We start from the raw sequence: 144,179 nt of genomic DNA on the forward strand, positions 1-144,179 counted from the left end.
TTCGCGCTCAATTGGAAAAAAAAAAAGAAATAAAGTGGATATAAGTTAATAGAAGATATTAACTATACTGTTCAACTTTATACAAATTCAAAGTAAAAAAAAAATGACCCACACAAAATTAAAGGATAAAGATAATTTATAAATGTATACATAGGGAAATTTTTGCAAAACAATATATAGAAATTATATTAAAAAATTCTAAAATTAGCATTTAAAAAACCTTTGAAATTCACTGAAAAAACCATAGGTTTCACACACGTTATAGTTAGGAATTAGCATTTAAAAAACCTTGCAAATTCACTGAAAAAACCATAGGTTTCACACACGTTATAGTTAGCTGGACATTTTACTCGTAAAAAACCAATGAAATTCCCCCGTTATAGTCAGTTCAGCTAACTATAACTCGCGCGCCCACAATCCACTGCTGATGACGTCACATATTACATTACTCATGACATGGTCAGTGACATCACTCATGACATCACTGATGACATCACTGATGACATCATCCATGTAAAAAATTACCACATCTTCTTACACCCTAATATAACCTTTGATACACACCGACAAAAAATTTAAGAGTTCCATTCTCAAAACCATATATACTGCAATACCAATCATTACATACCCACTTATTAACTCTTAGGTCTTCATATACCTCCACTCACTCACCTGCACAGTCACTCATACTTACAGTCACTTTGTACAAAACTATCATATACATTTATACACTTATATAGACACTCACACACTAACAAGTATCCATAGAGCTACTCTTACACCTACTCAGTCATGCAAATAAAAACACACTCCCATTTACTCACCTATGCAGTAAAACACACTCAAGTTCACTTACTCATAAAAATAGTATCACATTCTTACAGTCTTATAGAATCATTGATACAAGCACACACTCATCCATACAGTCACTTTCACAATCACACACTCTCACATCTACTCACTTATATACTCTTACACGCACATATACTGCCTTTCACATATGTAGTTAGTCACAAATGTACCACTGAGATATACATTCAATCCCTAACACACCCATACATACAGTCACTCAACCATACAGTCCATCACAGATGCACTCTTAAAACCATGCACCCATAGAATCACCCACTCACACATCTATGCATAGAGTCACACACACCCTACCCACACAAACACTCAGGAACCCATACAGATACTGAGACAAGCAATCAATAACTTATATAGACACTCATATAGCTATTCACAAAACCATGCAGCCACTTTTACACCAATATACAGACACATACAGACATTTACACAGTTTAGTCACTTGTCTGCAGTAAGATACATTTAATGACTCACTTATAGAATCGTGTTACACACCACAGAAAATCATCCATTTACACACTTGTACACCCAGTCATTCTTCAACAGGCCTTTCCCTATATATATTAAACATATTAAAATTGTTCACAAACACATACTCAATGGATGATGCCACCACTGATGTCATCAGTGATGTCATTTGAGATGTCATCAGTGATGTCATGAGTGATGTCACTGACCATATCATGAGTGATGTAATATGTGACGTCATCAGCAGTGGATTGCGGGCGCACGAGTTATAGTTAGCTGAACTAACTATAACGGGGGAATTTCATTGGTTTTTTACGAGTAAAATGTCCAGCTAACTATAACGTGTGTGAAACCTATGGTTTTTTCAGTGAATATATATATATATATATATATTCATTCACTAAAAAACCACGTTATAGTTAGTTGGACATTTCACTCGAACAAAACCAGACAAATTCGGGCCATTATAATTAGATGAGCTAACTATATCTCGCGCCCCCGCAATGCACTGCTGAAGACGTCACATATTACATCATTCATGACATGGTCAGTAACATCAGTGATGACATCACTGATGACATGATTTACGTGATAATCTGATGCACCTCCTCACACCCTAATATAACATTTGATACACCCACTCTAAAATACAGACTACCATTTTCGAAACCATAGACACACCAATACCAGTTACTACATACCCACTCACTGATTCCTAGGTCCATGCCCCCTTTTTACACCACTCTGCACCACATTGCCGTTTGCTATGGCAGGGCGGGATCCATGCTCCCTCCCTGCTATAGCAAATGGCAATGTCCTGGGGGTGGGTACCCTGGGACATTGCAGGATCTGGCCCAGGTGGGTGGCTGTCCCCAGGGAAATCTAGGGCTCCAGGAGGGGTGCCACGCGCCCCTCTCCTAACTGATTAAAGCCCCGGGAAGGAGGTGGTCGGGGGTCCACAACAGAACCCACATTTTAATCAACAGTGCCCCTAGGAGGTGATGATCACTGGGACAGTGTGGGGGGCTCGAGTCCCCCATCACATTGTTTTGGGGAGTAGCCCCAGGGACGTGGCGGTCCCCAGGGCTGCAGGGGGGACGCGTGGCCCCTTGCAGTTAAATCATGCAGCCCCAGGGAGGTGGTGGTCTCCAGGGCTAGGGGGGGGGGCGCGAGGCCCCCAACCTAAATAAATTATAGCATCAGGGAGGTGGCGGTCCCCGGGGCAGTGTGGAGGGGGGCAGGAGCCTCCCATGCATTTTGAAAAAAAGCAGGGGGCTGCGGGGGGCCACGTGCCTCCATATGATAAACAAAGCCCCGCGGAGGTGACGGTCCCCGGGACTGCAGGGACCTCTGTGGCCCTGCTACATGATTAAGTATTGCCCCCGGGACGTGCCCCACCCAGGCGCTCATAGAAAACGTAGGGCGGGAGTCTGCCCTTTGTTTTCTTTTTCTTTTTTTTCTTTTTTCGGCCGAATTCTCACACCTAGCGCAAATTCGGCTGATTTGTTTTTTAAAAAAATGCTTTTTTGGGTTCTGGTTGTCCTTGTGGGACCCCCGAGCAGGCCTAAGGGGTCAGGGTGTTTCTACTCTGCTCCTTTTCTTGTTTTTTATGCCTTTTTTAACTGATTTCTTGTGACTCGGATCTGCTGAACGGATTTACACCATTAAAAAAATGGTCGTTTCTGAACCAAGAACTACATTTTTGCCAAATCTGATGTAATTCCGTTCAGCAGTTCGGACTGTAGCCGTGTCTAAAGTTGCTATGGAAATTAACATGGAGAAAATGTGTTTTGGAAACCCCCTTTTTTCTCGGACCCCACTTGTAAAATCACCCTGAAGCTTTCAAAACAGGATCTTACCTGAGTGAACAATTAGTTTTGAAAATTTCGCGAAATTTCGCGCAGATTCGTCAAATGTCGCCAAAGATATTGGCAAAAGAAAAAGCGATTTTTGAATAGAAACAAGGTCCTTACTATAACCATATAACCATCCACTGGCAACCGCCAGTAGGTTTTATATATATATATATATCTATATATTGTAATTGACCAGGTGGAAAAAAGCAGAAGGGTTGGGAATCGTGAACGGAGGTTAGGACAACTTTAGTCTCGATACATCTTATTATTTAACACTAAGATCCCTTTTGGGCTTAACTCAGATGAAGATCTTTTTGTGCATTTAAGTATCTAGACCACATTGTGATCAGCTCCCCAGCTTTTAAATGATTTTTTATTTATCCACGGAACTTGAGACTGTGAAATGAGAAAGGCTGATCGACACTGTGAAAACAAATGAAATGTGATGCCAACATTTACTTGATTCAAATGACAAATGTGATAAACTGTTCTTGAAGTTAATCATGTATTTAATTGATGAAAGCGACACTTGCACTGGCATATCGTTTATACATAACCAATTTCCATCAGGCCGGAATCGCTGTGGGCAAGGTTAACAAGAAAAGAACAATAGGGGCATCTGTAAACACAGTGTTTAAAGTTAAAAAGCGCTTAATGCTGAATTTTCGGCATAGTAAGTGTTGGGTAAAGAAACAATGCATTGTGCACTTACACTTTCTTTTGTGAATATACATAGTCTCTATCAGAACAGATAGGAACTGAAGCGGAAGTCTTCGAAGTACAATCATGTGTGTTTAGAAATAATATAAAAAAACAAAAAAGATTTGGAATACATTTTGTGGGATTGATAAAACAAAATATTTATGAAACAGAATTGTACAGAGATATATGATTAAATTTGCGATTATTTGGCAACGTTGTAAAATCATTTTGCGAATGGAATTGAGATAGAAGTCTGTTTTCAGTTGTAATAGAAACTCCACCCATGTGACCGCAGGTCACCGAGGGTTTTTAAACTCACCGAATTGAAAAACGCTTGATGTGTGACCAAGGCAGCAGTGCCGAAGTGCGTTTCAGCAAAATAACATAAAAGTGCGAGAAAAATCACCGGAGTGCTGTTGGACTTGGCCCTTTTTGCAGAGTCATCCCTGAACTTTTTGCCTTCCTCCTATATTTTTTCTGACCTGTTGTTGGCTGTTTTATGAACCCGGGCATTTTACTACTGCTGACCAGTGCTAAAGTGCATATGCTCTCCCTATTGTAAATTGATGTATGATTTGTGATTCCATGATTGGTTGGTTTGGTTTACCCGTCAGACCCTAGTACAGTTCACCAGGAGTGCCCAGGGCTTGTAAACCCAAATACTGCTGGTGGGCTTGCAGCACTGGTTGTGCCACCCACAGAAGCAGCCTGTAAAAGTGTGTCTAATGCCTGCCATTGCAGAGCCTGCGGGCAGTCTGGTACTGTCATGCTGACTGGGCAAGTGCACCCACTTGCCAGTCTCTAAACCTTCCCTTTTCTTCATATCAGACACCCCTATGGTAGGCTCAAGGGCAGGGTGCATTGTAAGTATAAGGTAGGACATGCCCTGGTGTGTGTGGCATGTTCTAATAGTGAATTACAGCCATTTTCGTTTTTCACTATTGCAAGGCTACCTGTTCTCCATAGGCCAGAATGGGCAGTTTGATTATTACATCTTATAATCCTAACTGACTCTGGGAACATGGTAGAAATTCGAATTTAGTATGCCTGAACTCAGAATGACAAAATACATCTTTTAGTGAAGTTGGTTTTAACATTCTGTGTTTGAAAATACCACTTTTAGAAAGTAGGTATTTTCTTATCTAACCATTCAAACCTGCCTCTGCTAGGCTGTGTATTCCTTGTCTGGAGTTTGAGGGACCGGGCTGGGGGATTCCAGGAAACAGGGTGAGTCCGCCCAGTGGTGAATAGAGAGATCTGAATCTAGATGGGAGGGAGCAGTTGCACCTGGTACCTGAATAGGACAGTGCCTGCCCCCCACAGTGCTGGCTCCACCCCCTGTGGTGCGTCTGATGTCTCTGCCCTGTACTGTGAAAGGAGAGAAGGAATCATGTCAAAAAAGTGCTCCAGGGCTGTGCTTTCCCTCCACAATGATGGCTCCACCTCCTGTGGGGCGTCGATGTTTCTGCCCTGCACTGTGAAAGGAAAGAAGGAGTCACGTAAACAGAGTGCTCCATAACTGGTTTGGACTGGGCAAAGGCCCCTCTGCCCTCAGAGGACAAAGGATTTTGGGGTATAAATATTGGGACCCTGATCCCAAGAAATTAGATCTCTTTGGGAAAACAAGAAGAACCTTTGCTGAGGGAGGAACCATAAGAAGCTGAGGAGGAAACTATCTGAGGGATTGTCCTGCAGTGGTTGCCTTACTGCCAAAGAGAGGATAAAGGAATTTTGTGTGTACTTTTGCTCAACTTGTGAAGGATCTCCAAGGGCTTGGAAAAGAGCTTGCCTCCTGCTCAAGTCTCAGGAATAAAGCGGTACAAAAGGGGGTGGTGATGGACGGAGCATCAGAACCAATCAAACACTCTCACCCAGTCAACAGATCTGGGTTTGATCCATCACCGTTCTTTAGCCCACTCTGCCACCCCAGTTCAGACATGGCCATATGCAAATCAGTCTGACCCTGTGCCTCATGGGAACAGCCCAGCCCGAACTGCCAAGCCATGCCTTCCCTGGACCGGAAACAAGCTTCCTAGGACCGGTTTCTGGCATTTCAGCCATCTTCAGCCAGGCTTGCTTGAATCCAGTGGCAAAGTGAGCAAGGGACTCACGTCTGAGCATACCCTGCCAACTTATGGCGAACAAAGCGGTACAAAAGGGGTAGTTGTCGCATTGCACAACATCAAGAAAAGCACCTCGCATCCACGGAGAAGCATGCCGCCGTCAGAGCTGCTGTCGTCGCATCGAGTAAAGGGGTGTCGCCGCTGCAACATCGCATCAAGCGGAAGCTTCTCGCAAACGTCGGAGAAGAGTGTCGCTGCCAAGGCCCCTGTCATCGCATCGCGTAAAATGTGTCGCCGCTGCAGCTGAAGCATCGAGTCGAGACTTCTCGCAACATCGGAGAAATGTACCACATCTGGAAGATCTTCACGTCTTTATTTCTTTGCACCAAAAACTTCATTGCATCAACATCGTTGCAATACTTTCGTTGCCCTGCGTGTCACAGCTAAAAGGTACATTGACTTAAAGTGTCGCATTTAAGAACAAAAGAGAACTAAGCAAAATTCTACCATCTAAGGTAACAGTATTGTGTATTTTTGTCGTTTAATGGTCTTGTGGTAAATCTATATAAAGAATACTTATTTTTTATATAAAACCTATGTGGTGTCCATCTGTAGAGTTGTCAGTTGATTACTGTATGTGTTCACAAATGCTTTACACACTGCCTCTGAGATAAGCCTGTCTGCTCGTGCCAAGCTACCAAGGGGGTGAGCAGGGGTTATTTTAGGAGTGTACCCCCGTACCCTGACTATTGGCGAGGGTCCCTATTTGTCACAAGTGCATACCTGTGCCAATTAGAGACCCCCAAGTCTAACAAGTACCCTACCTTTGTGTTGGTATCTGATTCTTATCTGGAAGTTGGAACTGGAAGAAAAAAAAACTATATATATATATATATATATATATATATATATATATATATATATATATATATATTCCAATCGAAAGATCGAAAGGTGCCTCCCACAAATGAAGACACCACTTGTGATGCCAGGCTTCACCATTTAATGCTGGACATGCTGCAGCACAATCAGGTACGGCTTTCAAGCGCAGATTCTGCCTCTCGCCCTACGCATTTCTGGATTTCCCCTCGTTTACTGGCTAGGCTTTAGGTGAAAAACACAGCTTTGCAAAACTTCTCGCACCTGCGATAGTTCTTATAGTCCCGCCCCCGAGGGCGTGTGCATCAATGCACTCTGGGTCTCGTAGTTTTAATAATTAAAACCTTAGTGGTGTTGCTGCTGATATTCATCCATTCTTTACTTCCCGTTGGGTCGCTGGTTACACCGCGGCTGTGTGCTGCATTACTCGCACCTCGCTCAACTGGTGACATCGTTCCCTGATCGCGCTGTAATCTCGACAGCGCAAGGACCCGCTCTGCAGCAGTGGGGTATCTTCGTGGCCAGAGCAGGCCACTAAATATTCCAACCGAAAAGTGCTCCCACAAATGAAGACACCACACGCGATGCCAGGCTTCACCATTTAATGCTGGACAGGCTGCAGCACAATCAGGTACGGCTTTCCAGTGCAGATTCTTCCTCTCGCCCTACGCGTTTCTGGATCTTCCCTTGTTCACTGGCTAGGCTTTAGGTGAAAAACATAGCTTTGCATAACTTCTCGCCCCTGCGATAGTTCTTATGGTCCCGCCCCGAGGGCGTGTGCATCTATATATTCACTTAAAAAACCATAGGTTTCACACATGTTATAGTTAGCTGGACATTTCACTCGTAAAAAACCATTGAATTCCCCCCGTTATAGTTAGTTCAGCTAACTATAACTCGCGCACCCGCAATCCACTGCTGATGACATCACATATTACATCACTCATGACACGGTCAGTGGCATCACTCATGACATCACTGATGACATCATCCTTGTGATAGAGTGGCGGTCGCGCGAGTTATAGTTATCTGAACTAACTATAACGGGGGAATTACAATGGTTTTTTACGAGTGAAATGTCCAGCTAACTATAACATGTGTGAAACCTATGGTTTTTTAAGTGAATTTGTAAGGTTTTTTAAATGCTAAGTTATGTATGTTTTATTATATTTTTTATATATTTATTTTACAATAAGCTACCTATGTATATAGTTATAGATTGACTGTATCCTGTAATATGGAATGGCTTGTTTAAAATGTTTTTTTTTTTAAGGATTTTCACCATGCGCGCACCCCGCGGTTTTTTGAAAAAAAAATAAAATGTTTTTTTCACCCTTCGGGGTCCTTCAGGGACCCCCTGACAAAGGCTAGGGGGTCAGGAACTCTCTACCCTGCCCCCTTTTCATGTTCTCCACCTTTCTTTTTCACTGTCACACACGAAACACACAAAATGGCGGCCGACACTTTCTGATTTCGACCGATTCGAATGTTGACTAACATGAATCCACCAATCAGAATTACGCTCGCGCACGTTAAGGTGCGTGCACCGTGCGCGCACCGTGCGCGCTTTTAGATATTTATGTGCATTTAAATGCAATTTTCTCAGGAACTACTGAACAGATTGACACCATATATGCAAAAGGCACATGCCTGACCTGAGGACTACCTCTTTGCCAAATTTCAAGTAATTCTGTTCAGCCGTTCGAGCTGTACCTTCGACTAAAGGTCCTATGAGAAAATGCATGGGGAAAACGCGTTTTGGGACCCCCCTTTTTTCTCAGCCCCCGCTTGACGAATCACCTCGAGACTTTCAGGGTAGGAGCTGAGCGGAGCGCACCATTAGTTTTGAAAATTTCGCGAGGATTCGTCAACCGGCGCCAAAGTTATTCAAAATAGAATTTTCAGATTTCCTATGGAAACACGGTCCTAACTATAATTATCTACTGGCGACCACCAGTAGATAATATATATATATATAAGCACCAACCTCCTCGAAGTTTCAAGGAGAGGAACAGAAGTTTCAAGGAGAGGAACACCACGGGACTCCAGAGAAGCTGCTTGAAATCCATTTATTTGGGCATTAATGCATGACGCGTTTCGTTTTGTTAAAAACTTTATCAAATGCTGCCGGGATTCAAACACCCATAGTTCTCCCGCCCTCTTTTTAATATATTCATACAGTGGAACCTTCCCACAAGTTAGTGACTATTACTTTGCCATTGATTTCAACTGAGTGCTGAATATTTGCATTTTCTATCATAAAAAAAATGTAATGGATCAGAGTGGTTTTACACACATTGGGGCAGATTTATGACGTCTGGCGCATCTCTGCTAATCAGCAGAGATGCGCCAGAAGAGTTGCGACGCATCTGTCCACCCGTGCGCCACCACTGATGCGCCGCATTTAGAATGCGGCGCACCGTGGCACTCGGATGGGCAGATGCGTGACGCATCTCCTGTCAGAAAGGCGGCGCATTGCTGGAGGTGCGTCGCAAGCGCGACGCAGCTCCAGCAAGGCTCGGGTGTGCCCTATCATTACAATGCTGCATCAATCCTTACGCCTGCTTCAAGCAGGCGCAGGGTTTTGACGCAGCATGTGCTCAAAAGTGACTGAGTGAAATCTTGTAGATTTCACTCAGCCACTTTTAGGAGGCGTTCTTGCGACGGAACGCCCCCCCTGCACAGGTACGCCTTCTGCTGGCGCAGGGTTTTACAACGTGACGCATCTCCCAGATGCGTAACGTTGTAAATACCCCGCAGCATGGCGCAGGATTTGTGCCGCCGCTGCGTCACAAAAGTGACGCAACGGCGGCTTAAATGAGGCGCAAGGGGCTCATAAATCTGCCCCATGGTCTGATATTGATGCTGAAATAAGAAGACGCCCCCTTAAAATGTAAACTGTCGTCATGTGTAAAAGAACGAGAGCAGGCTGTGACCTAGGAAATCGGGGGGAGTGGCGGAAGTTGACCATTGACTGCATTATGAAAACTATAAGCGTGTCGAATGGAAGAGTGGGCTTCAAGCTTATCAAGGCTGTCAATGAGCTGTTTCAATTTGATGATGTTTTAGTTGATGCATAATTAATGTTTTTTCTGTGGTCTCTGCTTTTTACCTACTTGGTGATTATCAAATATCTTTAGAAACATTTAAAGCAAAGCTCTGCAGCTGGCAGCGGTGTGCAGTGCACTCTTCGATCACACGTGCAGACACTATGCACTCGATATTTTCTTCTATTCCTGTTGTAAGTTGATGAGTAATACCCACTTTATCTTATTACTGTTTACCTGGATTTTTGTCCGCAGCAACAAAGAGGTTTTTTTTCTTATTGCATCTGCTATGTTTTATTGCAGGTGTGTTGCAGTTTGCATGCGGAGCAGCATATTTTGCGAACAGGTTTATGGACATAACGCATTTACCTCTTTCTGGTCTGACTCTAGAAGGGACTTGGCTGCTCCTCGCACACATGCCAGGCTCCCGAGCAGCGGCAGCACCTGAACTGTGAGCCATGCTGCCTTGAACGGGGGATTTGTGTTCTGACAGTATCTTGGCAGTTTTATCTCACGGTGGGGATTATGTGCCTGTTTCCTTACTCAATCTGCCCACTTTATGAGATATTTCAACTAACAGTATCTCAGTCAGATGATAGTGTACCTATTGTTAGTGCTGGCTGGTATTACATAGGTCCGTCAGGTGATGCCAGTACAATGGCTCATTGAGGCAGATGTGGCAGGGCGCGCATTGGACAGATCTTTGAAAGCTTCTTTCATCACAGCTGTGGCTAAGAATGTACTAAGTAATATATGTATAGGGGGAGAGCATCCATCTGTTTTCCGTACCACTGCAAGCGCCTCGCTGGTCCCATCAATGCTGCATTGAGCGCCTGGCTGAGCTCTCTTAAATTTGAGTAAAATGTCTCCTCGGAGCATAATTCTAAAAGCAATAAAACTACAGCTGAAAGGACCACCCTCACACCCTAGCATGCGTGACAGGAGGAACATTTCACTCCGGCAGATGTTAGTGGGGGAGTGACTTTTTTTCTTTTTTGACATGCTTTTTTTAAAATTCAAGGTTGTCATGAAAAATATCTAGCTAATGAGATGAATAAAATAATTATCCTTCCAAAAGTCCATAATCTGTAGGCGCTTGAGGAATTCCATCTTCTTGGAACATGAGCCCTTATGTACGAAGACATTTTTACGGTCGCACGGGTCAAATTGAAGTCTTTGCGACCCCAGAACGTCATTTTTAAATATGTAAAACTCAAATTTTGGATCAGTAACACATTACTGAATAGCAATTCGGATTTGTGAGTAAATACTGAATCAGTATTTGGAAGTGGCATGTAAAGGGCATCCTTTCCGAATACAGATTCCTTAACTTACTTAATCCTGTTTTGCGCCACGGCGGCTCCTCCGTTATGGCGGGGGAGCGTTGCCCCCACTGCTGACAGCCAGCAGAGGAAAACAGGGAAAATAAAAGGATAAGAAAACCATTTTATTATCATTTTATTTTTCTTACGCGCTATAGCCAGCTGAGTCTAGGGTGGGGCGGGGGCCATGATGATAGGAGGAGGAGGAGGAGGAGTACTGCGCACTTTAGGTGCACATGCCAGTTTGGCCGCCTGTCTAAGGATTACCAAACCGACATCCACCCTTAGGTCTCTCCATTAGAGCCGTGCTGCACAGCTGGGTGGAGAACAGGCACAGGCTTCCATGCCCTGAGTGAGCGTTAAACCAGCCCACTTAGGCCAATCATGGCGCTGCTCTCATGCTGGTAAATAGTATTACCAGCATGATTGCAGCACCTTGATTGGCGTCTGTGAGCCTGCGCAGTGTGCACCAGCCCATGGAGAATTGGGAGTCGGGACAGGAGCAGAAGAACACTGAGACGGTCACCAGCAGCGGCAGGTAGGTACTATTTTTTATTTTTTGTGTTATTTAACTCCACCTGCCCACCTCCCTCCACCCTGCCTCACCGCTTGTCATTAATTGCAGCCGCCACTGTTTTGCAACTAGAATATGCTTGCAAAAATTCATGTTTAATGACCAAGTCAAAGGAGGTGGTACCTATTCATAAACAGGAAGGGGTCCCTAAGGAAGGGAATAGTTTTCCCTTTGTGAATATGAACAAAAACATTTTTTAGGAGCAGGAAGTGGTCCTTGGGACTATGTCTACACCTATAAATGATTGTGCAATTTCCCATTTTTAATTCAAATACATCCTGTTTTTTAGGAAAAATGGCCAGCATTTAAAGAAAAACAATTGATTTATTTCAAAGCACTCACAGACATTGTGGCCAATGGTAGCCAATCTTAATTTGGACCTACCTCATGCATTTCAATGTGACCCGGGTCTGTGAGCACAGCCTGTTTACAGCCTAAAATTGTCAGCAAGCTGTATGCCATCTGTTACATGAAATAAAGCAGAAACGAGTAATTGATTCCTGAGTGAGTGTAGGTTTGCTTTCTGGCATTTGGAAGCATTTTTTGAATGGACATATCTAGCTCTCACACCCAACACTGCCAGGCTCTGGTAATTGGCTTTTTTAAGTTCTCATATAGCTATAGCTATCAAGATAGATAGATAGATAGATAGATAGATAGATAGATAGATAGATAGATAGATAGATAGATAGATAGATAGATAGATAGATAGATAGATAGATAGATAGATAGATAGATAGATAGATAGATAGATAGATAGATAGATAGATAGATAGATAGATAGATAAATATATAGATATTACCCACTGGCGGTTGCCCATAGGTAGTTATAGTTAGGTCTGCTTTTCAATAGACAGAGCGTTTTTTGGTTTGCTATTAACCTTGGCTTCGTTTGACCAATCATCACGAAACTTTCCAAAAAGAAGTTCATCCACCTCAGCTCCTTCCTGGGAAGTTTTGGGGTGGTTCACTGGATACATGATTGAAAAATTTGAAGTTTGAAGCGCTTACCTGGTTTTAGAGCACAAACCACCTTTGTAAAGAAGCCTACATGCGAGAGGCTCTGACGCTGCAGGAACGGCACCCGAGCTGCATTAGATCAGAGGCAGAGGCGGGTCTTGGCGCGAAGCGGTGCTCTTGCCCGCCGAAGGAGATCGAGGGGAGAGGAGGTGTTTGGGCAGAAGCAGTACTCAGACAGCAAGTACGCCAGAGAGGGTTAATCAAAACAAGTTTTAGAGGCTCACCGAGCAGCTCTTTTCCTTACAACGTCAGACTGGGAGTTAGCTGTAAAAAAGAAAGCAATGAAAAAGGAAAAGAAAAAGGAAAAGAATGGAGGTACTGTGAATGTATGAATCCGGCAAAGAGGTGGGGAAGGGGCAAAGCAGGGGGATTGACAGCCGTACATTTTACAATTAATCCCCTGCAGGAAGATTTACCTCAATTGACACAAGCTCCAGTTTCGGCACCAGTTTTATCTTTTGACTCTAGAAAAGAACATGCTGTAGATCTGACGGCAAGTAAACAAGCTACTAAAACTCGTATCCAAGGAATAAGTTACGCAGTACGAAATAGACGCTTGGTTACAGACCCCTTAGAAGTGACAGGCCATACTAGGACGGGTGAAGTACAGATAGCCACCCCAAACCAAGATAAAATAAAGTATATTAATAAAAAACAAACGGGTCAAAAAACAAAAAGCGGAGCTGAAGCAGTGGTATCAACTAGAGCTATCAAAACGGCTAAAAGAGAACAATCTAAGAAGGGAGGCAATTTAAAAATAATGCCATCTCTCCGTACCTTCTTTAAGGTGCAGGAAAAACCTTTAATTAAGAACATATCACAAAAGGAAGGGAATTTAAATAGTGGAACCCAAAAAATGCAAAAAACAACATCTCCTAATGGCTGAGTCTCCAAACCGCTTTCAAGTTTTGATGTCAAAGGACAGAATAGAGGAAAGTACTCCAGATGTTGAAGAAGGCCGGCTGTTAGAAAAAAATGCTCAATATGATACTCCTTTCAATTATCATGGACGAGATGTATAGCCACCTCCGCAGGGTGAGATTGGCGGATTGATAGCCTCACTAATGAAGGAACTGAAACTGGGTTTTGCCAAGTTGGAAAAAAACAGGAAAAAATACAAGCATCCTGTGAGGCATTGGAGTCAAAAGTTAATGCCCTAATAGATCGGGTATCAGATGTAGAAAACATAGTAGAGCAAACTAGGGCTGACGTAAAAACCTGTCAGAGCGATATCAGCAAGCTAAGAATTAGTGAGAAAGAGCTTAGGGATAAGATTGAAACCCTGGAAAACAACTCAAGGAGAAATAATATACATATATTAAACATTCCGGAAGGTTTAGAAGGACAGAATTTAAAAGGTTTTGTGGTAACCCTGCTGATGGAATACTTTCCGGAATTAGAATAAAAAACGTTTGACGATGACATTCAAAGAGCGCATAGAGATGCCTTCAGATGGAATGCATTCAGGAAAAATGCTCGGGAAATACTCGCAAACTTCAAAACCTATACCCTGAAAGAAAACATTTTAAGTACGGCTTTAAAAGTAGGTACTTTTTCCAGGGGCGACTATAACTTTAAAATTCGATCAGATGTATCTAAAGCCACTCTAGAAAGACAGTGGGCACTTGGGAACTACATGCAAGAATTGAGATCACTAGGAGCCACAGTCCAGATGAAGTTCCCTGCTCTACTGAGGATTATGTGGGATAACAAAACATACAATATCAGAGAACCAAAAGAAGTTGAGACACTACTTGAACAAATTAAAGCAAAAAATAAGAGCCAGAAACAGCATAACATAATGCCTCATGAAGATGGAGCTCAAATAGGGCAATTAGAATTGTCCAATGATAGAAGGGTGGGTACTCCAGCGGAGGGTGATGGGTGTGAATCTTTTTTATTTTTTGTTGAGCACAAGTTTATGGTTTATTTGGTGGGGAGCATTCGGGGAGAAAATAAAAAAAAATATTAATTGTCCGATATGCAAGATACAGGGAAGCCAAGGTCCCGGAATATGTACCGCACAGTCAATACCATTTAAAATGGGGGGAGGAAGAGATTAGAAAAGAGAATAGAAAATATAGTTAACATCATCAAAGGGTAAAATTAAAATTATAACTAGGAATGTAAACGGGTTGAGAGTAAGGAGAAGACGACAATTTAAAAAAAATATATCTTAAATTAACCAAATGCGACGTTATAATCTTACAAGAAACTCATCTCTCAAAATAGGAGTAGCCCGAAATTATAAAACATGAAAAATGGGTTGAAAAATACGTCTGCACAAACCAGACGTGCTGTATTAAAGTAGTGGCAATAATTGTTAAAAAACCTTCAAAGATAAATATTCTGGAAGAGCATGCTGATTCAAAAGGTAGGTGGGCAGCTGCTAAGATTAAACCAGAGCACATTTTTTTTTATAGTTGGATATTACGGTCCAAATATGGATGACCCAGCTCCCCTACCGTCTTTATACACCCAGTCAGTTAATATATCCATCCCAATTATTCTGGGTGGAGATTTTAAATTATTATTAGATCCAATAAATGACAGATATCAACCCTGGAGAGCGTTGCATCTTCCTAAAATGATGGAATGGATGAATAGATTTGGGTCTAGTAGATATTTGGAAAAGCAAAGGAGATCAAAGCAACAGATTCACCCACAAAAACCAAAAATATGGTCATGCGCCAAGAATTGACTTTTTTTTTATAGATAAATTACTAAGTAAGCATGTAACAAAAGTACAACATGTACCAGCTCATTTATCTGACCACTCCTTAGTTTAAAAAGAATTGAATCAAAGCTATTCACAGGGCGAGGTAAGATGGACGTTAGACCGCACACTCCTATTGGATGAACAAGTTATAGAGAAGTTGAAGGTTATAACAGAGGAATATTTTCAAATTAATGCTAATGGAGAAGTTTCAACGCAAGTAGTGTGGGACACCTATAATGCAGTTGTCAGAGGAACTTTGATCGGCTTAGCAGCAAAAAGAAACAAGGAAACGAGGCATACAATAAACGAATTAGAGTCAGACATACTAGACCCACATAGGATCTATGAAACAGTAACTTCTGAAACATGACGAGAAAGAGCAAAAGAGGAAATATCCAAAAAGAAATATGACTTATCAAACTATTTGGAGAGAAGGGTAAGGAAAAAATGGGAAGCCAGCCGACTGTCAAATTACGAATATGGGGAAAATAGTGGGAAACTCTTAGAATGGAAAATTAAAACGGACACCAAAAGGAATACAATTATGGCAATATACAGTGACCTGGTTGGTGGAAAGGTAGAGAGCAGGAAAGAAATAGAAGAAGCCTGTGAAGATTTTTTGCAATCTTTATATGAGGAAGACCTTGCTCCCTCAGGGTATGTAGTAGATTCCTACTTGAGAGAATCAGTGGTTCCAAATTTAGGGGTTGAGTTTAGTGAATCATTAAATGCAGAAATCACCATCGAAAAAGTACTAAAAGTGTTAAAAAAGTCAAAAAAGGGAAAGCAGCAGGCCCAGATGCCATTCCAAATGAGGTATATGTAGCTTTAAAAGAAACATTAAGTCCTAGATTAGTGGGCCTTTTTAACAACATATACTTGGAAGGTCTTACACTCCCTAAATCTTGGAAGAATGCCACCATTAGCTTAATTTTGAAACCAGGAAAGGATCCCCTTAGATGTGAGTCATATAGACCAATATCCCTCCTAAACAGCGATTATAAACAATTTATGCAAATACTGGCTGCACGGGTAGGAAATATTACAGGAAAACTCATACACATCGATCCAAAAGGTTTTATAAGAGGGAGACAATTACATGACCTTACTCACCAACTTATTGGAACTATTGATATTGCTATTCAAGAAAAGATACCACTAGCAGTTCTCACCTTCGACGCTGCCAAAGCGTTCCATCGTGTGAATTGGTCATTTTTGCAGGAAGCTATAAAACACTATGGTTTAGGAGGAAACTTTTCAAGGGCAATAAAGAATATATACACAGCTCCAGTAGCAAAAATACTTATAAATGGCAGGCTATCAAAATAAATCCAGGTTAAAAGAGGGACGAGACAGGGCTGTCCCCGATCTCCCCATCTTTTTAACTTATACATTGAACCCTTGGCAAATATGATAAGGAGATCTCAGGAAATCGTCCCTTTTCAATTTAAAGGCTGGGTTAATAAAGTGGCTCTATATGCCGATGATTTAATGGTTTTCAGTAGCGGTCTAAGTAAGTCCCTCCCCACTATTACAAAGTTGTTAGCAGATTTTGGAGAAATTTCAGGTTATCAAGTAAATATTCAGAAAACAGAAATAATGTATTGGAACTTAGAAACATCAATAGCGGAAGCAAAAAACAGAATGAAGTACTTGGAAATAGAGGTCCTGCGAAATATCGATGACATTGCTCAGGTAAATCTGAACTTAAAAATTAAGGAAATTAGGAAGTTACTAAAATCATGGAGCTGTTTATCCCTTTCCTTTTTGGGACGATCCAACGTAATTAAAATGTCCATCCTACCAAAGTTTATGTTTCTATTTAATGCTATACCATTAGAATTCAAGACCCCATGGCTAAAAAAGATCCAAAGTGAAATCAATGAGTTTATCTGGGTCTCCAAAGGGGTGAGAATAGCATGGAGAAAACTTTGCCAGAGGAAATATCGAGGGGGCATAGCAAGCCTAGACTTGCTTTCTTATTATAGGGCTTTTCAATTTAAGCACATAAGAATTCTCATGTTGATTACTTTTCTTATTGGAAAGCTGTAACAGAGGAAGACTTCTGTCTATATAAGTTCGGACACCCAAAATACTTAAAAAAGATTAAATTAAAAGTACTTAACTCAGCATATAAGACATGGTATGAAATAAGAAAAATATGGAGGATTCCGTACTATAGCCGGTTAGCACCTATATGGAGGTCTCCACGAACCCCTGAGTGCCTAAAAGACTCTTTAGCAATTTCACTGCTTGAAGGAACACAGGGGAAAATATCCAGGTTTAAATACTATCAGTTGCTGAGCTGGTCAAAGAATCAAGAAAAAATCTTAGAAACCACAGAAAGCTAGAGAATAAAATACAACGTGAGTCATTGAGAAAGGAAATATCGAAGTGTTATTGGCACCTGATACAAACAGGAGATGACAAATTCACAACTCCAGACGAAGTATTGAAGAAGGCGTTTCCAGCACAAGACTTGCAACATCTTTGGCAAGTATACTGCACTTTTTTATGGCAAACTATAGTTTCTGCACCTCTTAGGAGAAATCATCCTTTTACTTTGCATAGGTCATATTGGACACCGAAAAAATCATCCAAAATGAATAACCAATTGGTGGGAAAATGCCCTAAATGTGGGGAACCAAAGGCGAACTACATCCATATGTTTTACCAGTGTCCTCAACTTTGAATTTATTGGGAAGAAGTGGGTAAGATTATCGAAAAAGTTTTTGAAACGGATATTGAGGTAAGTCCACTTATTATTATTTTTGGCATTTTGGATAGTAACAAGTTTACCACTGTATTAAGTAAAAAACAAAAATCTTTATTATTTACTCTAATTTTATTAGCCAGGCACAAGATATGCGTAAACTGGATTCTTACCACTCCCCCAATAGCGTTAGAAGGGATTTGCTCTGTAAGAAAGGTCAGGAAACTGAATAAATTACGAGGAAAGGGAAATAGAACAAGGTACTGGGAACTTTGGGACAAAAATATGAGGCAGGGTAGGGAGGAATGTTCAATGACTACACCCAATGAGATCTATCAAATTTGGAAAATCAGCATGGTGGTTCTATGACTGATTAATCAAAAGAATTTGAGGGTTTTAAGACATGATCCAAACCTCGGTACAAATACAGGGCGGTCTCCATTCCCATTAAAGAGATAAGGGATCTTGTCTACTTTAACCTTTATCATCGCACTGCAATTACTTTGGGCAATTGTAATGCAACCAACAAATCCTTCACATCTCCATTGTTCCTTATCGGTGAACCCGAAGATGCCAAAAACCCACGCTGCATCCACAATTGTCCAAAATCATGCACCACCCCAAAACCATATTGCCAATTATACATGCTCTGGTTAAAGCCACCAGCTCAGAAACTTGTGCTGAATTTATTCCCTTTCAGCATGAAGCTTCAAGAACCATAACCATTGTACAAACTGCATAGGAAGCACAAAGAGTGCCCCTTTCATCTCTCAGGCAAGATCCATCCACAAACATCACACAATCAGATTCTGTCAATGGTGTGTATTTTATATCTGGTCTTGGTTTTGTACACAGTTCAGTCACATCCAGACAATTATGATCTGCTCCGTCCACCACTTCCTCACAATTTGGACTTGGTAACAATGTAGCTGGATGCAGAGTCGTACATCTTGTCACAGTCACATTCTCTGCTCCCAGTATCACTCTTTCATATCTTGTCAATCAACTGCTTGTAAGATGTGTTCTTGTTTGTGTCAAAAATCGATTCACTCTGCTCCAAACTCACATAAGTCACAGCCACCAGTGGCGCTTCGCATAGGGCATGCTGTGGGGCAGTGGGGCGAGGTGGGGGATGGGCAGGGTGGCGGGGTAGAAAACACGGACATACTACAGAATGGAGGAATGTAATAATTACTTTCCTCCGTTTCGTAGTATGTCCGTGTTTGCTACCCCCCACCCTGCCCCTCCCCCGCCCTGCCTCACCGCCCCACAGCACACCGTATGTGAGCCGCCGCTGACAGCCACTGCTTTCAAACAGCCTGGAAATGCGGAGCAACTGAATCCAAGGTAGCAGAAAAATATACTACTGGAGAGCGTGCCATTCCATGTGTTTGCGTTAGGACTGAAAGTGCACAACCATCTTTTCACAACAGAATAGTGCAAAGTCCATACAGTAGTCTGGCATTCCTAAAGTAGGTGCTTGACAAAGGCTGTCTCGCAACTCTACAAATACCTTCATACATTCTTCATCCATTTCAATTGGATCAAACACATCCTTATGTGTAATCTCTGTAATGGCTGGCTGTCAGTGAAAAGCCGCTGATCCACTGTCTGCAGTATCCTACCATACCCTAGAACATCCAAACTTCTTTCTGTGTTCTGGGAGGGCCCATTTGTAAGATTACAGCTATTCAATCATGTGATACTTTCCTGACTCCTTTTTCAATTTTGTATCCCAAATATTGAAATTCTTTTTGACAAAATTGCAATTTAGCTGGTGACACTTTATGCCCTACTGCCAAATGGTTCAGAAGAGCAATTGTATCTGCCACACATGCTTCCCTAGTTTTTGATGCAACAAGTAAATCGTCTATGTATTGCACCAATACAGAGTCTTCTGGCATCACCAGTGACTCCAGACATTTTTTCAAAATCTGATTGAAAATTGAGGAACTCTCTGTATACCCTTGAGGAACTTGGCACCATGCCAAGACACGATCTCTGAATCGGAATGCTAATAGATATTGGCCATCCGGATGCAAGGGTATCGAGTAGAACGCTTGGCATAAATCAATTACAGTAATCTACTCTGCATCACAAGGAATCTGGTAAAGAATCACTGCTGGGCTTGGCACCATTGGACAACAAGGTATCACAATCTTATTAACTTTCCTCAGGTCTTGAACTATCCTATGTTTCCCACGTCTTTTTTTAATCCCCATAATAGGTGAATTACAAGGACTCCCTAGTATCTCACTCAAAATGCCTTGTTCAATCATTTGTTCAATTACAGGTGTCACTCCTGCAATGATCTCAGGGCTCATTTTATACTGTGGTGTTTTGGGAAATTCTGAACCTTGTTTGACTGAAATTTGAATAAGATCAACTCCTTTCATCAATCCAATGCCTTTCCCTGTAAAATCTCACACATCAGTCATTACTGTGTCTCTCAGTTCAACAGGCAAATCCTTCACTGTAAATAAACGATACAAATCATTCACCTCTGTCCCTTGCCTTTCCAACATCACTTTGAACGTAACTTCCTCATCTGGCGTTTGAAATGCAATGCCATCTGGTGTACAATAGATGGTGCAGTTCATTTTACACAACAAATCCCTACCTAACAAGTTTACTGGACTGGGATCACACACCACAAATCGATGTAAATCCCTAAATTCTCCAATGTGTACCTTCATTGGTTTTGTCACTGGAGTTTTAATTAGCTGATTTGAAACTCCTACAAATTAGATACTATCTCCCGAGAGGGGTAGGTTTGGGATTTCCACAGTTCTCACAGTGGAACGGATAGCACCAGTGTCTACAAGGAATGTAACAACATTACCTTCAACTTCTCCATCCACAAAAGGACCACACTGATCTACCTCCAGGGATGCGCCAAGCATGCACTCCTCCCCCCCCCCCACAGGCACCTTCATTGAAATGTATCTGAATTACTTTCTTGGCACTGAAAGCATTATTGTGAAGCCATTTGTACATTTTGATTATTAGCAACTTGTTCTCCCATATGAAACCCAGATTTGCACTGTACTTTTGTACCTGAGCATTCACATGATTTGGCATTGGAGCTTGTGGTATTTGTACCTATGTAACTACCTGTTGTTGCTGCTGTTGGTTCCTTTTCACTTCATTCTGCATTTGCCGATTAAAATTCTGATTCATTCCATTCTTTTCGAGGATACAAATTTGCTGCACGCATGACAAGGATATTTCTTTTTCATTTCATCCTTATTACCTCTACCTCTACCCTTTCCTTCAGTAACAACACCTTCACTTATCATAACATCTCCCATGTCAGAAATCTGATCATTTTGAATATTCTGATTCTGACATTTTCCTTGAAAACCTGTTTGAGAATAATCCACAACATTTCCACCTTTCTGTGCTGTTTTCATTTGTGCCCGCATTAATTTCTTTCAACTTCTTGTGTCTCTATTCAATATCATCACAACAATATTTTGCATAGTATCACATCTACACTTTTATTTTGCCAACAAATCAAATGTTGTTGAATCATATTACTAATCTCCTGTTTCAAACCCAAACTTATATCCAAAATTTCCCATATCTTTGTCAGCTATGCTCTCAAAAACACCTGTAAAAGCCTCCCATAATATGCACATACTGATTCTTTAGTCTCCTGAGTAGCTCTGTAATTTTTTACCCAATCTGTCTTTTTCGGTGAAATCTTACTCTTCAAGAAAGTAATTTCTTGATTATATTTTTTCATCACTTCATCGGACGGGGCTCCAGTCTTTGCATCTCCAGGATATTCTTCTATTAACCAATCTATTGCAATTTTAAACTCAGTCCATAAATCAGCTAGAACCACAATATCAAACAGCCCATCCAAATCTGTCAACAAAACCTTTGAAACCTTTATGAATCTCTCTACTTGTTTATACCATTCAACTGGTTTTTCTCTCAATCTGGGAAACTCATTTGTACAAGACAGTCTGTCTTGTCTTGACCAAGGAACAGGAACATATCCAACTCCTGGTACCTCTCTTATTGGATATATATCATTTAAGTTGTTGCTGTTTCTGTCCCTGTCTCCCTCACAGGATATATAGGTGATGCTCCTTTATTTGCAAGCATTTCTTCTTTCTTTTTAGCCCATCTGCCTTTCCAACGTTCCAATTCACCCCATCGTTTAAAGGTATTAATCAACTCTTTAATCTGTAACCGTTTACCAGAAGCATTCAAACTCTCTAAATCTTTGTCGCTAAAATCCCATCTATATGTTTTTTGCAAAGCCTTTGATTTCTCAATATCAACTCCATACGTTTGTGCAACTTCAGCAAGCTTCTCATGAAGACTCTCTGCTCTCATCATAATATTTTTGCATAAAAACAACAACTCTTCTTCCTGATATTTACTCAATCTCTCTAGACTAATTGTACCTAAAATCATTTCTTCCAAATCTGCTTTTAATCCGCTCACATCCATGTTTGTATTCACTTTATTAGACATCATCCCTCTAATCCATTCATCTAACTCTTCGGGTGATGGTCCTACTCAACCCCCTGAAGTAGGTGTCGATTCTCTCCCATTCTGTACTAATCTTCTACGTTCTATCTGTACATTCCGCTTTGGGGTTTCCACTGGTCTCTCTGTAATATCAATCAATGTTCCAATCTCACTTGTTTCAGCACCAGTATTAACCGTATCATTATTAACTGGTACTGTCAAGGCATACACTTGTGAAATATTTTGACCCTCACTATGCAAAGGAACTATGGGACCAAATGTCACTCGAACTGATAAAGCCTCTGCATTCAAACCTAATTGAGTAATCCTTTGTGTCAAATAATCCTTTGCCGTATTCATTACATTCGTGTTGCTCACTTGTGAAGGCTGAGGAACCTCGACTTGAATCAATGGAGCATTTGGAGTAGTTCTTTCGTGTCTTCCTGATATGGTGGAGGTCTGTTTAATAACATCTCATCTAACAATTCATCATCAATCTCATTTGGACCTGGTTCTGTACATTTTTCTTTTTCTCCTTATATTTAACCCCATTCTGATCCTCTACTACAACAACCGGATATAGACCTTCACCTTCTGCAATCACATCTCTCCTCCATCTTTTCATCTGAGCATCCCATTTGGCCTCTGAATATCTACTCACAGTATTCCTATACCTGTTTGCAGATCTGTCTCTTTCTCTCTTCTATGCCTCATGTTCCCATTCCTCAAGCGCTTCGTACTGCATAGGTCTAGGATTTGGTTTCAATTGATTCATCTGATATGTCAGATTCTCTAAAAGCCTCACATTAAAAGTACCATGGTCAGGAAATGTCATATTCCCATCTCCTTCCGAATACTTCACCCAATTCTCCAACCATGTACACGTATGATATCCTCATTCTGATGACAGAAAAAAAGCAGGCGTGCCATCAGGCGCACAGGAACTCCCTCTCTAATGACTATCGGCTCATCCTTTCTAAATAAAGTCCTCATCATTTTCAATAACTTCATTCTAATTCTTTCGCTACACTAAAACTCAAACTAACTAAGAAAAACTCTTCCATATTTCTTCACTCGCTATTCGTTTATGCTGCCGAATACCAGCGCGACGCACGCCAACCAACTAATAGTAACACATCATTCTTTCGTGACGATTCACACTAGCCGACCAATGCCAGCGCAGCTCTCCGTAACATCAGTATAACTCTTACAACTGACCCTCCCTTTACAAAATTTTCCTGCAATAGATTACAAACCTTTTTCAGAGAACAAATAGGATTAGAAAAAACATAAAACAAACCTGCTTTGTGTGCCCCAATAAAAAAGAGATAGATTCAATCAAACAAAGAAAACTCTCACTACTAGCGGAATATTGACCAGCGTTACTCCACTCTCAATCAAGTGAAAAATTCTCGGGACTTCTTCAGCTGTGCTTTCTAAAGGTACCCAAATAAATCTCCACTAAACTAACTTCAGAATTCCCTATGCAATATTAAACAATCTTGTTTACTTGTTTGATATCACACCAGAAGACAATGCAATCTCAGTGTATACCACACTATTCCTCTGCTCATTAGATTAATACCATTCCGGGATCTTAGGCAACTCCGCACCCGTCTTTTATTAAGGTCAACGATGGACCACTACATATAATAATAGTACGATATGTTAATAACCAAAATTATTAACTCGTACCTATTAATTTGCCAAATTAATTAACTAAACCATCAAGTCTGCTACCAAAAACTGATCAGGAACTTACAAATTTATCATCTGGACCCAAATTCAATACTCTACAGTCCCTTTCACATTGGGTGAGTTTTAACCAAACTTACCAATTGATTCATTTTTGTGTATTCTTCTTTGGCGATGAAATCTTTATAGGATAATCAGGGTTTGGCAAAATAATATTAGCAACTCAAAAATATCACCATAGAATAATCATCTCATATACCTAATAAATGACTCTAATAAAGACAAATTTGTGTGTAAGTTATAATGCTTTATTTAAATAATTTGATTGCCCATCAAGTACAATACAGCTCAAATCATAGATCATCACGTGAGAGAAAACCATTAGCAAATATAATAGCAGTTATACATCTCAAATGTCAGCGCAATGAGTGAGTGGATAGGCGTAGAGACAAAAGGTTAAAGAAGAAATAATTTGCAAATAAGTTATGCAAATTCAGAATATCATACTAACCGATTTACAAGGTTAAAGAAAATCTGAAAAGCTACCCTCTGGCCATGAGAGTAAGCTAGGCCCCCTCAAGAAGAGTTAAGGAGCAAAGTCAAAGAGTCAGGATCAGCAGAACAGCCGCCAGCCCATAGAATATAGATAATGGCATCATAGCTCTCTCCTCTTGCAAAGTAAAAAACACGCCTCCAAAACCCCACCCCTTAGTACAGTTAGTTATACCGCAAATTCACTAAAAGTCCAACCCTCATTGTGTCATCTCACACAATTTCGCACTTTGTGATTGGTCAAAAACATGGGGTGTTCAATCACACCACTCTGTATGTGCCTAACTCCATAATATCCCTATTGTTCTAACTACACACACTGTAATCACTTCCAGCAAAGGAAACTCTAAAATCGAGCTTCCGTGTTTATACATCTCTCCATCTCACTCATGTATCATTGTATTATAACAAATGTCCTCATGCTCCACTCGGCAAGGAAGTTCCATCTCTCTGCTTATCGTTTCCTTCTCAGCGCAACCTTGGCCATTCATTAGGAGCTTGCGTAGTACAGCTCACAGTGTTCTCTCTCGGCTCTCTACATTTCTAGCATTTTCATGTTAACTCTAAAATGTCTCTCAGGCCTTTTCTGCAGGGAAGCAAACTATACTTCTAGGAAAGACAAATACATGCATTAATCATCACTTTATAAAAATGCTATCAGGCGTACTCTGAATGCTTTTCATTTGCTTTCCTTTTCTTTACAACCTACACATTTATTTTCTATTTATTAGGGAACAATAAACTCTCGAATTTTGCCTTATTTTCTACATTAGTCATGTGCATTTGCAGCCAACTCTATCTCTCCGAGCAAGAGCTTGCAGATTTTTCATCTTTCCCCTTTAGCCTTATTTTATTATATGTTTCTTGATTAGTATTTGACATACAGAAGGGTTCAATCTGAGCAGGTTTTATTTCACGAAAACCCTGCTCCATCAATATGCACACTTGTTACTGTAGGAAGGAGTTTTACTGATGATGGTGTTTATCAGAGTCTAGTATTTATGCCCATCGGCTTGGGAAGAGTTGTGAGTATAGTTAAGGCTCTTCCCTTACCCGTCATCTGAGATAGAGGTCTGAAAGGGAGCCCAGTCCCTCCACACACCCTACTACGCCCAACTATCAATACAGAGAGAGGTCTCAGCAGAGAGACCGGTCCCTTCATCTGAGAGGAGGTCTGAAAGGAGAGAGTAGTCCCTCTCCACACCCTCGTATGCACACTGTCATCTGAGACAGAGGACTGAGAGGAGAGGCGAGTCCCTTCCCACACCCTAATAAGCACACCTATCATTACAGAGAGATGTCTCAGCAGAGAGGTCAGTCCCTTCACACACCCGTCATCTGAGAGAGAGGTTTAAAAGGAGAGGACACTCCCCCAGCACACCGTACTATGCGCACCCGCCATCTGAAAGAGAAATCTGCAAGGATAGGGCAGCCCCTCCCTACACCCTACCACACACACCCATCATCTGAGAAAGATAGTTATAGTTAGGATCGTGTTTCCATAGGAAATCTGAAAATTCTATTTTGAATAACTTTTGCGCCGGTTGACGAATCCTCGCGAAATTTTCAAAACTAATGGGGCGCTCCGTTCAGCTCCTACCCTGAAAGTCTCTGGGTGATTCGTCAAGTAGGGGCCGAGAAAAAAGGGGGGTCCCAAAACGCGTTTTCCCCATGCATTTTCCCATAGGACCGTTAGACACAGCTACAGCCCGAACGGCTGAACAGAATTACTTGAAATTTGGCAGAGAGGTAGCCATAAGGTCAAGGAAGTGCCTTTTGCAGGTCTGGTGTAAATCTGTTCAGTATTTCCTGAGAAAATAGCATTTAAAAGCATATCAATATCTATACGCGCGCAGGGTGCGCGCACCGTGCGCGCACCGTGCGAGCACCCTAACGTGCGCAAGCGTAATTCTGATTGGTGGTTACATGTTAGTCAACGTTCGAATCGGTCGAAATCAGGAAGTGTCGCCCGCCATTTTGTTTGTTTTCAGTGCGAGAGTGAAAAAGGAAGGTGGCGAACGTGAAAAGGGGGCAGGGTAGAGAGTTCCTGACCCCCTAGCCTTTGTCAGGGGGTCCCTGAAGGACCCCGAAGGCAGAATTTTTTTTTATTTTTTTTTTTTTAAATCGCGGGGGTGCGCGCACCGTGAAAAACCCAAAAAAAACCAAAATTATTTTTAATACGTAGTTTATTGTAAAATAAATATATAAAAAAAATAATAATACATAAATAAATTAGCATTTAAAAAAACTGACAAATTCACTGAAAAAACCATAGGTTTCACACATGTTATAGTTAGGAATTAGCATTTAAAAAACCTTGCAAATTCAATTAAAAAACCATAGGTTTCACACATGTTATAGTTAGGTGGATATTTCACTCGTAAAAAAACAATGAAATTCCCCCGTTATAGTTAGTTCAGATAACTATAACTCGCGCGACCGCCACTCTATCACAAGGATGATGTCATCAGTGATGTCATGAGTGATGCCACTGACCATGTCATGATTGATGTAATATGTGACGTCATGAGCAGTGGATTGCAGGCGCGCGAGTTATAGTTATCTGAACTAACTATAATGGGGGAATTTCATTGGTTTTTTACGGGTGAAATATCCACCTAACTATAACATGTGTGAAACCTATGGTTTTTTAAGTGAATTTGCAACGTTTTTTAAATGCTAATTCCTAACTATAACGTGTGTGAAACCTATGGTTTTTTCAGTGAATATATATATATATATATATATATATATATATTAAAGAACAAGGGTTACAGGGACAGGTGTAGTTAGGCTCTAATTTCACTGGAACAAAACCACAGAAATACAGCAGTTATAGTTATCTGAACTTACTATAACTTACACCCCCGCAATGCATTTCCTATGACCTCGCATATTTCATCCCTCATGACCCCTCCCTCTTTCAGGAGCCTACCAAAACATATTTTTCACTGACTCTTATTTGTAATCCATGATGTGACTTGCATCAGTGGTTTAGGGTGAGGTTTCTCCAGTGACTCTCTCTTCTGTTTTCCCTACTCCATTTTTTTTCTCTCATCTGTTGAAAGTTCAGTCATTTTAAATCACCACTTTAATTTGTGGTTAGAAGTGCAATATCAGGGCTTCATACATAAATAAATAAAAAGCAAATAGGAGAGCAGTCAGCATTAACTTATTCTTTCTTGTACTTCAATCTCATTAATTAACTTTTTTTTCAGAAAATCTTTACTGTTGCATTTGAAGGATTAGGACTGGTTTATTCCAATCCAGGGAGATCATCAATGTGATGTGATGTGTGATGTGAAATGGAAACTTGTACAGAAAAGCACTGCAAACCAATGCGCCAGTAGGCACTTCCAGGCTGAAAGAAAGGTCCACGTTTTCAGACAGTGCTTAATTCAGGTCTTCAGTTTCATACACAACATTCACTTCTGTGAAGATAAGGACACTGCAACCGGTTGGTTTTCCCCGAGAGCCAGCTGCAACTCATTCCTAACACATTCAAACCCGACTACTGTCAAGAATTATCAGGAAAACTGCACCAATCTGTATTAAAACACTTTACATAAAACATAGTCCTTTCTTAGAGAAAAACATAGAAAACAGTTTCCTAGATTACCAGTAACAAAGGGAGGAGTATCGTTATTGGTAACAGAAAAAAGCACACACATTAACTGCTGTATTTAGGTATTATTAATAGTTAAGGAATAAGTTAAAGGTGAGAATCATTAATCACTTTCTGAAGGTGAGGAGAGTGGGATTCATTCTTACATCAGGTGAGAGAAACAGCCGCACTTGTGAAAGTTTGATCTTGTGCTAAGAAGATCAGAACTTTTATTCTTTTAGGTAAAGTTAATTTTTGCTTCTATGTCATCTTGTCATAGTTGTCTTGGTTTTAAATATGGGCTCTATGAGTAGCCAATATAAGTCTCCTTGTGAAGTTCAGATGTGGTCATACATTTTGGAGATGGTGAAAGCCTAGTCGTGGGGTGGAAACCCTTTTTATCCCAAATACAAATGTAATAGTGTGTAAAACATTTAAAATGCTGTGGCTTGAGCACCTTCTTTTGTTGTCATAGCAGCTGATATCATGCAGGATTGGCATGCTGCTTCCTCTGCTCCAGCATACTGGCCTGTTGGAAATATCTGACTTTTTCTGTTGGGTTGTCTGCTTTGGGTACTGCCAACAACCTCAGCAACATGAATATGATCCTTGCCAATAACCCTCTTGATAATGTACCCTATATGGATTAAGAACGCCTTTTAATCTTCAGATGACTTTTTTAAGGGGTTGGTGGTGGAATTAGATACAGGCTAATTGTGGGTCACATTTGGAGCATCAAAGCAAAGTGGCATCATGAACTACTCAGAGAATGACCTGATGCGATTTTAGCACACATTGCAGGATTAATTGTCTTTTGGTGTTGCAATCATGGATGTGTTTGGTGTTGCCGATTTAGATGTAGAGGACATGCATGCACAAAGGTTGGGGTTCAACTAGTATTTCGAGGTCTAATGTAGAATAGCTGGAAACATTGTGTAAAGAGTTCTATTACTTGAGAAGTTGAAACCTCATCAATATTGCATGTGGATATAGAGTATGTCAAGTCTGCTAGGACCTGTCTCCATATCTAGTACAATTCAAGAGGCTTTCCATATTTACAGCTCTGTGCTTGCTTTTAAACTATCCAGTTCTCATCCTAGGTTAGCTCATATGTCTCATCCCTTGCTCAGTAGCTCTGTGTCATGAAGTCAACACAACTAGATTAGAAAAGAATTTAAAATCTTTCTGCTACACTATTTAGTTTATGTGTGGAGTTACCACTACGACTATTATCCCTGAAGATGTTTGTTAGCTCCTGTACAGTCGGTCCTTCATTCAATATTCATGGTTTACTTGTTTTGGGGGTGTCACTTTTTATATAGTACTTGGTATGTACTCGAGTGCATTAACCCCTGACCAAGGAAGGACTGATTTACCCTGGTTGATCTTGGGTTGGGAATGTCCCCTGAAAGGTAACTGGTGTGTACTCCTGCCCTGAGTGCCCAACTGAATATAAAATGTATTCTAAATTGTATTTTGACCCAGGTTTCACACTAATCTATCACATGTGAAGTGCTTCTGGCCTTTCCATGAGAATGGGAGGTCCAAGACCTGCGCTCTACCTGTAAGAGTGCATTAAGCATGTCCTCGCAGAGAACGTGGACTAATCGCACTATGATGAGTGATTGACGTAAGGTGATGTGGCAGCGTATTGTGTTTTGTGATTCATAGTTTGGCCAGACATTTCTCTCTGTATCTGCAAGTATCTGGCCTACTGACCTCTTGTGTAAGGTTTTGCTGTTATGTGAAGCCTTCCACTTACATCCTGTGTTCATGTTGACTGTGTGTGTTGATACATCAAGCGTGTGTCAATCTTGTATATTAGTACCACTCTATGTCTGTGAGTCTGAGTACTGCATCCAGTGAGATTCATTTTGGTTGTCCCAGGTTTAGCATGACACATGATGGTGGCTGAGGACAGATTCCCCAGACAGTGGAAGCATGTTGCCTGCATTCCTGTGGCTGGAGGGCAGAGATCCAGACACTGAGGTGAGAAGGGTGAAGTCAGAGCTGCTTTTAGAAATTCCATTAAGACTTAGTTACGGAGGGATGCTGATTCATTTGTCCTGGGCACTGCCATGTATTTATGATGGTGCAAAACTTACCTCAGAGTTGACACTAGATCGAATAATAAGCTGCATACTTATGAATACATTGACATTTATTTAAACCAATCATTTCTTCAAACCAAACAGATTTTTTCTGCGGTATACACTGATTGATAACCATATTTTACACATGGAAACACAAAAAGTATACCAACACAAGAAAATTAGTTAGTCATCTTTCCATAATTATGAATTCTCAGGATATGAACAGGTAGCTAATTTGGTGGCGGTTTAGCATGCCGAAGAACTTGTCCTGTTCACCTCGGTTATTTCAGACTTAGTTGCAATTATTTTCAGCCAGGTCTTGCCAGCGATATCATAAATAATCGACTTTGATAAGGGGTCAGTTTATAGTCAACAATGTAAACAGAGCTCACTTAATGTTTAAAAAAAAGCTGCTATCTGTACAAAACGATTTCTCTGGTTCATACCTTAAAGATACCAATACAGATTGTGCTAATGAGTAGAAAATGTTGATGTATGACTATATTGCATTTGCTTTCTTTCGTTCCTGTTGTTTGTTTTGCTTTATTCATATCTTAGAAATTAACCCCTGATGAAGGACTAATCAAGGTCCGAAATGCGTTGGGATTTGTTATTATGCTGCTTATGAAAGAAATATTGCATAAATGCATCACACATGATTTCTTGAGAAAATGAATAATGCTGAAATTACATGAAAGATTAGTGTGCAGAAATTTGTGGAATGTTTTGTATAAAAATGTATTATACTTTTGAGGTGAATCTTAAAACGAAACAGAACAAATGTGAAGAGGAACCCCTTCGGGAACTGTAGAGTGGAGACATTGTCCAAGGAAAGGAACAGTGTGGAGCCATTAAGAAGATTGATGTCAGTCAGGTGCAGAGAGCTTACACTTCATTGTGCCACTGTTGTGGATGCTCCTTGTTAGGTGTCAGACCCGTTGATATCTGCTAAAAGCACCACTTGACACAACAAATTTCTTCAGGGCCATTGAAGGGAGTGTTTTGTAGTGTACTCAAAAGACTGCTCTGTGACCCGGCAGTAAGTTTTCTAGAGGTGAGGAGACATCATCTGAAGACTTCACTTTTGCAGGGAGAGATGAGGGCCTTCCTAGTGCCTAGATGCCTGCCTGTCTCTGCAGGTAGAGAGAGAGTGAGAAGGAGAAAAAGCCCAGTATATGTTCCTTTTGTGAAGAACGCCCTGAGAATGCAGACAGACTACTTGAGAGAATGATGCTAGGAGCATCCTGTGACATGAGTGTGTCTCCACACTCTGTCTTCATGGTACCTGATAAAAAATGCACCAAAATGATTGCAACAATTTAACAACCATCATCTCCACTTTGGGCTGCTGCGTTTTGAGATCTGGTGCTTCTGTTTCCACTGATTGGCCTGGTAGGACTGCAACTGCAAAGGGTTCAATCTTGCTGACCAATAGACTTAGTGGGGGTAACAACTACCTTGTTTTAGGAGTCATCTGCATTTGGCTATTGGAGGGCTGCTACTGCCTAGGGCCTACTTTAGTGCATTTGTGTGACAAATCCTATTCCAAAGGGAGGACGTTAAACATGCTGAAGACAAGGCTGTCCCTGACCTTTCTACTACCAAACCTACAAGACGGCAACCTAGGCTTCTGCCTGCACATTGGAGCACAGAAACTTTAGTGCGTGTCTTGAGACTTTTCTGACTATGTCAATATCAGGAATAAGAACAATTGAACTGAAACAAGTGAACTGATGATGCATGTTAACGTATAACACCATAAAGTAATCTGCACCTGTGCCTTATTCATTCCTCTTTCATAGAATATTGGGGCCTATAATTGATTTGGCCACTTGGGCGGGATAGAGTACTGTAGAGGGCAGTGAAGCTCCCACAGGAGAGCATAACCAGGGCTACCACCCTCTATTCGCTAATCCAATTTTATTGTGTAGGACTTAGTTCTGTTGTGTGATTAAAAGTACTTCCTTTTGCCTAAAGACAAGACCTCGTTTGGACATTAGGTACTGTATTTGTTGGTCGTTAAACTCTAAACACTTGCCGCCCATAGTACCTCCCTGAGAAGCATGTGACTGCTCACCCACGCTACCCTGAGAGTCAAGTGTAGTAAGCGTAGTTCTTGGCTTAGTCTCCAAATCCATATTAGGACAAGACCCAGGCCAGGAGTGGCAAGTAATGTCAACCATCATGTCTGGGACACAGTAGCACCTGTCTTCCCTGTGCCACTCCCCCAAATGCAGACTGACAGTTGACAAGTGAATTTTTACTTCAAGAGATCATTTTTCAGTTGTGTATGAACTATGGTGAAATTTAGACTGATTCTTTTAGGGGAACAAGAGCTCCAACAACAGAGCGGGGCTTTTAACAAAGGCAGAGGTCTGGGAAGTGCCGGTTTCTTTACACACAGTAAAAGAAAGGAGTTTTCATGATTGGTTGAATCCCCTGAAATGTCAGTAGAGTTGGTTAAGAGACATTCGCATGGGTCGGAGGGGTCTCCAGATGTCTTGACAAGCTGGTGCCTTTGAAAGCTGATAGGAGATGGTCTGATTAGACCACGTGATGCAGAAGTGTGGGGATTTTCCAAAATGCCAGAGCTTCTGAAAGGCAAGTAGAGATGGGACTCAAGTGACTTATCAGTCGAATCTACATTACCCGTGTAAGCTTGCATCACTCTTTTCCATTTTAATTGTAACGCCTCAAGTGTTCTTTGTCATCTAGAATCTGTTTTGTGTGCTTCACTGATGATTGAGAAAACATTTTTACTATGCAAATTTCAAGACATTTGACCGTGTCAATTTTTGTTTTAAAGTTCAAAGTAAAGTCCTCAGTTGCCTGGAGTTTCCAAACAGTCAAACATTCAGGCCCAGATTTACTAACATTTTGTGTTGAGGCTGTGGTACAAAAGTTATTCATACCCAGTGCAAAAGTGTGTGCTGCAACATAGTTTTTAATGTAAATTCTGATTTGTCAGTATTGCAAAGTAGTGCGCCAAGGGGGGCGTTCCATGAGTGGTACATGGGCTTTCCCTTGTAACCACTTGTGTTTTGAGGCCAATACCTATCTTCTAGCATTAGTAGATAGGGATTTGTGCCCAAAACTGATGACTCCGCGATGCAGGTGTATGGTGGAGCAAATTTTAAAAAACTACGTTTTTCTTACTTTGCATGTGCGCACAACTATACAGCATAACTACAAATTGAGGAAAGTATTAAAGCTTTATTTTTGGACTGAAAGATATTGTTCCAGTACAAAACCTATGCTTGACAGAAAACACAGACCTTTCACTACAGTGCAATGGTGTGTTCGTTGGTGCAAGGCAGGCAAAAGTGCACAAGCGCAGAAGAGAAGAAGAAAAGCTCCACTTCTTAAGGCGAGAAAAACAGTGCCATAGCTTAGCAGATATGGCTATCTGTTTCTCTCTTCCATTGATGCAACTGTGGTTGCTGTGCTGTGTGACGGCTAATGTTAGTAAATCTGCCCCGCAAGTCATTGTTTTCCCCCATTACAGGGTCTTAGACGCTGTGCAGTTAAACTCATACTTCATTCACTTTTATCCATCTCTCATCTCATAAATATATACTTTAGTTTTTGTTATGTGCCAACTTCTTCCACGAAAATGCTTCTATGTCTTAGCAAATTAAATGGGATTCTTAGAAAGCTAAACAAAACCACCTGTTTATTTGTGTTTTTCTTTTGTTGATGTTTCTCAGTTGCGAAATGTTATCATATACAAAAAAACTCTGGTTTATCCATTAGTAGGGAAGAAATAACCCAGATAATCTCCAGCTGACTTTGGTAATTCAGTCTGTTCCCTCCAGTTTATGAACACATTGAACTAATGGCCTGGTTTAGATTTTGCGGATGGGATGCTCCATCCAAAAGGTGGTGGAGATCCCACCCGCTGTACTTACCACACGCGCCTTATATCCTGTGGTATTTGTGACACAGTATCCCATCTGCCAAACTCTAAATCTGGCCCTCGGTGCGGTTGCTCTCTGCCTGGACAATACACACTCTGCCATTTCAAAAGCAAAATCACCGTGCTGTTTGCAGGGTGACATGGCTCACTTATCCCCCCGACCACACTTTACCACTCAAGTGATGAAAAGCAGTTTCCTTCCTGCGAGTGCCCGTCCTCTCTAAACACAGGCCCGCCGAGATAATGGGCCGAGCGATGCCCCTTTGGTGGGTGAGCCTGCGGCTGATAGCGCAATCTGCGCTCTAAATATAGAGCGGCTTAGCTAGTCACTGCGCGGCTTAGCACCAGAGCAGTTTGTCCAAGCTGATGCTGAGCAGCACCCTCGCGCTGGCAGGGTATACAAAGAGGGGAGCTTGAAGTGCCGAAACTGTGTTTAACGTTTGTGTATTGTCTCTTGTCTGGCCTCCCAATCTGCAATGTCCTGTCGATTGGTTCCTGTCCCATGAATTGGACGGTGCGTGCGTAACCTGAAACAAGGAGGCCGGTCCATTTGTTATCTCTTGGTGAATGGAGACAAAAGGTCAGCCTCCTACAGGGAAAAAATAGACTTGCACTAATATTTTATTTAATCCACCAATTATTTCTTATATTAAATATGAAAAGTCGGCTACAATCAAGAAGCAAAGAATAGCCTGAGAACTTGTCTATTGCAGAGCAGACTCCTTAATCAAAATCGCGCAATGACACATGCAAAGGGTGGTGCAGACGCCATCTCAGTGCCGCATGCTGGCTCACCATTGCTTGGCAGGTGCGTCGTTGTGTAGCGGGAGGTGCTCCTCCTATGTCTGTTCATGCTTGCATTACAAGGACAGCTTTAGGAAAGATGCTAGTAATTTGACCCAGACCAGAATGTAAAGTAAATACATGCGCTGTATCCCTTTTCAGCTGTCCATTCGGCATTTGTCATAGGCCAGTCTCATCCTGCGTCATCAGCTGGTCACCAACCAATCCACTTCACCATTATCCTCGTTTGTTTCATGATTTTAGATTCAAGTGCTATTTTTCTGCTCCCTTTTACAAAACTACAACGCCTATTCTACCTTAAAATATGTCATGCTTGTATTAGCGGTGCAATATATGGAGATGCCTGTAAGGGCATGCAAACAAACTTGGTCACATGTTGATTAGTGGAAGGACACATATGCTCAATGAAATCTTACTAGGAGGGAAATGAAAGTAGGGGACTCTGAAAAGGAAGTATATAATTAAGGGAAACCCTATGGTGAAGAGACTGGTATAAAAGAGTCTTAAGAGAGGAATGTGTATGTACACCAGAAGTAGCTAAAAGGCGACTGAGTGACAGCTCAACGAGGCAGACTGTAGACACAAGCACCGCTCGGCACTTGTACCAGGGCGCTACATCAGTCATTCATCTGTTCAGAAGAAATACTTGAAATGTAATAATGAATTCAAATTAGTTTTTGTTCTATCTTAATAAACAAGGAACTGCGAATTCTTTCCTCTGAGGGCCTTTAACAATTAATCTGAAGACTCCCACAGGCAGTAGGTGGAATGAGGCATGTAAGTAAGGCCAGCGAAAGGTGAAGACCATTCCCTAGGGATAGGCCTGGGAGTTCCCTGATTATAGTTTTAAAAGGCAGAGCACCGACCAGGGTCTTCACAAGATACCCATGAAAGCATTCAAAATGGGGTAAATGTGCTCTTAAGGTATTCCAAAAGTTCCTCTGAGTTTGGAATCATTCTGAGTCTAAGGTAATGCCTGTTATTTGGAAACTCTAACCATCAAATCAGCATAATTAATTCTGTAGTTCACTCTAAGTCCTGTACTCTTTATCTGGAAAAAAGAATGTTCCTTAGAATTTGGACTTTGTCTTAGAGGGAACTAGGTAAATGTAGAAACATATTAACTGTGTACAGGTACAGCTTATTACAAGTCTTCCTTTATCCAGCATTGACATTCTCACATTAGGGTGATAAGGAACCTGAGATTAAGGGCTTTATTAACAGTAACCGCCATACTCGCGGTGGCAGTCCGACCAAAGTATTATGATGGTGGTGGTAGGGCGGCCACAAGACTGCCACCACCACCAGTATACTGCAGCGGTGGGGATAGCAGGGGGGAACTGCAGCGGTGCTGATGCCAGCACCCCGAGCAGATTCCGACTTGCCATCCCACCAAGCATTTAATGGCAGGGAGATGAAATGCTTGGCAGAATGGCATTGAAAGGGCCCCTTGGCAAATTTGCCCATTGGGGTGCGTGTGGGGGGGACATGATGTTCACCCCTGGAAAATTGCCCAGTCGTGTGTACACTGTGTGGTATGCACAACATAGTGCATACCATACCATGCACGGACGTGCTGGAGGCGCTGCCACCACGGCAGTATGCTGCTTAAGCTCTCCTATGAACCAAACATACCTGCCGCCGTGAGACCGGTGCCGCCGCACCATCAGCCCTAGATTCAACTCGTTATCTAGCCGGTGGATTCAATATGGGCTTCGCAGTCTTCCTGAGACCTCCGATGTGGCGGTCCTACAGGAAGTCCACCAAACTCTTAATCAGGGCCTATGTCATCTCTTTAGGATAAAAATATCTTCTTAAATGGTGAAGCTGTGATTAGAACGAAGTGCCCTCACCAATTTTCCAATTATCAACATCAGACACTCAAGGTTAAATTGATGTTATAGATAGGTTAGGTAATAAGGGCCAGATGTATTAAGAACCTGTTTTGGGATTCCCTAATTGCGAATCCTTGTGATTCGCAATTAGGAAATCACAAAAGGGCATGTATGAAGGTGTGCTTAACATGTTCTGCGATTCCCAGTGGGTAGCAAATGACCTACCTCATGAATATTAATAAGGCAGGTCGCAATTTGCAACCCATTAGGAATTGCACAAATCACAGGGATGATGGCCTGCTGAATTCAGCAGACCATCATGTCTGTGATTGCTTTAAAATAAATGTAAAGCAGCCCATTTTCCATAAAGGAAAACAGAATGCTTTACAAAAAGAAAAAGAAAAAGTTTCCTTTCATTTTTTTAGAGCAGGCAGTGGTCCATGAGACCACTGCCTGCTCTAAAAAAATGCTTTTACAAACATTCACAAAGGGGAAGAGGTCCCATGGGGACCTCTTCTCATTTGCAAATGGGTTACTACCTACTTGAAATAAGTGGTAAAATGTGAATGTTTTGCGACCGCATTTTGGTTGCAAAACATTCATACACACTGATGCAATTCGGTATTAGTAAGGGACGCCCTAAACATGCCCCTTCCTAATACCGTATCGCAAACACAAATTACGATTCGGTAATAGGTTACCAAATCGCAATTTGGGTTTGATACATGTGAAAAGCATTTTTTGAGTTGGGAAACAGGTCGATTCTGTGAATTGGTCCGTTTGTGAACTCAAAAAGGCTTCATACATGTGGCCCATAGGCCTTAACAGAAAAAAAAACGGTTAATGTGCCATTTCAATTAAAAAAAATATACATTTTGACATTTGTATCATAAATGTGTACCTTCCTACAAAAAAAAATACATTCATCGTACCCATGTGATACCTATTTGGCTCTGATATTTTACTTATGAATTGTTGTAACCATACACGTTTTTTATTTCATGGTGTCCCTCCATTCACCCACATGGGTATTGCGTATTCAAAATGTGTACATTGAAGAGATTTGCAAATTTTCTTGTAACTTTTTTGATACAGATACTGCCATAATCCAAGTAGGTTTGATGTACATAATGTATTTGGATCAATGTGGTGCTCACATATCGTGATGCTGTGTTTTTTACTAGTCCGTCATCTCTGACGTGTTTTGTAAGAAAAGCACACTGATTTTCAATTCTGTATCCACGCGTGAATAAAGCTGCAGCCAAAAGGCGTTGGGTCTTATGGCGTTTAAACTAACCTCTAAATAAGCTTTGCGGAAGCAGGCCCATGAGTGCGCTTTCACTGGCTTTGGCCAATGTGGACTGGATTTGTTTGGCAGGCTCCTCTCGTTTAGCGCCCAGCACTCCATCGATGGCAGGGTCTGGGGAGACTTTCGTGAGAGGCATTTGTCAAAATATAGCTAGATATGCACAGTTATGTCATGAATGGTGGCCTTTCAGATGTCATCAGTGATGTTATCAATGATATCGCATAACATCATGAGTGATGTAACATGTGAGGTCATGACCAGTGCATGGCGAGGTCGCAAGTTAAAGTTACTACAATGCCACTTTAGCCTCTGTTTATTCAGTGAATTTGGGAGGTATTTATAGGGTAAATTATGATGTTTTTACCATAAATCGTTATGGCTTCACTTTAGCCTTTGGAGAATTTCTAGGACTTTTTTTTTAACATAAGGTAAAATGTTATAATCATTCCCAACCCCTCTGTAGGCGGCCGACACCCTACTGCACATGTCATTCTGCAGGTTAATCGTAAGATACATTTTACTGGAAAATTGCCTGGAGGGTTTGGCAAAGAAGGAAGTGGAGTCTGCCTTGTAGAAACTGGCACTACAAATATGGTTGGCCCTGTAGGAAAGAGAACTATCACTTGTGGGGCACCACAAGCGCTTCTGGGGGAAGGCTAGCAGGAGCAGTATATGAATACTGTAAGACAGAAACATGGTACCTGGCATCATGCCCTGGTATCATTGGTGCTTCAGTGTTTGTTCCAGTTCATACCTGGCTTTTCTTGTTTTTTCACATTTCTCTCTCCTTTTCTCTCTCCAGTTCTTGTTCTTGTATGACTTCATGTTTGGGCACTCTCCACGCTCCGTATTCCTTCTTCAGTTGCTTACTCGTTAATGCTGCTGCTTCTGTGGATACCCTAAAGTCCCCGTGAGTTGCTCCTCATTAGTGTGTATTAATTATATATTGTATTGTAACCAATTCAAGTGAATGGTGGTTCTTGTACTGTGGTTATTGAAAAATATGGTAAGTGCATTGACAAGTAGCAGGATGGGCAGTCTCCGTCCGTCAGCATTTCGATACGACTGCACAAGAACCACCGTTCACATGAATACAGCATCTCAAACCATACTCGCTCTGTGGACTGACCACAGGAAAACTCCTTGAAAAAGCCACATACTTGCAAGCCACTAAGGGGTGAAACACGTGTTAGCTGTGCCTCACAACTGTTTTGTTTATTTTCCTTCAGCAATTCTGTTATACTACGAATCACCTCCGATCCTTGAACTTTGATCTTGTGAAATAAACACGACATGTCTATACTACAAGGATTTCTCCGATTTATTATGAATACACCCACTTGTCCCGGCACATTTTTACAGCTACTTAATTAATGGGGGTTCCCCATTCCCAAGGACAAGTGGCAATATTATTATCCTCATTAGACGCAGGCTGGGCTAATAATCAGGATCCATCACCCCTCCACTTTTTGAAGTGCAATAGGAAATTGTGTTTTCCAAAAATGCATATAAATTACAACTATTGTAAAAAAAATTGTATATAAATAAAAACATTATTTTATTATAAAATATATGAATACATTTATTTTTAAGATTATTTAAACTAATTAACTAATTTAAATTCATTCTATGCATAACCCTTAGTAATTATTAATGCATATTAAATAAACATAAGCTTTTTTCTGTCGGATTTTTAAAAAATAAATCATAAAAACAAGTAATTTTAATTTAATATATTTACATGAATTACATATGGAATTTAAAATTAAGTTAATAGTACTGTAATATTTTTTATATTGTTCTAACTTTAAAAGATATATCTAAATTTTGTTTATATTAAGTTTTATCACATCACTATTTTTACTTTTTTATTTTTGAACTTGAATATATATTTTTTTATTTTTCCCTATACTTTATTGGAGGGAAGTCTTAATTCCAGTGGCAGAGGCCTACATGTGACGAGTTGCTGGTAGTAATTTCACACTGTTAATTTGGTTCCCCCCCTCCTGAGTTAGGAGGGTGGAGACTTATAAGTCTACACTTTGTTGTACCTTTACACTCGGAAACAGTGAATTGAAGTAGGAAAGGATATTATTGGAGCCTTGATAAACAAGTTAGATGAGGCTACAAAATAGATATTTGCAGTTCTTGATGAAGCATGATGGACTGAAAAACTATCTTGGGCAAATAGCAGTGAAACAGCTGGAGATTTAAATAGGAGGCTGTGAACAAGGAGATAAAGAAGAACCTTGTTTTTCTTTACAAATTACTTTATACTTAGTGCTTAATGTGTAAAATAATAAGCGCTGAGACCCAAATCTTTTGCTGAGAAGCTGCCACTGGTGCTGCAGAATGTTGTGGTGCCAAATAGAAAGGCTGAGTAGTCATAAATTTGCCTCATGCATGGTTTAATTCATAACTAGGCACAATCTGCCCCTCCAAACCCATTCCTCCAAGTTCTTTTTTACCCCTTCTTTCTCCCTTCGTCACGGGTTTTCTGGAATGCTCTTCCTCTTTCTGTGTCTCTCTTTCATGTTCTGGGTCAAAGTCTGATGAGGGAAAATAAGTGTTGGTCCCCAAAAATAAGTGCCAGTGAGCACCACTTGCAACCACTGGCTCAAACTAACCACTGATTATGCTGCTCTTTTAACTGTTGCATACAGCAGGTATTATTACTTCCCAACTTGGTAGTGCCCAGTGGCACCCTTGCACGTACCAATGGCTAAAGTGTCCTTGCCAAAGCTGTGACTTACAAACAGCAGATCACAACAGATCTCAGCGAAACATGTTTATCTCAAAGAGTCATCTTGGTATCTTGTAATCTTTAAATCAACAAATTGCTCTAAGTGCCTAAAGCCTAAAAGTGGCGATGGGTACATCTTCTCAGTCACTAAATATAGTCATAGACATAACTCTGTAAAGAATTCTACTACTGTATATTCAAACCACTGTCCTTGTATGCCTGTCCAGCCACTAACAGGCATTTTATTCTGCATATACAGGTGCCCATTTTTGGCACACACCTGTGATTCACAGACTTTTTTGAGCTACTGTAGCTTCTTTAATTTTTTTTAAAAACTGACCTGTATTGAACTGTTTCTAATATCTTTTAGCAACAAATATCTAACAGGTTTTTGATGTGTTTAATTTTGTGTTAGAGGTTCCATTTGTATTCTTCATGTTTGCAAACATTCTCTTTCTTTCATATGTAAGAGCTATGCACCAAGGTTTTAAGTGGTTTGTGGGAAGGACAATGGTGTGACCATATATTATATCTGATAAAGTACCACCTGCTGTACAAGATAAGGATAATGAAGACCTCTCCCCTTACCAACACCCATCCCCAGTAACGGTGACCCTTGCTTGGGACAACTGAGCCTCAAATAAATAAAAGAGCCTTTTAAACAGCTTGTCAAACTTTCTTGAATTAAAGGTTAAAGAGCAGATCAAGTCATGAAAAAAGAGTAAGCAATTACAGTTGAGACATCGATGGACAACAAAAGGAATGGAGAGAGGTGTTCAGTCTACATTAGGGAATGTCTTCCTCCAGCATCATACTACCAGCACAGCCGCATGGGCTAACTATCTCTCAAGGGGCTCAATGTGTGTGCCAAACCTTGGAAATGGTGTATAATAATGCTCCACATTTGGGTCTTTTGGGAAAGTGAAACACAGACAGGTGTTGTCACACACATCTTCTGCCTTCAGGGTGCCCCTGCCCCCTTCTCAACACTGAAAACTGTTGGTCCATCTTGTATTGATTAGCACCTGCACTGGGGACAGCATTTTTTCACAGTCAAGTATACTGGCACAGTCTGTACTAAGTGACTAAAAAGTGCTAAACTCAGCAGCCAATCAGAAAGACCCTATCACAAGTTAGCATTCTGATTGACTGCAGGGCAGCCAGTAAAATAAACTCTGGGCATCAACTGTGTGTCAAGGAGTGGAGGGTCTGGCAATCTCTCAGTGGCCCATGGTTCACTATAGTGCTGGCCATTCCCTCTTCTGATTTATGTCTGCAAAAGGTGATTCCTAAAATTACAGATTTGTATTGGATTTGCTTCCAAAATTCTATAAATCTAGCCTATTTCTGGGTGGAAAATTATGGATTCTGTAATAAAGGGACTGATTACAATCTTGGCGGATGGCATACTCCATCACAAATGTGATTGATATCTCGTCCACCAAATTACAAGTTCCATAGGAAATAATGGAATTGTAATTTGGTGGAAGGACTATCTGTCACATTTGTGACACAGTAACCCTGTCCACCAATATCGTAATCAGGCCCAAAGACTGAACCCAAGTCCCAATTTACCAAAAGGCAAACCCTTCTTGGGACACTGGGGTGCATTCTGAATCCTCAAATTATTACATAAGGATATGCAACAAATAAAACAGGAATCCCTGTGTTTCCTTAAAACAAGACCAATTCGAGTTTTAGCTTTATCTCTATGAAATCAAGGATCGGTTTCACCCTTATTATGGGCTCATCAGCCAGATATAGCTTTAATCCAGTGGCACAGTGAGCACAGACGGGATCCACGTCTGGGCATACCAAGCACACTTAGGGTGGCAATTGCAAAAACAACAAGGTGATGGATGGAATTCTTGAATTAATCTCAGCCAGAGGCAATCACTCGGGCCACATCTCAATTCATCATTTTTTGCCCACTATGCCACCTCAGTTCGGACCCAGCCACATTCAAATCAGCCTTGACCCTGCTCCAATCAGAACAGTCCAGCCCTAACTGCTAGGCAAGGTCCTCCCTGAACCGGAATACGAGCAACCCTGGACCGGTTTCCCCCTCATTTTGGTCTCATCAACCAAGTATTGTTTGATTCCAGTGGCACAGTGAGCACGGGATGCATGCCTGCGCATAACATTTACACTTAGGGCAGCAACAGCAACTAGGCGATCCATTGAATGCTTGAATTAAACTCAGCCACTGGAAATCACTCAAGCTACCTCCCAATCCGTAATTATTTGCCAACAATGCCACCTCAGTTTCAACCCAGCCATATGCAAATCAGCTGTGACCCTGCACCAAGCAAAATAGTCCAGCCTGAACTATCAGGCTGGGTCTTCCCTGAACCAGAAAACAAGTAATCCAGGACCAGTTTCACCCTTATTATGAGCTCATCAGTCAGGTATAGCTTGAATACTGCGGCACCTTGAGCATGGGGCCCACGTCTGGGCATACACATTACACGTAGTACGGCAACTGCAACAACAATAAGGTAATGGATGGAATGCTTGAATTAAACTTAGTGACTAGCAATCGTTTGGGGCCCGCATCCAAATCCATCGTTGTTCGCACCTCACAACACCTCCATTTGACCCAGTCATTTGCAAATCAGCATTGACCCTGCCCCAATCGGAACAGGCTCCCTCTTTGACAGGAAAACTGTGGCAACAAGAGGCATGTCATTGGCTGTTAAGTCACTCCTAGAAAGGACATAGAGTTCCTATATGCCGTCAGAAAAAACGAAAACCCACCAAAGCCAGAGGCAATTTGTCAGACTCACAGAGCAGGAAGACTGCTGTGCTGTTTCCTTATTGACAGTAATCTTGTTGCTAAGAAATCATCAGTTAAGAGCCTACAGTGCCACATCCGTCTTGCATCACATGTGCCAAGGAATCTTTGATTACCACTGTTTTACATAAGGAATATTTCTTGACAATAGGTACTGTTTGAGCAGTGAAACAATCAACGTAGTCATATATATATAGATATATATATATATTCACTGAAAAAACCATAGGTTTCAGGGGCGTTATAGTTAGCTGGACTTTTCACTCGTTCAAAACCATTGAAATTCCCCCGTTATAGTTAGTTCAGCTAACTATAACTCGCGCGCCCGCAATGCACTGCTGATGACGTCACATATTACATCACTCATGACATGGTCAGTGACATCACTCATGACATCACCATCACTGATGACATCTCAAATGACATCACTGATGACATCATCCAGTGAATGTGTGTTTTTCTGAAAATTACATATATTTTATATATGTATATCTCAAGGTCGATGGAAGAATAAATGGGTATATAAGTGTCTAAATGGATGATTTGTTTTTGAAAAATTGATTGTATAACTGACTGATTAAGTGTATCTTAGTGAATACATGGCTTAGTGAGTAATGTTTAAATGTGTAAATATCTGTATCAGTCTCTCACTTTGTGTATAAGTGGCTGCATGGGTTGGTGAGTAGCTACATGAGTGTCTATATAGGTTATTAGTTGGTTTTTTGAGTATCAGTATGAGTGTCTGAGTGCCTGTATGGTTCGGTGGGGGGTATTACGTAGTGGATAGGTGCATGAATGAGTGACTCACTGTTTGTATGTGTTGAAGACAGCATGTGTGCCAGTATGGGTGGATGAGTGTGTGCATGGGTGTGTTAGTGAGTGATAGACTGTCTCAATAGTGTCTTTATGAGTAACTACATATGTTTTAAACTAGTATATGTGACTATTGGTGTATATAAGTGAGTATATGTGAGAGTGAGAGATTGAAAGAGTTCCTGTATGAATAAGTATGTGTTTCTATAAGTGATTGTTTAAAAGACTAAGTATGTGTAAGTTTCTGTAGAAGTAAGTGTGGTGGTGTGTGTATAACTGTATATGCAAGTAAATGGATGTTTGATTCTCTATTAGCATGAGTGACTATGTGTGTGAGTAACTCTATGGATGAGTGGTGTTGTGTAACAGGATGTATAGGTGTGTGAGTACATATGATGAGTGAGTACATGTATGAGTGACTGTATAGGACTGTTGGTGAATGAGTGGAAGTGTATGTGGATCTTAGAATTACTGAATAGGTTGTTGTAACTGGTATTGGTATGTCCATTGTTTTGAACATTGTAGTTTCTATTTTTGAATGTGTGTATCAAAGGTTATATTAGGGCAAGAGGAGGTCTGCCACTCTATCACAAGGATGATGTCATCAGTGATGTCATTAGTGATGTCATTTGAGATGTCATGAGTGATGTCATGAGTGATGTCACTGACCATGTCATGAGTGATGTAATATGTGACGTCATCAGCAGTGCATTGCGGGCGCGCGAGTTATAGTTAGCTGAACTAACTATAACGGGGGAATTTCAATGGTTTTGTACGAGTGAAAAGTCCAGCTAACTATAACGCCCCTGAAACCTATGGTTTTTTCAGTGAATTTCTAAGGTTTTTTAAATGCTAATTCCTAACTATAACGTGCCTGAAACCTATGGTTTTTTCAGTGAATTTCAAAGGTTTTTTAAATGCTAATTTCTAACTATGCTTACAGAGATAGGACATGTGAAGAAAGAAGAAAAATGCACAGAAAGAAAAAAAAGAAATGCAGAAAGAATGAACAGAAGTCCTCAAAGACGAAGAAAAGTGCAGGAAAAAGGATAGCGTGCAGAAAGAACAAACAGAAGAGCAGAAAGAAGCCTTGTTGCAAAATCATCCTGTACCCTCAACTTTTTTAGACGGATACTGGTGGTAACTGAGTCTGACTAACCAGTCCTAGAGCCAGTGCTATGTTAAAAGACACTCCGAATACAGTGAAAACACCTACATACACTAGGGAACACTATGCGCTGGGGTCCCCCTGTGATCAGCATGACCTCCTCTGTAAGCCCCTAGTATATAATAGGGCAGGGGATTAAAACTACCTCTTAAAACGCGCCACAGGGCATGTTTGCACACGTCACCTCAGGCCCCGTCCCCTCACTTCCCCGCTGTGTAAACACGCCCTGTGGCCGTTTTAAGTTGGGTGATTAAGTCCCCTTGAATCCTGACGGTCCCTAGGGTCCAACTAGACCACTAGGTACCTCCAGTAAGCGCACAGAGCTGCGTTGCAGAGAGATGTAAAAAGGGGCACGGCCTAGACCACCTCTCTGCAACGCAGCGGAGTAGTGCTTACTGGAAGCACCTGGTGGGCTAGTTGGCCCTCAGGGTCCCTCAGGATTGAAGGGGAATTATTTCCCCAACTTAAAACGCGCCACAGGGCTTGTTTGCACACGTTAACTCAGGCCCTGTCCCCTCCCTTCACCACTGTGTAAACACGCCCTGTGGCCGTTTTTAGTTTTGAGATTAAGTTCATTTGAATCCTGAGGGTCCCTAGGGTCCAACTAGCCCACTAGGTACCTCCAGTATGCGCCACAGAGCTGCGTTGCAGAGAGGTGTAAAAAGTGGCACGGCCTGGACCACCTCTCTGCAATGCAGCTCAGTGGCGCTTACTGGAAGCACCTGGTGGGCTAGTTAGCCCCCAGGGGCCCTCAGGATTGAAGGGGAATTATTTCCCCAACTTAAAACGCGCCACAGGGCTTGTTTGTACACGTTAACTCAGGCCCCGTCCCCTCCCTTCACCACTGTGTAAACAAGCCCTGTGGCCGTTTTTAGTTGGGAGATTAAGTTAATTTGAATCCTGAGGGTCCCTAGGGTCCGACTAGCCCACTAGGTACCTCCAGTATGCGCCACAGAGCTGCGTTGCAGAGAGGCGTAAAAAGTGGCACGGCCTGGACCACCTCTCTGCAACGCAGCTCAGTGGCGCTTACTGGAAGCACCTGGTGGGCTAGTTAGCCCCCAGGGGCCCTCAGGATTGAAGGGGAATTATTTCCCCAACTTAAAACGCGCCATAGGGCGTGTTTGCACACGTCACCTCAGGCCCGTCCCCTTCCTTCCCCACTGTGTAAACATGCCCTGTGTCCGTTTTTTAAGTTGGGAGATTAAGTCCCCTTGAATCCTGAGGATCCCTAGGGGCAAAATAGCCCACTAGGTACGTCCAGTATGCGCCATTGCAGAGAGGTGTAAAAAGGGGCACGGCCTGCACCACCTCTCTGCAACGCAGAGCAGTGGCACTTACTGGAAGCACCTGGTGGGCTAGTTGGCCCCCAGGGTCCCTCAGGATTGAAAGGGAATTATTTCCCCAACTTGAAACGCGCCACAGGGCGTGTTTGCACACGTCACCTCAGGCCCCATCCCCTCCCTTCACCACTGTTTAAAGGCGACCTGTGGCCGTTCTAAGTTGAGAGATTAAGTCCCCTTGAATCCTAAGGGTCCCTAGGGTCAAACTAGCCCACTAGGTACCTCCAGTAAGCGCCACAGAGCTGCGTTGCATAGAGGTGTACAAAGGGGCGTGGCCTCAGAACACCTGTCTGCAACGCAGCTCCCTGGCGCACACTGGAGATACCTGTTGGGCTAGGTGGCCCTTAGGGACCCTCAGTATTGAAGGGGAATTAATTCCCCAACTTACAACTGGCCAGGGGGTGCGTTTGCAGAGTGCTGCAAGGAGGGGGCATGGCCTCCAGCGCGATGCCGGTCTTTTATTTATTTTATTTTTTAAGAAGAAGGGCTGTGTGGCCTCCCTTCTTTTTCTAATTTACTGGCCTTGGTGACCCCATCCACCAGAGACTGCACCCTAATTTTTTTTGTTGAAAAAAATTAATTTGGGCCTCCCAAGGCCTTAATCGGCCCCGGGGACCCCAACCCCCGGGTCATGGCCTTTTTCTAATTTAAATTCTTTAGGAGGGGGCTGCGTTGCCCCCCCTCCTCAGGCCACTTATGGCTCCGGGGACCCCATCCCCCGGGGCCGGCCTTTTAAAAATATATATATTTATAGAAACACCTAGGACATGCTGGACAAACCGTATGTACCTATCACCATGACGATTTGCGTGATATTCATTAAAAGGCGACTATGCATAGAATGAATCCACATGGAATGTATTTACACCGCTAGTGAAGCTCTGACGTGTCTGACGCCCTACCGTGCCTAATCCCGGCGCCCCCGCCGGTGGGTACTCTCCAAGTAGACACCCTTGTCGTTTATTTATACAAACATGGGTAGCTATTGCCGGGCACATTTAATATACACGCACACCAAGCCATTCAAAGGGGATTCGACAAAAATTCAACCAAACAATGCAAGAAACCCCCCTCACGGTTAATAAAAAACACATCCACCGCCGGATGTGTAATACTTTTTATTTTACTCTCTGGAAAGGAGACAAACCTCACTTGAGAGTCACAGCGTGCTCCTGGCTGAGCCCAATGCTGTGTTACACCCACCAGTGCCCGCCGATTGCCTCACACCTCTGTGTTGTATTCCACCAGCTAGTGCGTATGCTATGACACTCTCTAGCCCATGTGCACTGTAACACCACCCCGTGAATATGTCATGCCACACTTGCCTTCGCACGGGTTATATTGCCCCATCTAACGTGCCTTCCTCGATGTGTATGTTATAACGCACAGCGCTATGCCATACATATTACAATCTGGGATCCATATCTTTGTCACAGTGCATATGCAACGTTACACTCCCCAGCACATATTTTATATTACAACTTTAGAGACTAGTTATGTTACACAACACTGCCCTGTGCATATTACACTCCAAGGCGCATATCGCATAGCACGCGCTAGTGCCTGTGCTATCTCGCGCTCTCCAATGAATCTGTCATTGCGCACAATGTATTGCATATTATATTTCACGCCCGGTTCATCTTATGTAACACTTTTTTGGTGCATAGTTTATACCATATACTACATCTAGTTTTCATTTTCAATCGTGCTCTCAGGACTATGTTCTATATAACACTGCGTCCACCTACCCTTTTCACGGGCATTACATTTTGCGATGGGGGTGGAGGGTCAGGGGGTGTTTCTGCCAAGTGAGCCCGGAGTCACAGTCACAAACGTTCTCTTCTTCCTGAATAAAAGTGAGATTATGCTGCATACTTGTTCATATTTTAAGTAGTTCGCACAGACACACATTTTAAAAACACTAAAGTTCCTAATACCCACCTTCTCTGAACAGTTAGCTTGCTGCCCCATCCGCCTCCTCCATATCCTCTGTTGTCTGAATCCATGGACTAGCCTCCTCCCTCCTGCCATGCATGGTCTGATGTGCTGCCACTGCCCTCCATTTAGCATGATGTACCAGTCCACTCCTCCTGCCCTCCATTGCCCAATTCTATGGCCCATCATTGACCTCCTGCTTAGCCTCTGTGCTTAGCTTGCTGCCCCTATTCTCCTTCCCCCTGCCCTCCGATGTCTTTGTGCATGCCCCTGCTCCATTCTTTTTGCCCACTATGTTCCATGGACCTGCCACTCCTATCTACTCTGAGTGTTCTGTTGAGCTGCCACTCCCCTCCCACCTGCCTAGCATTGTCAGATGACTGTAACCTGTCCCTGCCACCTCCACCCTGCCTGTCCACATGTCATGCCCCTATCCCCTTCCTCCTGTCCTCCATGGTCCATTTTACTGCCACACCCTTCAACCCTCCCTGATCTGTTGTGCTGCAACTGCTCCTCCTGCCTGCCCTGCGCGGTCTGTTGTGAGGCCCCTTCCCCTGAACTCTCTTGTCTGTGCCCAGGTCCTGACCCTCCCTTCTATCTTCCATGGTCCTTTGTGCATGCCCCTGCACCCTCCTTCTTGCCCATCATAGCCATTGTGCTGCCACTAACCCTCCTGCTTGCCATGCATGGTCTTCTGTGCTGCCATGGCGCCTCCCGCCTTCCCTGTGTGGTCCATGGTCTGTGTGTATGCCACCATAGTCTCATTGTTGCTCTCCATGGTGTGTCTTGTTTCTAGTGCCCATCCTGCCTGACCTCCATGGTCATCTTGCTGCTCCTGCCCTGCCACCTTGCCCCCAGCCCTCTGTTTCCATGTGCAGACCCCCTATTCCCTCCCTCCTGGCTTGTCTGTTCCATTGTAATGCCCCTGATCCGTCCCTCCTGCCCTTTATGGTCTGTTATGCTGCAGCTTTCTCTCCTGTCTGTCCATTATGGTCAGCTAGCTACCATTGCCTCTTTCCAATCTGTTCTCTGTTGTCCATGTGCATGGTCCTGTCCCCTCCCTATTGCTTTCTATGGATTGTTGTGCTGCACGCCCGTCCCGCATGCGCTGTGTGGTGTATTGTGCTGGTGCAAACCCTGATGCCTGCCCTGTAGGGTCAGTTTGGTGCACCTGTCCATGTCCCTCCTGTCCTCTGTTATCCGAGTCCATGTCCCTATCCCAATTCCTCCCGCCTACCATGATTCAATGTACCATACTTGCGAACATTTTGAACTTGGTAAGAGGGAGATTTTGAAAAAAAACTGGTGTATTGATTTTCCCCTTTGAGTTACATTGAAAAAGAGGAGATTGTAGACAGGAGACAGATCAAATAAAGCCCATTTGAGCTTAAAAACATTGGACGTTTCCTGGCTGAAATGGGTCTGTTGGCATGTATGGTTGTACTACCACTGCCTCTTCCTTCTGCCCACAATGGTCTATTATATTGCCACAGCCTCTCTTGCCAGTCCTGTATTGTTGGTTTGTTGCCCCTGCCCCCCTTTCCACTGCCCTCCATAGTGTGTTGTGCTGCCACTGCCCTTCCTGCCTGCCCAGTGTGGTCAAATTGTTGCCTCTGCACTCTCCTACCTGCCTTCAATTTTCAGAGTCCGTGCCCCTGGCCTCTGCCTCTCAACAGTATCGCAATGAACAACTAGATTGCTAAAATTCTATATTTATTACAAAAGTGTGGAACGCCTGACGTCATCTTGATGTAATCAAAACTGTTATACCTAGAGTATTTCCTTTAAAATTTACATATATGAGAGGGTTTTATTTGCATCAAAATTATGGTTAGTGCTCTAAAAAACTAAAATGAGGACATATTTTCTGAGTTTTCAAATAGCGACAAAGAACTTTTAAATTATTTGTAATCTTTATGTTTTTTTATCCAGTTGACCACTTGATTAAATGTTGCACCTTGGCGAGAGGATGTGGTGTTACTTCCAGAGCTGCAGACTTTGCAACTGGGGAACCAGGTTGGAGTTTCTGCTTCAGCTCAACATTCTGTGATTGTGGTCAAATCACTTAATCTCCCCATGTCTACAACCAAAATGAATTTAATCTTGTGTGATATAACCAATGCTCATGTAAAGCATTCCAATACCTGACAAGTCTGCACTATATAAAACTGCAAATACACAAAAAATAAGTGTTTTGCACACTTCTGTCATTGGGCTACATGTGGGCTACATCTGGGTGATATTTGTGCTGCATGTAGGCTCTTTTGTGTCTGGTGGCCATCTTGGGAGATTTATTTGTTATGAAGTTTCCTAATTTCCTCATTTACTGCAGTCTCCTCAGAAGGAATACTTTCAGTTTTTTATTTTGGTTCCATCAAGAAGGTATTCAGATGTGTCACACATTTGCCATAAATTCTAAATGTTAACACTCTAGTTGCTCATTAGATCACTGTAGTAAAACTACTGCTCACCAGGGAAGTCTGCTGCTGGTATTCAAAGTGCATGTTTCAGTCTGCATGTCAGAATTTTTTTATGACATAGAAGAGGATTTGAGAAGTCAAAATGTGCCCTAATTTTTTTTTCTGCAGCACTAATCATACTTTCTATGGCAAAATGAACCCCCTCATTTTGTTCCTTTTTAAATTAAATGTTTTAAGAATTACCAGTTTATTCCAACCAAGATGCCTTCAGGTGTGCCATACGTTTGTCATAAGTAGGACTGTTAGCGCTCTAGTTGTTCTTTAGAACACTCTGGGAAGCTGCAGTATAACACAAAGGAATCAACTGACAGTCTCTGCCCTTGTTGGATGTACATGTTTTACTGAGAATGTCAGACTTCGTTCTCACATGACTGAGAAAGATAATGTGAATTTACAGAAAATATGCTCTCAGTTAGCTGATAGATCACCTTCTAAACCTCTGTGGGAAAAGCATGAGAAAATAGTTTTCTCTCAAACATGATTCATGATATCACAGCAGAAGGCTTTTTCACATGGTAAAATCACCTTAGAACACACCACAATTCCTAAAATGAGTATGGTACCATCAACAAATGATTTATAATGTAACTAAAGTCTTAAAACCTTCTATTAATTGCAATGCTGTTTAATGAGGTGCTATCATGTATATTGGTCCCAAGATGGCTGCCAACACTTCTTGGATGAAGTGCTGACAGCCAATCAGATCTCACGATGAGATGTGTGGTTAGGCTCCGCCCAGATATATATGTGATTTTACTTTTGATTTTCTCAGGAACTACTTAACGGATTTACACCATTTAAGCAAAAGGCACATGCCTGACCTGAGGACTACCTCTTTGCCAAATTTCAAGTAATTCTGTTCAGCCGTTCGGGCTGTACCTTCGACTAAAGGTCCTATGGGAAAATGCATGGGGAAAACGCGTTTTGGGACCCCCCTTTTTTCTCAGCCCCCGCTTGACGAATCACCCCGAGACTGTCAGGGTAGGAGCTGAGCGGAGCGCCCCATTAGCTTTGAAAATTTCACCGAGATAAGTCAACTGGCGCCAAAGTTATTCAAAATAGAATTTTCAGATTTCCTATGGGAAATTGGTCCTAACTATAACTATCTACTGGCGAGCGCCAGTAAGTAAAAATATATATATATATATATATTTTTATATATATATATATATATATTCACTTAAAAAACCATAGGTTTCACACATGTTATAGTTAGCTGGACATTTCACACGTAAAAAACCAATGAAATTCCCCCGTTATAGTTAGTTCAGATAACTAAAACTCGCGCGCCCGCAATCCACTGCTCATGACGTCACATATTACATCACTCATGACATGGTCAGTGGCATCACTCATGACATCACTGATGACATCATCCTTGTGATAGAGTCGCGGTCGCGCGAGTTATAGTTATCTGAACTAACTATAACGGGGGAATTTCATTGGTTTTTTACGAGTGAAATATCCACCTAACTATAACATGTGTGAAACCTATGGTTTTTTAAGTGAATTTGCAAGGTTTTTTAAATGCTAATTCCTAACTATAACGTGTGTGAAACCTATGGTTTTTTCAGTGAATGTGTACGTTTTTTTAAATGCTAATTTATTTATGTATTATTATTTTTTTTATATATTTTATATACATTTTTTTTTTTTTTCGAAAAAGCGCGGGGTGCGCGCACTGTGAAGAACCTGAAAAAAAAATATTAATAAATACATAACTTAGCATTTAAAAAACCGTACAAATTCACTTAAAAAACCATAGGTTTCACACACGTTATAGTTAGGAATTAGCATTTAAAAAACCTTGCAAATTCACTTAAAAAACCATAGGTTTCACACATGTTATAGTTAGCTGGACATTTCCCTCGTAAAAAAACAATGAAATTCCCCCGTTATAGTTAGTGCAGGCAACTGTAACTCACGCGACCGCAATCCTCTGCTGATGACGTCAGATATTACATCACTGTATTTAGACACTTATTTACCCATGTCTTCTTCCATTAATCTTTAGCTATACATATATTACAAATATTTATTTTTCATAAAGACACATATGTCATCAGTGATGTAATATCTGACGTCATCAGCAGAGGACTGCGGTCGCGTGAGTTATAGTTGCCTGCACTAACTATAGCGGGGAAATTTCATTGGTTTTTTACGAGTGAAATGTCCAGCTAGCTATAACATGTGTGAAACCTATGGTTTTTTAAGTGAATTTGCAAGGTTTTTTAAATGCTAATTCGTAACTATAACGTGTGTGAAACCTATGGTTTTTTCAGTGAATTTGTACGGTTTTTGAAATGCTAAGTTATGTATTTATGATTTTTTTTTTCAGGTTTTTTACCGTGCGTGCACCGTGCGCTCACTGTGGGCGCTAGCGCACCGAGCGCCCATGGTTCGCAGTGCGTGCCGTGCGCGCGCGGTGCACGCACCACGCGATTTAAAAAAAAATAATAATAATTTTTCTCCCTTGGGGATCCTTCTGTGACCCCCTGACCAAGGCTAGGGGGTCAGGAACTGTCCACTCTGCCCCCTTTTCACGTTCTCCACCTTTTTTTTTCACCCCCTCAGACTGCGAGAGACAAAATGGCGGCCGACACTTCCTGGTTTCGACCGATTCGAATGTTTACCGACATCTAACAACCAATCAGAATTGCGCTCGCGCACGGCAGGGTGCGCGCACAGTGCGCGCATGGTGCGCGCGTATAGATATTGATATGCTTTTAAATGCTATTTTCTCAGGAAATACTGAACAGATTAACACCAGACCTGCAAAAGGCACTTCCTTGACCTTATGGCTACCTCTCTGCCAAATTACACGTAATTCTGTTCAGCCGTTCGAGCTGTAGCTGCGACTAAAAGTCCTATGGAAAAATGCATGGGGAAACACGTTTTGGGATCCCCTCTTTTTCTCAGCCCCCGCTTGACAAATCACCCCGAGACTTTCAGGGTAGGAGCTGAACGGAGCGCCCCATTTGTTTTGAAAATTTCGCGAGGATTCGTCAACCGGCGCCAAAGTTATTAAAAATAGAATTTTGAGATTTCCTATGGAAACTAGGTTGGAACTATAACTATCTACTGGCGACCGCCAGTAGATAATATATATATATATATAAATATATATATATATATATATATATATATATATATATATATATTACCTACTGGCGGTCGCCAGTAGGTAGTTATAGTTAGGACCACGTTTCCATAGGAAATCCGCAACATTCTATTTTGAATAACTTTGGCGCCGGTCGACGAATCCTCGCAAATTTTTCAAAATAGGTGGGGCGCTATGCTCCGCTCCTACCCTGAAAGTCTCGGGGGGATTCATCAAGCGGGGGCTGAGATAAAAGGGGGGTCCCAAAACGCGTTTTTCCCATGCATTTTTCCGTAGGACCTTTAGACAGGGCTACAGCCCGAACGGCTGAACAGAATTTAATGAAATTTGGCAGAGAGGTAGTCCCCAGGTCAAGGAAGTGCCTTTTGTAGGTTTGGTGTAAATCTGTTCAGTAGATTCTGAGAAAATAGCCTTTAAATCAATATATATATCTGAGCCAGCTTACGGTGCGCTTACGGTACGCTTACCGTACGCGTACGGTGGCGTGCGCGAGCGCGATTCTGATTGGCTCTTAGATCTTAGTAAACATTCGAATCGGCCGAAACCAGGAAGCGGCGGCCGCCATTTTCTCTCTCGCACTGAGAGTGTGGATTAAAATACAAAGCACAAAAACATGTAAAGGGGCTGTTTGGACAGCTTCAAAACACCTAGCCATGTTGAGGGAGTCCCCAAAGATTCCCCAAGGCCAAAAACGGAATTTTTATTTATTCGCTAATTTCGCCGATTACGCTTACCGTACGCGTACGGTAAAAAAATTTAAAAAAAAAAAAATTATCCACACCCACCCCACCCCGTGTGCAAATGGTGCCCGTAGGGCAACATTTGTGAATGGCTTATAACACATATGTGAAAATGTAAAATATTACCTTTCAAAAGGAAGTGCATCATATGTCCTCCATGTGCGCACGGTGCGCGAAGCGCATCGTGCGTACATGGCCCATCTAGCGTAACGTGGGCACGCGGTGCGCGTAGCGCACCACGTGCCCACCGTGCGTGCACGGCACTAACTGCGTAAAGTGGGCGCGCGGTGCGCGAAGCGCACCGCGTACTCACTGTGCGCGCACGGTGCGCGAAGCGCACCGTGCGCGCACGGAACGAACTGCGTTAAGTGGGCGCGCGCGCCACGAATGGCGTAAAGTAACTTAGCATTTAAAAAACCGTACAAATTCACTGAAAAAACCATAGGTTTCACACACGTTATAGTTAGGAATTAGCATTTAAAAAACCTTGCAAATTCACTGAAAAAACCATAGGTTTCACACATGTTATAGTTAGCGGAAATTTTACTGATAAAAAACCAATGAAATTCCCCCGTTATAGTTAGTGCAGGCAACTATAACTCACGCGACCGCAATCTTCTGCTGATGACATATGTGTCTTTATGAAAAAAAAATATTTGTAATATATGTATAGCTAAAAATTTATGGAAGAAGACATGGGCAAATAAGTGTCTAAATACAGTATTAGCATCAGCAGAGGATTGTGGTCGCGTGAGTTATAGTTGCCTGCACTAACTATAACGGGGGAATTTCATTGGTTTTTTATCAGTAAAATTTCCGCTAACTATAACATGTGTGAAACCTATGGTTTTTTCAGTGATATATATATATATATATATATATATATATATATATATATATTCACTGAAAAAACCAAAGGTTTCAGGGGCGTTATAGTTAGGAATTGGCATTTAAAAAACCTTAGAAATTCACCGAAAAAACCATAGGTGTCAGGGGCGTTATAGTTAGCTGGACATTTCCCTCATACAAAACCTTAGAAGTTCCCCCATTATAGTTAGTTCAGCTAACTATAACTCGCGCCCCCGCAATGCACTGCTGATGACGTCACATATTACATCACTCATGACATGGTCAATGACATAACTGATGACATCACTGATGACATCTGAAATGACATCACTGATGACATCACTGATGACGTCATCCATGTGATAAATTAGTGCATCTTCTCACACCCTTTGATATACTCAATCAAAATTTCAGACGTCCATTGTCAAAACCATAGATACTCCAATACCAATAACTACATACCCACTCATTGACTCTTAGATCTAAACACACATCCACTCACTCACCTGTACAGTCACTCATACTTACAGTCACTCAGTACAGGACTATCATATGCATTTATACACCTACATAGACACTCACAAACCACCAATCATCCATAGAGGTACTCTCACACCTAGTCAGTCATGCAAATAATTAATCACACTCCCATTTACTCACCTATGCAGTTATACACACACATGTTCACTTACTCATAAAAATAGTACCACATTCTTATGCTCTTATACAATCACTGATACAAGCACACACTCATCCATACAGCCACTCTCACAATCACACACTCTCACATATACCCACTTATATACTCTTACACACATATAAACTGCCTTTCACATATGTAGTTACTTACACATATACCACTGAGATATACATTCAATCACTAACACACCCATACATACACTCACCCAACCATACAGTCCATCACAGATGCACTCTTAAAACCATGCACCCATAGAATCACCCACTCACACATGTATGCACAGAGTCACACACACCCCACCCACACAAACACTCAGACACCCATACAGATACTCAGACAACCAATCAATAACCCATAGAGACACTCATATAGATATTCACAAAACCATGCAGCCGCTTAAACACCAACAGACAGACAGACAGATCAGACATTCACACAATTTAGTCACTAGTCTGCAGTAAGATACATTTAATGACTCACTTATAGAGTCAGTCACGCACCTACTAAATCATCCATTCACACACTTATACACCCACTCATTCTTCCATAGGTTTTTCCCTATACATATATTAAACATATTTAAATTTTACAAAAACACACACTCACTGGATGACGTCATCAGTGATGTCATCAGTGATGTCATGAGTGATGTCATCAGTGATGTCATGAGTGATGTCACTGACCATGTCATGAGTGATGTAATATGTGATGTCATCAGCAGTGCATTGCGGGGGCGCGAGTTATAATTAGCTGAACTAACTATAACGGGGGAATTTCTAAGGTTTTGTACGAGGGAAATGTCCAGCTAACTATAACGCCCCTGAAACCTATGGTTTTTTCAGTGAATATATATATATATATATATATATATATATATATATATATATATTTTTATATTTATATATATATATATATATATATATATATATATATATATATATATTCGAAAGAACTCTCCAAATGTGCAGTGGCGCACAACAACAGGAACGGACAACTTCAATCGCCAAATGCTGAAATAACCTTCTTTATTTAATCAACGATATGTGCACAGTTCATGACGCGTTTCGAGCCTCTCGGCCCTTGCTCACATATATATATATATATATATATATTATCTACTGGCGGTCGCCAGTAGATAGTTATAGTTAGGACCTTGTTTCCAGAGGAAATCCGCAACATTCTATTTGGAATAACTTTGACGCCGATTGATGAATCTTCGCGAAATTTTCAAAATAGGTGGGGCGCTCCGCTTCGCTCCTACCCGGAAAGTCTTGGGGGGATTCGTCAAGCGGGGGCTGAGAAAAAAAGGGGGTCCCAAAACGCGTTTTTCCCATGCATTTTTCGATAGGGACCTTTAGTCCAAGGTACAGCCTAAATGGCTAAACAGAATTACTTTAAATTTGGCAAAGATGTAGTCCTCATGTCAGGGATGTGCATTTTGCATATCTGGAGTCAATCTGTTCAGTAGTTCCTGAGAAAATTGCAGTTAAAAGTACATACATATCTATAGGCGCGCACTGTGCACGCACGGTGACGTGCGCAAGCGCAATTCTGATTGGTTGTTAGATGTCAGTAAACATTCGAATTGGTCGAAATCAGGAAGAGTTGGCCGCCATTTTGTCTCTCGCAGTCTGAGGCAGTGAAAAACAAAGGTGGAGAATGTGAAAAGGGGGCAGGGTGGACAGTTCCTGACCCTCTAGCCTTTGTCAGGGGGTCACTGAAGGACCCCCAAGGATGAAATTTTTTTTTTTTTTTTCGAAAAAGCGCGGGGTGCGCGCACTGTGAAGAACCTGAAAAAAAATATTAATAAATACATAACTTAGCATTTAAAAAACCGTACAAATTCACTTAAAAAACCATAGGTTTCACACACGTTATAGTTAGGAATTAGCATTTAAAAAACCTTGCAAATTCACTTAAAAAACCATAGGTTTCACACATGTTACAGTTAGCTGGACATTTCCCTCGTAAAAAACCAATGAAATTCCCCCGTTATAGTTAGTGCAGGCAACTATAACTCACGCGACCGCAATCCTCTGCTGATGACGGCAGATATTACATCACTGATTACATATGTGTCTTTCTGAAAAATAAATATTTGTAATATATGTATAGCTAAAGATTAATGGAAGAAGACATGGGTAAATAGGTGTCTAAATACAGTGATGTAATATCTGACGTCCTCAGCAGAGGATTGCGGTCGCATGAGTTATAGTTGCCTGCACTAACTATAACGGGGGAATTTCATTGTTTTTTTACGAGGGAAATGTCCAGCTAACTATAACATGGGTGAATCCTATGGTTTTTTAAGTGAATTTGCAAGGTTTTTTAAATGCTAATTCCTAACTATAACGTGTGTGAAACCTATGGTTTTTTAAGTGAATATATATATATATATATATATATATATATATATATATATATATATATATATATATATATATATATATATATATTACCTACTGGCGGTCGCCAGTAGGTAGTTATAGTTAGGACCCTGTTTCCATAGGAAAACCGCAACATTCTATTTTGAATAACTTTGGCGCCGGTCGACAAATCCTCGCGAAAGTTTCAAAACTAATGGGGCGCTACGCTCCGCTCCTACCCTGAAAGTCTCGGGGGGATTCGTCAAGCGGGGGCTGAGATAAAAGGGGGGTCCCAAAACGCGTTTTTCCCATGCATTTTTCCATAGGACCTTTAGACACAGCTACAGCCCGAACGTCTGAACAGAGTTCCTTGAAATTTGGCAGAGAGGTAGTCTACAGGTCAAGGAAGTGCCTTTTGTAGGTTTGGTGTAAATCTGTTCAGTAGATTCTGAGAAAATAGCCTTTAAATCAATATATATATCTGAGCCAGCTTACGGTGCGCTTACGGTGCGCTTACCGTACGCGTACGGTGACGTGCGCGAGCGCCATTCTGATTGGCTGTTAGATCTTAGTAAACATTCGAATCGGTCGAAACCAGGAAGTGGCGGCCGCCATTTAATCTCTCGCACTCTGAGAGGGGGTTACAAAACAAAGGCCAAAAACATGTAAAGGGGCTGTTTAGACAGCTCCTAAGCACCTAGCCATGTTGAGGGAGTCCTCAAAGATCCCCCAAGGTAAAAAACGGAATTTTAAATTTTTCGATAATTTCGCCGATTATGCTTACCGTACGCGTACGGTAAAAATTAATAAAAAAAAAAAGTATCCATACTCTCCCCACCCCATGTGCAAATGGTGCCCGAAGGCCACCATTTGTGCATGGCATATTACATTTGTGAAAAATTAAAATATTACCTTTCACAACGAAGCGCATCATATGTCCTCCATGTGCGCACGGTGCGCGAAGCGCATCGTGCGTACATGGCCCATCTAGCGTAACGTGGGCACGCGGTGCGTGTAGCGCACCGCGTGCCCACCGTGCATGCACGGCACTAACTGCGTAAAGTCGGCGCGCGGTGCGCGAAGCGCACCGCGTGCTCACTGTGCGCGCACGGTGCGCGAAGCGCACTGTGCGCGCACAGAACGAACTGCGTTAAGTGGGCGCGCACGCCACGAATGGCGTAAAGTAACTTGGCATTTAAACCGTACAAATTCACTGAAAAAACTATAGGTTTCACACACGTTATAGTTAGGAATTAGCATTTAAAAAACCTTGCAAATTCAGTGAAAAAACCATAGGTTTCACACATGTTATAGTTAGCTGGAAATTTTACTGATAAAAAACCAATGAAATTCCCCCGTTATAGTTAGTGCAGGCAACTATAACTCACGCGACCGCAATCTTCTGCTGATGCTAATACTGTATTTAGACACTTATTTGCCCATGTCTTCTTCCATTAAATTTTAGCTATACATATATTACAAATATTTTTTTTTCATAAAGACACATATGTCATCAGCAGAGGATTGCGGTTGCGTGAGTTATAGTTGCCTGCACTAACTATAACGGGGGAATTTCATTGGTTTTTTATCAGTAAAATTTCCAGCTAACTATAACATGTGTGAAACATATGTTTTTTTCACTGAATATATATATATATATATATATATATATATATACTCACTGAAAAAACCATGGGTTTCACACACGTTATAGTTAGGAATTAGCATTTAAAAAACCTTAGAAATTCAATGAAAAAACCAAAGGTTTCACACATGTTGTAGTTAGCTGGACATTTCACTCGTAAAAAACCAATGAAATTCCCCCGTTATAGTTAGTTCAGCTAACTATAACTCGCGCGCCCGCAATGCACTACTGATGACGTCACATATTACATCACTCATGACATGGTCAGTGACATCACTCATGACATCACTGATGACATCTCAAATGACATCACTGATGACATCATCCAGTGAATGTGTGTTTTTCTGAAAATTAAATATGTTTTATATATGGATATCTCAAGGTCGATGGAAGAATAAATGAGTATATAAGTGTCTAAATTGATGATTTGTTTCTGAAAAATTGATTGTATAACTGACTGATTAAGTGTATCTTTTTGAATACATGGCTTAGTGAGTAATGTTTAAATGTGTAAATACCTGTATCAGTCTCTCACTTTGTATATAAGTGGCTGCATGGGTTGGTGAGTAGCTACATGAGTGTCTATATAGGTTAATAGTTGGTTTTTTGAGTATCAGTATGAGTGTCTGAGTGTCTTCATGGTGCGGTGGGGGTATTACGTAGTGCATAGATGCATGAATGAGTGACTCACTGTTTGTATGTGTTGAAGACAGCATGTGTGCAGGACTGTATGGGTGGATGAATGTGTGCATGGGTGTGTTAGTGAGTGAATGACTGTCTGAATAGTGTCTTCATAAGTAACTACATATGTTTTAATCTAGTATATGTGACTATTGGTGTTTATAAGTGAGTATATGTGAGAGTGAGAGATTGGAAGAGTTCCTGTATGAATAAGTATGTGTTTCTATAAGTGATTGTTAAAAAGACTAAGTATGTGTAAGTTTCTGTAAAAGTAAGTGTGCTGGTGTGTGTATAACTGTATATGCAAGTAAATGGATGTTTGATTCTTTATTAGCATGAGTGACTATGTGTGTGAGTAACTCTATGGATGAGTGAGATTGTGTTACAGGATGTTTAGGTGTATGAGTACATATGATGTGTGAGTACATGTATGAGTGACTGTATAGGATTGTTGGTGGATGAGTGGATGTGTATGTGAATCTTAGAATTACTGAATAGGTTGTTGTAACTGTTATTGGTATGTCCATTGTTTTGAAAATTTTAGTCTCTATTTTTGAATGTTTGTATCAAAGGTTATATTAGGGTGAGAGGAGGTCTACCACTCTGTCACAAGGATAATGTCATCAGTGATGTCATTTGAGATGTCATCAGTGATGTCATGAGTGATGTCACTGACCATGTCATGAGTGATGTAATATGTGACGTCATCAGTAGTGCATTGCGGGCGCGCGAGTTATAGTTAGCTGAACTAACTATAACGGGGGAATTTCATTGGTTTTTTACGAGTGAAATGTCCAGCTAACTATAACATGTGTGAAACCTTTGGTTTTTTCATTGAATTTCTAAGGTTTTTTAAATGCTAATTCCTAACTATAACGTGTGTGAAACCCATGGTTTTTTCAGTGAATTTCAAAGGTTTTTTAAATGCTAATTCCTAACTATAACGTGTGTGAAACCCATGGTTTTTTCAGTGAATTTGCAAGGTTTTTTAAATGCTATTTTTTTTTTTCTTCTTTTTTTTTTTACATATTTTTATTTTAATTTTCTATCCTTTTTTAAAGACTATGGTTAAATTTTTAAAATTCTACAATATGTTTTTTTTAACATATTTTATAAAATAAACAGGTACAATTTATTAGCAATACATTTTTTCCTTTTTTTAAATTTTTTTTTAGTACGCGTACCGTAAGCTTACGGTAAGCGTACGGTTTACGCAATGTCCGTAATTTATCTACGCTGTTTGCGTATAGTTACGCAATTTGCGTAGCCGCGCGTACTCCGCGTGGGGCGTGTACGCGTGTACGCTACACGCGCACGTTACGCGGAAGTGTCGGGGAGTGACTGTTATGCGCATGCGCGCGAGCGCGTGTCTTTTTTACGCGCATGCGTACTTTTTCCGTAAGCGTACCGTAAGCGTACGGTAGGTCATGTGATCATGAAACACAACTTTTGATTGGTTGAAACTACTTTCAGTTCTAGAACTCTCCTACACCACACCCATTCCCCTCACTTCTGCTTGTGATCCCTTAGGAGAAGGAGCTGGGTTGTCTTTGTGATACGATGGCAGAACAGCAGAGCTCTTCTGAGAGTGAGGCTAGCAGCACTACCTTGAGGCAGAGAGCGAGGAAACAAAAGACCTCTTACGTATGGGAGTATTTTACTTTTCCAGAAGGCCAGCAAAAGGTAAATGCACCCTTAGTGACTTGCAAGCTGTGTAAGCGTGTACTTTCAAGAGGTAATCCTGACAGGAAGTATTCCTTTGGGAATCACACCATGATGAGACACCTTAAGGATGTACACAGAAGGACACATGCTCGACTTACTGAAGGTAACCCTTCAGTAAATCAACCAAGCACATCCACAGCAGCTCAGCCTGGACCATCATCTGCAGAGCCGAGTCCTTCTTCTGCAGGTCAGGTGAGCCCTTCATCTGTGGGGGGGAGCATCTCCTTTTTCTGGTCCTCTGGAAATTAACCCTCGGTTTGCGAGGGTTGAAGTACGGTGCGCCAATTGTCACGATCTAATTACTTATAGGGAGACCAGTATTTCCCTAGTGAACATTAAAATAGATCAGCACACTTGTCGTACCGTCTAATATTCCCAATCTTTCTTTCCTCTGTCCCTGCATGAACACAACGGCTCTTTTAAGAGCCAACCTTACCTTTCATCTATTTTTTATATATTTTTTTAAAAACTTGTTTTTTTTTTTTTTACCGTACGCGTACGGTACGCGTAATTTTTTTTTTTTTTTTAAAAACACTAAAAATCAATTATCACATTACAAGGTCCTTGAGAGACTACAATTAAAAACTGCAAATGTGATTGTAGAGAAGTGGAAAAAAGGGACCATGACATTATTGACTTACCATACCCAATCAAAAAAAGATTTATTCATTTAATTTTTTTTTAATTGCTTTTAAAATGGTTCTAGTTTTCGAAAATGTTCTATCTCAATCTGAAAAAAAAGAAAAAAGTATTGATATTTAATAAAACATTTAATAATACAGTACACATATTTACATATTTTTCAAAAAATATTTTTGCCTTTTTTTTGCTGTTTTCAGAAAATATTGCATTTCACTATAAATTGTGAAAGCAATTGCATTCATTATTTAACAGCAGGCAAAAAAAAATTAACAATCTCAAAGATTGTTTTTAAAAAAGCCCACAATCTCTTTTTGCATAAACATAACTTTATAGAAATGCATAATATTCTTAAAAAATATCATCTAATATCAATGCTTATTTCTTTAAAATACCGTCTGATATTTTTGTTTCAGAAGTATAATCACAATAATATGTCAAATAACTCCACAATACATCTGGTTCCATTTCCTTTAGGCCAAATAGTAATTTTAAAATTCTTTTTTAGTTGAATTTCCAATGGTAATCCAATAAAAAACAAAAGTTTAAATTGTACAGATGTCACCGATTCTCTGTAACATTTTGGTTTCCGAAAGATTAATTAATAATTAAATAAGTCCACAATAGAATTGTTTACTTTTCCGCATGGCCAAATAGTAATTTTAAAAATCTTTTTTGAAAAAATTTCCAATGGCAATCCAATAACATTCCAAAATTTAAATTGTGCAGATGTTACCGATTTTTTCAAAATTTTTGGTTTTCCAAAGTTTCCTTAAAAAATGGAAAAATTCCACATTACAATTGGTTACCTTTCCATTAGGCCAAATGATAATTTGTTAAATCTTTTTATTTGTAAATTCCAAATGGTAATCCAATAAAATGGTAAAATTGTTTTGTCCAGATGTTGTCAAATCTCTCTAAAATTTAGGTTTCAGGAAGATTAGATAGGAATTTGCTAAATCAAAAGGCAAACGTTGCTTAAAAATCAATTGGGAATCATTACACAGTGTCCAGCCTTTTTCACATTTAAGATAAACTGTGTAATGACCAGAAGTTACAGTAGGTCCATCATGGAAAATTATTGCAACTGTTACAAAAGTTTTTCCTGAAATTGATAATTGCTGTCCTGTAAACTTCTTTATTAAAGTATCCAATTTTGAACCATCAGCTCTACATCGTTGCATCATTAAAATTACATACTGTCTGTATTCCTTTAAAATTAATGTTGAAAACATGTCAGATTTACACTCACCGCATTGCATGCTATGATTAGCATCTTTAACTAATTTAGCAAAAGTGACTGTTTTACTCTCTGGCAATGTTAAATAAATAAACCTTTCAGAATCAACATTAGAGCCACATATATTATAACAGTTTTCACAACTATGTTCCCATTTATAAGAGAGACCAAATACATTTTCAATGTTAACCCCTTCTTCTTCCAGTACCTGAAGAAAATAAATCAAGAATTCCTGTGCGTCTTGCTGTACATTTTGAGAAAACTGTGTTCGTCCTGAACATACATCTAAAGCTTTTCTAATTTCAGTAGCACTTTCTATTTGAGTTTTATCATTACTCAGCTTTTCAAAAAGGAGACTCAGCACTGTACAGAATCTTTTTCCCTGATTTACTATTATCTGCTCTTGCAAACTTTCCAGATAAAATGCAACATTCAGCACTACATTAGCGTAGCAGTTGACACCAGAGCTATTTTCAAAATAACATCCTCCAACCTGTTCTTCATTTTCCTTATTCTTTTTGCTTGCAATTACATCACTCCTCTTTTTTTTCCTCCTCTCTACATCTTCATTACAGATATTCTCATTTCTCCTTTTACGAGAAACTACACGTTTCTCCAACACAGGATACTGACCTAAATGAGGAGCATAGCTTCTTCTTAATCTATTATACTCCTTTACACAGTTTGTATCAGCACTAACTTTTGAATCAATAAAAAGTCTATCATGAATAAACCTGATAATGTTTTCACTCGTGACAAAGCAACATATGCCATACCTTCTTTGAACACAGTTGAACCAATGTTCACAAATGCACAATCTACAGTCAATCCTTGAGACTTGTGAATAGTTACAGCATATGCTAGCGAAAACGGAAACTGCTTCCTACGTACATATAAGTCTTTCACAAGCATGAAACGAACTGTACAACGACAAATGTCTTTAACTTCTTCTATCTGATCAAATTTTATTTTTAAACATTCAATTCCATCTTTTTTCTGATAATTAATAAAACCCACAACTCTTCCCATAGCTCCATTAACTAAACCTTTTTCAACATCCAAATTTCTCCTTAAAAATACTCTACAGTTCATGCAAACATATAGATTTTTTTCTAATCCAGCTGTTTTGGAAATCTTCTTCTCTAGTGAATCCAATTTATTTTTCAGTGTGCCTGTTAATGTGACAGTAATTCTTCGATCCTCAATTTTGTCCACTGCTTCCAATTTCCTGATATCTTCCTTTTCCAATTTCAAAAGCTCCTCATTGAATATTGAGCATTCACGTAGAGTTGGCATTAAGCAGATGACACTTTTGTTTTCTGCAATGTTCTTGTATATCTTCTCTGCAACTATTTATTCCTTTGGAAATAAATTATGTAGCAGCCGAGTCTGTAATGCTTTTTTGCCAGCTTCTGTGAGTAGTCCAATCCTGATATCTTTCAGAATACTTCCATATTCTTCATCGTTTGCTTGCCTCATATTAGTTGTAAGTTCCTTGTACTCAAAGAAGGACCAAATATTTGTATTACCGATGCTTCCCAATGACTTCTTCGTGTCTTCATCTGTCACAGTATTAAACACTGGTTGTCCTTTAACTGGAGTAAGTTGCAAAAGATCTCCAAAAACTATGACGTGTTTTCCTCCAAATAACACGTCATAGTCTGACTTCAGAATTTGCTGCATTCTTAAATGCACAAAGGCAAGCATTAAGTTCGATACCATGCTCACCTCATCAATAATGATTACTTGCATCTTCTTCAATACTCTTGAAACTTCCAAGCATGCTTCTCCAGTTAGCTTGTTGTATTGTATTTTGTTCTCATGCTCCACTGGTAACATTAGCAAACGATGTAAAGTGATTCCTTTTATGTTATATGCTGCTAACCCAGTTGGAGCAGTAACCACACAAGACAAAGTAGAATCCGTTTTTTGCTGTAGGTAGCTTCTGATGACTTTTATTAGGAAACTTTTTCCAGTTCCAGCTTGTCCGCTTACATACATCCTGATTGGATGAAATGATGTGCATGAGCACTCTTTTTTTTCATGTAGAAATCCGTGATCAATTTTGTTTCTGATCTCTTCATAAATTTGTTGCTGCTCTTCGTTCAGTTGTCTTTCCCAATTTTGTAAGTCTATAAATTCTCCTTGAGCTTGATTCATAGCCGTTTCCACTTCATTCATGGCTATTGATGCTTCATTTTCAACGATTGGTTGTCCTAGGGGATCTTGACTGAGTGTTCCTGAACTTTGGCTGTCCTGAGAACTGTCTCTAGCTATTTCTGCTGCAATTGTAGTTTCCTGTTCAATTTCTTCATTTAACATTTGCAGATAAGTTGTGAATGTATTGCATTGTATGCTGTCTTTGCAAGCATTAAAAGAATCTTCATAGCTTTGAAATTCTCCCAGTAGTTCATCCTCTGTACGCCATGGTTTAAACAGCTGTAAAAGAGCCAAGTAGTAAAATTCCTTTTTGTCAGTAGTGTCGCAACTCAGCTTCCGGTGATTTATCAAACTTCCTTTTGTTTGCTTCACCAAACATCCTTCCTCACCAATGACTTTATATTTTCCATTGTTGATGTCTTCTGCGGCTTTCCGTGAATAAATGTAGTTCTGCAGCACTTCATAGAGACACATGTTCTCCAGATGATGACTTCTCTTGGGATAATATGTGTCCAACATGTTTGATTTCAAAATATCTGTACTTTCTGGGTCATTCTCGGCCAAATATTCAATTTCTCCAACAGATTTCAGTACCCGATTTCTCATTGCTGCAAGGCCTAAACTTGCCCAAATTATTCTTCTTGATTTCGAGTAGAGACTTGCAGAAGATAACCTATCTGAACATTCGTAGGATCCAATTTCTCGATGCGATAACATCTTCAAACTGAAACTGTACAGCTTCTTACTGACAGTTTTCTCATGAGAAATCTCTTCCCACATTTCCTTCAATTCTGTTTTTTCTGATTTCGTAATGTAAGACGTTACATATCGAGCAACAGCAATGGAATTGTCAGCTACATACTGTATATCCATGTTAGCGTTCCACATGGATAAAATCACTGGGTTGTAGTCATTTATATTTTTTGATTCTTCTTTTCTTTTAAGGTTGTAGGTATTCTTAGGTGATTTTCTTGTGATAGTATGTCTCACAGATGACATAAAACTGTTAACTCTTCCATTTGAAAGAACAGGTCTAGGAAATCCAAATCGACATTTAGTGTAGTATTTATCTTTGCTCTTGTATTTTCGTCGACAGTATTTTCCACACCGATGACTTTGGAAACGTAAAACTTGCTCCTTTAACTTTTTCTCTTCTGTGCTTTTTGGTATAGCACATGTTGCATATTCTTCAATGTAAGATAACACTGCTTCATCAGCATCTGTTCCAAACTTTGGGGCATCCTTAATCCACAACAGCATATGAATATGAGGAGCACCTCTTGCCTGGTACTCTTTTCTCCAAAAGAAATCCACTACTTCTCCTAGAGGTGGATTTTTTTTTATTGCAGATGAAGGACATCATAGCCTCAAATCTATGATTGAAATATCTGCAAACATTAACCGGATCCAATGAGCACAGTTCACCTGCTGTCTTGTATTCGATGTTTTTAATGTTTGAATTTGCCTCTCGTAGAAAATCCAGTAAATCATCCCAAGCGTACTCGGCACAGCTTAGGGTAAGGAACCATGTTGGAGTTCCTAAATTCCGTAACATGCATTTTAATTCACCATGGCGTCGGTACCAATATTCATTTGTCCCACGCTGACAAGCCATCAGATTGATCAGTTGTGTTGCCAAATGATCATCTCGGTGCTGCACTTTCTCCATAAAATCCTTAGCAGACACATTTTGTAAATGTACTCCACTTTTTAAAATGTGATTTACTGCATAAGACAGTGCAGACAAGTCGCTTTCAAATAAAAGATGGAACAAATAAGGAATACTTTGTCGAAATCTGGGATCTTCAGCATATAGTCTTGTAGTCCGATACTCAGAAGCTGGAATCTGTTCCGGACGTTCATCGTATCGTCCTCCTTTTCCTTTAGGAAACAGCTGGGGAAAACATCGAGCTTCCAAGCTCTCCTCCCATACACTCACGGGAGTTCCTTTTGCTTTCTTCATCTGAAATAGATCAATATTGTCTCCCATAACTTCTTTTGAATGAAGAGGATGTATGCTAAAATGTTCATAAATTTCTTCTTCCTTTGACTTGTCCACTTTTTCAATTTGTCCAGTTGGTGTTTCTGTGTCTTCTTGTAAATCTTCTTCTTCTTCTTCTTCTATATAAATTGATTCATACCATTTGTTATTCCTTTTCAAATACAAATTTGCTCTTTGTACTTTCCGTACATCTACCAGCTCCTGCCAAATCTTCTTATTCTTTGTAGGTACACCATTAACCAGAATAATTAATGGTTCAGTTTCCAAAGTATCCGCATCAATAGTTTCCATATTTTTTTTCAAATCCAAGGGCAAATACACCACTCTACCTTTTAAACCTCTCAGTAAATCTGAAGGAGGTAATTTACCAGTTTTGGGCTCCATACGTACTATGGTCTGGAACGGATGAACACATTGAATGAGTATAGACTCATATGTATTTAATTCAGAAAGTTCAGCAGGAATAGCATCCAATTCTAAATTATTATGTACAGCTCTGGTCGGCATTCTATTTTCCTCTAACTTGTTGTAACAGTATTTACAAATACGCTGAACTTCACCCAATTCAAAACAATTTTCAAGAAATATATAGGTGGCAAAATCCTTCCACTTATAATTATCTTCATTTTCACTCTTTCTGTAGAGATCAACATACCTGGTTTGTTTTCTATAATGAGTTCTGCGGCAACAAATACAAGTAATATTTGGTCTTTCATTAGAGATTATTGCAAATTTTGTTATGTGATCATTAAATGTCTTACTTACAGAGGGTTCTACATTTTCTTCCACTTCTTCCTCATTTACTGTGCCCTTCTCTGCACTGTTTTGTTCAGGACCAAAGTAACAAAACTGAATTTCATCAACAACCTTCTCTACATCTGATACCGTTCCACGGAACAGAGCCCTATTCAATTCATCTAACTTTATTGCTGGACTTTTAGCAAAATACAACCGTCTCACAAACTTTCTCATTTCAGTATGATGAACAGCCAGCATCCTAAAATGATGGAAAACACTATTACACACTTTTCTAGATAGACAAGCCAGAGAATGACCCTGCAAACCAGTATTCTCTCTCACTCTGCATGGATCTAGACTTTGAAGCACCTTAATCTTCTGTTTCACACTTTTTTTGCTATATTCTCTTAGAAACTCACGAAATTTATCAATAGATTCCTGACGCACAGTGCAAATACTACTACAATTCCAAGTGTACACTGGGGCTTTAGGACGTCTCCCCATAGCCTCATCCGCCATCACTTGTACCTCATCTCTTGGAACCATTATCTCCTTCTCCATTATGCAACCATTTTTCACTTCATAAGCACGACCTCTGGTGTCAACTGCATGCAGCAAACTATTACTTTGAAAATAACTCTCTTCATTAAAAAAAGGTTCACTACTTGAACTATGCATCCATTTTCCTAAAAACACTTTACAAAAGTTTGTTCTGTTCACTACTCTTTTCCTTTTGCTATGTGATTTCAGTACATTAACCATTTTGTCTAATGTACGCATCCTATTCAAAATTAAAATGAATAGTTTCCTTTTTAATTCTAATGCCTTTGCTGCAATGGCTTCAATTTCTTTTTTTCTCTTATAAAACTTTGCCTTTTGCTTATATTTCTTCACATCCTTTATCAAATTGGACATAACTCTCCTCTGAAACATTTTTCTACGTATCTCTTTAAACGCTGTTTTTCTGTTTAAGTTTATCTTTTTAGTTGCAGAAGGTATATTTGCATTAACTAAATTCTCAATTTTTTCCTGTCCTTTTCGATTGAAATCATTCTTTCCAGTACAGACATTTTGTACATTTTTCCTTTTTTTGAATATGTTCCTTAGAAAATCTTTTGTTTGCTTACCAGAAGATTTTTTCTTCTTCCCAACATGAGCATCTTCAACTAACTTAGGTCCTCCAGTTGTCTTCAAATATAGGTTTTTTTTGTGCTCTTTTTTTACTCTGGATTTTGTAGGCATCTTAAATTTTGTTCACTGCTCTTCAGCAATACCTGAAAAAAACTAAAAAAAAATTCCTTTATTTTATTTAAATATATTACTACATTTGTTTTCACATTAGTCACAAAACGAAATTTCTTTGCCAATTTGAAAGCACACTTACTGCTCTTTTTTTTGGCAAGTGATAAACACTTTTACAGACTGACACATTATGAATCCACTTTTCAGATTTTTTAAAAAGCACATGTCCAAACTGCTTTTTCAGACCATCACCATTTGTAACCTGGGTGACTGCCTACACTCCAGCAAGGGCAACCAGCCTTAGTGATGCTGAATGTATTTGCATTACTGACTGAAACCTCAAACCCCACTCGCTTGTGAATACTGTGCATGATTCCACATGGTAAGTAGCTGGCTGTGTGCTAAGAGTCTGCTTCTGCACCAAAAAAAGGCTCCCCCTTTCCTTCTAATCCAACTGTGAAATCACCAGAGCAATACGCAATAAATCTATGCCTGTAATTCCTATTTACACACAGAGTCATGTTTTCACATTAGTCACAAAACGAAATTTCTTTGCCAATTTGAAAGCACACTTACTACTCTTTTTTTTGGCAAGTGATAAATACTTTTACAGACTGACACATTATGAATCCACTTTTCAGATTCTGAAAACAGCACATGTCCAAACAGCTTTTTGAGACCAGCAACATGTGTAACCTGGGTGACTGACTACACTCCAGCAAGGGCAACCAGCCTTAGTGATGCTGAATGTATTTGCATTACTGACTGAAACCTCAAACCCCACTCGCTTGTGAATACTGTGCATGATTCCACATGGTAAGTAGCTGGCTGTGTGCTAAGAGTCTGCTTCTGCACCAAAAAAAGGCTCCCCCTTTCCTTCTAATGCAACTGTGAAATCACCAGAGCAATACGCAATAAATCTCTGCCTGTAATTCCTATTTGCACACATAGTCATGTTTTCACATTAGTCACAAAACGAAATTTCTTTGCCAATTTGAAAGCACACTTACTGCTCTTTTTTTTGGCAAGTGATAAACACTTTTACAGACTGACACATTATGAATCCACTTTTCAAATTTTTTAAAAAGCACATGTCCAAACTGCTTTTTCAGACCAGCACCATTTGTAACCTGGGTGTCTGCCTACACTCCAGCAAGGGCAACCAGCCTTAGTGATGCTGAATGTGTTTGCATTACTGACTGAAACCTCAAACCCCACTCGCTTGTGAATACTGTGCATGATTCCACATGGTAAGTAGCTGGCTGTGTGCTAAGAGTCTGCTTCTGCACCAAAAAATGGCTCCCCCTTTCCATCTAATACAACTGTGAAATCACCAGAGCAATACGCAATAAATCTCTGCCTGTAATTCCTATTTGCACACAGAGTCATGTTTTCACATTAGTCACAAAACGAAATTTCTTTGCCAATTTGAAAGCACACTTACTGCTCTTTTTTTTGGCAAGTGATAAACACTTTTACAGACTGACACATTATGAATCCACTTTTCAGATTTTTTAAAAAGCACATGTCCAAACTGCTTTTACAGACCAGCACCATTTGTAACCTGGGTGTCTGCCTACACTCCAGCAAGGGCAACCAGCCTTAGTGATGCTGAATGTATTTGCATTACTGACTGAAACCTCAAACCCCACTCGCTTGTGAATACTGTGCATGATTCCACATGGTAAGTAGCTGGCTGTGTGCTAAGAGTCAGCTTCTGCACCAAAAAAAGGCTCCCCCTTTCCTTCTAATGCAACTGTGAAATTACCAGAGCAATACGCAATAAATCTCTGCCTGTAATTCCTATTTGCACACAGAGTCATGTTTTCACATTAGTCACAAAACGAAATTTCTTTGCCAATTTGAAAGCACACTTACTGCTCTTTTTTTTGGCAAGTAATAAACACTTTTACAGACTGACACATTATGAATCCACTTTTCAGATTTTTTAAAAAGCACATGTCCAAACTGCTTTTTCAGACCATCACCATTTGTAACCTGGGTGACTGCCTACACTCCAGCAAGGGCAACCAGCCTTAGTGATGCTGAATGTATTTGCATTACTGACTGAAACCTCAAACCCCACTCGCTTGTGAATACTGTGCATGATTCCACATGGTAAGTAGCTGGCTGTGTGCTAAGAGTCTGCTTCTGCACCAAAAAAAGGCTCCCCCTTTCCTTCTAATCCAACTGTGAAATCACCAGAGCAATACGCAATAAATCTATGCCTGTAATTCCTATTTACACACAGAGTCATGTTTTCATATTAGACACAAAACGAAATTTCTTTGCCAATTTGAAAGCACACTTACTGCTCTTTTTTTTGGCAAGTGATAAACACTTTTACAGACTGACACATTATGAATCCACTTTTCAGATTTTTTAAAAAGCACATGTCCAAACTGCTTTTTCAGACCAGCATCATTTGTAACCTGGGTGTCTGCCTACACTCCAGCAAGGGCAACCAGCCTTAGTGATGCTGAATGTATTTGCATTACTGACTGAAACTTCAAACCCCACTCGCTTGTGAATACTGTGCATGATTCCACATGGTAAGCAGCTACCTGTGTGCTAAGAGTCTGCTTCTGCACCAAAAAATGGCTCCCCCTTTCCATCTAATGCAACTGTGAAATCACCAGAGCAATACGCAATAAATCTCTGCCTGTAATTCCTATTTGCACACAGAGTCATGTTTTCACATTAGTCACAAAACGAAATTTCTTTGCCAATTTGAAAGCACACTTACTGCTCTTTTTTTTGGCAAGTAATAAACACTTTTACAGACTGACACATTATGAATCCACTTTTCAGATTTTTTAAAAAGCACATGTCCAAACTGCTTTTTCAGACCAGCATCATTTGTAACCTGGGTGTCTGCCTACACTCCAGCAAGGGCAACCAGCCTTAGTGATGCTGAATGTATTTGCATTACTGAGTCCAACCTCAAACCCTTAAACTATTCTTTTATTATACCAGTACACCTTAATTTATTGTGAAAACATAGTCCATATTATTTTACTTGATCCTCACATTTAAATTTCTCCCAAAACAGAAAATAATAAACACAACTTCAACAAAAAGAATTGCATTTCTATTATTCATTTCTTAATTTACCATATACATCCCCTCTCAAACTCTAAACTCACCTTTAAAATTAGTTAGTTGTGAAAGAAATGTGGCACTCAAACAGCAGATTATCAGAGCCAGGATCTCTGTTCTTTACACCTCTCTCCTCTCAGCAGAACCAGATAATGGCAAACTTTCCCTCTCTTTTTCCACACATATACATGTTAGTTTCAAATCTCAGTGCTTGCCCCTTTTTTTCAAATGTAATCACACATTTCTATTGGTTGAAAACCAACCCTTTTCCAAAAGTACCCTTCCCCCAACTTGACTTCTGCCTAGTACCCTTCCCCCAACTTGACTTCTGCCTGCTACCATAGCAACAGCTCATGGAACACTGCTGTGTGGAGTCAGGTCAGAAGTTCGCCAAACAATGTTTCAATTCCACAGAGCAAGAGTGCTTGACTTTTCAAACCTAACAGCAAATCCATAGTACTGTTCTTTGGTAACACATTTTTCTGTACCAATACAAAACATGCTTCTATTAATTTACACATACAGCCTAGTTTTTATTCTAGAATGGTATGAAACAGCCAATCAGTTCTTTTTTTTATGAAAAAAATATGTATGCCTCCATTTCCAAACTGTCTTTCTTTTCATATTGCCATTCTACTGAATTACACCTCCTGAGTGCATCCAGTTCTCCTTTGAAGATGTTCACAGTGTGGATTGTAGGGCACAGCTATGTCTTCTGGAGTGAAAAGTTTGCAGAGAAAACAGGTATGGTGAGAGACCTTGCTTTGCCAAATGTAGACATTAAATGGATTGGTCAGAGAGGGTTAAAGTGGCACTAATTGATGCCATTGGTGAAATCCTTCATGCACATCCAACACCCTGACCTCATAATAGTGCACTGTGGTGGCAATGGCCTAGGCACTTTGACTGGGGTAGGTCTGTTTTCACTTTTCCCTAAAACTGCCTTTGTGTTTTCTAACATATGCCAAAGGCAAAAATGGAACTGGTCCAATCATTTCTGTCCGCAGATTGACAAAGCAAGAAAGCACGTCAACAAATCTGTTTCTGCTTTCCTCCGTGACTATGGTATGGGTTCCATTTACCACAACAACTTGCGTTATGACATGCAAGACATTTATAGAGGAGATGGTGTACACTTCAATGATGAAGGGAACAGAGTCTTCCTCTTGAACCTTAGACTCTGCATCGGTACTTACTTGTAGGTACCACTAAAAAATCACTTCATAAACACAACGGCTCTTTTTAGAGCCCCCTAATATCTAAACACTTAAATCTGATTTTCATTTCTTTTTTTATTTTATTTTTTACCGTACGCTTACCGTGATTTTTTTTAAAATCAATAAATGTTTTCTTTGTACTTTTCTGTCCTTCTTTGACCCCCTTACAAATGTTAGAGGGTCTGTAACTCTCCTCCTTGCCCCCTTTTTTTGTTATCACTCTTTTTTTTCTGAGTGAAACACACGAAATGGCGGCCGCCGCTTCCTGGTTTCGACCGATTCGAATGTTTACTAAGATCTAAGAGCCAATCAGAATCGCGCTCGCGCACGCCACCGTACGCGTACGGTAAGCGTACCGTAAGCGCACCGTAAGCTGGCTCAGATATATCTACTGAACAGATTTACACCAAACCTACAAAAGGCACTTCCTTGACCTGAGGACTACCTCTCTGCCAAATTTCTAGTAATTCTGTTCAGCCGTTCGGGCTGTAGCCCTGTCTAAAGGTCCTATGGAAAAATGCATGGGAAAAACGCGTTTTGGGACCCCCCTTTTATCTCAGCCCCCGCTTGACGAATCCCCCCGAGACTTTCAGGGAAGGAGCGGAGCGTAGCGCCCCACCTATTTTGAAAAATTCGCGAGGATTCGTCGACCGGCGCCAAAGTTATTCAAAATAGAATGTTGAGGATTTCCTATGGAAACGTGGTCCTAACTATAACTACCTACTGGCGACCGCCAGTAGGTAATATGCAATATAAAAGCAATATTAGATCACGGAAACCCAAATCCTTCAAGTATGATCATGCTGAGCCACAGTCTTAATTGTTCTCTTCCTCATTTCTGATTTTTCTTTTATATCTGGTGCCTTTAATAATGTAGAACTGAATGTATTGGTTGAAACCACTATTAGGAGAGGCAACCGTGGCTAAAACTGCTCCTAAAAGACTGAAGGAACAGAAAAATCATGCAATGTTCTGACTGTTTATGTTAGAATTAAACAAAAATATATAACTTCTTTTTTTTTTAGCGATTGTACATCCTAAACCGTTATTTCCATTTTGCTGCATTATCATTATGCAAAACACACTACACTATTTAAGGACCGGTGGTTTCACAATACTCATAGAAATTTCTTTTAAAATTTGTTTTAATAAAGTCCCTTTGATGATATGCAAAAAATGCTGTACCTTTTGATACTAGAAATAGATGGTGACATTTTCAGACTCTGAGGTTATTGGAAAGTTTCAAGAAAAGTGACTGTTTGCTGTGAAGACTAACTTTTAGAAACCCTTATTCATAGAAGTGAACCACGCCCTGGACACCTCTCAATTGGGCTTCAGAAGCAAACACAGCACTGAGACTGCACTCCTTGCCTCCACCAACGGCATCCACTCCCGCCTTGACCGAGGCGAGACCACTGCCCTCATCCTACAGTACCTCTCGGCTGCCTTCGACACCGTCTCCCACAGCACCCTAATAAGGAGACTCCACGACGCTGGCATCCATGACAAGGCACTGGATGGGATCCCCTCCTTACTCACCGGCTGGACTCAGCGAGTTAGACTACCCCCATTCCTCTCAGAACCTAGAGAGATCATCTGCAGAGTGTCCCACCCTCTTCGACATCTACATTGCCCCCCTCGCAGCCATCATCAGAAGCCATGGACTCAACATTGTCTCCTACGCCGATGGCACCCAGCTGATCCTCTCCCTCACCAATGAAGCCACAACCACCAGAACCAACTTCCACAGCGGAATGAAGGCCGTTGCTACCTGGATGAAAGACAGCTGCCTCAAGCTCAACTCGGACAAGACCAAAGTACTCATCCCGGCACCGACCCCTTCAGCCTGGGACGGCTCTTGTTGGCCTGCCACTCTGGGACCCCCTCCCACCCTGACGGACAATGCGCACAATCTCAGCATCATACTGGAATCATCACTCACAATAAACCGCCAAATCAATGTAGTTTCCTCAGCCTGCTTCCACACGATCCACCTGCTTCAAAAAACATTCAAATGGATCCCCACAGAATCCAGAAAGACGGTCACATACGCACTCATCGCCAGCAGACTTGACTACGGCAATGCACTCTACGCCCGTGTCACCCGAAACAGCTCAAGAAACTACAGAACTTTCAAAACGCTGCAGCCAGACTGGTCATCGACAACCCCCACTACAGCCACATCAAGCAACACCTCCGACAACACCACTGGCTCCCAGTCAACAAGATAATCATCCTCAAGCTCCTCACACATGCCTACAAGGCTCACCAAGATGAAGAACCAGCATACCTGAACCAACACCTCACATTTCACGTACCCGCCCGACTACTCCATTCCCTCCAACTCCCCCTAGCCTCCGTCCCCAGGATCTACAAGACCAGAACCTGGGGAAGTTAATTCTCCTACCGCACTGCAAAGACCTGGTAGACCCTGCATCTCCACCTCATACAATCCGTGGCGCTGGTCCAATTCAAGAAAAATCTTGAACCCGACGACCGTTCTCTGGACCATATGTCATTGGAATATAGACCCGCCCGACCGAAAGAGAGCAACGAAAGCCTCGCAGTGCGCGGAACCCTACATTAACTTCCGAGAAACGAAATATAAGAAGGAAGGAAAAATAATGATTTAGATGAAATTAAAGACATACGAGAGAAGGAGGATTTTATAAGTAACCAAAGATAGGATATCGGACCAACAATCGTCAAAGATCGAACAGTCGTTAAACGAAAGATTGTAAATAAGCTCTGATTTTTTAAAAAACTGAGGATTCATCATAAGAGATAGACAAATTTGTGTCTTGATAAAGATGGTACGATTAATTTGAGGCCATCGAAACGCATCGACGCCGTTGAAGGCACAATCCAAGGACCAACATAGAGGAATTAAATACTGATTATATCAATGTATTAAGAAGCTATGTTTTGAAGTCCAATGGGATGTGCATCTGTAAAGAACAGTAACTTTGGTCTTACATATGTGTCTCTCTATTATGCTGGTCATAATTGTGATTTGTTGTACATTTATCCTGTTGTCTAATATGAAATGTCGATTGCTTTAGTGAAAAAATTTTGTTTTTATATACTGTAACAATTTTTGTGAGATCAAACTTATTTGTATGTGTTTGGAATCAAATCAAACACAACACATATTTTTAATAAAATACTGTGACAATATAGAATTTTTGATCAAGTACTTAATTTCTCTATTGAATTAACAGTATCCATTGATATTGAAATTGTTAAATCAAGGGAATCTCTCTCTTTTTCTCCAATTCAAGAAGGACCTCAAGACCTGGCTCTTCAAAGGATCCTCCATCCAGAGGGACCAGCAGCCCCCCCCCCCCCAGTGCCTTGAGACCTCACTTTATAAGCCCATGATTGATTGATCTATGGTTTTTTTCCTTGGAAAAACAAACACATTTCCTAAAATAATGCTTAGCAATAACCTATAATACTTAACATATTTTCTGGGTAAACGTGTCTTTGAGAGACCATATTGAGACTGCAATATGTTTATGTTTTGTCTAGGCCCAAAGAAATTGATGAGATTTACATGTCTGACAATCCATGAACTTTACCCCTTTGCCTATTGATTTATCACCATTTCTCTATCACACGGGTACATTTCCTTTCACTGTTTATTAGATATATGTTTTCAGTCACCAGGTATAAGGCTGTCAACATTTTAAGGTGTAGTCATCTGATGTGTTCCAGTAGTCTCATCATCATTCCATTCATTACTAGCTTAGGTCAAGATTTTCTCTTCTGAGGGTGTCTCATTTGTTTCTCTTGGAGGGCCATAATATTACCTACCTCTTTGAGATTCAAAATGCTCTTACTATACTTGGTTATGCAGGATTGGCTTACTTAATGTGCCTCCCCTATCTCTGCTGGAATCGCCGAACAGTGACATGTATCTGGATGTAGCATCTGTTATCCAATTTACTCAGCTACCACTTCTTTAATTATTTCCATCCACATATTGTTTACTGCAACATTTAGATGATACCAGCTGAGAAATCCAGCCTGAAATCCAGCCTTCCTGAACATTGATTTAAAAAATGAGAGGATTAGATAGACTGGCGGTATCTCATACTCTATGTTACTCCTTTCATTATTTAATGAGCCACTACCTTCTTTGCCCACTGTACTCAATGCTGTATGTTGTGGCTTCCTTATTGAGGTAACTCAATCAGCAGCACTACTGCCTGCACTTCTGTTTTTCATCAGGAGTCCCCTCTTCAAACATCACCTCTATCTTTCCCATTGTTTTGGTGGTGATTTGGGTCGTCAAACTAGTTCCTCTCATATCGATCCTTAGGTGGTTTTGCTAGAGATCTTTGTAGGGATTCAATTGAGCTTTTGGTTATACCATTTCTATGTCTATGTCTATTCTGGTTATCTAGAGTAATGTAATTGAACTTGTAACTAGGCTTTTTCTTGGACTATATAGGTTCTTCTTACAGGAGCCACCTACATTGACCTCACACTACTGGAAATCTATGTGCAACTCCTTATGCCGCTGTGTACCTTTAGGACTTGACCACGTTCTAGTTTATAATTGAGAAAGAGCTAGCCATCGGTTACGGCACTCAAAGGCAGCCTTTAATTAAATTCAAAGCATCCCGGGGCAAGGGAATCAGCCACATAAACCAAGTTGGATACCAAGTGCAATTCGATTCTGCTTTGCTTATTGCTTATGACTTGTAGATAGCACAAGAAGTTACTTAATCTAAGGCAGCCTAGGGCAAGAGGTATCAGTCAAATCAACCAAGTGTGATACCAAGAACAAATTACTTCTGTTCTGCTTATTGCTTATGTCTAGTAGCTAGCACAAGAAGCACTACAAGTCAGAGTGAAGGGTGGAACTGATTTTTTCCAACAACCACAGCTTCAGAAGTGCACCACGCTGTTCAGTAGGAGCATTCCCAAAATAGGTTTCGTCACTCCTAAAGCATGCCTTTTTTCTTTCCAGTTTGCTTAAAATCCTACAAGCGTCAAACAGAGCAGTATGCTCACAACTACTAGCATGTCTTTAACTTCAGGTGTGCCTCAAGCCACACGAGCAACTGCCACTCAGCTAGAGTGACCTGAGTCCTTCAAGCAAGAATTCTCACCCATAGCCACACTGTTCCACAATTCTCCCATACCCGCCCTCCCACTCAATACATATTCAAACCACTGACCTTACTTATCTCTTCCATTGGCTCCCTAGTGATTGAGGAAAGTGCATCTGAGCACAATACCAGACAGATTGGAGCAAGGCAACGAGCAGTAGGGTGGCAGTGTGAAGAGCTACGGAGCATAGAACATAAACACAAGCCAGTGCCAGGTATTGAGGACAAAGTACTCTAAGCCAAGTGAATGTATGCTACTTGCTGCACAAGTACTGATGTGGAGGGCAGGGCACTGATAGCTGCTTAGCTCTAGCCACTTCCGTGGACAAGATTCAAGATAGGTACACTGATCCTAGTCTAGCCTTCACCCAGCTGCTAGACATCCTGCCTTCATCCAGTACCTCCCATTGATAGTTTACGTTTCCAATGTATCTCTCTTTCAGCACATTTAATTCTTATCTCCAGTCTTTCACTACTCAAATTCTCTACAAGATTGTCCTCCACACCTGCACTTTAACAAGTTACCGTTGTGTGATCATAGGACTGATTCACAGGTGACTCTTTACTTCACTGCGTCTTTATTTCTTACACTTCTCCCAGTTGTGCATTTCAGAATTCATTCCCCAAAAATCTAAACCCCTCCATTCATTGCCCCTTCCATCCACTCAACTTGCCCACAAATCCTATTCGAACATTCACATTTACAATTCTAAAAGATCGTCATGAGAACCTTGTAGCTTCTTAATGAAGCTTTCCTCGAATTGGCGGTCTCTAAACCTATCTGAGCAAGAAAAACAAAAGGACCAGGGAACATGTGTTTTATCCCTGTGATACGCAGGAATGGGTCAATTAAGGAAATATGTTCAGAATAAATAGTCACACATAAGAGATCAGTTTTTCCCAATGGAATGAGAGACAGACAAAGAAACAACACACAAAATAAACAAATATATTATCAATCTTTGTTACTAAAAGTAAAAGACATTTTGCAGGTGTTACATGGGCATAGTAAACTGGTGCTAAACTGTGAGAAAAGTCACACTATGTTTAAGTCTGGTTGTTGGAAAGCATTTACTTTTGTAATATTGTGTTTAGTGAAAGTGAAAGAAAGGATGCTGAGTTGGAAAAACCATAAAATCAAGTAATGATATAGGGATAATTCCTCTAGATATGCATTCCTACTGTTAAAGGTTGTAAAAAAGATGTGAGTTTTCTGCCATCATAGATAATGTAAGAAATGTTGACAGGCACATTAGTGGAGTTTGGGGCCATCGAATTGTTGATGTGTATGTGAAAGGCAGGTATTTTAAGGTAATTTAAGAGTGAGGGTGGAAGGATAGTATGAATTTGTTCTGTCATGAATAGTTCTGGAACAGACAAGGGGCCAATGATCCAACTGGTTGTGTCTAGAGGGAGTGAATTGTGAGTGAAAGTCATTGGAAAAAAGGCTAGTGAATGGGGTACAACAGTACCAGCCATAACAAAGATGTATGTCCGCTATCAGGGGGGCTTCGATTTTAGTTGTGATGTAGCACAAATTGCATTTTGTTGTAGCGGCACATTATAATCACACCTGTAGAGCACACCTGCATATAACCCTTTATTGTAATAACATGAAATGTGATGAGTTTAGGCCATTGAAACTAACATGGAGAATTACCGTAGAAAGTGAATATAACTAGCAGAAAACATTAACGTGAAGAAATCTTGTTATGATATTGACATTTATTCATGCATTAAAATCGTTATTAATAATGTCATTTTACATGTAGGTAAATGTATTAATTAAATGTGCCTTATTTTCCTTTGAAAATTCGTAACGTTCATATGCTGGTTTCTTATGTTAGCAGAATCTTGTAGGCCTGAAATTTCGTGTGTACTGTGGAATTTGTTCTTCTTAACGTTTTGTATTGCAGGTGAAAGAAAGCTATAATAATGCCTTTGTTTTACTAAGTCAGGCAAGGAGAGAAGGAGTTACATCATTAACTTGAGTTGATAAGGGAAAGCTGTTGTGTTTCACACAGGAGAAGGCCTGGGAATCAAGGTCAACTTGTTACAACCTGAGAACACCATTACCCTATGGAAAATTACCTTTGAGATGGTACTCAGAGCAGATGGCGTGAACCGCAAAGACTCTTCGGAAAGATATCTGTAATAAGGGGATGTTGAAAGTAGGGAAAGCGCACACTTCTCATCTTAGAGTAAGCTCTGTCTCAGTAGCTTTATGCGACATGACCCATTAACTGTGGAGAGACTTCTTAGAAAGACTCCACATGCTGACACCTTTTATTTTCCCTTTCTGAGGATGCCTAAGTAGGGATGTCACTTAGCGTTAGAGTAAGGACAAATTAATTATTTTTATTCACCAACCCTCAATGCAGGGAAATTTGGACTCAAGCTTTCTGACCCTTTGCATTTCGTTTCTTGAGCTAATAGTCTTGTTCATGTTACATCGCCTCAACTGGATACGCAGATTTGGTTTTATGCTGATTCCGATGTATTTTTATGCTCACCTTGAGATGTCTTAATGTTCAGCTGTTTTTGCCATTGTAATACTTACGGAGTTGTGTGTGGGTATTTGGTGTCCAAAGGATTTCTGGATGATTTGAATGACAATAAACATAATTTTTCTCCCCTCGACGCTTTTATGCTGCTAAAAAGAGCCATCGGATTGTGACTCTAGAATAGGTCCAGCACCCTATGGGCCCGGCCCTTTCAGTTGCAAGTCCAGGAATGGGTAGCAAAATCGTCTAGGAAGAAGAATGATTGTCGATGTAACAAGAAGATACATGAGTGATCAATGGGTAGTGATTATATTTGGAATGTCACAATTTGGGTGGTAGATCAGATTTTGCATTATCACAATTAGGATTATTGTATGGTGACTGAAGCACAAGGAGTCATACCTTAAATATTGTGAATCAAACTTCGTGGTTGCCCCAGGAGGTGATTCTATGCAAAAGGAGAAGGAAGTTTATATTAGGTGCATGAGCTCCTCAGGGCCTTAGGTAGTCTGGCAGGGAGTGGAGGAGAAAATACCTGTGAAGTTCTGGGCCTGCATTGTTCTTGGGACGAGGCAAAGGGTGCCTCAATGCTACTCTGTCAATTTACGTGTTTTAGGACACAATTCATTTTAAAGAAAGAAAGGAACATAATAAAGGGGAGTGCTCCTATTGAGTGTGTGACGTGCTAACTGATTGTTGGCTCATACCATCGGTACGGAAACGTTTTTGCCTATGAAAGAATAATAATAGCATATTAGCGGGGTCTCAGGAGGAGCAGTTAAGTTGTAATCGGCACATAGTCAAGGTTTGGTAATGTGCTTATAGTGTGGGGCAAAGAAATATTTGTCATGAATTCTGTCACTATGCTCGAGGTTGGTCATTGAAGTCACTGTTGTCAGGGTACAGATATGTATGTGGTTTTCAAGGGACCAGAAAAGGTATAGTGATGAGGGGGGAGTGAAAAAGTCAAAGAGAAGTTCCTGTCTATCATTAAAGTGGGATGGCCATCTTGTAATGTGAGAAAGACACTAGCCTGATTGCTGTAGCAAAGGACATTATGTCGAGAGAATCATTAGATCATGAGTTGCAGGATCGCAGCATTTTTTGCCTTTGTTTTCCTTTTTTGGTCCCGGGGGGGTCCTTTTGTGTCCCCCTCCATGGGGACTTGAAGGTCAGGGTATACCTACCCTTCCCCCATACAGCTTTTTAACAAATCCAGGACAGGGGACTAAGTCTCTAAGTACTGTAATGGCTGCCAACCACATTTTTATCCTGTTGCTGGCAGTTAATCAGAGCGCTCACTCTCGCGGAAGTCTGAATCCTGTGGGAGTGAGAAGGCCCAAGGGAAATAAAGCTCCCAGAGCCAATTAGAACACTCTGGGCCTGATTACGATGCAGTTCGGACCGCAAGTGTTAGCTTGTCGGTTGCAGTCGGAACCGCATCTACTGCTGCGGTCCAACCGATGCATTAGGATGCATGCTGTTGGAAGCAGCAGTTGGAGGGTCTGACCAACACAATCTGACAGGCTCATGGAACCCTTTGGTCGGACGGAAAGGTCCCATAATCCGTTAAGGATGGCGTTTACACCATCGGGATTATGATGTTAGTTTCCGACAGCCTTTCCATGTCGGATAGGACGACATGGAAAAGCTGTTGGAAAGCGACATTAGGGGCCCGTAGCAGGGCCCCCTTCCTCCTGGCCCTCCGCATGTGGCCCTAGGAGGGGCAGCTTTGGTGCCTCTACGAACATCCCTGGACTGTGTGGCAGGCATCATAAGGTGCAAATTGCAGGGATGTTGGAAAACTTTCTTTTTTCAATGGAGCTTGTGCTGCAGGGTGTTTCTCCCCGCCGCAAAAGCTGCAGCAGAGGAAGTTATGTCGAGAGAATCAACAGTTCATGAGTTGGGATTAAGCAGAGAATGCAAGGGGAGAATAATTGGGTATAAAGAAATTAGATTATTTGATTTTTTTAAATAAATGAGATGCCAGCAAAGGGAGACTGCTATGTTTGTATGAGCTGTGGCCATCTTGGACTGTTAATTTTTAAGCATATGGAAATTTGATCATTGGTGGTTGACGATGGCTACAAGGACATTGTAAATTAGGAGGTCGTCCTATAAAGTCAACACATTACTCAATATTTCAATGTAATAAGAATGGAGGCATCATTCAGTTTTCATCATTCTGCATCATACAAAGAGTATTTTCTCATAATTTGCTCTTCAGTTGCGATGTCATTGACATGCTTTGTGAAAGCAATGAAGATGAAACATCAATAATTGTTTTGTCTAGATATCATAAATCAGCCTTGCACATTCCAAAATAAAGTTTGCACATTTGGAGCGTGGGATTAAATTCAATCAATATGGAATACATATAGAGAAGTCTTGATAGTTGGTTGTGCTTCTTCTGGTATTATGCATACAATGTTTTCACAAGAAGCATAAACACAGTTAGTGGTGCATCCTCAGACACACACTGCTGTCATGGAAAGCATAAGGGCAGTCAGTATTGTGAATATATTTATATATTCACTGAAAAATCCAAAGGTAAAAGTAACGTTATAGTTAGGTGAATTTGTCAGTGACAACATTAACTTTCGGAACTTAATAAAACAGAGAAATTCACCAGTTACAGTTAGCAGCACTATAACTTGCGCCCCCACACGGCACTGCTTATGATCTTACATTTTACATCACTCATGAGATGTTCTCTGACATCATCTATGACATCAATAAAGACATCTCAAGTGACATCATTGATGACACCACAAATTATGTTTCTGCTCTCTCAGCCCTGGGGGTGGGCAGAAGCTCAGAGGTGCAAGTCGCGTGGCCCCCTCCTCATAAAAATTAATGTCGGCTCCGGGGTAAGGCTTCCTGTGGCCTCTTGAGGCACAGGGAGGGGTCCGCCTGGGCCCACTCCCAATAAATAAGAAGATCATCCCTGGTTGTGGCTCCCTGGGTCCCTCTAAAGGCTTGTACAATGGGACTGCATGTCCCCCTCCCAATAAAAATAGTTTTTGCCACCATGGTAGGCTCCCTAGGGCTTATCATAAGTAACTTTGTCTGGCTGCCATTTTTTTCGACCTCATGAGAGTCTTTCAGGAGCGCAGCATTTTTTGCCATTTGTTTTTCTTTTTTGGTCCCAGGGGGGGTCCCTTGGTGTCCCCCTCCATGGGGACTTGGGGGTCAGGGTATACCTACCCTTCCCCCATACAGCTTTTTTACAAATCCAGGACAGGGGACTAAGTCCCAGAGTTCTGTAATGGCTGCCAACAACATTTTTCTCCTGTTGCTGGCAGTCAATCAGAGCGCTTACTCTCGCGGAAGGCCCAAGGGAAATAAAGCTCCCAGAGCCAACTAGAACACTCTGGGCCTGATTACTATGTGGTTCGGACCGCAAGTGTCAGCTTGCCGGTTGCGGTCGGGAACTGCATCTACTGCTGTGGTCCAACCAATGCATTATGATGCATGATGTTGGAAAAACCAGTTGAAGGGTCTGACTAACACAATCTGATGAACTCATGGAACCCTTTGGTCGGTCGGAAAAGTCACATAATCCGTTAAGGATGGCGTTTACATCATCGGGATTATGATGTTAGTTTCCGACAGCCTTTCCATGTTGGATAGGCCGACATGGAAAAGCTGTTGGAAAGCGACATTAGGGGCCCATAGCAGGGCCCCCTTCTTCCTGGCCCTCCGCATGTGGCCCTAGGGGGGCAGCTAGGGTGCCCCCACAAATATCCCTGGACCGTGTGGCAGGCACCATAAGGTGCAAATTGCAGGATGTTGGACAACTTCCTTTTTTCAATGGAGCTTGTGTTGCAGGGTGTTTCTGTCCGCCGCACAAGCTCCCATTGAAAAATGGAAGTTTGCGAAAACACCATGTGCCATTGCATCCAAATAATGCAGTCATGGCGCCGACCTGATGTCGGTCGGTTCCCAATCCGCAGCGATGTTGGTCGTAGGCAACTCCAACGGACATCGTAATCAGGGTCTCTATTTTTAAATTGCCGGTCCCGTGAGAGTCTCAGAGACTCTTGTGAGCCGGACTGCCAAAATATACAATTATTTTTTACCTTTAATATCTTGAAATCTATTGAACAGATTTACACCAAATCATGAAAAACACAATCTGAGGACCAAGATCTAGCTTCCTGACAAATTTGGTGTAATTCTGTTCAGAAGTTTTTGATGTATCCTTGTCTAAAGAATTCTAAAGAAAATGCATGAGGTTTTTGTGTTTTGGGAGCTCCCTTTTTTCTCGGCCCCCCACCTGATGGATCACCCCGAAACTTTCCAATGAGGAGCTGAGGTGGATGATTTTTTTCTTTTGGAAAGTTTCGTGAAGATTCATCAAATGGGGCCAAAGTTATCAGCAAACCAAAAAACGCTCCTCCTATGGAAAAGCTAACCTGAACATGACAATATATATATATTGGTTGTCCAGTAGAAGGTGTAAGCCGAAATGGGTAGGCATCCTGTTCCTGATATGGTGCATTTCATGAAATAATAAAGAAGAGTTGTCTACTCTGCTCTGTCTGGCGTCTCAAAGTGGCAAAATCCAGAGTGTGGTATGGCTGTTCTGGTGAAACAAGATCACAGAGAATGTTGACATATAAAAGAATATATTATGAGTCTGAATAATACCACTCTGAAACTCAAATTTACAAGTAACATCAGTCATACTAGTGTCCCATTCCTAGATGTAACAGTGATTGTGGAGGGAAACTCACCACAGGAAATTCCCCACTCCACTCAATCAGTCTCCATCCACGCAGCCTAATTCAAAGTATTCCTTATGGAAAATTGCTCTGTATAAAACAAAACTTTTCTACTCCCTATGAGTACCTAAAGGCAGAAGAGGAAACTATCAATAGATTTAGGAGGCGAGATTACTCACCAAGTGTCCTAAGAGAAGCAAGGGAGAAAGTACATTTGTTACAAGAAAAAGAAAGAAACTAGCGAATGCGAGAGAGAATGCACTCAAGAATATATGAGACTAGTTACAAACTACTCTACCAGTGCATCAAAATTGTTCTGGATAATGAAACATAATTGGAATATTTTATGATCAGATCAAGAAATAGGGGGATCCTTAAGAACATCTCCACAGATTTCATACAGACGAAGTACTGCATTGAAGGACTTACTGGTCCACAGTCTATACCCTGGTATGGAGCAAAAAAAGAAACCAGTGACAGGAGTTTTGCCTTGCTTGAGATGTAAAGCTTGCAAGTTTAGTGAGTAAACCCAGACATATCGGATAACACAATGGAAAAAACAAGGGGAGCTCACAAAACTGCTTAATTGCAATTCTGATCATGTGGTATATTGCCTTATTTGTCCATGTGAATAGAAATACATAGGAAGTCGTGATGCCAACATTACAAGCGAGTAGGCAAGATGGCGCCTGAGCAGTGGTAACCCGATACAGCTCCCCGGCCGGCCCTTACGTTTTATAATGATTATGGCATCCCCGTAATTGCTATCAAATACTTGCATGAGATTTCTTCCCCTTACCGCATGAATATTACTCCGAGCTCAAGGCAGCACCGGGATCGGTTTGGACGACGAGCGGCATCGCGTCTGACCCCTGGAGCTGGAAATCCGGTAGCTCCTGGATCCTTGCTTCACGCAGCCCTGCGGCTGCTCTCCACGGCGCGTTACACCACGCTATCGGCGATCTCGAAATTCCTGCCGACAGCCTTGGGAGAAGCGCAACGAGGAAGTCATCGCTCTAAGCAACAGTGGATACTTTGTTTCCAGTTTACTAGCAGCCCCAGAGGAAACCAAGTAAGGATGTCGGGGCGAGGAGGGAAGGCGGTGAAAGTTAAAAATACTCAAAATTTGGTCACTAAATCCACACAGCCTCGTAAATTTGAAGGGTCATTGAGACGCCCAGAAACACGGGGGCTAAAAAGTAGAGAGCAAAGTGAACAAAGTGAACAAATCTATCGAAATGAGCATTTATTAGTTGATGACAATGCTAAACAGAGCAAGAAACCGCAAACCAACCCAACAAAGCAAATGGGAACTACACATATTTCACAACCATTGATTTCCAATATGTTTAGCCCATTAGAGGTGGGGAGACAGGTAAACAGAGATGAGGATGGGATTGCAACTGGAGATCCGGTGGAGAAAACTGTGTCAGGACCAGATGAAGCGGTAAATCAAAGCTATATTTGTTCCTCTTTAGTAAATTTTAACAGAGAGGGTGTATCATCTCCTACTAATATGGAAACGGCCAGAGAACCAGTAGATAATACTGGGAAAGTTCAACAGTCCGGTGATTGCTTGGTGGATGTGTCGCCCGTGGCTACAGGTATTTTAGGGCTGGAGCTACATGCAAAGAATAACATGCAAGGAAATACCGAACGCCCTGAATCCCCTGACATTCAAGAAAAACTTTGTTTAATGACAGACGACTCAGAAATGTATGAAACCGGGATTTCAACATCTAGTGAAGAGGGAAACGAAGAAGGAAAACATGAATGGGGCGCAAGCCCAGATTCAGATTCCGAGATTCTTTGGCAAAAGGCTTCTTCTTCAAAAAAGAAAAAACAAGAAAAGAAAAAGGGGAAAAAAACACGCAAAAAATGGTAAAACTGGCAACTCCACGGACCAGGGTAGCAACTCCGAACTTAGATGGGATTACTCTTCCTCCCAATTCGCGACACCATCAGATTGCACTGTACGGACAGGCCAGATTAATTCTGCATCTACAAATCCGAGCGGGAGTTCCAGAAATATGGAAGAACCTACCCTTACGGAAGTGCTACAGTCGATTAAGGGCTTTCAAGAAGAAGTCAAACAAGATAATCGCAAAAACCGGCAAGCCACGCAAAAACTCCAAGGCGCCATCAGAAAAGTTGGGCGAACTTGCACCGAAATTGCAGAAAGGATGACATCAATTGAAATTCGAGCTGAGAATCTAGAAAAGGACGTTTCTGTATTGAAAGAACAAGGGGATGCACATGATGCTATAGTGAAAGACCTTATGGGGAAGATCGAGGAACAGGAAAATAGAATGCGACGCAACAACTTACGCATTCTTGGGATACCGGAGGGGGTCGAAGGAAACGATCCCAGGGCGTATATAGTATCACTCTTCAAAGGCGCTTTTCCTGAAATGCAATCTTGGGATTGGGAAAAGGAAATACAACGAGCACATCGATTTCCCTTGACACCCTCGAAACGACCCCCGTCACAAGAGCAATATCCCCGTGCCATATTAGTCTATTTTGGCAATTTTCTCTTGCGTCAGGCTCTTTTTGACAGTGCTAGACCTACAAATAAAAAGGAACATAACGGTGTCACCTTCTTCACTCGGCCAGATTTCGCCCATGCCACTGTTGAGCGCCGATGGAGATTGAGGCAGTTATTCACACCATTTCAACAAATTGGAGCGACTGTATACCTACAGAATCCAGCACGATTAAAAATAATCTTTAACGGGGTCACTCGTAGTTTTACGTCAGAAATCCAAGCTCAAGATTATTTGCAAGAAATTACAAGCACAAATAGAGACAGACTTAAAGTTTGACCTCTTAGAGGCTTAACTTTAATAATTATTGTGTATCCTCGAAGTTTTGATTGAGTGATGTTACTATAAGAGTGGACTTAGGCAAAAGGGGCAGTACAGGGTACGGGCCGGACCATGGGGAGACTCGGGACTCCACCTTCTCAGATGACCACACCCTGGCTCAGATTGAACCAGGTAGGCCTCAGTGGGTGGTGGTGGGGAGGGGGATGTGGGAGGGTTTTTTGGGGTGAGGGAGGGGTTGACCTCAAGAACATTTGTTTTTTTATTCTAGTTATGAGTTCTACTTATGGTTTATCTATAACCTTTTACTGTTTTTTCAAAAATTCTTTGGTCTTTTTGCTGGGGGTGGTCAGGAGAGATAATCATGACTCGCCCAGGGCTTTAATGAAAGGATTAAATCTCAGTTTTAGAAATGAGTAAGCTGCGTGTAGTCACATTAAATATATGCGGCTTGAATGACCCAAAGAAACGTCGAAATGCTGCTATTGCTCTTAGACTGCTTAAAGCAGATATCGTATGTCTTCAGGAGACACATATTGACAGGACACAGATTCACCTTTTAGGTACATTAGGATTTACAATAATAGGAGCTACATCGCAGAGTACAAGGACTCGGGGGGTCGCAATATTATCTGCCAAAAGTACACTTCAGTTCCCACGCATAACAGCGGATCAGAATGGGAGGTGGGTTATAACTGAATGCCGTAGAGAAAATGGGGATGCAATTACGATATGTACAGTCTATGGTAGTATTTTAGATGATCCTGCAATCTTCGAATATTTAAATAATGAATTGGCTGGGTGGTCCCTTCCCATTATTATCTGTGGCGATTTTAATATAAATATACCATCTCAACAAAGGACTGTATCCGACACAAATTGGAAGTACACTGGCAGGAAACCTAGAGTCTTTCAAGCTCTGAAAATCTTAAGTCAGGAACAAGCATTAATAGATGTCTGGCAATCATATTATCCCACAGACCCGGGCTATACTTGTTATTCTTTTCCGCATAAAAAACCTGTCAGACTAGACTACATTTTTACATCTCATTCTATTCTACACAAGTGCTCAATAGAAAAGCATACACGAATCATATCGGATCATAATCCCTTGGTGCTAGAAATAAAAGGGGAAATAAGGGTTAGTCAAGACAGGATAAGTTGGTCGTTTGATCATTCCCTACTTTCTAATGAGGAATACTGTAGATACATGAAACACTGGATACCCCAATTTATTAAGGAGAACCTGGACAGTGCTAGGATTGAAGTGGTTTGGGATGCACTTAAATCAGCTATAAGAGGAGAAACAATGAGCTTTTCATTAGCCCTTAATAAGAGGAATCGTCAATTATTGGAGTCTTTACAATTACAACTGGCAGCTGCAGAAGGAAATTTGATTAATGCATACAGAGACAGTGAAGATCCCACAGACGCATTAGCGAAAATACTCTCAGCTAAATCATTAGTTATGTCAGTTATTGCTAAAAGAGCAGCTGACAGATTAGATGCTTGGAGAAAAGAAGCGTATGAGTGCAGTGAGCAAGTAGGACACCACCTTGCGATTAGGGCCAGACAAAAAGCCACAAAAAATTCTATTACAGCAATTAAAGATATTTCTCAGATAATAATCACAGATTCAGAAGGTATACGTAATGAGTTTTTTAAATACTATCAAAACTTAGATCAAGAGACTACTAATTCTAATTTAGAGAGTATTATGATTTACCTTAACCAATCACTAATAGAACAGTTACCCACTCTAGATCAGACACGACTTGAAGAACCTCCAGTATGGGTAGATGCTCTGCTATGTATCAATAGCCTTTCTAGTGGTAAAGCAACAGGCCTAGACTGCATACCGGCAGAATTTTACAAAGAATTCGCTATAGAAATCAGAGAACTTATTTTTCCCCTGTTTCTACATGTTTTTAAGGGGGGAAGACCACCAGAATCTTGGTCTGAAGCAAAAATCATTGTATTCTTAAAAAAAAACAAATCCTCACTAGATCCCGCATCTTACCGGCCAATTACATTAATAAATGCCGATAGTAAAATTTACTCTAAAATATTAGCGACCAGATTGGCTGGGGTAATTCATAAGGTAGTATCCCCAAGACAACATGGGTTTATTCCTGGACGTGGGACCACGGATCATATAAGAAGAACTATTTCACTTTTTGATAATGCACAAATATCTGGAAATCCTATTGCACTCATCTTACTTGATGCAGAGAAAGCCTTCGACAGAGTTTCCTGGCCCTTTCTTTGGGAGGCTCTGTCGAGGGCAGGGCTGGGACGTCATTTCATACAGGCATTTAAGATGTTGTATTTTCAGCCAAGTGCAAAACTATTTATAAATGGTACACTCACTAATTCCTTCAAGGTAAATCGAGGTACACGTCAGGGATGCCCTAGCTCACCTCTTCTATTCGCCATATACGTTGATCCCTTTTTACGTATGTTGGAGTATAATCAGAGGATTAAACCGATAATCAGTCTGGGCGGTGAAACAAAGGTGTTGGCCTATGCTGATGATATTGCGCTTGTAACATCGAACCCGATTGAAGCTATGGCAGAGGTAGAGCAGGAGGCGATGAGATTCGGTCTATTATCTGGATATTCTTTAAATCGCACCAAAACTCAGATTATTTGTAAACATGTCAATATGGGTGATGATGTGAGACAGGTAGGAAATGCCACTTACTTGGGGGTAGACATAACCGCTAATATCGAAAAGCTAGTTGAGGCAAATATCGACCCAATGATTGATAAAATAAATTCAGAATTGAGGCGATTACACAGTTTACATCTCTCAATAATTGGAAGATGTAACATAATCAAAATGCTTTTTTTCCCGAAAATTTTATATCTTATAAGAGCAATTCCATTAGAATTTAATTCTAAATGTATCAAAAAGATTGAAGATATGTTTTCCCGGTTTATTTGGTCTTATGGGAAACCCAGAAGAGCATACAAGTTTCTTTCTCTCCCCAGGGAAAGGGGGGGCTTGGCACTTCCAAACATCAAACTCTATTATTGGGCAACTACTCTTTTATGTAATTATACCCTTTTTTCAGATAAACCACTAGACGATTTACCAAGCCATATCCCCACACCTATAGAATTAATAATGGGTAATCAGGCATGGGGCTGGGCCTGGAGATTCCTGAATGATTCTTACTACAAAAAAATACGGTTCAAGACGTTAGCTGCTGGATATAAAACCTTAAAGGTAATCCGGAAGATGTTGGGGTTGGGCCGGTTGAACTACTATACGCCGATCAGCAATAATGCTAACCTGCCCGGAATCTTTAAAGATCTCATAACTAGGAGATGGATCGACAAAGGTCTATCCAAGCTTGAAGATTTTTATTATCTCACTGATATAATTACCTTCGAAAACCTCAAATCGCAATATGGACTAGACTGGAAAGAATTTTTTAAGTACCTGCAAATACGGGATTTTTTAAAGAAGAAGGGCGGTGGCCCAATAGGATTCTTAAACAACCCCATTATTGATAAATTGAGACAGAATAATCAGTCAATTGGAATAGTATATAACTCACTCAACTCCTTGATGACAGATGATATGGGATATCGGGCTAGTAAATGGAAAGCAGAAATTGAAGTTTCAGAAGAGCTATTTTATTATTCCATCAAACTAGCATACAAGATTTTAATACCAGCACGACTCCAGGCCCAGTATTATAAAACCTGTTTTTCACTTTATTACACGCCAAAAAGGATTGCCAAATGGGGAGCTGGAAAGGGGACTTTATGTCCTCGATGTGCACTGCCCCAGGCGGATTTAGAACATATGCTGGCATCCTGCCCCACTTTAAATATCCTAAAATCTGATATCAGGAAATTTTTTAAAGAGGCTATAAAGAGAGATATAAACCTCTCATCAGCCTTGATTTGTCTTGGGGTTGATCAAGAGACTCAAGGGAAATATGGAGAGCAATTAATTTTTATAAGTATGGCAATATATCGCCTTACCCTAACATCTGCCTGGTTAGACTCAACCCCACCAGTCTATTGTCAATGGCTGACACGCTTAGTTGCTAACTACAACTTTGAAAAAGCAGTATATGGGAACAGGGGGATTCGATCTTGTTCCAAAGGGCTAAAAATCTGGGAACCTCTGACCAAATGGCTTCTGAGATAGAAACCGGGGAACATGATATTCTCCTGTTTTATACAGATACACTTTAGAACATATAAGATTTTGAATCAATATTATCTTTAGATGGAAGGTCAACCTCGGGGTGCCAAGTAAAAAATAAAATTTGGGGAGGGGGGAAGGGGGGGGTTAAAAGGGGAAAAAAAAAAAGAAAAAAAAAAAAAAAAAAGTGCATGAGATTATATTAGTGAATTGATACTGATTTTTTTTCTTCTCTATAAAGCTTATTGGGTTTTTATTTATTTATTTATTTTTTTTTTTTTTTTTAGACATGTAATGTCTTTGAATAGGGAATTTGTGATTATAATATATTCATGTTCTTGTGAAACCTGTAAACTTTAAGATTATCATTTTGTTATATTGGAAACATGCACCAATAAAAAAAAAAAAAAAAAAAAAAGAAATACATAGGAAGTACAACAAACATGGCAAAGAAGAGGGTATTAGAACATACGAGGGCAATCAACAATCACGATGCATTTATCCAGTTGCAAGACATTTTCAGACAACATTATAGTAACTGGGATCTTTTAAGATTTTTCTGTTTAGATCAAATTGTGAAAGAAGAGAGAGGATGAGACCGGGTCAGAAACTGAGGCAGATGGAATCAAAATACATTATTACTTTACAGACCAAACACCCGACAGGCCTTAACTCAGAAGAAGAACTATGGATACATATAGGATGAAAGATTGATTTATATATTTTTTCGTTTTCACCTGTAACTGCTATAGAAATAATAGGATTGTAATCAAATGAGGGGCAACAGAATATCAATAGAATGGGATTGGATTCAATTATTATAAAAGGGAGAAGATTCAATTATTGGAAAGGGATAACTAACAAAAAGATATATAGACAGAACAGCGGAATTAATTTTCTGTAGGCATGTAGGCACATTCAGGGCACTATTGTGAACAATCTGAGGATATATCATGCCTTTCCTTTATTTATGATAATATATAGATGATATTAAGAATAATAATTTATTTGTTGAAATTATATCGTAATATCTTATTGTGAGTTAGAGAACCCTTGAGAACAATCACCAAATGAAATGTAATATATATATATGATTATTTCGAGATTATTATTTCTTTGTTATTATGAATAACAAGCTGACAGTACACACTGCTGCCAAGCATCACCATGTGTCAATATGTACTTGAGATGTTACAAAGAAAAAAGCCAATGAAAAGCCTCTATCTGATCATGTAACAGAGAGAATACGATGGCCGCTATGTTTGTGGTAGAATTTTCTACGGTCATAATACGGTCCGTCTTCTATGTCAAGTACTAAACTGAAAAAACAAGGGGGGGAGTGAAGAGGTAGTGCTCCGAATGAGCATAAGAGGTGGACACGTCCTCCTCTAATCAGTATACATAAACAAAAGGATCCACCCTTAAGAGTAAAACATGTATTGTTCCTCCAGAAATGTATGTCTCCTACGTTGGTGGAAAGCACACAGCTTTGTTAAAATACCCCTCACCCACCAAAAGGGCCCTTGGCGGCATGCTTCATCATTGGGGACTTCCTGTCCCGCTGCGGGGCGGGGCGTGCTACGACCTACGTCTACTTGGGAGCACTGGTTTTATTAACAAAACTATGTGTGGTGTAGGGGTGTGAGTAGAGGGGTCAGATGTATGTGAAAGTGGTGTCTAATTAAAAAATATCTGGCTCTGTGGAAAAACAAAAAAAATGTAATGTTCCTATGAGCTGATATTGTTAAAAGTGGGGAATATGATGGAAGGACTCAGCTCTAATGGGCAGTGCTTCCTGTGTCGACATGTTTCAAAGCCCACCCCTGGCTTCTCATCAGGACCAAAGAAGATCCCTTCTACATTTAATTCAAAGTAAGAATCATGAAAAATGATAGTACCATATAAATGGTGAAAATAGTATTCATGCACTGTATACTAACCCCATAGGTATTTTAACTGGTATGGCTCTGGAAGAACAAAAGCATGGTTAGATAGTTAAAAATACATAAGATAGTGATATGTTATCTGAGAGGTCGGCCCTCTTCCATTTTGATACCCGTGTTGGGAAATCGAACTAGTGTGTCATTAAAAGTGTCAGTTTCCGGAGTGCCCAATTACCATTGAAGAAGGCGACTACCGAAACGCGTCTGGTGTAACTGAGTCCGTAAATAAATGTTGCTGTTACTCACCCCCGTGAGTGCTCTGTTTTGTACTTCAACTGGTGCAATGCTAGAAGTTGATATATATATATATATATGTATATATATGGGTCAAAGAAACTGTTTTTCCAATGTTAATTTCGATAGGGATTTTGAACACGACCACAGACGAAATCGCTGGACGGAATTAGACTAAACTTGGCAGAAAGCTAGCTCTTGGTCCAAAAAGAGTGCTTTTGGTTATTTGGTGTAAATGTGTTCAATATTTTTGGATAAATAAATAAAAAAAATCCTGTATATCTAGGGATGCGGATCTTCCAAGGATCCAACAGTGTCCGTGCTCAATTGTGATGAGCTGCCAACACTTCAATTAGAAAGTGTTGGCAGCCATCTTGGGAATCGCTTCAGACAAGCCCCCCAAAAAATGTTTTAAACAATGGAAGGACTACTCTGACCCCCTAGGCCTCTTGGGGTGTTACTGCAGGGACCCCGCAGGGCAAAAAAAGCATTTTTTTTTTTTTTAAAAATGTCTGCAGGAGACGTAAAGGATTTGCGGCTCCTGCCAAAAAGTTTAAAAAACAGAAGCACAGGCTTCCAGTGCTTCTTTAATGTTTAACCCCCAGGTGAGCCAGGTCCCGGGGGTATGAGCAAATATATAAAAGAGTGGGGACCTCTCCTAGTGCTACTGAAGGCCTTGGGATTGCCAACTCCCCAAGGAGCTTTAAAATATGTATGCTGGCGAGCTCACTGGGCCATTACCACAGGGTCAGTAGTATCATTATTAGTGTTATAGGCAGAGTGCAGCTTTCCACTTCTTCTGCCATCCACCGTGGAATCAGGGCAGCAATTACTAGATTTGATTTTAGCAAAATTTGGGTGTCTGGTGGCTTATAGAAGAGCCCAAGAAGTTTCATGCCTTAGAACTACCTAAACAATTGAGGCAAATGGCGGCGGGCGATGATTCTGATGAAAAATAATACCTAGTGTGGATTTTGTAGAGTTAAATTTAAGGTGTATTTTTCCTCGGAGGAAACTAAACCTTTTACGATAAAAATGCACGTGACAGTAGTCTCTTCAAACATGTCGGCACCTATGATAGGTTCCTTTGGAAAAACCTTTAGTGTGAAGCAAGTGTCAATATTAAAGGTTGTTTAAAATCTGAGATAGCGCACCCATGGAAATTGCCACTGACATTTAAGCTAATCGTTTCGAGCCTCAAAGGTAAGAGTGCGCTTTTCATTCAAAACATAGATTAATCCTGGAGTCAAGCAAACAAACTGCTGAATGGCAGGAGCATTTCAGTTCTGACATTTTACTTCACCCACTGGAATCACTTAGCTTTTCCTGAAAAGCTTTTCAATCACCGAGGATCTTTAACACGAGATGTGTGGAAACCTGCAGTGGTGAAGGCTAAATTAAGTAAGTTAACAGCTATAGGTAACAAGCATTGGCATAGCCAATAGGTCTCGCCTTTGGGACCTTATAAGTGTTTAGCCATGCAACAGTTGCATAACTAAATACTTATAAGGTCCCAAAAGCGAGACCTATTGGCTATGCAAAGCGGGCGTGCGGCCGCGAATGTGAAAGTGATCGCGATCACGATCAAACATCAGAGCGGCCGTGCGGCCGCGAAAGTGAAAGTAATGGCGGTAAAGCGCGGCGCGCGCGCCCGCGCACATGCACTGTAGCTCTAGGCTGGCCTGGTAGCACTTTTTGGAGCCCTCTCAATAAGTCTCGCCAGACCAGTGCATGCGCTGGGTCAGGCGAGACCTAAAAACAGTGCTGACTGTCATAAATCCAGTAGGCAGCGGAAAAATTCATTGTTGTTTCAACAGCACGCAGGCAAAATGTGAGACGAGGCATAGATGCGAAGTGCTCACAGCAGCTGTGTAGCTTCAAAATAAAGCACGGCAACACCGCGTTGAGAAGGAAAAGCAATTTAAACCAAATACAAGCCCAGGATCGGGTGATCAAATGATACAAAAGTCGGGAAAGTGAAAGCGTGCATGGCGCGACTGAATGCAAGGAAAGCACGTCCTGCCTGCAGTAGGGCAAACCCCATTAAAGTAAATAGTGCATTTAAATGCAAAATGACAACGTACTGTGTAACATCCGAAGTAAAAGGGCCAGTCACCATGGGAGGTTTCAAATGAAGACAAGGCGGTAGGAAGGAGGGTCTAACAAGGCGATGAAGGAATCAGAAGCCAGCATTTAAGAAGTACAACCACACATACTAATTAAAAATATGGACGGAGAGTGAGCGGAGCTTCGCATCCCTAACTCAATACTACATGCCTCGCAGAGCATCGCATGCACGCTACCCAGGCTCGACCTAAAAAGGAATGTTTGGACCTGGCAAATAGGTTAAGTTGCTAGGTCGAAATGGCAGTTTAAAAGTGCACACACAGGCTCTGAAATGGCAGGCCTGAGCCAGGTTTAAAGGGCCACTGAGTGGGTGGCACAATCAGTGCTGCAGGCCCACTAGTCCATCATTTGTTTGCGTAGCACTTTTCACCCTAAGCGGGGATGGGTATGCCCAGATGTGGGTCCCTTGCTCACTGTGCCACTGGATTCAAGCTAGCCTGGCTGATGAAAGGTAATACCCAGAAGCCGGTCCCAGGACGCTTGTTTCCAGTCCAGGGAGGACCTGGCTTGGCAGTTTGGTCTGGACTGTTCCCATGAGGCACAGGGTCAAGACTGATTTCCATATGGCTGGGGTGGCATGGTGAGCAAAAGAACGATGGATTTAACCCAGATCCCTTGACTGGGGGTGAATGTATGATTTATTCAGCATTCCGTCCATCATTTGTTTGTGTAGCAAGCCCACTAATTGCATTTAATTTACTGGGCCTGGGCACATTTACCCGCCATCTAGCTTAGAGACCAGTCCAGACATTTTTGTTTAAGAAGTGCTTACAGGAGAAAAAAAGAAATATGTAAGTAAAGCATTCAATTAGTCTTTTATAGCACGCTTATCACCACAGGGGGTCTCCAGACACTGAGGTTCTGTGAGCCTTGGTCAAAAAGCCATTTCTTCCTGAATTCTTCGAGTAAAGGAGTAGTTTGCAGGTGGAAGGGTAGGTTGCTCCTGGTCTTGACGGCCAGATAGGAGAAGGAACAGCCTCCACAGTGGCTCACATGGATGTGGGGAATGTGTGCCATGGCACGGGAAGTGGAGAGGAGCACCCTGGTGGGTCGATGGAATGTCAGTGGGTGGTTTATGTACGTGGGTCCAGAGTTGTGGAGGGCCTTGTAGGTGCAAATGAGGAGGTTAAAGAGGCATCTTTTCGGGACGGGGAGCCAGGAGAGGGCTTTGAGGTGAGAGGCGGTGCTGGCTATTCTGGGGAGGTTGAGTATGAGTCTTGCTGTGGTGTTCTGGATGGCTTGGAGGCTGTTGAGATGATGTTTGGAGGTTCCGGCATACAGTGGATTGCCGTAGTCAAGGCGGCGGGAGACGAAGGCTTGGGTGACCGTTTTCATGGATGACATTGAGATTCTGCGGAGCATTCAGAGGGTGTTGAAGCAGGATGAGGAGATGGCGTTGCCTTGTTGCTTCATAGTCAGTTGGCTGTTCAGTATGATTCCAAGATTGCGTGTGTGGTTGGCCACCAGCAGTCATCCTAAGGAGAGAGTTTGTTCTCAAAGATGAGTACCTCCATTTTGTCTGAGTTGAGATTGAGGCAGTTGGCTTTCATCCAGGTGACGACCTCAGACATGGTGTGTGTTTTGGAAGTTAATTATTGTGGTGTTGGTATCCTCTGTAAGGGAAAGAGGGAGCTGCATGTCGTCGGCATATGAGAGGATGTTGAGTCCGTGGGTGCGGGCGAGGTCTGGTAGTGGTGTCATGTAGGTGTTGAAGAGGGTGGGGCTGAGAGAGGAGCACTGGGGGCTGCCGCAGATTATGCTTTTGGGTTCGGAGGAGAAGGCAGGTAGATGGATCCGCTGTGTTCGACCTGAGAGTAGGGAGGAGAGCCAGTTGAGAGCATTGCCTTGGATGCAATGTGATGGAGTCTGGTGATGAGGGTGTGGTGGAAACGGTTTTGAAAGCCGCCGAGGGGTCGAGGAGAATAAGGGCTGCTGTTTCCCCTTGGTCAAGGAGGTGTCTAATGTCAACCGTTGCTGCAATAAGGGCGGTCTTGGTGCTGTGGTTGGACCGAAAGCCCGATTGGGAGGCATCTAGACTCTGTGAGCTGGCAGTTGCTGGCTTTTTCCAGGACCTTGGTGTGAAAAGGGAGTAGCGAGATAGGACAGTAATTCTTGAGTTTGCTGAGATCGGTGGAGGGTTTTTTCAGGAGAGGCTTGACCTCTGCGTTTTTCCATGCATCGGCAATGGCAACTGTAAGGATGGAGGTGTTGAGGATTGCTGTGAGGTTGCTGCTGATTTCTTTCCTTCCTAGGTTGTAGATCTGGTGCAGGCAGGGGTCCATGGGCGCACCAGATTGGATTGAGGTTATGATGGTGGCAGTGTCTAAGATCAAGTGATGATTTCAGTTGGTGAGCTAGTGGGTGTGGGTATCGTCAGTTTATTCATGGAGGTGGTTCAGGTCAATGGGTTGGGGGTCAAAGTTACTGTAGATGTCTGTGATTTTGTGGTGGAAGTAGTCCACTAGGGTGCCGCAGAGGACCTGGGAAGGGTCCATCATGTTTTTGGTGGCGGCTTGGCAGGGGAACTCTCTTACGATGTTGAAGAGTTCCTTAGCGTGGTTGGCTCTTGCCTTGTGCAGTTGGTGAGGGCATCCTTCTTGGCCTCCCTGAGGTGATGATGGTAGTTGTTGAGTGTGAATCTGAAGGTGCTGAGGTACAAGGGGTTCTTGCTGGAGCACCAACGTCTCTCTAGTTTCTTGCAGTCGTGTTTGAGGGTTAGTAGTTCCGGAGCAAACTAGCTGGCGTGGTTGGCTTGTCTCTTGCTGGTCGTGTACTCCACGGGGGCGATGGTGTCAGCGGCGGTGGATATCCAATTAGAGAAGTTCTGGACATGGAGTTTGAGGGTGTCAGAGTGGACAAGCCTGTTTTGTTCGAGGGCAGAGATCTAGAGGGGTTCCGTGACTACTCCAGTTCTGGCCTGGTTGGGTGGGTGGCCTAGTCGGGTTTGTGTTGAGCCGGTGAGGGTGAAGAGGAAGATGCAGTGGTCTGTCCCGGTCAGCTCTGTCACGTGGGAGAACTTGATTTTGTCACAGGAGGAGAAGATGGGGTCCAGTGTGTGGCCTGTGATGTGCATTAGGGTAGTTACCAGCGGAGTGAGGCCGATGTTGTTCATGTTCTTGAGGAGGGTGGCGGAGTTGTCGGCGTTAAGGGTCCTCAAGGTGGAAGTTAAAGTCTCCCAGGAAGATGTAGTGATTGGAGTCAATTGTCAGGGGGCTGATGAGGTCTGGGATGGGGTTGGAGAAGCTTGGATGGGGTCCTGGGGTCTGTAGGTGAGGGTTCCTCTGATGGTAGTTTTGGCATTTAATCTGATCTGAAAGTTGAGGTGTTCCATAATCGGTGTACTGTCGTCTGAGGGAGTGCATTGGAGGGCGTCCTTGTAAATGATGGTGATACCTCCGAGTCTGCCGGGGCAGTCATGGTGCAGCATCTTGTAGCTGGGGGAGTGTTGCAGTGGTGATGTCGGACGTCGATGAGAGGTTAGCCATCTTTCTGTGATGAACATCACGTTGGATGAGTGGGGTTATGATGTCCCAGATTTCCACGGTGTGCTTGCTGAGGGATCAGACATTGAGCATGGTATAGTGGAGTGTTGGCCTCTACTCGGGTATCGGCTGGGTTGGTGTCGTGGGGATCTTGACGTCGCAGGTCAAGTGACAGTACTTGCAGGCGAAGCGTCTTTCAGTTGTTCTTGGCGATGTGACGCAGCATTTGGTGTCCCTCTTAGGGTTGAGGGACTGTAGCTTGACCGAGGTGTATCAGTGGGAGGAGGGGGGCCAGGGGTCCTGGTGCTGGGCACAATCCCGACCAGACGGGCACAGATCGGCTTGCATTTAGCGTGCCTTTGCTGTGCCAGCAGTGCAGCTGCAGCATGGCCATGCTACGGCCTCCATTAAGTAGGTCCTAGGGGTGTGAGGGGCACTGGGAGGCGTGTAGAGCCTGAGGCAGGAAGAGTGGGAAAAAACAGCAAGAACGGCAGGAAGAAATGCGGTGCAAATGGGGAACAGAACTAACTAATACAAAAAAGAAAGGTTCCCTAGAGGGGCAGAACACAAGGCAATGGTCTATATCCTTATGTCACTAACCCTTGGCAGGGAAGCAGCAAGAGGCACACAGGTGACAGAGGGAAGCTGGTGCAGGACCTTCTCAATGGGGTCATGCTGCGGCCTCCATTAGGTAGGTCCTGGCAGTGGGAGGGGTGCTGGGATATGGTAAGAGTGGGAGACGGGAAGAGCAGGAAAAAACGGCAGGAACGGTGGGGAGAAATGTGGGGCGAGGGGAGAGGCACAACTAAATAATACAAAAAAGTTAAGTTCGCTAGATGGAGAGAACACAAGGCCAGGATCTATATCCCTATGTCACTTACCCTTGGCAGGTAAGGAGCACGATACACATAGGCGACAGAGGAGAGGTGTTACAGGACCTGGAAAAAGCAGTGGTGGCCCCTCCATTAGGGCGGAGGAGTGCCGCCTCCTCTGCCACCAACCACAAATAAATCGATAATATACGGGTTTCTAACCCATTTTATTATTGTTTTATTTTAATCCACCTGGCCTCGCCCCCAGGACTCTGATGAGTCTTGGGGGTGGGTCCAGGGGGATGACTCTGTGGTGGGGGAGTGCTAGTACACTCCCTTGTCCCTTCACTGCACGAGGTGTTTGGCTGGCGTGAAACGGCCGGCCAAACACCTCATGCCCAGTGAAGCTTTCTCCAGCCCCAGCTGCGTTGCTAGGCCTGGAGAAAGCAGGCACAGGGTCCCAGTCTGCCTGGGAGCACAATGTTGTAGCGCTTAGGCAAATCCTGACGCTGCGTTCCTGTAGCGTCATGATTGGCCGCAGTGTAGTGTGGAAGCCTGTCCCAGAAGAAGGAAGAGTGGGATGGAGCGGACGGCGGAGGCGGGGGCGATCAGGTACATTTATTTATTTTTTATTCATCTTATTTTGTCCCCCTGGTGTAAAGAAAGTGACAACGTGATAAACAAGCAATTCAGGTTATGTGGCCTTGATTCAGAAACATTTGAATGCATGATTTGCCTTTGCATTTTTTCCAATTAACTCGTGGAGTCAGATATTTACAGAACAGATTTAATTACTGTACAATGTATAAGGTAAGGGAGATGAACCAATTATGTCTGGAAAGTCCAACACACGAAATCAGGACATCTGTGGGGAAATTTTTGGACAATGGAATTATGCTTCGTCAAAGTTTAAAGAAACAAGGGTAGATAAACCGTAGTAATGTTTTTTATTGTCACTAAATTGACACCGTTTTAAAAGTAATTTGACATTTTAATCGTATTTGTGAAGCAAATTATTATTGTTTATGTTTTTCTTAAAAATTAAGATTGCTGGTAAATGACCTGCTTTTTTCCGATTCTGCATGTTTTTTAATAAATTGCATTAAAGACTCAGGGTCTGATTTAGAGCTTGGTGGATGGTTTACTCCTTCACGAACCTTCATCTGCAAAACAGGACGAACAATGTTTGCTTCTAGGCTCCTCTTGTGTTATACAGTGGTCTTTTCTGGCATCTTGTGTGGTTGGTGTTTAAGATTTCAGTATCTAGAATCTTGGGTAAAGTCCAGTTATACTTACAGTAGCTCAACCAGGAAATTGTTTTGTTGTTGTATTAGTTCAACACTACCAATGGTTATTGATGTAATCACACTCATCCAACATGTGAAAATGGTTAATAAAGAAGAAGGGCAATGCTGTTTCCATCATCAATAAAAATCTTTTTCCGATGGAGTTACAAAACTCTACTGTAACCTCTGATATTGCTCTAATTAGTATTCTACTTCTGTATTTCTCTTTTCTACCTTTTTTCTTTCTTTTCGTTACATGAACATTGAAGAAACCTCGAAACATTATTTTACATATAGTGTGTGTATTCCCAACACACTGTAAAATCGAATAACACATATCCTTTTTACTAAAAACGTCTTTAAAAAACGGTTTGTGTCCACCACAAGCACTCTCCCAACCATCTGTCAAATGTCTGAACTGGATTTCTGTATTTTGTGGGATCCCCCCATTCGTCTCTTTATCTTAGCATATATTGCTGAGGTTTGGTTTCAAGCGCCACACACTCCATACCATCTGCACCTGAGACAACTCAAACCAATACAGTACTTACAGATTGTATAATGATCTCTGTTTATTCTCATTTTGCCCCTTCTCTTATAACGCTCTGACTCAGTATATGATGCTCAAGACCCCTCCCCCAATAAATAATATAAATGACCCTATGTATGTCGGTATATATGGACTGATGCCCAATATCATTGATACAGACAGGTAACAGTAGCTCAAGAATACTCTTTTACTTACTCTGTCAGCAACGCCCATCTCACTATTAATCAAGTTGCATATAGGGCACAGTCCTTGTCTGTTTGTACCAACATCATATGCATATTTCCATTTAATTTCAATTTTATAAGTTTTGGGACCAATTAACCAATCCATGTAAGAATATTTAAAAAGTTCTGCATGACTCCCACTTCACGTGCTCCAAAATGGCACTATTAATGAGCCCCATAAGGACCAATTCACAAAGGTTGATGCCAAACAATGTCCCCGATGCAGAGCAGTTGAATAATTCTACCACTTCCACACAATTTCTCACACACGACATGGATACTGGTCTAACTTGTGTGTTTCACTCCTTTTTCCACACCAATCACACCTGTTCCATTCAGTAAAAGTTAATTTGCCTGAATGAGTTCAGCCAGGGCGGGCTTTAGAGCTGGTGGCGTCCAGTGCGACAATGCATATTGGCACCCCCCCCTCCCCTCCAGTGATCACCTCTGCCTCGGATTCCCTCGCTACCATCCTTTAACAGTGCCCCTCAAGTCTCCATAACCACTGTCTCTCGGATGCATTTAATTAGATTTATAGCACCACCACCTCTCATACCAGTGTAGGGTGTCAGAGCACTTTATATCACACACACTTCACAGAGACAATCAATCATAGGAGTGTAAATCAGTGTATAGGAAATGTTACATAAAACAGACGACTGCAAGGTGTGGCATTACATGTCATCCATACTGGTAGACAAGATAGTTTAACTAAGAATTTAAAATGCAACACCGTGGTTGTGGGTTCTCTTTAATAATCAGCATTGATTTCTATCCAAATTAACCCTTTTTCCAACATTAGGATAACGAAAGACTGAGTAAACAAATCATAACACTCTAATCTATACCTTGCAGTTTGCATGCAGCTCTTTGATGTCAGTTAATATCTCACTGTTCTATGTTAGGATTATAACTTATAAACTGCAAGTAACAAAGGACATCGCAGACAAAAGCAGCAACCCACAGACCTATTTACATTATATGCATTTTGTGATCTGAATGGTACATGTTGTTTGCATGAGGCATATTAACCCTCTGCACTACCTTACCATGAGTCAAAACTTCCACTAGACAAAGCTCTGATCTCACCAATTGGAAGAACATTATTCCCCCGGTGTTAACTTGACATTTTTATTGATGCCTGAAAATAGCTGGGGGCCAGGAACACAGCAGCAGCTGCTTGTAAAACCATAATATTCTTCAAACACAATGCCCCCACCTAAAATCAGCACCCGGTGCAGTCACACCATTCGCACCTCCCTAGAGATCAGTAGTGACTTCCTAAATGTGAATCTTCAAGAATGTACTGGTTGTGGGTATGGAACTAATTTGCTTTGGATGTGTTTAACCACAATACATGTGCTTGACGACATTCACAATCATGTAAGGATAATATCCCAAAACTTTGAGTACATTTCACACTCATATTTGCACTGTATCTCACACCTAAGCATCAAGGCTTGATTCATGTATTGAGCTTCTGTACACATAATGTTTAATATGTTATGACCCGCCAAGTCCAGTTATTGGCAGTCACACCATAGTCTTTCCCAGAGGCCTGGTACAGACACCTTCTGTAGCATTTTGCCATCTCCCCTCTATTTGTTAATCCCCTGTAGTCTCTGTCTCTAAGGTTTGAGTGGTTGGCCGCATGGAGTTGTGCTTTTGCGCGTGCACATAAAAAATGGGACTGGAAACTAAAGCGGCCTTATAAAATATTTTAATACCAATCCCTCGTTAAACCCAGTGATTAAATGCATCCGTGTGATTCATGTCACAGGACAACTTTTCCATAAGATTAACTAAGCACTGTGGGAACTGCAGGTGGCTCTGAAGGGAAACCCATGATTTTTCCAAGACTGTATGCGTTGACTCAGTAGGAGGAACATACTAGTCCCACTCATGCAAGTATGTATGAGTACAGGAAGCAGTTCTATTTTATATAATCTTACCTGCCTTTGAAATCAGCCCTGAAATGTCCAACATCCCATTAATGAAAGTACAAAGTCTTTCTAGTTGTACTAACAGTATATGAATATTTCCATTTTATTCCCATTTCAGTTGTTTTGGGGCCAATTAACAAAGCCATCTAAGAGTGCATAAAAAACGATTTCAAAAGTACTATTTTTTGTTGTCCCAAAATGCCTCTGTGAATAGGCCCCTAAGTGTTTTTGAAACAGCTGATGATGTATATGGTTGAAATAAAACTGCCTGACATTTTCTCCAGGATGCTTTTTTGGCTGGACCCTGCCCCATGCAGCCATGAAGGCAGCCCACTGAACAAGAGTCTGCCACGAGTTTTCCCTGTGTCACATATGGGGAGAAAGCCATCAACACGTCTCCCCATCTCTCTCTATTGATTCATGAGCTCTCAGTACTAGACTGTAGTCTGGTCTTACCCTGGTGTTTTTATCCAGGCCGCCTCTGCACAATACCCATGAATGGTGCAGATGTTTTCCGTGCTCCAGGCAAAGTAATATTTTGCTGCTGTAGGCCTGTACTCTTATAAAAAGACATTTTTGGACTTATTTCTGTAACTCGGCATCCTTTAGTGATGGCGACCTAAGCTGCTGCTGTCACCTGTCCTCATGAAAGCTTCGGCCCCGACTAGAACGGCCTCGGCCCTGTCCACTGATGCTTAGCATTTTTATGTAGCCCATTTAGATTGCCCAACATCAAACAATTGAGTGTTTTTTCTAGTTTAAGCCTGTTAGCCTTTACCACAAATAAGAATGCTGCCTTGCTCACTTTGCCACTGGATTCAAGCTAGCCTGGCTGATGAGGGGTGTTAACCTGAAACCGGTCCCAGGATGCCTGTTTCCGGTCTAGGAAGGACCTGGCGTGGTGGTTCGGGCTGGACTGTTCCCATGAGGCACAGGGTCAAGACTGATTTACATATGGCTGGGTCCAAACTGGGGTGAAGAATGATGATGGATTCCACCCAGATCTGTGACTGGGGGTGAGTGTCTGAAAAGTTTCAGCACTCCGCCCATCATCTCCTTGTGTTTGCTTTGCTCTCCTTAGTACATAAAGCTCCTTGTATTTGCTTTGCTCGCCTTTGTAAATAAAGCAAGTGTATTACAGTTTTGCAACACATTTTTTTTTTTTAATTATCAGTTTCCCCCTCTTTTTCAATGCAATTCTACTAAGATACCAGACTTTTTCAGAAAGCTTGTTTTCTGGACCTACAGGGGCGTCCCTTCAGAGAGAGGTCTGATTTCTGCCCGTCTACCCCTATTTTCGTCTAATGGTGCACGCCGATGTTTAGTCCTTACAAATTGTATGAAAGGCCTCTGCTTGTCATCTGCTTAAATGATTCCTAAGATTGAATGAGGTGCGATGTTGGGATACACTAAAGTGCAAATAGGTTCCATTGATTCTCTGTTTTGTTAATCCATTCAACAGATTGTGGAGTTTTTACACGAACGCTTTTCTCTTTCCACCAGTTTCTCCACTAGGAAACCAAACACGTTCATTTTGCTATTTAAAACATTTTCACATTGTTTAAAAATACATTTGAGAACGCATTAGAGGCCATGTGTAGGCAGATCGGTAACACAATATTCCCATAAGGAAATTCCCTAAAGGAATCAAATAAATAATTAAATTCTCTGGGGCGTAATGGGCAGAGGAGATCGCTTTGCTGGTTATTGCTCACTACACATGATAGGTTTTAGAGAGAAAAAAATAAGAGAATTAATCAATTAGAACATTTAAGTTTGTGTTGGGCAGGATCGTTATACAAATATGTCCTGTGTCGAGAAAGATCTTATTAATAATAGCGCTACTGCTCTTTAATAGAACATTGCTTGTAGAGAAATGAAAGTGCCATGTTTATTTATTTGTGTTTTGCAGTGCTTTCCATGAGTGCCAGTTACATTAGACATTATGGGGCAGATTTAAAAGCTTTCAAAAGGACTAACAATCTGAAAGACACTTTGATACACACGAGACCAAAGAAACAAATAACTTCAGCACAAAACACCCTCTGGAATCTTCCCCCTGTACAGGGTCGCTATACCTGCGGAGGGTGCTCTTGCTGTGGACAAACTATTGTGGCAAAATCTATTCGCCTCACTGCCACTTTCGAATGGGTCCTAAAAAGACATACAAATTGTAATTCCACTAACTGTATTTATCTACTAATTTGCCCATGCGATCTCTATTATATAGGGATGACGACACGAGCACTGAAAACACGTATCACTGAACATAAAAGCAACATTAGATGCGGCAAATCAAACACGAAACTTTACAGTCATTACCTTGCATGTAAACATAGCCCTACAGATCTACATTGGATTGTCCTTGAAAGCCAGCCTGGAATGTCTCAACATTCCTTGTTTAGGCTAGAACAACGCTGGGTACATCGCCTTTCATTGGATAGACTTGGCCTCAACGATGACATACCTTGGTCAACAATATCTAATCGATAGGACTCCGTACCAGCAATAGTGTTGAGGTGGCAGGACAGTACTAGTACCACCTTATGGTCTCACTGATACTTGGTCCTTTTTGTTGACCAACATTTGCACCACTACACCATGAGCCTGTGTTTCAGCCACCATAGCATAGACGGATGTGTGCATCACTGACTTTGCATTGCTCCTTACAATAATAGAGCCAAATTCCCGTCTATCAGCCTACCTTGCCTCTTTGACCCACACCACTCCATCATGGCTCCAGGTTTGGGTTACCTAACTAACCAGATCGGTTAAGAACCACCGACAATAGATATTACATATGGGGTGTATATCTGGGTGAACCTAAATGCTATAGAATACTTGCGTGGCTAGCCTCTCTCGATACTATTTCGCTCCATGGGGCACTAACTTATGCCCCCCTGCGAAGTATTTAATACACATTTTGACGACTACAACATGGCGCCCATAATAAACGCCCTTTCACATCCGGAATGACATACACTCTGCTAGTGATTGTTGCTATAGACGTGACATCGTCACACATGACCAACCCCTAGCCAATCATTGATTGAAGAAAATACACCTAGCTAGTGATTGGTGCGATGGACATTACATCATCACACGTGACCTGCTCCTGACCAATCATTGATTGATTATAATACAGCGTCACCGACCCATCTCCCAGCTTCCGGGATCGGCGACGCGGGCAGGTTTACTCACCTCCAGGGGAATCTTGCCAAGTAAGTACACCCTGGGTTTTCTCGAGGATTGATTCGGACGTGTGGTTCCGAACATTAGATACTCGTTGGGGCACTCTAGACACCTTAAGGAAAACCGCACTTTTTATCAGGTCTCTGTCTAGCCCCGGGACACACTTGGATTGCTGCAATGCAATGCCATTGAGATGCTTTATCTCATAGGACTCTGTACTGGTCAGTATCACGATCATTACGGGTCCATGAGTTGGACCTTTCCACATCTTGGGCGCAATTCCTTTAATACGCACATTTGCACTGTGAAATCACGCTAAGGATTGCAAGGACTAATTCGGGCACACACTGAGTTAGACACTGCTGCTTGTACTCACATTCATTTTTGTGTTCTAATATTTATCAAAGGCTTTTTTATGATCCAATCGGGACATGTACACCTTTGTCTCGCCTTCGGTTAGCTGCACCTGGTTGACCACGTTAAAGACCATAGTATTATAGCACACGAGAGGTGTCACACGCTTGAGCAATATGTTTATGAGACACCAGAGATGGAGATCTCTCCCTTGTGACCTTGCTAACTTCATATTTGCCTGTGCCTCTACTTCTTCTCTCTATAATATCATTATACCATAGGGAACCAATGTGTTTCTCCCCCTGTTGACGCGCCATGCACCTGATGATGAGCTTTTTATAAAAAGAAATGGTGAGTCTACACTTAACCATGATTTGTTCTCTACAACTGAAATAATGGTTGTGTTTTTAACCAGAGCCTCGCTATGCTTCCTGTTTTAACCGTTTTTCCTTGTCTTGATAAATCATATCTTGGTTGATTGGTCAATATCCAGTTAGTAGTCCAGTATAATTACAGTCTGGATTATATCAAATGGATCACTGCTTTACTGAACTGGTGGTGATTAACTAATTCTTTTATATGTTTTACAGATGCCAAGGGTGGCTCTTGATATATATTTTTTTCCATTTTTTTCCTTTTCCTCAGGTGACCCCTTTTATAAACAATACATAAGGTAGGGGCACCCATTAAGGGTTGACTAACAAACTATTTTTCACCCTTGTTTTCACACCACACTGTAGATAGTTTTTGAGCACACTTCACTTTAGTATTATAGGTCCTGACGAAGCGCCATGAGATCCTTCTGACTGACTGGGCGCGAAACATGTTGACCAGAAGAGTAGAGCGTAGCTAGCCACTCCTCCTTTGTGAGCAAATATAGCTTTGACGCCACTCACCCCCTTTTAACTAGGTGGTTGACTGAGCCAATAAAGTTACATTTCAGATTAACCAACCTTTTTAATTCACTTACATCTACACTCCCGGGCCCTCACACGCATGCACCATACGGCAGGGAACAAAAGATCTCCGACAAAGAGCCCCTGTATGGGTGCCCGTCGGGTATTGCACCGCCGACCCGACGAGGAGCAAAACCCAGATGATGAAGCATGACACCTAGCTTGCTGGGTGTGTGAGGGTTTCAGTTCCACCCTTAAGGGATTCCCTTCCCTTGTGCACTTACATTCACTAGGTGAAAGTCTGGGTTTGGATAACTTTATTCCCCTTCGACTTTTCACCCTGTAGGAACTACACATCTCTCGTTGATATCGCTACTTAGGGCTTATGTGTAGGACCTCTATAAAAATAGCCCACTTTTTACTCTCCTTCTCTTTGTTGAGCAGATTTAAAAGCCCCTTGCACCACTTTTGCGTCACATTTAACATGGGAAAAGTGACGCAAAAATGGCGCAAGGGGCTTGTAAATCTGCCCCTATGTTTTTAGTAATACATTAGTGAAAAAAGAAAGGAGAGAAAGAAAAGAAATATAATAGGAATACCCATATGCAAAAAAGCAATATAAATTTATTACAAAATCGAAAGAGCAAACAATTAAGACAATAACGCTCAAAACAATGTGCTGGTATACAAACAATATAAATCACAAACCAGACAGGTGGCAAATGAAAAAATACACGTTACAGTGAGGGTACAACATATACATAAATAAATGTGTCCTTCATAAGTATTGGCCACAAAAGCGTCAACGGCGTTTCGACCACTGTAAAATTAAACGGTCATCCTCAGGACTAGGAGTTCCATTGGGCGTCACACATAATTCAGTATCTGAAAAATACATATGGGTCAAAATTATAAGAGTAAACTCCTTCCAAAGAAAAGGCCCGCTAGGACAAAAGGGAGAAGGAGAAAAAAGAGAAGAAAAAACAGAACCGTGCATAGAACGGAACGGAAATGCAAAGCTTGCCTCCAAAATGGACACCCAGTGAACCAACGAGGAAACAACAGGAAAATATAGAAAAAGTCACCTATTAAAAGGAGGGATAAGGACTTCAACCTTGGTTACTTCGATTGGTCCAAAGACAATTTCACAACATCACTAAAAGAAAAAAACTTTAATGAAAAACAGGTTCCCTATATACTTAGGAGCTAAGGAATAGATCCTACATCACTGGCCACTTACATAAAATAGGTGGATATTGCTTCAACCAGCCACACAAGATCCAAAGTTCGAAAATACAACCCGTCTCAAAGAATCTGGATTTATTTATTTAGGGTTTAATGGCAACAATCCTTGTAGTTAAAGGAGTGGTATCAGGAATTGGTGAGCAAAACACCAATGTGCTTCCGCACATGAATCAACTAGAAAACAAAAGAAAACAAGACATAAAGACCTATAAATGTATTAGTTTAAAAACAATGTGGCCACAGTTACAGTTATCTTCCGGCCGATAAAGGCAGGAGCAATAGTCAGAATGAGTGACATACATGTGTTATGCCCAAAAGTACACAAGAATACTCCTTCTTAGACGGCATCACTCAATACTAAACCACCATGGAGTTGAAAACGTAATGGACTCGCGTGTCAACCACTCATATATATATGTGTGTACAAATATACATACATCCAACGCATTCAGGACAAAGAACAGCTTGAATGCTTACTGGGCCCTCAAGAATCATTATATATACACAGGATTACTCCTTCTTAGACGGCATCACACAATACTGGACCGCCATGGAGTTAGAAACGTGTCAGCCTCTCATATATATATATGTGTGCGAGTATGCATACAGCCAAAGCATTCAGAGCGTTATAGTAAAGGGCCAAAAAACAGCGTGAATGCTTACCGGGCCAAACCAAAGAGCGGCAATAAATTCCGAAGCTTCTAGTGCATTAACTCGGTGTTTGCCCTCACGATATAGTTTTGGGAAAGACGCGCGTCGAGAGTGCATAGACAAAGAAAAAGGACTTCAATACACCGTCGGAATCTGACGACAAGCGCCATCTTAGAGCGGTGAAAAGCTTACTTGGATATAATACAAAAGGGGATTTTGTGCCCTCTTATAGTGATCCGAAAGTAACAGAGCATTATATGAAAAATTATTTAAAAAGGGAGAGAAAAGATAAGGAGAACATATATTCTAAATCAAGAATAAAAAATGTAGATAAAAGAATCCACCACCATAGAAAAAGAAAAGGTGAAGCATTTTCATATCGAAGATAACTTGACAGTGGTGAGATTTATATGCACCTCCTGCAATTGAGGAACCTAAATAAAGCCTCATACACATTGGATGACAGCAAGCTGTTTGTCATCAATTTAGCAAGAAAGAAGGGACAAATATATACAATATTCCAGGTTTGCGAAAAATAATTACAAAATACAATGCGAAAAAAAAGAAACTGTACAGAGATGCATTTCCAGAATTACATTTTCGGTTTACCAACCATTGGGTGCAATTCCAATTAGTCGGCAGGAGGCTATTCTCAAAACAGAATCTACATATGGTTTAACAAAAAAGAAAGGACAAATATATACACTATTATAGGTTTGAGAGAAATACTTACAATATGAAAAAGGACTATACAGAGATATATTTCAAAAATTACATTTTCAGTTTACCCACCATTGGGGGCAATTCCAAAATAGTCGACAGGGGGCTATTCTCAAAGCAAAATCTACATATGATCGCGCTAGGTACATGCCAAACGGAGTGTGATTGTGATCACAAGCATCAGTGACAATGACATTCGAACAAGATATTAGTTACATGTATATCAGTCTTTTAATTATATATTACAGAATGACATTCCTCCATAGAGTTAAGCCCCCGATTGATGCTATCACAGCGATGTATCCAACGACATTCGATCTTGTTCAAGATATTGGCAATACTTCCTCCTCTGGCAGAAGCACGAACCACTTCAATTACCTGCCAACGCATGTCGGATGAAGTGTGGTTATACTCTAGATAATGTGCTACCAGTGGGGCATTTTCAGTTCGACAGCGAATACAGCTTTTATGTTGTCCCAGACGTACTTTTATCTTTTGGGTCATCTGGCCAACATAAATAAGGTCACATGGACACCAACCTGCATGTACTACATTCTGTGTGTTGCAATTTGAGTAGTCCCGTAAGCCGTGGCAGATATTTCCGTGAATGAATTGTTTGGTGTTTAGACTTGAACTACACATGAGGCAGCCGCCACATTTGTAGTGTCCATTAAGTTTATTCAAACCCCAAAGAGTAGTTAAATTTGGGGTCTCAACCAGGGGCAACGCAGCTCGGACTAAATGATCTTTGAGATTTTTACCTCTTTTGTAGGAAAATAATGGCAATTCTTGTGTGATTTCGATCGAAATAACAAGAGGCCAATGTTTTTTAATGATGCCAGAAATGTTATTGCTTTTTGTGCCAAAAGTGGTCACACACGGAATTCGGTTGATCTGTTTTTTGATCTTGGGGGTGAGTAAAAATTCTCGATGGTTATACCATGCTCTCTTCATGGATCTTTTAATGAGCTTTCTAGGATAACCACGTTGTTTCAATTTATAAGCCAGGATTTGTGCCTCATGGAAATAATCTTCCTTGAAAAAACAATTTCTGCGTATACTCAGAAACTGCCCAAAGGGCAACCCATCCCTTAGACCTCTTGGGTGATTACTAGAATATTCCAGCAGTGTGTTCTGGGCTATAGATTTTGTGAATAGTTTGGTAGACAGCCCGCCGTTGTTGGAAAAGATAGTTAAATCCAAAAAGTCTACCTGAGTGTTACTGGAACTAGACGTGAACTTCAAATCAGGAGAACATGAGTTAAGCCAATTTAAAAACAAAGACAATTCTTCCACCGTGCCAGTCCAAATGAAAAAAATTTCGTCAATATAACGACGCCAATGGCGTACGTTATCGAAATATGGATTTTTTGGGGAATCATAGATAAAAAGCTGTTCAAAATTATCAACAAACATTATGGCAAAGTTGGGGGCATAATAAGCCCCCATAGAAGTACCTTTAACCTGTAAATAATATTGTCCATCAAACTCAAAATAGTTGCCGGTCAATGAAATCGTCAAAAGCTCCACAATGAAGTCAGTAGGGACTGGCACGGGAGCAGAACGCATGTTCAAAACTTTTCGTATCGCCTCAATGCCTTCCAGTTGAGGAATGTTGGTGTATAAGGACTGAAGGTCCAAACACACCAACAATTCAGAACTGGGACAAAACTGCATAGCTTCAATTTGGAAAATAATGTCTCCACTGTCACGTACATAACTACGAGTACACAAGGCAAAATCTTTGATGAAAATATCGACATATTTGCAAAGAGGCTCCAGCACTGATCCACAGCCAGAGACTATGGGCCGGACTTGCGGGTTTTCAGAATTTTTATGAACCTTCGGGAGAGTATAGAGAACCGGAGTCCTTGGAGATTTTGAATTCAAAAAAGCAAACTCTTTATCGCTAAGATAGCCCTCAGATTTAGCGATGGAGGTCACCGTTGCAATCACTTTTTGAATTTCAGATAAAGGATTCATTCTCAAAATTTGATAATGATTAACATTATCTAATTGTCGCTTGATTTCAATTTTATATTCTTCAATAGATTGTACAACGATACCGCCACCTTTATCTGCGGGTTTTATAATAACTTCCTGATTTTGTTTGAGCTTTCTGAGAGCCTGTCGTTCAATCAGGGAAATATTATAAGGAATAATTTCAAAATCTTTATTCAAAGCTGAGACCTCTTTAAGGACCAATGATTCAAATGCCAACAGTTCAACAGGCATTTTATTTGTTGGGGGATTGAAAACGGAAGGAGGCCTTAATCCAGAAATATTAGAGGAATGGTTCATGGTGTTATTAAAAAAAAATGCTTCAAGACGCAATTTCCGAAAGAATTGTAATAATTCCAATTGTGTCTCAAACAAACACATTTTCTCAGTGGGCACAAAACATAATCCTTTTGTCAAAAGAGAAATCTCTGCAGAAGACAACAAATGATTGAATAAGTTAAAAATAGGAATGATCTCAGATGGAGTAGCATCAGGAACTACTATTGTGGGGGACCCCACTGATAGAACTTCCTGTATGTCTGTTTCTCCCCTGCTTGGAAATTCCAGTGTTGTGGCTGAGGAGGGGTATGTGCCTGTCGAGTTTTCATTCTCCCTCTCCCCCGTCCACGTTGTTCTAAAAAAGGTGTATAACCAGTATTGCAAGGTCCCGGTCGAGCATTAATGCTTGTATCGGATTCTTCGCCAGAACTGGCTGAGGAATCGGAAAATGTAATTGCGGTGTTTCTTTTAAAACGGCCCCAAGTGGGGTAATTCTCAGAATATTGCTGTCTTGGCTGTGAAAAAAATTCATCTAGCAGATACGGATGAGACCTGGTTTGATCAAAGCTAGCTATATCTTTTTGTATTTTGTTTTTTTTCTTGCTGCGTTCGATTCTTTCGAATTCGGCAATGGTTTTGGTCACCTTCTCAAGTGCTGATTTAGCATCAGCGACCACATTACCCTCAAATAGCCGTTTCTCCAAATCAGCAATGATTTCCAATTCTTTTTTACTATGTTCGAGAGCCGTGTCAATATAATGGACAAGCCAATGGCGAGAACACGTAACTCCTATGTGACTAAACCCTTTTCGAACATTAGGGTCATTAGTAAAAATTACCGGACATTACGTACTTGTAAGCCCAAAGGTATCACATCTTTTTTAAGGTATTGCGTCATCCGTCGACGCTTTTGTGGCCTATACTTGTTGTAACGCTATACTTATGAAGGACACATTTATTTATGTATATGTTGTACCCTCACTGTAACGTGTATTTTTTCGTTTGCCACCTGTCTGGTTTGTGATTTATATTGTTTGTATACCAGCACATTGTTTTGAGCGTTATTGTCTTAATTGTTTTTGCTTTCGATTTTGTAATACATTTATATTGCTTTTTTGCATATGGGTATTCCTATTATATTTCTTTTCTTTCTCTCCTTTCTTTTTTCACTAATGTATTATTGATTTGTATATTTATGTTTTGTACTTTTAAACAAATTGTGTCTTGAACCTTTGTTAGGAATAGATATTATTGCCCCTGGTTCAGGTGTGTTGGGCTGCCCCGGTTGTTGGTAATGATCCTATGTTTTTAGTGGCACAGGGCGCGTAAGTGATTTGGCCAGAATCATAGGATGTTGAGCCGACGAATAGACTGGTACCTAGTTTCCTAGTTCCAACGGCGGCAGCTCTGGCCCTTATCCAACATCCTCTCTTCAGAGCTGGTTATCTTCCTTTTGACATAAAGTGGCATTGCTAACCTTTTAAAAAATATAAGAACAATTAAAAATCACAAACGGATGGATACATTCTAAAATGCATCAAATGGAACTTAGTAAAATCTGCTACAGGGACATGGGAGATGGGTTCCTATTTCATTATCCCAGTGCAGGTTATGCCACAATTAATGGTGGAATCAGATCGACGGCCATGAATTATAACGGGGGTATTCTATATGAGGTTGCTGGTTACTGGCCTACCATAGTTAGTCTTTACAGTCTGTCGTGAAAGGGACCTCTCACTTCCCCCAGAATGTGAAATATATGTATAGCAATGTTGTGGTGTAATACAGGGCTTGGGGGTAACCCAGGCTGGTGATCGCCATGTATTTATGTGTCCTCAAGATTGTGACTTAGTGCTAAAACAGCGCTAGGCCTTGTTATGTTATCTTAAGTTATGTTACAAGTATTTGGATAGTGCACTACTCCCCCAGAGGGTAGCCTTTAGCAACAGTCCCATCTGCACCGCTCATTACTGTACCCCACACATTCCCTTAGAGCAATGATGCCTTGTGTCTGATTAAAAAAAAAAACCTTCTGTGTAAGAAGGATGTAATCATTTTATGGATCTCACAAGGTCATGCCAATTTGGGTATGTCATCTGCTGGTCGGAAAGAGGCAAAGCATGGCTATTGATCTCACCTGAACAATATTGCGTGCTGCAGGCTTTTCTCCACAATTTGTTTTATAGCGGGCCCCTGGGGCATTGCAGCGCCGGCCCACTAGGAGCTAAGCCCTATGATGAAGCATGATACCCATCAGAGTGTGTGAGGGCTCTACTCTTCCATTTAGGAAGATCCTTGCTCTAATTGAAGATTTCCATCTACACTTCACATTCAACTTTTTTTCTATAGAAACAGAGACCCCCTTCTTTGTATTAATACATGAGCTGAAGTCAACCACATGAGAGAGGTGGGAAGAGTGTGTGAGAGAGCAGGTGATAGAGAGTATGAGAGAGAGAAGGACTGGTTGCTCTTCCCAAAGAAACCGCATTAACCTTAAAGTAAGGCAAGTGTTCAGAGAGGCAATGGCCATTCTCCAGCTGATAGCGGGGCAGTGAGGATGGGCACTGTACCGAGAGGCTTGTGAGCCGACAGAGAAAGCAAGGAAAGAGACAGGCAGTGCCCAGATTTCTTTTTTCAAGTATAAGTGAGAGCAGCACCAACATGAGTGGAAGGGTGAGAGGTTGATGAGTGCACAGCGTGAGGAGGTACAGGAAGGGAGCATGTGTGAGCAGGCAGTACAGAGAGGAGACATGGAGTGTGAGGGAAGGATGAGAGGGGCAGTGGGGGCTTAAGATGAGAGGGGCTAGTGGGAGCGTGAGGGAGAGATGAGATGGGCAGTAGGGGTGTGGAGTAGAGCTGACAGGGTTAGTGGAAGTATAAGGGAGAAATGAGATTTGGCAGTGGGATTGCAAGTGAGATGACAGGGTTGGTGGAGTTTGAGGGAGAGATGAGCAGAGCAAAAAAGAGACATAACACCACCTAGATTAAACACAGATATTGATTTTTTGGTGAAAGATTAAAAAATCTTTATTGAAAAGATAAAACAACATGATATAGCTATCTTCTCTTTGAGATTGGTATTCTAACAACTTGTCCCTCTTGAAAGGCACTCAATAATTCTAAAACTGGACGGGAGCAGCCTGTAACATAGAGCGATGTGCCTCAGGACTACAGCAGCCTGATCCAGTGACCTGGCAACCTGAGGCTTCTTCCTGAAGGACTATTGGGGCCTTAAGTCTCTCGCTCCACCTACTGTTTTGAAAACACACTCATCGATCTCCCCAAGACTTGACTCGCTGCGCCAGGACAGGTTTTCAGACGTGTGCCTTTCTGTTGCAAATCGTTATCAAGACCAGACTACAGCACCCACAATGCACTAGAGTGGAAAAGGATAGCGTATGTATTGAAACATGCATCTATTACATGGATCGAGACAACCCTTATTGAGATTACAGTTGTTTTGGCTGCGAAATCTCACCAGTCCCCGGAAGGCTCACAGAACAGGTTTCACGCCAGAGTAAGACCAACAGTGTGATCAAACAGGAAAATCGACCAACCAAGACTGTCAAAGTTTAACAGCCTGCAATTCCTTTTAGCTACTAAAATATACAAGTAAACGCCATATTAACCCCCCAAAAGTGCGATAGCGAGAGGTTGCAGCCTGGGAGCACAGGGGACAGTTCTACACATAGCTGTTGAGAGTGCGCTCCACAGAGGCAGCCTGGGAAGAGGATGTGTAGAGAAGGGGTGGGACAGAAGGGGCAATCGAAAAAAAGCATCGAAAAAGCCAAATGGCTGGCAGCACATATGAGACCTATTGACTGTGCCAAAGCTTGTTTGAAATGCACCTAAGGCTCCATTCGGTTGCTCCTGCCTTCTTAAGCAAGTTGCAAGAGTAGAATTCTGGGTTTTCAATTAGACATTTAACTAAGGTTCCACTTTGGGGTAGGGTAGAATGGGGTAGATTGGAGTGGGGTAGAGTGGAGTATATTGGAGTGGGATATTGCAGGGTGCTTGCAATCACAGTTGTAATGTGTTATAGTGCTGTAAATAATGTGTTTCTATTACCCAGTCTAAAGGTACGCAATGTATTACAAAGGGATGGGTGAGGGTCTGATTCTATTATGATGGTATTGGAACTTATGAGCTACAAGATGCCAAGTGGCAACTTTGGCTGAGGAAGTGAAGAAGGAAAAAGACTTACAGTAAGAATCAGAGGGGAAGGGAACACTGAATTGATATGAAGGAGATAGCAGTACAGAGGGAAACAGAGAAAAGGAAGAGGAATTACTAACTTGAGAGTGAGGAAGCAAAGAAGGTCTGAGTAGTTGAGGATAAGGGGAGAGAAAAAACTAAAGAAAAGTCAAGGAGAAACAGGACCAAAAATGAGGGGATCAATGAAGCAAAATGAGGGGAAAAGGAGCATGTATGTAAATGGCTAACAGAACAAAGATAACAGGGAGAGGAAAGTGAAGGGTGGAGAAAGGTTGAGGGATGAAGTATAGGATGATTGGAAACACTCAGCATTGGGGGCAGGGATAGAGGTAAATAGGAAAATGACATAGGAAGAAAAAGGGCAGGGAGATGGTTAACGTGTATAGTTAAAGGGCCAATTGGAGTGTACACTGACTCTATGGAGAATGGAATCTCTCAAAGGAGGTGGAGAAAGACGATGAAAGGGAGACCTGATGGGAGGAGTATTAAATAAATGTCTCAGTCAAAAAGTTGAGTAACTTAAGAAAGAAGGTTCAGAAAAGAAGATGAGGGGAGAAAAAGGGCCAAGAGCAGAGAGGTAGGGATACTTGAAAATAAATTATTAAAGGAGAAAGAGGAGCTGCAAGAAGAGTTGACTGTGAAAGAGGAGGACAGCAGTGGTGAATACATGTCAGCCGCAGCAGTATCCCTAGGTGAGATACTCCCTTTGTGAGATACCTCTACAGCCTATCACACCTGTAGTGGTATAGACAAAAAGTACCAAAGCACACAATTAGTAGTCCGTATTGTATTGCTAAATCAAGGCAAGTAGAAGATTTGACGTAAAAAGGAAGAGCAAAAATCCATAATGTTCTCTTCTTCTTTTATACATAGTTTTTATTCTTTGTATCTATCACGCATCTTGATATAGAAATAACACAACTACAGGCAGCCGACACGTGTTTCGTCCTTTGGACTTTTCAAAGGCTATAGGGAATTTTCCTAACAAAGTATAAGAATGGAAGTCGAGCTGAGTTTATTTCGTAGCAAATTATGTTCAATTGCGTCAATGCTTGCGCAGATCATCTGGTTAGACAAGTCTGTTCTGCATGTACGTGGTTCATAAACTGAGATTGACCATACCAATAGGTAGGAACATCATGTATATAGCAGCTTGTATAGGTTGCTAACGAGTTGCCCAAGGAATGAGGCTGATACCGAGTCAAACAATCCAACAGTGGGTCTGGGAGGCTGTGATAAGCCTGCCCCGAAAACCGCACTGAACATAGCTGACCCACTGTTGGATCGTTCGACTCGGTTTCTGCCTCGTTCCTTGGGGCAACTCGTTAGAAACCTGTACAAGTTGCTATATACATGATGTTCCTACTTATTGGTATACTTGATTGAGCAATACAATATGGAGTACTAATTGTGTGCTTTGGTACTTTTTGTCTATATAAGTTTTCCCAAGAGCGTCCTCTGGGGAGTGTACCCTCTGGGTGGCTGGGGTGCATAGTGCTAGGACAGCACCACAAAAACTACTCGCTATTAATGTACACATCCTGTAATTCTGTCGTAGATGTGCATTCACGTTTGGCAGTAGTCACCTCTGCAAGTCTTTTTTCACACCTGTAGTGTTGTTCCCAGATTACTGAATGTAGGAACAGCAGGCCTCATATTACTAGCAGGAAAAGCCATGCAGGGAAATTGTGTTCGGGTCCAGACAGAGACTGCAGGTATAAGCACAGCATTCCCTGCCTGCCTGACCCTTCCTACACAATAGGGTGACTAAACAGCCCAATTCCCGACCTTCCCCATCCACTGCCCCTTCCCTTGCTTCCATTTATTACCTGTTCAGAGCAGGTGGGTAGTAAATGGAGGCGCATGTGTGCCCAGAATCGGAGACAGCCATACGGATTTGGACTCGGTAATACCAGGGACGCATGGTTATTACATAGTATGTGGACAATGGCTTGTAATTGCAAGGGTGTACTTACCAGCTGGTATTTGTAATTCTACGTCCACCAATTGTGGTATCTTCGTACTGTGCAATGTGTAATGAACACCAGTGTGTTGTAAGGGTGTTGAAGAAGAGAAAAGACAGTAAATGATAGAAATTGACTAGGTAGCCAACTCAATCCTCATCCTTAGAGACTCAGCATTCAGACATGCACTGTCTTCCTACAACTCAATGCATTCTGGGTACTGTTGTCCACTCTAAGAATGACTATTAAAGGAATTGCTGAAAGTTGGGTGAGAGAAGATCGACAGGCTTTGGGAAGCATAATGAGAGGGAGAAAAGAGGCTGAGAGGATGCTGAGGGAAACCGTATTCTAGCAACTAGTCTGATAAAAAAAGGAGGGGCCGATTCACAGAAGTAATATGAGACAAAATCCTAAACTTACTAATTTTGGTATTCACAGAAGGCATTTAGTAGTAGTGAAGTTAGGATTTTGTCTTAGGTTTGACTTACGTTTGACTTAAGACAGACTTAGGACAGACTTAAGATAGACTTAAGACAAAATTCTAACTTTAGTACTACTAAATGCCTTCTGTGAATACCAAAAGTAGTAAGCTTAGGATTTTGTCTCAGATTACTTCTGTGAATCAGGCCCGGAAAGTCCAGCAGAAGATGTGCAGCTGAAACCAGCTTTTACGGCATATCTTCAAGAGCCTAAATATCAGGTAGAGAGTGGATCACTGGTCCTGAAAGAACCAAGGTTAGCATCAACAGTACCGGGCACTGTTAAGAAACCCTCAATCACGTTTATCGCAGATGGAATTACAGCGGTATGTTCGATTATCCGCTTGTGCTTTAACAACGTGACAGCATCATCATCGGGTTAATGTGTGCTTCCTCCACCCGGAGGTTTTTGCCTCTGGTTTTTTCAGTAGTGATCGTAGTAGTGAAATGTGGAACCGTGGGTAGTGAAGTGGTTCAAGTGAGTGAAAGTTAAAAAACTCGTAAAACCAGTAAATAATTTTAATAAAACTGGGTTCGAGTTTGTTAAAAACGCTTTTCGTGCATGAGGCAGACACTTCCGTCTGTTACCTCACTACGGCAACCAAAACCTTACAACTATTGCCAGATCTAAAATGGACAATTAGAACCCATACTAAATGTAACACTACCCATGTGATCTACATGATCACATGCCCTTGTGAACTACGCTATATTGGGATGACATGCCGCAGAGTCAAGCAACGACTTTGCGAACACAGGAGCAATGTCAAATGTAAAAGAAGTACTACCAAAATGAGTAGCCATTATCTTGAGAAAGGGCATACAATCAATCACCTTCAATGGGTAATTTTGGAGACACTAACCACCAAAAACCACAACGCAGAAGACATTCTGTTCGAAAAAGAACAAAGGTGGGTCTACCGTTTACGTACTCATGTACATGGATTAAATGATAACATCCCGTGGTTAAGCATTAAGAAGTAACAACTTTAGTGTAAAAGATGAATCATGAACCACACCATGGATAAAGGATTCACCTTATTACCATGATGAGTCCCACGATAACACCAGAATTAACTTCTTACCACCATTCATAATCTGGTTACATGAACATTGTCACACGTGGTAGTATTCGACTACCAAAGATCTTGGCCATATCCAGGGTTCAGCAACCCACTACTTTACACTGACAGGAGCCCCTGACGATCTAGAGCAACACTCTCCTTTTTAAAGTTTTCTTTTTCCAAAAGCCTGGAACTTTATTGTATAGCTCCGTGAGATGTTTTGAAAAGATATACTCTAAAGGATGAAATGGAACTTCTGCAGCAAATAAAACTTTATTGAGAAGGTTGCGGTGTGATGTGAACATTCCGTTTTGAGCACTGACAGAACAGAGTTCATGTTACTTGAGTGCAATTACGTTACAGCCCATACGCTGCTACAACCTTTATTATTGTTAGCGAAGCCCGTTGATGTTTAACACAAGCTAGTAATAATTTTGTCCATTCTTTTTGTTCATTCATGTGATGGCCCTGCCTCTTTAAAATCTGACCTGGTTATACTGGTTTCTATACCGGGTAATGAGAGGCGGCGGCAGAACAAGTCACTCACTCCCCTGCGAAAGGTACCGGCTCGAACACACGAGGACGCCGATGAAGGAACGTAATGTATAATATCTCCTAATACTTTTTCTGTTTTTCTTCTGTTTTTTAAGAGCGGGGATTAGCCTTCTTTACCCGATGGTATCCTCCACTTGAGTATACAAGGTATTCTCTTCTTCCTTACTTTGACTGTATGAAAAACGCCTAAACTTTTTCTTGTCAAGCGTATATATACAGGGTTAACGTTCCAATTTATAGCGCCACTGTTTGTTCCTTCAACATTATTCAAACGTTTAGAATACATTTGTAATCTTGTGTATAATGTCTGACAATGCACGTAATACTAATAACGGGGAATATAACGAGAGTCAATACGCCAGCTACCAGAAACCCTTTGTGTGTTACTCAGCCTTCCAATATATTGTGAGAGACTTAATAGCTATTGTTAAGTTTTACTGCTGTGCACATATTGATCTAAGACTCTCTTGCGGCAACACTCTCATTCCCCCTTGATGTCCGCAGTGTAACATCTGAATACCTACACGGGTATTAACAACGGAAGTTCTCTCCCTTAATTAAGCGATTTCCGCACCGCAGAGCATTATATTTTATAAAGATGCATTACACCAGTTCTTCCCCCAATGAGTATAACACCATTTAATCTGAAATGATAGCATTATGCCAGGACGTCACGCCGCGTTTTTCATAAACCTAACGTGAACGGTCCCTGTGTTTCCCCTTTCATGACAAAATGGATGTTGTTTTGTGTTTCTGTGTTCTCGTTTTCTTGCAAATGAAGTTCAACATAAAAAAGAGGGCTGATTTTGCTGTTACTAAATGTCAATATGAGTCTGTGTGTCGATTGGCATAATTACATTTAAAGTATTGTTATTTTTTAGTTGCTACAACAGTTGATGCTCTTAATTTTGAACACAGCTACAGCATACATCTTGACTGAATACAGTCTTTATTATTTTCATTCTTTCTCCCTCTTTTTTTCTGCTAATTTTAAACAGGTTCAAATTGAACATACATGTGCTGGTGGAACAACTCACTCCATCTTCTTCGCAAGGAGTCCCATGAATATTAGGGTCCTCCACACATACACTAGGTCCTGATGAAAGCCCACCTGACCCTTAGGGGCACGAGATAGGGCTGAAACATGTCGACCTCTCCTTTGGACATCTTCTCATAGTGCACCAGACCCTAAAGTGTCTGCCTCATGCACGAAAAGCGTTTTTAACAAACTCGAACCCAGTTTTATTAAAATTATTTACTGGTTTTACGAGTTTTTTAACTTTCACTCACTTGAACCACTTCACTACACACGGTTCCACATTTCACTACTACGATCACTACTGAAAAAACCAGAGGCAAAGACCTCCGGGTGGAGGAAGCACACATTAACCCGATGATGATGCTGTCACGTTGTTAAAGCACAAGCGGATAATCGAACATACCGCTGTAATTCCATCTGCGATAAACGTGATTGGGGGTTTCTTAACAGTGCCCGGTACTGTTGATGCTAACCTTCGTTCTTTCAGGACCAGTGATCCACTCTCTACCTGATATTTAGACATTTGTAAAAGAAGCTGAGTGGGTCACAACCCCTTTTTTCTCCCTCCTTTTGATTTATATATATCTTCAAGAGCTGCACAACTCATGCAAATATTGCCATGGAAATCATAACTCAAATTTTGCAGAGGTGCATAAATAAAGTTAGAAGATTACTCTCAGAGTTTCCTCATACCCAAGAGAGTGAATGTTTTTAAAAGCACTATTACATGGTTTATATGTCCATGTGTGACTATTTTTATAGTTTGATTCATCCTAAGAAAAAACTGTACAAGTAGAGTTGAGGATTTATATTTCACAGCACATCATTGAGAGCTTAATGCAATGATGAGGTAATGATTTGTTCCATGGCAAACCTAAAAGTAAGTTGTCGAATTTGCTGATACCATGATGGAATTTTAATGTTTACATTTTACAATGGGTATTTTAATTGATTTCACTTATTTTGTCCAGTCTGTTCATTCCTGCAATGTGATTTGTTCGTAACTATCTGTAATGTTGTTGGGGTCATATAAACATCATCTGATTTGCTGTGATGTCACCAATAACATTACCCACTTTTACAGCCAAGTTTAGGGACTTTGCTTTATCTATCCCTAGCTTTTTAGCAAACAGAACTTTGCATTCTGGAACAAGTAGGTTTGCCTTTAGCATTCCCACATAAGCTCCAAAATCCCAGCATGCAAAACGCTGTTTGGTAAAATGCCTGGGCTGGCTGAAATTGCAACTCATAATACGGGTCAGCAATGTAGTGTGGATAGTGCTTGTGCCCAAAAAAATGTTACTTGGGCAGCCTTATAACTGGAATCGAGTTTTTTCTATGCTTTCTACAACCTATTCACTCATGAAAGTCTTCACTGCCCATCCTCTCACCTTCTAAAATGTTACTCTATTGGTGGAAGGCATAGCATGGTTCAGTCTTATACAGCGGCATGTTTTTCATCTTAGGCCCAAGGTGATGATGGGGGTCGTGCCAGCTCTTGTCCCATAACATGGGCTTGGACTTTGACCAGTCCAGGCACAAAGTGCATCCTGTCAGTGTAGGTGAGTGGTTTCAGGCCTGGGATGCCATATTCCTTTTTTCCCGGGGGATGAGGGTTTCTCTGCTGGGAAGGACTGGCTCCACTACTTTCTTAAATGTCACCCACCAGTTGATGTGCAACTTCGCGAATGTGCCTTCCATCTTTATGATACTTTCAATTACCGCATGGGCGCTGACATGTTTTGTGTCGAATGCGGGGCAAAAGAGACCAAACTGTCAGCAAGAGCAAAATATAGGGCATTCTTACTGTGTCTTTTTAGGGGCCATCTTAGAGTGGTGTAAATTGTCCTGTTAGTCCAAGAGGTTTCTGCTAATGTACCAAGAATATTAAGTAATTGTTTGCACTAGTTTTTTGAAACTGTGTACACAATGCATTTATGCAAAATAACAAGTAGGCTTCTTAAATAATTTCAAGTATTATTTTGAAACCCAATAGTAAGTTTGGATTTGCTTCTGCAGATGAACATTTCCCTGTTCATATATTTTAAACCTCCCACTACATTGAGTATGAAGCTGCCGCCTTTTATGATGGCACTACAATCACAGAATTCAGTCTTAAATTTAAATTTCTCTATAACGCTATTAAAACCAACCTTGCGATTTTTTTTCATTACTAAGCCAATCAAATTGTCCTGCAAATATTTATATGCACTATTATTATTAAACTTCCTTTACCATGTTCAAAATCAGCACATGATGTGTTAATGTGGCGATACAAGTCAGCTATCTTAAGAATGGCTGCAAATTTCGATAGGGTCAATGGCTTTCGTTTCTGCCCATGCCTCTTTCTACTTCCATTTCACCTTATCTTGTACTGCTGTATCTTTTCTCACTTCGATGGAGGAACAGTTGCTGCTGTGGTGTGGTGTGTGCTTGATGTAGTGTACCTACATGATGTAGTCAGCATTGTTAGGGATCTTTACTCTGATGAAAATTAGAGACTTTACAACTAAAGGCAACAGTTCAGTGTTTTCAGAGGCCATCTGTGTGCCATTTCAATGGCTTAACACCTTGGGTCACACACTATGGCAAGTAGAAAGGGGCGCTCCGAAGACACGAGCAGGAAACAAATAATAACAACCAGCGACGGGTGAGTTGTGGTGGGGGGAAGGCACGGCACGGGGAGCAGGGAGACTAAGTGAACTTCTATCAGCAATGGGAAATGACACTGAAGACATGAGCAGGAAAGAAATAATAAAAAAAGAGTTCCCCAAAACGAATCCACAAACTCAAAAGCATAAAGAGATCAGTAATTGGGTGGTGCTCACTGGAAGGATACAAAAGAGAAAAAGGAGGGACACAGAGGAAGGATTAACCACTAGCAAGCAAGCCTTTTTGAAGGACAATTGAAGTGACCAATAAAAAGGCAATGGGTGGGCTGTAAGCTGGCAGAGTAAATACAGCATGTCTCGAAAAGAAAGTGCATGCGATGCATATGCTCAACCTAAAAAAGAGAATGCTATTCTGGAGGGATTGCTCATCAACAGATAACATGGTTATTACATCTTTGAACTGTAAGATTTCCCCAAACATAGCCAAGTGTCCAAATAATGGACAAAGCATTGGCTGCAGAACAGATGATTTGAAAGGTAGAACTGTATTGGAGTCTCAATTAGGCCTGGGCGGAGCATGCAGAGTTTCGCGACATGGGGTTCAGCTATGTGCCCCAAAAACTCTGAGGAGTTCCACAAGAGGGTGGAGCTGCTCGAAGCACCTGTACGTGCAATGTGTTTACATTCTGGACTGCGTGAAGCGTGTCCTTGTGCTGGAAACTGTGTACGAACTGCACCATGCGGTTTGCATGGGCGTGGTCATTTTATTTTGGTTGTTAAGAATCTTATGTGATCCAGTTTGAGCTAGCCAGGTGCTGCGCTCGCTTTGGCTGATTATTCAAGAAGCCAGTGCAGACTCCTCTTTCCTCCTGCCACCAAAATAGTGATATTATCAAGTCAGCATTCTCTGTGACTTTCCTTATGTAGCTCATACAGTCCCAAGCAATCTGGCAGTGATGTGTAGTATGCATCTATGCACGGCAAAAAAGGGAGATTGAGTTGGTCCATCAAGGGGGTTGAGAAATGAGAATAGAATCAAAGATCATTCATTGGAATGTATTAGTTCCAAATGTAGTTTTTGTTTAGAAATTTGGAATAGGGATTTTAGGATTAGTATGGCCAACTCGATAGTCAATATTAGTTCTATAGGGGATCTGATTTAGAAAAAGTACAATGTTACTGCATTTACCTGCCAAAATATTTTTAGGGAGATTAACTGTACCACTAATCTAATTTTTGTATCTTCTTTATTTCTTCCATCAACACCCAAGAGTAAGAAAAAGGGGGTAGTTCAGTGGCAAGTTCAGGAGTAGGGGTGGGCGGAATTTGCGTAATCGCGTTACGCAAATCTCCGCGAAACGGTAAAAAATCACCGCGAACACGCAGAAATTCCGCGAACACACGGAATTGCTTGTTCACGATGCTTTTTTTCTGTTCACAGTTGCTGTTTGCGTGCTCGGGGAGAAATATCTCGCGAACAAGCATTTTGTGAACGCGAACAAGAAAAAATTTCGCGAAGTCGCGGAAAGCAGAATTTTGGGCAATTTCGCGTTGTCCGCGGAACGCGAAATTATCGAAATTCCGCAAATTCCGCGAGCGGAACGGAATTTACCGCCCAGGCCTATTCAGGAGCCAGCAAGGAGGACTCCACAAGCGCTGCTGCTGAAGGTTCTGCTCATCCCAGTAAGTCCTATTATTATTATTATCTCCATAACTTTTACCTCTGCCCACTATTAGACTAATTTTAATTTTGCCTTTTATACTGTCTTCTTTTGTATTCAACTTTCTTATTGAATTTCTGTTTAATTGTTATGCCTGCATTATTCTTTTTTTCATATTTCATGTTTTTGTAACTGACTTTCTCCTGTCTGTACACGTCTGTAGTCTTCTTCTGCTTTGTTAGTAAGCTTTCCCTCTCCCCAATATATGTTTTGGTACTGTAAGACTAGGAACAGATATTCGGTACTCTACTGTCTATTGTGAAGATTGTAGGCCCAAGTAAGCTCGTATTATTCTGCACGCATGTTTGTTGACAAGGCTTTCTTTTTCTTGCCCCTGCTCTAACATTTAACGAGAGAGTGGTCATGGTCATGGTGGACCCTCCACTATACCAGCAGGCTCCATTGTATTTGTCCGCCATCACCATATGTCCTTATTTGCCAATTATTCCACCCCTTCATTGCGCTTCAGTGACTCAGAGTCATCCTCGTAGGCTATAGCTCTGCCCCTCCATTACAAAACGTTTTTGGTTCCCTTGACTACCCAGTTTTTTTAACATTGTCAACCAACAAAATGCCCAAAGTAATATTTTTGATAGAAGATACTGCTAACCAAACTGTAGTGATGTATTGCGGTGGTATTTTTTTTATACAAAAAAAATAAGGGGCAGCGTATCTGGCATCTAAAAATGTGTAATGTTTTTTCTAGCCGCACAGACCACCAGTGCCAGTTTTGCTGCAGACGTGGAGGCGGTTGGAGTGGGAGACACAGCAGCGGCAGGGACAGGCGGTGGTAAGTCACATTGCTTGCTTATTGACAATTACCATTATACTTAATAAAGGTAGTCATGAGACTCTTTAACCCCCTGCTTTAGCAGCTACTTGGTTGAGTTCTGAAGGTCTTTTATATTTGCAACTCAGCAGACAAAAGCTCACATAATCGAAGCTAAAAAGGATTGGTTGGTGGAAACGGGAAAGAACAGAAGGTTAAAAGACAGGGTAGATGAAATGGTATATGAGTGAAATAATGCGTGGGTGGGTGGGTGAAAGGATGCATGGCTGGGTAAATAGATGGATGGGTGAATGGGTGGATACTGAATGGATGGATATATGGATGATATATAGATTGGACATTTTGGTGAAAGACTGGATGAGAGAACGTAAAGCTCAAATGATGGCTATCAATGGGTGAATAGAACAATAATGGATGAATGAATAATTGCTTGGATGAAGTAACAAGGGAGCTCTCCTGGAGAGGAGCATGCTCAACTACTTTGCTTACTTGATTTTATTTAAGCTATAGTTTAAACGTGGGAGTAATTTTTTTTTTTGGTCCACTCCTTTGACTCACTGTATTTGTTAAGATAGGCAGATATGCATCCTACTCATTATCATCCATTTCCTCCCTCCCTGCCCATGGCATTTCACCACCCATGACTTAAGTGCAGCATGTTTCAATTTGTTACTGCAGTATGGCTGTGCAACTTGCATCTGCTTCAGTTAATGCGGCATTACAAAGTTTTCAATGTATTGCAATCCATACACAGGGTGTGTTTCCATTCACTCACTCAGTCACCTTTTAGTGCTTCACTCCTTTACTCTTTCCTAAGTTCTGTCCCAGCCTCCCAAAAAATAAAAAAAATCCATTCTTGGCATGCGGCTCATTTTTATGGCCATGTGAAGTCATTCAGAATATATTTCATGGTTTCCATAACAGATTTGCACCTGTGAAAATGTTTCCCTTTCGACTTCCGTCACTTACGGTGACTGAATAAACCAAAGCTTAGGCATGTGATGATGATCAGTGACACCCCACTACTCTATAGCAAAAGCTCCACCTACCCGGCCTAATCCCTCTAACTTACCCTGCAGTAGAGTAAGTTCAGTTAAGTTTCCTTTCCGTACTGCCAAGACAATGAATTTGTTGGGAATAATTTGTGGTGAAGGGCAAGGCCAGAGAGTAAAGAGGGTCTAAGAGCCTGATTTCAAGTTTGGCAGATGGGATACTCTGTGGCAAATGTCCCAAATTCAATCTATATATCCCATTCCTTTCCCTGTAGTGCAGTGCATCGTTTTTCCTACCGTCTACTTACAACAGACAGTATATCTGCATTTTATACGTGACATGTGTGACATAATATGTCATTTATTATTCATCTACCTTTGTATAATTTGAAAGGCATTTGGAGAAGAGCAGGGCCATTGGAATTAATGTAAGGTAATTTTCCATTACAGCTGCTTCAGCTGCAGAGAGTACCACATTTCCAGATGCATTGGATAGCATGCCTCCATTTAGCACATCAACTTGTGCTCAATAGTGCATAATGCTTACTCATTATTGTCAGGTAATTTACTTTTACTTTTCCACACAAAGTGTTTGTTTAGTTTTTTCTTCCTAGGAAAGGCTTTAGAAGAAAAAAAATAAAGTTACTCTGTTTTTTAATCAGATATATTTCTTCCTTAATTCATTTATAGCCAGCCACTGCTTTTTATGTGAGGCATGTGTGGGTAAAAATGGACCTGTGACTCTCCTAATCACATCAAATTCCAATAGCCTGAGGGGACCAGTAATGTGCAGCTACTCTGCCACTGTTTAATTTTAAACAAGTGTTTGCACGGAGCATTGCTTGCAATTTGTCTTTTTTCTTCTTCTTTTTTTTTCTGATTTAGCTACTCCTGCTGGTCCACCACCAACATAGCAGGAGATATCAGCCTGGCTGTGGGGGCAGAGGCTGGAGATGATCTAGTAAGAATATCACCAGCTGGTGGCCCTGGAAGAAGAGGAAGCATCTGCCCTGGCCCGAGCTCTATAATATATAAACAAATGGTATAGAGGGATCAATCTCTCATTTATTTTTGCACAAGAGACTAAAAATTATCTTGGCAATATACTATTTCTTTTAACAAATTCAACAATTATTCATCAGGTGCAAATATCCATCGGCGAGAAACAAAATTATCAATACATTCACATTTACTTAAATACAAAACTAACAGACCAATCACAAATAGTCACAATTAAATTACAAAACAACACATATATACATAAACATATATACAACATATACATTCCCCTAACTACTTATTCAATATGTACACTTCTACTTCTCAGTGATACATTCAGAGGTAGTCCTCTTGGCGCCAGAGGTATCAATCCTCTATCACAATCTATTATGTGTGCCAAATTACTAGTGCCTAATCAAAGCAATGGGTGGACTCCTCCTTAATCTGTATGTCGACGCGGTCGCGTTTCAACCTTCAATTTCTTATTGGCTTCCTCAGGACAGGGGTTCACTCTATCCCTTATTTGCCCATGCAGTGCTTGGAAGGACAGGAACATTTATAAAATCAGTGACTATGACTACAACAAAATATTAAAAATATCTAAAGAAATCAATATAAAAAGAATATAAAGAACGCTCCCGAGTCGGGCGGCGAAAGGAGTACAATTCCTCAAGTATAGATGTAAAGGGCTTTTACTCGCTACCACCACATGCACCAATGCAAAAATAATGTGACTGTGTGCCACACTGACCCAGTGTAATCAAGCAGTATCTCAATCTAATGCCAGAAATATACCTGTTTGGTGGTCCAAACTAATCGACCATCAACACACTCTTTATTTGTATAATGGAATCAGCTGTGGCCCCATTCATCTGTATCGGTGTCCTACGGTAATGAATAGTTACTTGAAACAGACTGCTACCAATATCCTTTAAAGCATTTTGTCCCTAGTCACATGACAATGCTTCAATACCTCTATACGTTTGATTCATCTATCGGGCCCCTGATCTTCTTCTCGTAACTCGCCGTACCAGCAAATCACTACAGAAAAAGAAAAAATCTATCTGTAGGACAGGAGTCTATATATATATATATATATAGATATATACACACAGCATACACTTTACGGACTATTCCCCAACACAGGAATATCAGCAGATCCAACAATCCTAACTTACATTGTCTATCTTTCGGGTTTTGCCATGCAATCCTCCAGCGCTTCCTACTTTCGCGCCCTTCTACGAGTGCTGCTTAAGCTTCCGGGACGTGTATAAAAGCGTATGCGTGTAATTGCGTCATGCGCTCCTGGCATATAGATATAGAAAGCAGACTAATCTCTGTGCTGCGCTCGGGGTTAAGACCTTCTCAGTGATGGAGTCAAACTTACAAGCAATACTTAAAGGCCCGAACTTGGTACATCTCCATGGGGTACTAAAAAATAATTATTTAACTAACTGAAACTCAAAAAGAAACGAAAATAAAACGTCTAACACATATAGTAATGATTTAAGAAAAGAAGTTATAAAAAATCCAATTCCTTCTCCTATTTCCTAGGTGTCACCTGAACTATAGACACCTCACCCGAGCTCTAGTTCAGCCCAGCCAGCCGCAGCCTCTTGGCATCATAACCATCAGCACTGCCGCCAGGGGCCCTCCTAACCACCACTGCTGCCCCCGCTCAATCCACCAGTTGCTGCGCTGCCTCCTGAAGCGTATGGGGCAGAGGATGGCCCGGATGAAGCTGAATCTTGTAAGCCTCCAGACTCATGAAGAGGATGCCCTCTTCTGAGCCCTTTTTTAATTTTTTGTATTGGTGGAGGGACTTTGTTTTGGGTGGAGAGGGTGGGAAAGGCTGTTGGGACCACTGTTTGGTCATTTAATTTTTATTTTGACATTGGTTGGGACGGCGTGATTTGTTTGGGGAAAGGGGTGGTCCTGTTCTGGGTAGAAAGGATGGGTTTTATTGTTCAAAATAATTTAAGGGTAATTATTATTTCTAATTTTTAATTATTTTACTTTATTTATGCCTCAAATGTTTTTGGGGTGTTCTGCTTTGCACTGCTGCCTTTTAGCGCAGCCTGTTTTAAAAAAAAATCAGCTTGAAAAAGCGTATTCTAGTTAGTTTTACCCTTGTCCTGCTACCATCTGTAACTACCACTAGGGGGGACTGCCATTGCCTACATTGCGTACAGCCACGCTCCATAGTCCTTTTACCTGACCAGATGAAGAGAAAGCTGCTACATCTCTCAGCCTTCTTACGGCAGGATTTCCCTAAGTGCATCTTATAGTGGTGGTAGTAGTAGCAGCCTAGCACGCTAATAGGGAAGGAACCATGAGTGAGGTCCCACTCCCACCTAGGTGAACTTCATCTGTAGGATGAATCTAAGTATTATCCCTCACAGGTAACTAATTGAAAGAAAACAGAGAGTAAGTGGGTTATATTATTTATATCATAACTTTAGAAAGACTGAGACCAGACTATCACCATGACACAATAAAGGAGACCTGATATGATAACAAAAACTAGCAATAACAACTTGGGGAGATAGTAAATAATGAACACTAAACTTATGAAATCCTCGAGTCAGGAGGACTGGAGTCAGAGTCAGGAGTAGACAAGGTTAAGTGTTTACGCAAGACAACACAAGGTCTGAATGATGATGTTGACAAATGATGTTCTTCTATATCTAAAATATGGATCACTTTTATGTGTGGGTGGGTAAATGGGGCCAGTGTGGGCTATTTCTCAGGTAATAGAAGATGCCACAGTGAGTTGAAGTTGCTTTCACCTCATCCACTCCACGAGGTGTGATCCATTTATGGTATAAAGTAAGTCACACCTTAATAAGTCACTCACACAGCCCGGGGGAAGATGGTTAGGGGTTTGATGGCAATATTATTCTGAATGATGAGCAGGCCATCATCATTGATCTGTTGTAGAAGGAAATGAAGCAATGAGTATGACACAGTTCATGTAAATGTATTGCAAATAGTCCTCCAGCCCCAAAGACCCACATTATTATTATATATATCAACGTTCTGTCATCTAGGTTTGAAAAATACAAGTTATGGAGAAGTGAAGTGAACCCACACAGTTCCACAAAATGATTCCTAAATGAAAAATGATACTGTATTGCCAAATTGGGCAGTGCATCGGCATTCTTCTCGAATTGTCCATCAAACTTGGGTGCCTGACTCAAGTGGTCCTGTAATTTAAGCAGGAGTGTAATGGAGCTTTGCTTTTTGTGCAGGAGAAGAGAAGGCATGCAGATTGTAAAACAGATTGTAGAGTTAAGGAGAAGGGCAGAAGGGAAGGGAAGCTTCACAAGGAGTGTACTAAGAAGACTAAGAGGCAGAGCAAGAGTATAGTCTCCTGCAATCATTCATTTTATCACTCCTGTGTGATCGATTGACATGTGCTATCGGGCTGATCAATCTTAAGACTATCATCATAACATTTAGAGAAGTATGTGCATAATGTGATAATGTGACATCACATGCCTGTCTCCAATTAAATACAACCACAGGCCCCCCACACTACCACGTAATGGAGGAGATTCAAATTTGAGCCAACACACACACTAAGCAGCATTTCATTTCCCAAACTACCACTCACCAGTCCACAGACCTGAGTATGCGTGTTGGTTTCCCTGAAGTTGTTTCTTTCTTCTGGCTGCTGTTGAGTTAGTCCCGCCCTGAGTCCTTTCATCACTCTCCTTACCCCAAGTGATGAATCTGTCCAACTTCGTCCTGACTCCCAGCCCAAATGAGAGAGATCGTCCTGTAATGCACTGCTGTTGATGATAAACTAGTAGAGAAACATTGAGTAATTTTTTTTGTGTAGATTTGTGTTTGTTAAAGACTGGTCTGGTCTCTGAATATTGTGAGGCAGAAAAAAATGAGTATACCGAGCAAGGAAATCTCGCTAAGGGTCAAAGAAGAATGGCCAATCACCCTGCGGAAAAAGATCACCCATCAGGCCACAAACATTGCAAATCATCACAATCGAACTTACAAATTATAGCTGAACACTCTCCCTCATTGTCTGCGACCACATGAATCATCATACACAATCACTAAATAATTTCTCGCTCATTGGTGCAAAATATACTATTTACCTGTCCACGCACAGTGGTACAAAATTGTCAATCTTCTTTGATGCACGCAACACACATTAGACAGTGTTGTAAATCTAATGTTTTTGGTCTGTCCTGCAAGGGGATGAAAAAAAAGTTAGGTGTGGGACAGAGGCAGACATTACCTCTCTAATGTCCTTAAAAGGAATGGGGGAGGCTTCTTCACTACACACTGGTCCAACTCCAATCCAGCCAAACATGTGCCTAAAACGGCATAAAATATATAATGCCCTCCTAGCAATAGCCACTTTTTTGGCAAGGCACTTCTACCATAAAAAGTTTTATGGTGGCCACTCAGTCAGGGAAGTAGAGTTTGTCATCGGACTCAGATGGTTCACCCAGAAGTTGGTCAGCTAACACACTCTTACTTGAGTCTGACCAATCACCTTCAACCTCCTCCTATGGCATTTCAGAAATGGTGTAATTTGGTGGTATAAAGTGTTGGTTCATTTTGATCATGGTCGATATTCCCAGGTTTTGAGACAAGAGACTGGTCCTTCTTACTGTGATGACTGCACCAGCTGCATTGAACACAGGCTCAGCAGACACACTGGCTACTAGACGGGCCAGATACTTTATTGACAGCCTGCTGAGCTATGGCCATTGGAGTATCTTCACATACTAAAACACTAAAGGGTTTTGATCCACATAGACTTCTCTTGGGTCACCCAGATACTCATTGAACATCCTCTCAATGATCATTGGTGCTGCCACTTGCTCCATCTCTTTTTTACTTCGCCTCTGCACTGGACTTATGCCCTGCCATCGGTATTCTTGTTGTTGGTTTTGGCTGCTGTGAGATAACAGGACTGCTCTCTCTAGAAGCTGAAGACAGCATGCTAGAACCTCATTGCATGAGTGGGACTCTATGTTCCAGCTGTTCTTCTTCCAGGACTCTGGCTTGCTCAACAATCCATGTCTTTTATCCTGAAACATCTCCTTCTAAAAAAGGAATGAAAGTGGGCAGTATTTTTTTGTAACATGGATCCAGTATTGTGGCACAGATTTACTCTTTGGAGGACACAATGTCTCTTGGCAGTCTTGTATACTCATGTATACACATCTTCGTTTTCATAGCCCACAGCTCCGAACCTGTCAGACACGCTTTTTAACTGATGCTTTATCAGATTATCAGGATAGCTCGGCCCATCGTACTGCTCTCTTTCCTGACTTCCCATGTGAAAATCACAGAAGGAAGTAGCATCTCGGTCAGGCATTTGACTAGTTTCCATTGGTCCATCCCAATTGTCATGCTTTTAGTGACATACCCTGTTCTTTGCATAACATACTCATTGATCAGTTTGTAATGCTCAAACAGATGCTGCAACATGAAATAGGATGAGTTAAAACATGTTGGAACCTCCTCTATGTGGGCTGAACAATCCTGCTTTCAGGCTTTAAAACAATGGCTGAAATGAATGCAGTAAGTTGCTGACTAGGTCTTCTTTTTTTATAAAAAAGTCCTGCACAACGATGTTGATGCAATGTCCTAAAAACAGGACCCTGAAATAGCCACAATCTCTCATGGCCTCAGCTATATTACTGCCATTGCCTGTGGCAACAAGCCCAATTCTGAGACCTCTGGGTCGCAGCCATTCAAATACCTTGCTGTTAAAGTCTTCCAAGATGTTTGCAGCTGTATGGGATTTTTCCATGGAGAACATGGTTACTGTTGCATACTGCCGAATGCCTTTAGAAGTATCTTCAGCACTGAGACAAGAATGTGTCAGATGCTTAAACCCCACAAAAGAGATCCAGTGTGCAGTGATACACATGTAATCAATGACTTGAGAACTGGTCCACATTTCTGTCATCAGGTGGATAGTCTGAACAGCACTTTGCTGCACAGCTTTGTCAACCAATTCCAGCACATCGTGATGGAGCGCTGGAACAGCCACTCGGGCAAAGTAGGTCCTGCTGGGAACCTTCCATTTCGGACATATGGCGGCCACAAACTCTAAAAAAAAAAAACACTCCTTCCACAAAAGAAAAAGGAAGAAGGTCCAGCGCTAACATTTTAGCCAGCTTACCATTGTACATAAACGGAAAGAGACAAATCCAATTTAATGTCACTGCTCGTGGGTGTAGAAAAGATTGCTGTGGCTGCCTCGCTGAGAGAGATGGCCTTGGGATTAGGTTGGGACGGTGTCGTTGATGCTGGAGGGCTGCTCCAGCTTGCTCCCTATAGGTCGGTGTGGCAGGCACAGGTTTGCTGAAAAACATTCTGGCTGGCAAGCCAGTGGTGAAAAACTGCTTCTTCTTCTCCTCCTACTGCCCACTTTCTTGGCATCAACTTTCTTTGATGCTGTCAGTTGGCAGCAGCACTTAGCTGCATAAGCGGAAAAGATTGGAGGACTAACATGACTGTCTGGCAGTACTGCGGGTGATATTACTTGTGCACCTAGAATAAAACAAACAAGAAAACCATTGGCATTGTTGCTGTTCAAATTAGTGCGAACAATATAATTTAGTGTGGTTACTTAAGTTATGATTATTATCCTAAATAATTAACACCAACAGTGCATTTCAAATTCAAACCACACCACCAAACACAATATTTAATTTCCAATCAGGATAACAGCATACAGAGTAACTGTTTGCATTTTGTGTATCTAAGGGAGACACCCCTGGTAGGCGGGGAGGTGCAGGGGAACATTGAATAATGCGTAAGAAATAAATGCTGGTGTGTGCCTGTGGCAGGCAAGGGGGTCCAGGGGAAATGCAATAATAATACTGAAAAAGGTAATGGAAGGTGGGATAGTATAAAACAAATAATAATTAAAAAAATAGGTACAAATAAAAAATAAAATAAAAGAATAATTAGAAGGAAAAATATGTAAAGAAAAACATTAAAATAAAATGTAAAAAAAATTGCTGCTGTACTAGGGAATACTAGGGAACCATGAGAAACCCATTGGGAGGCAAGGGGTTGCAGGTGAAACATGCAAAACATGCATATAATATAAAAGTGTTCATATAAAATACTACAATGATCCTCAAGCATAATATTAAACTGATATCAGGGAAAAGTAAAAAAAAAATGAAAAAACGCAAAAAGCCATAGCCCTCTCCTATCAATCTACCTTTGAAAACTAGAAAAACATATGGCTGCACAAAATGGCCACCGGCCACAAGGTCAACCAACAACAGCAAGCAAAGAGGCATGGCCACAACAAAGAGCAAATGCACGCCTATGGCAAAAGCACACTGGCTTGCTAAACAAAATGACCACTGACCACATGGTGAAACAACAGCAAGCAAGGGGGCATGGCAACAACAAATAACGCATGCAGGCCTATGGCAAAAGCACACTGGCAGGCTACACATAATTAACCCTGGGCGTAGTTCGCGTAGTCGCGCTTCACGAAGCTACGCAAAGATGTACTTGCACTACGCGAGCTACGTGTAGCTTTGCGAGCTTGCGTAGTTGCTGGGGCGCCCGTTCGTGATGGCTTTTTCTTGTTCGGGAGCGCGGTGAGCATGTTCGGGGAGCTGTTTGCATGCTCGGGGGATAATATCTCACGATCTTACCCATGCGGTCGCCAATGGGCGTGGCCATCTTGTTTTTCAATTGTCCCACCCACTCGCGATGCCTTATTTCCTGTTCTGCTTCTCGGATAGCGTGTTCGCGATGTGCATTGTCGTGTTCGGGAGCGCATTTTACTTGTTCGCGATGAATAGTGCATGTTCGCGAGAAATATCGCGCGAACGTTTTGACTCTATGCTATGGTCCTTGGCATACTTTTCTATCCTCCCTTTATCTTTGTAATCCTTTGTATTTAAAGCATTTTTTCTGACTTTTTTTAGTTATCATCTATCTCTCTCTTTGCCTAAGTTTATATTTTGCATTTTATTTCTACTTTTACTGTGTTTTTTTCACTTTTATAAAGTTTTTTCTTTCTTCTTCCCACTAACTTTTTTTTCCCCTTCTCACTTTTCTTTTCCGCCTCCCACCCACCCCAGAACCATGGCCAAGGGCACAGCTAGTGCCAAGGGCAAGGGACCTGCAGGAGCAGACAAGGGCCGCCTGCCTTGTGGCAGAATGCATCCTGCAGGGGTGCAGGCCCGGCAACTGTTTGGGGAGGAGGAGGTGGCCGCCCTTGTTTTTTTCATTCAGCACACCTCCCCTTGATCTCGGCAGCAGGCGGCAGGCCCGGTTCCGGGTACGCTACCCAGGAGCGGCACCGTCGGTGGGCGAAGGTGCTCCGGGCAGTGTTCCGGTGCTCTGGGGTCTGGCGCACCCATAATCAGCTGGCTCACCGGTGGTCCGACATCCTGGACCGGAAGCAGGACCTGTTGGACCTGCTAGGTGTCGAGGTCGTCGGGCTTGGTGAGTAACTTATTGTGTATAAATTAAATTTGACGAACAACAAGATTACTGCTGCGTGCTACGCGTTACTGGTAAATTACGTACCAAAAAGCAAAATCTTCTTTGATTTAAGGACCCAGGTACTCTTACTTGTTTGCAACTTAGTTTGTGCTAGCTTGTGCAGATTATGTAAGTTTATTTTAGAGAACTGAAGTTAGGTAATGCGATTTACTAGAGAGACTCTAGTCCTACTGTGAAATAGTGGTGGATGGATATTGGATACTAGGTTTAGTTTGTTAGTATTAGTTAATAATTGTTTTATGCGGTCTGCGTGACGCTTCCTCTGTCACTGAGTGCTGCTTACCCCAGTCCGCCGTAGAACCTTTTGTACTTTGTTTAGTGAGTGGTAGGCTTAGCATGGTCAGTCAGTAGCAGAACTAGATCAGAATCATGCAACCAACCCACAATTTGTTGTATGTATGTATGCACAAATGTATGCATGTGTCCTCCATCTCATCTATGCATTTGATGGCTGAAAAAAATGGAAATGCAGACTTAGTGAACAATTGGCTCGTCTGGAATAGGTGGTGTAGGTCAGGTGGTACATACTGGGCTTTGTTAGTATTTGTAATCAGAATGATTATGGAACACTGGAGGGTTCATAAATAAGTAGACAATCCGTGAATGCAGGAAGAAGCCAGTAGTCGATCCATCTGATTGGATAGGTCAATTTTATTGCAATTGTTGTTTCCTAAAATGTTGTTTGACTTATTTTTCCAAATGATTTAATATTATTTGTTTCACAGCACCCCTTAATGTTTGTCTCTTTCTTTATTATATTTTACATGATCATCATCATCAGCACCACCCAGGGGCAGGAAGACGGGGTCGGAGTCGGAGGGGGAACCACAGGACCGCTCCTCTACCGAGGCTCCTGCTGCTGGCCCCAGTAAGTCCTCCAGTGGTTATATTGACATTTATATTTCCCTAACTTTTACTGCATCTTTTTTTTCCGAACTATAAATTATGGCTCCACTTTCTAATCCTTGACTATCTGTTTCCAAATTCTGCTTATCCCTGCCTCTAACTAAGTTCCTTCTAACTGCCTCTGCTATGACTCTCTGTACTACTACTACTACTACTATTACTATTACTCTGTCTGTAGCGAAGCTTGCACAGTTGCCCACTCTTTATTGAAGGTTTTCTTTGGAATAATAAAACTCTGATTGACCAATAGCTGTAGCCACGGTGTCCTGTCCTTTGGGTTGTCCTCTTCTAGTCTTCTCAATGTTGAGGCTTTGACAATTACCACAAACAAAATGACCAACCAGATATTTGACTAGTATTTTGGATCGGATAGTACATGATACTACTATTGTTGTAGTGATTCTGCAGAGCCACATACAGAACTATGCACAACAAAATAGGATGTTGGTGATGGGAGGTTGGAACTTACTGATCACACCTCAGTCTGAAGAACCCCCGATCCCCTGACCGACTAGCTATAGTGTCTCACATTAGGGTCCCACTCCCGACCCCCCCCTACGAAAAAGATACACAATGTTGATGATGACTGAGACAGACAACCCAGAACATAATAACACCATTTTGCTCACTCACTTGTGTAAGTCCACCCCACGACACCAAATATCACAGAGTCTATGTGTAAGTTCAAAAGGTTTATTTGAAACAAGTAACAAACTCTGTACATCGTTAATATGAAATTTAATTTACTACAGCCATCGTCAATAAGCCAGCAAAAAGCCTAAGATTAAAACAGTAAACATTTACAAGTGCATGACAACAAGAACAAGAGACAAGATCTTTGAATTCTGGAAGACTCCTCACCGTAGAAAGTAGAAATACTGGTTACATCATGCATCATAACTTCATAAGCTCTGTAAATCTCTGGTTTGTAGAAGGGAATCTTCCACCTATTATATGAGAAAAATACTGCGCTTTAGCCGTTAGATAGTATACTGGTGAATGCAAGCATTTTGCAGTCATGGCAAAAAGGGTAACATGTATGTGATGGCTAAGCAATACGGACTAACCAAACTC

This window comes from Triturus cristatus, chromosome 2_1, assembly GCF_964204655.1.
Source record: "Triturus cristatus chromosome 2_1, aTriCri1.1, whole genome shotgun sequence".
NCBI lineage: Eukaryota > Metazoa > Chordata > Amphibia > Caudata > Salamandridae > Triturus > Triturus cristatus.